General features: G+C 54.1%; 5 protein-coding genes and 1 long non-coding RNA gene across 23 annotated transcripts in view; 2 read left to right on the top strand and 4 right to left on the bottom strand.

Moving 5' to 3' along the window:
* The window catches only part of LRRC4B (leucine rich repeat containing 4B), a 37,765-nt gene extending 25,996 nt beyond the window's left edge, over positions 1-11,769 (bottom strand). The window contains exon 1 of the mRNA XM_073225838.1: positions 11,438-11,769. The gene's annotated coding sequence lies outside the window, so the exon portion shown is untranslated. The remainder of the gene's footprint in view (positions 1-11,437) is intronic.
* Positions 11,770-38,208: 26,439 nt separating this feature from the next.
* On the bottom strand, positions 38,209-51,371 carry SYT3 (synaptotagmin 3). 9 transcript variants are annotated; one of them, XM_073225766.1, is made up of 12 exons: positions 51,264-51,371; positions 50,499-50,628; positions 49,464-49,539; positions 48,835-49,005; positions 46,135-46,660; positions 43,471-43,858; positions 43,092-43,310; positions 40,751-40,871; positions 39,931-40,102; positions 39,722-39,854; positions 38,892-38,960; positions 38,209-38,722 (listed from the first exon to the last, which is right to left on the bottom strand). In XM_073225766.1, the coding sequence occupies exons 4-11, from the start codon at positions 48,983-48,985 to the stop codon at positions 38,895-38,897; spliced, it is 1,776 nt and encodes a 591-aa protein (XP_073081867.1). In that variant the 5' UTR covers positions 48,986-49,005; positions 49,464-49,539; positions 50,499-50,628; positions 51,264-51,371; the 3' UTR covers positions 38,209-38,722; positions 38,892-38,894. The 9 variants fall into 9 exon arrangements, with proteins under 9 accessions (XP_073081867.1, XP_073081868.1, XP_073081869.1 ...); XM_073225767.1 differs by having other exon boundaries at positions 48,835-49,000; XM_073225768.1 differs by having other exon boundaries at positions 48,835-49,000; positions 49,471-49,539.
* A 5,220-nt stretch (positions 51,372-56,591) lies between these two features.
* On the top strand, positions 56,592-64,836 carry C17H19orf81 (chromosome 17 C19orf81 homolog). Of its 2 annotated transcripts, none has more exons than XM_073225371.1 (5): positions 56,592-56,927; positions 62,068-62,137; positions 62,240-62,360; positions 63,643-63,782; positions 64,639-64,836. In XM_073225371.1, exons 1-5 carry the CDS (start codon positions 56,867-56,869, stop codon positions 64,829-64,831), a joined length of 585 nt encoding a protein of 194 aa, XP_073081472.1. In that variant the 5' UTR covers positions 56,592-56,866; the 3' UTR covers positions 64,832-64,836. The 2 variants fall into 2 exon arrangements, with proteins under 2 accessions (XP_073081472.1, XP_017517053.1); XM_017661564.3 differs by lacking the exon at positions 56,592-56,927 and adding an exon at positions 61,175-61,259.
* LOC108397916 (uncharacterized) lies at positions 60,759-64,791 on the bottom strand. Its single transcript, XR_001853305.3, has 3 exons — positions 64,657-64,791; positions 63,465-63,697; positions 60,759-62,249 (listed from the first exon to the last, which is right to left on the bottom strand). It is a non-coding gene; the product is annotated as an uncharacterized lncRNA (long non-coding RNA).
* Positions 64,837-65,694: 858 nt separating the features above from the next.
* On the bottom strand, positions 65,695-117,086 carry SHANK1 (SH3 and multiple ankyrin repeat domains 1). Of its 9 annotated transcripts, none has more exons than XM_073225365.1 (27): positions 116,591-117,086; positions 111,349-111,406; positions 107,580-107,877; positions 107,165-107,368; positions 106,677-106,748; positions 105,520-105,628; positions 105,278-105,429; positions 104,844-104,960; positions 103,298-103,465; positions 102,731-102,847; positions 98,515-98,592; positions 98,233-98,299; positions 97,646-97,976; positions 96,692-96,885; positions 93,278-93,391; positions 93,035-93,110; positions 92,561-92,590; positions 85,128-85,210; positions 84,793-84,917; positions 84,119-84,254; positions 83,769-83,849; positions 83,207-83,230; positions 82,962-83,030; positions 82,426-82,544; positions 74,854-74,950; positions 70,185-73,236; positions 65,695-68,290 (listed from the first exon to the last, which is right to left on the bottom strand). In XM_073225365.1, the coding sequence occupies exons 3-27, from the start codon at positions 107,832-107,834 to the stop codon at positions 67,576-67,578; spliced, it is 6,585 nt and encodes a 2,194-aa protein (XP_073081466.1). In that variant the 5' UTR covers positions 107,835-107,877; positions 111,349-111,406; positions 116,591-117,086; the 3' UTR covers positions 65,695-67,575. The 9 variants fall into 9 exon arrangements, 7 of the variants coding, with proteins under 7 accessions (XP_073081466.1, XP_073081465.1, XP_073081467.1 ...); XR_012126492.1 differs by lacking the exons at positions 111,349-111,406; positions 116,591-117,086 and adding exons at positions 68,558-68,772; positions 110,362-110,440 and having other exon boundaries at positions 68,155-68,290; XR_012126493.1 differs by lacking the exons at positions 111,349-111,406; positions 116,591-117,086 and adding exons at positions 68,558-68,768; positions 110,362-110,440 and having other exon boundaries at positions 68,155-68,290.
* Positions 114,132-116,433, top strand: CLEC11A (C-type lectin domain containing 11A). Its single transcript, XM_017661580.3, has 4 exons — positions 114,132-114,475; positions 114,701-114,890; positions 115,166-115,357; positions 115,750-116,433. The coding sequence occupies exons 1-4, from the start codon at positions 114,329-114,331 to the stop codon at positions 116,193-116,195; spliced, it is 975 nt and encodes a 324-aa protein (XP_017517069.3). The 5' UTR covers positions 114,132-114,328; the 3' UTR covers positions 116,196-116,433.
* Positions 117,087-138,551: the final 21,465 nt, after the last annotated feature.

Here is a 138,551-nt window from a genome sequence, read left to right as displayed (position 1 = left end):
AGAGGTGGAGTCACTTGTCCAAGGCCACACCTAGGAAGCAGCCTCTGCCCCGTCAGCCCCACCAGAGCCGAGGGGCCCGGGAGCCCCTCAAGCTTGTCACGACAGCAGTAACAGTCCCCAAAGAGGTCTCCTGGGGGGGCATATTAAATAACGGTTGTCTCTGCACACCCTGCTGGTGGAGGCCCCCTTGGCCTGCCTTCAGTGGCCCCCCCACCAACCATGGCGCCCCTAGTAGTGATGAGAAGCATTCACTGAGCACTCACCGTGTGCCTAGGGCCGTGCTAAGTGCCGCCCACTCTTCCAGCCTCTGGCTTCGCCTGTTGTGCGCATTTTATACATGGAGAAGCAGAGCCAGAGGGCTGACAGCACTGGCTGTGGGGCAGCTGGGACACCAGCCCAAGGCCCAGAACCTAAGCAGGTCGCCATGCTGCCTCCCTCACCCCAGTGCCCCAGGAGAGGCCTCAACAAGAGGGCGCAAGGGAGGATGCAGAGATGGAGATGAGAGAGGCCCCAAAGACAGAAGAGGTGTGAGGGCAGCGAGACGGAAGGGGGAGGACAGGCTGAAGCCTGAGTGCAGGTGAGCGGCGAGAGACGGAGAGAGGCTGCCAGAGGGGCGCGCGAGCCGGGAGGCCAGGGAGCAGGGCCAGGAGCCGGGATCCAGGCGAAGGCAGGGGCGCGGGGCCCAGGCTCCCAGCCTCCCCGTCCTCCCCAGCCCAAGCTCCGAGAGATCTCGGGCACCGCGCCTGCGAGGATTCAGGCAGATGGCAGATCGGAAACCCGGGGGCCCAGGGGAGGTGGGGTGAGGAGACAGGGAAGCAGGGAATATTCCTGCCAGGCGTACTCATTTTTCTGGGGGAAGTTCAGTAGGTGAGAGCAAAGATAGGAAATGGACTGCCATCGCAGCAAGAGGGATGGAGGTTAGATCTAAAGAAGAACTTCCCGACTGTGCGGGACTGGGGCGGAAGTGGAGCCACAGCCGGGAGGGCGCAGAGACATCAAAGTCCGGGAGAGCCGAGCGCGTCTCCTTCGGGATGCCTGTGCTCCGGGCAGGGCCGGGGCCGGCGGGGCGGCGGGGAGGGTTGAAACAACTTCGTCCATGCGCCCCTCGCAGCCGGACCGCGTCCTGAATGCTTTTAAAATAAAAGCAACCTCAAAGCCCTGACATTGGCAGTCCCCTAACTTTTGAGACACAAGTACCCTGGGAAAGGGCAGCGCAGGCCTCTCAGAGCTGCTGCTGAGGACGCAGCGCGGGGGGGCTCGGCTCAGGCTCCGGGCCAGGGGCCCACAGGCAGCAGCGCCAGGCTTCCCGGGCGGGAGGGGGCCTCGCCGGAGGCGGGGGGCTGTCCTGGCCTGGCTTTCCCCAGCTTCCCACACAGGCACTGGCGGCTCGGCTCGTTGGTGTTTGGTCCTCCATTGTTCTTCTAACAGGTATTTACGGAGTGGCTCTGGCCCCTCTGCCCTGACCCCACCTCCGCGCCGCGGCGCCGCCACTACCGAGGCTCCTCCCACACACCGGGCACATTCCCGCCGCAGGGCCTTTGCTCCTGCCGTCGCCTCCGCTGCGCCGCCTGCCTTCGATCCCAGTTCCTACACCGCCTCTTTCTCCGCCGCGCCCCCACCGCTTGCACTGAACGCCCGCTCTTCTTCCCGGCCCTCGGAGGGCCGACGGCACCTGTTCTGTTTCTTGACCGTCCCCGCCTAGAAGGTGCGCTCCCCGGGCAGGAGTTTGTCGGGCGTGCTCGCTGCTGTGCCCCGGTGCCTAGGACCCCCGGGGCCCCAACAGCGTTCGGAATGAAGAATGAGCGAGCGAGCGCCCCCTGCGGCCGGGTCCCGTGCGGGTACGGGGTGCGCAGGGGTGAATGGGACCTGCCCTGTCCTTAGGGAGTCAGTGGTCCGCAGAGGAGACGTTCAAAGGCTAATGAGGCCGTGAGCACAGGGTGGGGACCACGGAACGTCTCAAAGGGGTAGTGCCCGGCCCGACGGAGGTGGACCTGGAGGAGGTGATTTCGGAGCTGAGGCTTGAAAGACAAGCGGGCGGCCGGTAGGTCAAGAAGGCACGTCAGGCAGTGGGACCCCTGTGTGCGAAGGCCTGGCGGCCGGGGAGGTAGGCAGCTGCACGGGGTCCAGCCCAGGCATAAAGCTGTCCGTCCTCCACAGGCTGGGAGTGGGGCGGGGGGCTGTGACAAGGAGGGGCGCCGTCCGCTTTGGGCTGGAAAGACCCCTCTGAGTGGCCTGAAGGCTGGGGAGGAGCTGGGCCAAGGCTCCAGGGGACGGTGGGGGGCAGTGGCTGGGTCCGTGGGGATGGAGGGGAGGGCGGGAACGAAGGGACAGCAAACAGGCAAACGAGGCGGAATTTGGACAAACTGTAGGCTGTAGGCGGGAGGCGGGGCCGGAGCCAGCACTCCTCAGAGATCTGGGGGTCAGATTCTTAAAGCTGAGAAAGAGAAGAGGGAGGGAAGTGGGGGGGTGGGACGGTGGAGAGGTCCCTGGACTCAGGACCCCAATCCTTGCTTGTGGGAGCGAGCCTGCACCTGCCAGCAGCCCAGACCTTCTGGGGAGCAGTGCTGGAGGGACCCTGGTTGCCATCGGCCCCTGGCTGTGCAGCCTTGGGCCAGCACCTCGGCCTCTCTGGGCTCCGTGTCCTCTCCTGTGAAACAGGGTGTCTTAACGGAGCCGTGCAGGGCTGCAGCAAGGCAGCCAGAACAGGGTCTGGCACATTGCAAGTGACCAGCAACTGTGAACTGGGACTCAGCCTGGCTGGTAAGTGGGGAGAGAAGAAAACCTTGCTCGGATGCCATGTTGCTGCCAATTGCCTGTTAGGAACCGTACATTGCTGTCACTCCATTTCCTCAGCTGAGAAATGGGAATTAATAACAGATGCTGTATAACAGAGGGCTCGGAGGGCAGGGGGTTAGGGGCACATGAAGGCCTGGGAACAGCAGCTGTTGACCAACTAGGGCGGGACTATCTCACTGCTTTGATGCCTTGCCACCGTCCCTTAGCGCTGAGGACCTGAGGAAGCTCAGCGTCCAGGACAAGTGAGTGGCCCCACGCTGTGCAATATGGCGCCACCAGCAAGTGCGGCTACTGAGCACTTGCCTTGTGGTGAGTGTGACTGAGGGATTGAATTGTTTATTTCATTTAAATTAATCTAAATGTCAATGGCCACACGTGGCTGTGGCTGTAGCGGTTACAGTACTGGACAGGGTGGTTCTAACCACCGGTCTCCGTCTCAGTGTGTCTCCTCTCAGTGTGTCTCGGCTGGGCCCCAGCCCCACCTGGAGCAGGTTCTGCCACAAGACCCTGCAGAGGGGGCTCCTGCCCCGCCTGGCTACCTCATGGGCACGTACAGGCCTCCAGGGGCCATGGAGATCGAAGATCGGAAACAGACTGCTGGCCTCCCGATGTCTGCCTGGGCCATGCGAGGCCGCTGCAGTGCCCCAGAGGGCCACGCCGAGGCGCCATGTGGTCCTGGCTGTGCCCCGGGTCACCCGGACCCAGGTGGTGCCCTGAACTCTCAGGCGCCCTGATGCTGTGCATACACTGTGTGCTCTGCGTGACTGCGGTTCTGGGGGGTGGGGCAGCCTCACACCCCTGACTTGGACCTAGAGGGAGAGAGTGGGGACCTGGCCTGGGAGGGGTGGTTTTTCAGAACCACGGTCCCTGCCCAGGCGTTGCAGGGGTACCAGGTGAGGATGAGTTTGCAGGTAGGGGTGGGCAGCAGGGGGTGAGCTGTGAGCCGCCCGACTGGCCTCCTGGCCCCCCTCCTTGCTGCGCCCTGGAAGGGGAGTGGTGTGATCCAGTTCTGTCTCAGGATGTGCAGAACTCTCTTTTTTCATGGGGGTGAGTGGGGGTGGGGGTGGTACTACTCAAGCAAAAGTTGAAAATAACTTGGACTGGAGCAGTGTTTCTCAGACCTGAGTGTATGTCCCCACCACCAGGCCCCCTGGGAAAGTACAGATGTGATTCGGGGCATCTGGGCGGTGGGGAGCTGAGGTGCCGTGCTTTCCAAGGGATGCCGGCCCTGGAGCGAGCTCTGAGGAGCAGGCAGCCAGGGGGCGGTAGGTGCGCAGCCGTTTCAGGATGGATAACGATCTGCCCCCAGCCCCAGCTATGGGCTCAAGCGGGGGCAGACCTGGGCTGGAACCTCAACTGCTACAATGATCAGCCACACAGTCTTAGAAAAGCGCCATCACTTCTCAGGGTCTCTGTCTGCTCACCTGTAAAACGGGGACAATAGCTAACCTACCTTCAAAGGTGGTGGGGATTCAGTGGCCCTGTATCTGTGATGGGCTGAGCCTGGCACACAGAAAGCTCTCATGAAATTATTCTGTAACTATGAATATCCTCCTCCTCCCCCTCCTCAATATTGTCACTGTGTCACTCTAGGAAGGGATGCAGAGGTGGAGACGGCGTTGGTGTCAGGAAAACCCGGGTCCCAACGCTGACTGGCCACTTGCTTGCCGTGGTTCCCCTCCTGCCCACCCCCAGGCTGTCTGTGAAGATGATGACACCTGGCTGGGTGGGGATTCAGGGCGACATGCCCAGGGCTGCGCACTTACAGGACAGTGATATTGAAAGTTATCATTTATTCTCCCTGAGCAAGAACACATTTTTTCCTCATTCTGTGACTCAGTCTCCCCCGTCCCCACATGTAAATCCAGCATGCCTGTCTGGATCAAAAGCACTCATTTATCAGGGAGTGGGTCCCATAGACTCACTTGAGGGGCCTTTGTCCCCCTCACCCTGCACCCTGGTGAGGCAAGCCTACCGTGAGAATAAACACGGGTAGGTCCTTCCCCCTCCGGGGCTTTAAGGCCGTACACAAGACCAGGAGGCCGGGAGCCCCTGAGTTATGGGAAGTCTAATGTCTTTTAAGGACTAACCTTCTGTCTATGTTATAACTAGCAATCTAATTGTCGCTATCATTAGTGATCCTAATTCCCACTTGAAGGGCTCTGTGAGCATATCCCCCCTCTCTGGGCCTCAGTTTCCCTTCTGGTAGGCAGAATTTTCAGGTGGGGGAGGCAATCCACAGGGTGGCCCATGTCTGGGTTTGCAGTCCCAGCTCAGCCACTCTTAGCTGTGTGGTCTTGGGCAAGGGACCTCATCTCTCTGGACGTCAGGTTCCCAATGGGTCAAACGAGGGATAATGGTCATGCCTCCCTGAGAACACTGCTCTCAGGAGTAAACAGAAGGAATCCCCACAGCATGCCTGGCTCACAGTAAGCGCCCCATGAATGTCAGCTTTGACCATGAGCATCTCTGACCCTGTGTCTGAGGGTCCCAGGCAGGAGGAGGGCACGTCTCCATGCCTACTGTCTGAGGTTTGCCTCCTGGGAGAGCTGGGGCTGGCACGGCTTTCTGACCTTGGCTGCAGTGTTTAAACAAGAGCTCCACAGCCTAAGCTCAAGGCCCTGGGCAGGAGCACGGCTGCGGGGTGCAGGGGGACAGGCTGAGACGGGAAGGGGCAGCTGGCTGCCACTCCCGCCCCACCTCGCTTGCTGTCTGGGTCATCCCCTTGCTTTTCAACGTCCCCACGAAGTGCCAGCGGCCCCCTGGGATGGACTCCTGCCTGCCCCTGGACTGCAGGGCCCCCCAGCCCATCTCCCAGGCCTCCATGCAGCCCCTCTGCCTCCACCTGCCATGACAACAGTTGTGTGTAGGTTTCCAGGCAACAAGGCGGCATCCTGCCACTCTTCTTACTCTCCTGCCACCCTCCCTGTCTGGCAGGGCCACCCCACTCTCTCAGGGACAGGGAGGAAGGGAAAGGGGGTTTCTCCACAGCATGAATGGTGGTTCCTAAACCCAGAGATGACACGGTTTCCTGCACCTGCCAGAGAGGAAATAAAGACATGCTCCCTACACCCCAACAAGGGTGATGGCAGAGGAGCTAATGCCGGGCCTGGGCACTGTGGCCACACAAAGGGGTCCCCTGTCATCTGCACCCCGACTGGAGGTGAGACCAAGTGAAGCCCTTCCCCCTCCGGGAACAGAGCCCCAGGCATCACTGTAGCTTGACGATAAGCACCCCCCACCAGGCCCTCCAAGACCTGCACTAGGACCAGATGAACTTCCAGATGTGCACCCCCCACCCCCCCATCACACAGGCAAACCTGCCCCTGCCTGCGGGCTGCAGTCTAATACATGGGGGACCGTGTGGGGTCTGCGGCCTGGCCTAGCTCTCAGCCAGCCAAGGACCAGCTGCAACACAGTGGCTTCATGCAACGTGACTCTAGAACATGTCGAGAGGCCAGTGGTTTCAAAGACGGTGGCCATGGGGAACCTGAGTGTGCTCTGCACACGGGTGACACTGCGTCGTCCTGGCCTGGCAGGGCAGGGAGGCAGTTAGGCCCAAGCAGGGCCCGGCCCCAGTGAGGCTTGGGGCTGGAGCAAAACTGTCACGGGATTGATGGAGGATGGTGGCGGGCGGAGAGAGCCCTGGCAGGGGGACTCAGATTTGGGAAGGAAACCAAGGGAAGGAGTGTGGAGAGAGTGACAGGATCAAAAGAGAGCCACGCGGAGGGGAAGGAGAAGAGAAAACAGCAGAGCTTGAAAACTCAGCTGGCTGTGCAGCAGGGCGGGTGAGGCGGGGGAGGGGCAGGCCCAGCACAGAGGGGGGCCGCGCCCAGCACACGGCACCCGGCACAGAGGGGGCCCATACCCAGCACCCAGCACGGCCCACTGCTGCCCCAGGGGGAGCATTTTTCAAAAGAGGCTGAAAATCTGGACTTTTTTTTTTTTGAGAAATAATTGACATACTACAGTATATTAATTTCAAGCATACAACATAATGATTCAATATTTGCAAGATGCTCCCCACAACAGGTCCAGTTAGCATCTATCACCACACAGTCACACACTTTTTTCTTGAGATGAAAATGGATTTTTATGTGAAATCGCTACTTTTTGTTAGAAGTTGGCAAATTAAACACTTTGAAAGCATAGGGGTGGGGATGACACCTGTGGTCCACAGGACGCAGAGTAAGTGCTCAGGGATGAGGGGACAGTGAGCACAGGGCAGGGAAGATGCGGGAGGAGGCAGGGAGACCAACAAGCAGGTGGAAATGGAGGCTGGAGGAGGGGGAGAGTGAGGCTGGAGGGGGGAGGGGGAGGCTGGAGGGGGAGGCTGGGAGGGAGAGTGAGGCTGGAGGGGGGGAGAGTGAGGCTGAAGGGGGGAGGCTGGGGGGGAGAGTGAGGCTGGAGGGGGGAGGGGGAGGCTGGAGGGGGGAGAGTGGGGCTGGAGGGGGAGAGTGAGGCTGGAGGGCGAGGGTGAGTCTGGAGTGGGGAGGGTGAGTCTAGAGGGGGGAGGGGGAGGCTGGGGGGGAGGGTAAGTCTGGAGGGGGGAGGAGGATGCTGGTTGGGGAGAGTGAGGCTGGAGGGGGGAGGGTGAGCCTGGAGGGGGGAGGGTGAGGCTGGAGGGGGAGGGGGAGTCTGGAGGGGGGAGGGTGAGTCTAGAGGGGGGAGGGGGAGGCTGGGGGGGAGGGTAAGTCTGGAGGGGGGAGGAGGATGCTGGTTGGGGAGAGTGAGGCTGGAGGGGGGAGGGTGAGCCTGGAGGGGGGAGGGTGAGGCTGGAGGGGGAGGGGGATGCTGGTTGGGGAGAGTGAGGCTGGAGGGGGGAGGGTGAGCCTGGAGGGGGGAGGGTGAGGCTGGAGGGGGAGGGGGAGTCTGGAGGGGGGACAGTGGGGCTGGAGGGGGAGGGTGAGTCTGGAGGGGGGAATGTGAGGCTGGGGGGAGAGTGAGGCTAGAGGGGGGGGGTGAGGCTGGAGGGGGGACGGTGAGGCTGGGGGGGAAAGTGATGCTGGAGGTGGGAGGGTGGGGCTGGGGGGAGAGTGGGGCTGGAGGGGGAGAGTGAGGCTGGAGGGGGACAGTGAGGCTGGGGGGGAGAGTGATGCTGGAGGTGGGAGGGTGAGGCTGGGGGGAGAGTGAGGCTGGGGGGGAGAGTGATGCTGGAGGTGGGAGGGTGAGGCTGGGGGGAGAGTGGGGCTGGAGGGGGAGAGTGAGGCTGGAGGGGGGAGGGTGAGGCTGGAGTGGGGAGGGTGAGGCTGGAGGGGGGTGAGTGAGGCTGGGGGGGCGTGAGGCTAGGGGGGAGAGTGGGGCTGGAGGGGGGTGAGTGAGGCTGAGGGGGGAGAGTGAGGCTAGAGGGGGAGAGTGAGGCTGGGGGGGGAGAGTGAGGCTAGGTGGGGAGAGTGCCACAGAGAAGCAACAGCAGTGCTGAGCAGGACGACATAGAGGCAGGTTTCCCAGATGGGGCAGGAGAGAGAAGGACTAAGGAATGAGCCAGGAGTAGACAGGTGAGCGGCTGTGTGGGGACAGGAAGGCACTGAGCCGGGGGCACGGCACGGGGCACAGTCCGCCCAGGGGAGAGACCATGGGAAATACAGAGGCGACACCTTATGACAGGTGTCTGGCCCAGAGAGGTGGGGAGTGGGTGAGGGGGTGGGAGAGACGGCGAGACAGGGCTGTGGTGCCCGCAGGCAGTGCGGGTGAGTGGGGGCAGCAGGAAGAGGAACTGAGGAGGCGACTGTCGCTGGAAGAAGGCGAGAATCCCAGGCTTGGCCTCCCCTCACAGCTCCTCTGCGTGGAGGCCTGCCTCTCTCTACGTGGCCTCTGTGCGTGTGCAAGCGGATGTGTGTGCCTAGCCAGGGCTCTGCTTTGGAGATGTGTCAATGGTCCTGATGCCTCATGTCTCAGTCGTGCTGTCCTCTGGGCTAACGAGGAGACTGTTGAGCCTCACACAGGGCGCATTCTCCCAACTGCCTCTGGGTGTGATCAAGGGTAACTGCTGGGGTCGCATGGGGCTGTACAACCCCCGCTCACACTGGGCTCTGGGTTTGATTGTGTGCATGCAGCTTTGAGGCTATTGGCAGCCCATAGAGCTGCATCGCCTTACTCCGAGGCCACCTCTCGCTTTGTGTCTCTGTGTGTGAGCTCGGGAGGCAACAGTGTGCAAGGGCCTCTGCACGAGGTGCTGCCCTCGCGCCTCCCTGTGGGCCTCTCTGTGAGGGGCTGTGTGCGTCTCTGTGCGTGCACAGGACTCCAGGTCTTTCTCGGGGCCTCTGGCTGCCTCGGCACTGCAGCCGCATTTGTAACTGTCTCTGATCCTACATCTGGGTCTCTGGCTGCCAGTGAATGACTGCGTGTGTGCGCGCCTGCGCGTGCACCTCTGCCTACACACGCCTCTGTGTCTTTCTCACGCCCCCCCACCAGCCTGTGGCTGACTGGGGGGTCTCTGACAAGTCAGACACCATGCGCCTAACCCCGGGCACCTCTGGAGGCGGTGTGCTCCTGCTGGTGCTGTGGGCCTGTCCCCACTCTCCCTGAGTCTGTGGCTCCCTGTGTCTCTGCCTTGCACACTCACTCTCCCTCCTCTGGGTGCGGATGGTATGTGTTCCCATCTCCCTGACTCCCCCTTCCTTTCTGAAACTCAGTGAGTAACGGTATGTCTGGCTCCGTGGTGATGCGCCCTAATTCGTGTGTGTATGTGTGTGTGCGCGCGTATGTCTGTTTGGGAGTTGGTCCCCCCTTAATTGACTGTGCCCCTGTCTTCTCTGACTCCCATCCTTCCCTGCCTTGTCTGAGGGTTTCTCTCGGGCCTTTCTGCTGCTGCTTTCTCTGTCCCCCCTTTCTGAGTGTGCATTTGGACAGTCAGGTGGCCAGGCTTAGAGGCGACCCAGGGAAGAGCAGGAGAAAGGTAGGAAGGGGACGAGGAAGCTGCGAGCTGCAGGTCCGCAGGGGCAAGGAGACAGAGGAAGCCACAGGAAGAGGGAGGGGGGTCCTGGCCAGCATCCTGGGGGTGGGGTGGGGGGAGAGGATGCTGCCCGCTGCCCGGACCTGGAAAGAAGCGACTTTGGCTACTCCCAGCTGCTGCTGGAGCCCAAGTTCCTGTCTGGCGGCTGCGCGGCCAGGCCTGGGATGTGAGGCGCATAGCAATGGGGCGCTGCGGAGGCTCGACTGCAGCTCCCAGCTGGGGAGGGGGCAGAGAGGGGGCTGGGGGACAGCCCCGAGGCTCCCTGCCCCTCCCCCTCCCAGCTGGGCTCTCTCCAGGGGATTCCCACACCCTGAGAAAGTGTCTTGGGAAGAGCAGGGCCGAGTCTGCGAGTCTGCGGGGAGCAGGGCAGGGACAGGGGCGGGTGCTCAGGGGAAGCAGCGGATGTGGGGGTGGGGAGGAGGGTCAGGATGGGAGTGGCAGGAGAGAAGGTGATGGGGCGGGTGGGCACTGGAACCCGGACCCTGGAGGGGCCCTTGGCAGGAGAGGAGGAGCCCGTAGCAGGGGGGGCTTGAAAACACGGGCGGGACCCTGGACAGATCCTGGGCCTCAGGCTCCCTGGACCGATGGGGAGCTGGAAGGAGCCCAGGGTCAGCGGAGGAGCTGCCCCAGAGGGAGGACCCTAGTATGGGGACACCAGGGGGTGAGGAGGCAAGGATGGACAGGGGCTCTGAGTGAAGAGAAGTCACAGAGGGGAGTCCCAGGCAGGGGTGGGACTGCGGGGGAGAGGATGGGGGTGCTAGGAAGAACCCCCCTCCAAGGCGAGGGTCCCAGGCAGAGACGGGAGGCCACAGGGAGTGGGGCTGGGGGAGGGAGAGGTTCAAGTCGTGGTCTCCTGGAGAGGGGATCAGGCACTGGGTATCTGGGGGGAGAGTCAGAGATGGGGGGAAGGGTCCTGAGGAGAAGGTGAGGTGCTGTCAGAAGGTCCTGGGAGATCAGGGGTGCGGGTGGGAAGCTCAGGAGGGCAGGAAATGGGGGGAAGGAGATTTCCTCTTGGACGTGGAGGGAGGTAGTGGTCTCGGAGAAACACGTGCGGAGAGAAGGCCCCGAGAAGAATGGGGTCAAGGAAGGGGTTTGGGGAAGAGGGAGGGGCAGGGGCTGGGGGACCCCAAAGGGAGAAAGCACGAAGGCTGGGGAGGGGGTTGTCTCGCTCCCCAGTCACCCCCTCCGTCTTTCCCATTCTCACTTCCCAAACTCCCCGGTTCTCCCCGGTTGCCAAGGCAACCGCTCCTTCCAGGCGCGGTCACCAAGGAAACCCCGTGCCCGCCTCTCCCCCTCCCCATCACTGGCGTGCCCCCCCACCCCAAGCAGCAGCGGTGTGGAGGGTGGGAGGGGCAAGGGGGGAAGAACCCGGACTCCCACCCCAGAAAGGGGGCCCAGGTCTGCGCCAGGCGAGGCCCCCCAAGCCTACATCCTCACCCCACAGCTGGATACGCAGCGACCGCCGGACGTGCCCACCCCCCGTCCGTCCTCAGGCAGCGACGACCCCCCCCAAGAACTCGCCCAGCCCGGAGGACCCCCGCCGACTGCCCCCCCCTCCGCTCTCCATCATGTCCCGCCCACTGCCCTCTGCCGCCCCCCAACCCCCGAGGAGGCCCAAGACCACCGACCCTAGAGGATGCCCCCCCGCCCCCCGCCCCCGCCCGGTGCCCCTCGGCGGCTACTCACAGCGAGGAAGGGGGCTCCTTCCGGGGGGCAGCATGCCCGGCCCGCGGGGGGAGGACCCCCCCAATGAGGCGCCGGGATCGGGGTGCGAGGCCCGCTGCGGGGAGGCGCGGGGGGCGGGGCTGCGGCCCGGCGTGCTCCCCCCTCCCCGGCTCCCGGGTGGGGAGGGGGCGTCCGCGGCGGCGCCGGCGGGGCCCGGGGGCCGCTCTGCCCTCGCCCGCCTGCCGGCCCGCCGCCCGTCTTCCTCTCGTCTTCCTTTCCTTCCTTCCTTCCTCGCTTCCTTCCTTCCAGCCTTCCTCCCTCCCTCCTCGGGCCGCCGGCGCCGCTCTCCCCCCACCCACCCCCCCAGGCCCCGGGCCCGGCCCCGGCCCCCGCCTCGGACGGTGCGGCAGCGACCGCGAGCAGCCGGAGCGGCGGCGACGGGAGCGGAATACTGATGACGGAGGGGAGCGGAGGGCGGGCGGGCGCCGGGAGGGGGGAGGCGGCCTGGGAGGGAAGGAGGGGGAGGGGAGGGGAGGGAGGGAGGGCTGCGAGGGGAGGGGGAGGGGAGGGGAGGGGGAGGGCCGCGAGGGGAGGGGTAGGGGGTAGGGGGTAGGGGGTAGCGGGTAGGGGAGGGAGGGGCGGGGGCAGGAAGGGAAGCCGGGCAGGGAGAAACTCCTCCACCTTTGGGGAGTATTTGAGTATTTGCGGGAGCGCAGGGGAAGGGGGGGGCACGGGGAGAGCGGACCGGGGAGGGAACGGCACGGGAGCCTGGGCAGGGGGGCAGGGGCCTGAGGAGAGGGCTCTTCGGGGCAGGGCCAGGGGCAGGGCAGGGGGGAGAGGCCGGAGGAGGGCCGAGCTCTGGGGCAGGGGACACGCGGGAACAAAGCTGAGCTGAGAAGGAAGAGGGGGAAGGGCGGACCCCTGGGAGCTGGAGGAGGAGGGGCCGGGGCAGGGGGTCCTATGAAGGGGGCAGGGCAGGGGGGGCCCAGTTCATCGCACTCCATCCTGCCAAGACAGAAGGATCCTCACACCCCTTTTCCAGACAAGGACACTGGGCTCCTGGGGAGCGGGGGCCAGGAGCCTGAGGACAGGGCCTCTTGGAGGAGCTGGAGCAGAGGTGGGGGCCCCAGGGAGAGGGCAGAGGACGCGGCCCACAGCCTCCCCACCCACGTTCTCTCACCTCCCCCAGGTGTCAGCAGCGGGTGCTGGGGACGCATTTAGAGCTGCGAAGCTGGCACTGCACCTCGGGTACAGAGGGCAGGGAGGGGTGACGCAGAGACCTGGGAGAGGTCACCTTGCCCTCCCCATGCCCCATCAACTCCCCCTGTGCACTACCCCACGGCTCAGGCACCCAGGACTGGGGCAGAAGGAAATAGGGGACAAAGAAAGCCAGGAGCAGCCGCTGTCCAGGACACTGAATTTCCTTCCAGGTTCTGAAATTAGGGCAGAAATCTCACCTCTTCTTGTCCCCCCAAGAAGTCCAGCTACTAACTTTGGGCATAGAAGAGAGAGAAAAGGAAATGGCCCCTTCCTTCAGTGCCAGGGTCCCAGAGAGACTGACTCCCTCCTTGCTCTGCTCTGTCTGAGAGCCCCAGGGAGGAGAAGGGGTGGCCCCTGCACCCCCACAGGCCGAAATGGGGCAGAGTGGAGGCTGGTCTGGGGAGTGAGGGGGCTGGGAGGCAGGGAACAAAGTGGGCCAGACAGAGGTCTGTAATGAGCCTGAGTGGGAGACAGGCCCCAAGTTCACAAGACAAGTGAGGTCACGTTCAGCGCATAAGCAGCAGCTGTAGGTGGGGGCTGGTTACAGCAGCAGTGTGGGCGCTCTAGAGAGGGGAAACTGAGTGAAGGAGAAACAGGCGAGGCCCAGAGAGCAACAGGTGGGCTGTGGGGTTTTGGGTTTCCACCTGGGAGCTGCCAAGAGCTGGTTTAGGAGGCTGCAGGAGTGAATGTGTGTGCGCCCAGAGAGCACACGGGCCAGGGTGAGGGGTAAGGCTGGTAAAACAGTAATAGCAGTCAGCACGCCCGTGCTTGCTCCAGTCAGACGGTGCTGACCACTTCCACGCATCTGGGAACATCTCCTTGACTCCTTCCAGTCACCCTGAACTTGACTCCGAGGGATGTGGGCACTGGCGGGCACAGGCGGAGGGGGGACCTCGGAGGCCCAGCTGTAACCAGCATTCACCCTTTAGTTACTACAGGGTCCCTGGGGGAGGCCAGTGCAGGGAAAGAGAGAAGAATTTCAGTATCTTACCAGCCTGGGTGCCTTCCTAGTTTGCTGGGTTGAATCTCAGCCCTGGCTGTAGAGTGTGACCACCCTGTGTGACTGAAGGACGGTGAGTTGCCATCAACCACGTGTTCACTGAGGGCCTGCTCTGTGCCAGGTGCCAGTCGGGCCCCTGAGAACCAGCTGGAAAACAGGACAAAGCAGGTCTCTGCACTCATGGAGCTTATCTTCCAGAGAAGTAACCCAAGGACCTATATCAGAGAAAGAAATGAGGGCACTTAGTGGGGAGAGGGGCTGGTGGGGCTAGGAGGACAGACCTGAGGTGATCAAGGGAGGCCTCCTGGAGGAAGCAGCTTTTGACCTGAAACCTTAATGATGAGAAGGAGGCAGTGTGGGTGTGCAGGGAAGAGCTCCCAGAAGAAGGAATATGGGAAACAGGGGCCCTGGGAGGGCAGCAAGCTTGGCCTGTTTGAGAGAGGGAATGAGACAGGTATGGCAGAAGCAGGGCAAGAGACAGGGAGAGTGGAAAAGAGGAGAATAGAGCCCCAGGTTTAGCTAAAACACAAATCCAGACCTCAGTGCTACTGTCTGTCACCTCAGCTTTGCCCTAAAGCTTAACTCAGGTGGCGGTGCTGTTACCTAAGTCCCGACCCCCACTTTTCATTCATGTTTCAACACAACTCGGGCCTATGAGGTGCCAGAAACCATATCACCTAAGAAGGGATGGCAGACCTGGGGATCCCCCCATAGCAATGGAAACTCAGAAGGTATGTTTACTGTTTCAAAAAACCAGATGTAAATTATATGTTTCCTTTGGGATGGCATTTCAGAGGTTAACCCATGCATCAAATTTCTCTGCTTCAGGCTGTAAAAAAGTTTTTTTGAAATCTACTCAGTGTGTTAACTGCTTGTTTCACCCTGATAGAAGTTCTGGTGGAGAGTTAGGTGTACCTTTGATGAATAAAATACGGGCAAAGGATGGAAGTTTTCACGTAATAATACAGTTTGGTTTGCTCAGAAAACTTGCAAAGTGGGATCCGTGGGGTGCAAAGGCATCACCCCCACCCCACCTCTGACTGGGTGTTTTGTTCAATACTGCTGCGGGCCTTCCCCTCTGCTGGTAAATAATCACGACTGTCACTGATGGCAGTAAGTTCTAGAAAGTGGGTGCTAAGCTAGGCCCTAGACCTTACCCCCAATTCTGACCTTCACTATTCCGCCAACTCAAAACCTAATCCTAATTCTTAGGAGAGGTGGTGACTGCTAAAAAAGGAACATGGAGTTGGATGCTCAACTTTCAGAGCAGAGTAACATCTCTGTTGCCTGCCTGTCTAGTTTCCAAAACATCTGTAATTGTGCTGAGTCAGTGTTGTCGACCAGGTTTCCTGAAGATGGCTGTAACAATATCCTCCACCCCATGCCCTGTGACACTCCTCCATGTGACTTCCATTGCAACTAGGAGGGCTTTTGTGACTTTTTTGACCAATGGAGTGTGGCAGAAGTGATGTCATGTGACTTACAAGGTGTGGTCCTAAAAGAGATGCAGCTACTGCTTTACTTGCTGGAACATTCACTCTTGAGTCTTTGATGTATAAACCAACTGACTGCCCTGAAGCTGCCATGCTGGGAGGAAGCTCAAACTAACCCACGTGGAGAAGCCACAGAGGGAGACTCTGATTCTACCTGAAGAGGGAAAGTCGCCTGGCCAGCTCTCAACTGCTTAACTCTCCTTCCATTGCGGCCCCAGCCATGGCCTTAATGTATCCACTATGGAGACCCAGAGCCGGAACTGCCCGGCAGAGCCTTTCCCAAATTCTCAATTCACAGAAACCTTAGGAGATTAATAAAATGATTTTTTTGCCACTAAGTATTGGGGGTGATTTGTTGCATGGCAATAGATAGCTACAATAGGCAGCACACAGACCACAAGCACCCTAGTTCTTTACCAGACAGGACAATGTCAAACTGTCAGCTTCCATCGGAGGTTGACATTTTGGCAGAAATAACCACGTGTACCACCCTGGTCTTGGTTTCTAGATACAAGTCCCTCAAAAAGAAGCCAGACTCCTCGGAAAAGTAACTGCTGCCAAGGTTTGGGTGGGGTGAGCCCAAAGTAAGCCTGGGACATCTTTTGTGCCAAAAAGACACAGAAGTGCTCAAAGACTAATGGGGTCACATTAAAAGACACAGGAGCCAGCCTGAAGGGGCTCCTATCGCAAAAGTTGGGGCAATTTGAGCATCAGAATGCATGACTGCAATGACGGTAATGTGTGTGTGTGTATGCATACACATACATCATGTATGGATATCATAGATATGATGACATGCATGAATGATAGAATGACAGTCAGCATTTTGAACCTCCAGATTCATTCTTTCAGGGATCATCAGGACATCCACATGTTCCTACAGTCTCACCCTACAGATTACTTGTACCTTTATAATGGAGAGACGGTGGTACCATCTTAATAAGGGGATGAAACTTAGCATCATTAATTGTGAGACAACCTGACATATGTGCCTCCTGGTATAATGCAATATGAAAAGCAATATGCTTCATTTATGAAGTTTACTTGCCAAGAATGCTTATGTTGAATCTAACTAAGCCTCAAGACCCCTAGTTCCCAAACTGTATACTGAGGCACCCTGGGGGGGAACTGCGGCAGAGCCACAGCAGGCCACAGCAGGGCTGTGCTGGTAAATGTCTAACAGCCAGTTCTCTTTCTCTGGAAAAAAGTTGTCGCTGAGCACTGTGACATCAGCGTTCAGTGGAGAAGAGATGCACTGCTTTTCCTTCTTCCTTCCCGGAAAGCCAGCACTGATTGGCTGTAGCGCACAACCGGCTGCAGGATACTGAAAATTTTCAGGTGAAACAGTCATACCCGGATCTATTACACATCACATGACCTACTAGCTCTGAGGTAGCTCACAGCTTCAACATTAGATGTGCACTGCATTTTGGGGGATGATATATCTTCGTGAAGCTCTGTGAAAAGTCACATCTTTTTGGCAGTCCTCTGATTAAAAGAAAGGACTGCCCTGAAAATCTTTGGGAAACAGGAAATGAGGGGATTGTGTCCAATCTGGCTCCACAGTGTGAGAGGGTCTGTGGCACTCAACAGGTGCACACACCCCTGTAGTGAGTAATTAGTGCCATTTAAGAATGAAATAAAATGTTTTTCTTCCAATTTATGTGCCTTGCTTTTTCAACTGGTGGTAAGTTGTTAGGACATAAATACCGGACCTAACCACTTCATATAGTTGACGCTTGAATAACATGGGTTTGAACTGAGTGGGTCCACTTACACGTGAAGTTTTTTCAATAAATACAGTACAGTACTGTAAATGTATTTCTCTTCCTTATAATTTTTGAAATAACATCTTCTTTTCTCTAGCTTACTTTATTCTAAGAACAGCAGTATACAACACATACAACTTACAAAAGTATGTGTTCATCAGCTGTTTATGTTATTGGTAAGGCTTCTGGTCAGTGGTACCCTATCAGGTGCTTCAAGTTTGGGGGGAGTCAAAAGTTATATGTGGATTTGTGACGGCACCCCTAATCTCCATGCTGTTCAGGGTCAACTGTAAATGGAACAGTTAGGTTTCTTTCAGGCCTATATACACCATGAAAAAATTACCAAGACACTTAAAGGCATGCTGCTATGAGAACTTCTGGGAACGTCTGCTCCAGACCTAATTTCTGTTTTATAGAAACTAGGATACAGAAACAAGTTAAAAGATACAATGAAGAAACAATCAGACAAGTCCAGAATGTGGGACACTCTGCAAGTGTGGGACAGTCTACAAGATAATCAGTCAGGTGTCTTCCAAAAGTCAATGTCATGGGGGAGAAAAAGAAGGTTGGAGCAGTTGCTCTAGGGATTAAAGAGATGTAGCAGCCAATGCAATGCACGAGCCTCACTTCAATCCTGGTTGGGAAGATTTCTTAGAAGCCCTAAAAGAGTTTATTGGGAAAAGAGGAGTCTGGACTTGACCTGAGAAGTGTTAGGGAATTAACATTAAATTTCTTAGGAGTGGTAATATGACACTGTGATTATATAAGATAATGTTCTCAGGTGATTTTTGCCAAAATAATTACACCTGCAGTTTACTTTCAAATAATACATCATTTGAAATGTTGACATCAAATTTAAAGGGTGGGTGTATGGATTTTCTGTGTATTTGACATTTATCATACAAAATTTGGGTGATTTGGCTGAAAGAAGTAACATTTAGGGTAGGTGTCCCTTGCAATGAACCCTCCCCCCCACACACATAACAGTCTCTCCCTGCATCAGCATTTAAGATTGCCCTAGTATTGTTCTTCATTAAAAAAATAATCATTCCCCAAATCCCCTCCTTTGATGCACATCTCCCTGCAGTTGGACCCATTCTTTGTTTTTCAGCAAAACCTGTGGAACAGTTGGAAAGACACTCTCTCCACTTCCTCAGGTCCTATACTCTCTTCAAACACCAGCTGCGCTTCTGCCCCCATCCCACTAAGCTGTCCTTGTCAAGGTCACCAATGACCTTTGTGCTGCAAGTCACCCGCTACTCATCCACTCACTCGGCAGCGCTTGGCACAGTAGCTCCTTGAAACCATTTCTTCTCTTGGCTCCAAACCCCCTTGGCATCCTCCTCCCTCTCCAGACCCCGTGGTTTTGCTTCTGCACCTTTGCTGGCTCCTGCACAAGGAAGGAGAGCTGCAGGGCTGGTCTCCCTTTGTGCTCCACTCGCTCTCCCTCCCCAGGCGACCTCAACCCAGCTGATGGCTCCCCGAGGTGGCTCTCCAGCCTTGACATCGGCACTGGGCCCTCCCTGCCTGTGCACAAAGCGCCACTTGGCCTCTCTACTTCTCCAAGGCAGCATGACCAGAACAACGCCGGGGCAACTCTCCACTCCCTGCACCCCCTGCCACCGCCCCCCACTCCTGCACCTGTTGTGCACCCAGTTTCCATCTCCGCAGTTTGTACTGTCCTCCATTTAGTTGTTGGGGGAGGAATGTAGAAATTGTTCTTGATGGTGTTTTCTTCACCTCTAAGTCCAATCCACCATCCTGTGGCTCTGCCTCTAAAATATACTGCCAACAACCTCTTCTTTCCATCCCTCTGCCACCACGGCAGCAAAAGCCACCATCCTCTCTCCCACAGCCAGCTGAAGGCCTCCCCCCAGGTTTACTGCTGTCACTTCTGCCTCCCTACAATTCAGTCTCCACACAGCAGCCAGAGTGATCTTGCTAAAATGAACATCAGATCATGTTATCCTTCAATTTAAGACATTCTAAGGACTTCCCACCCTACTTTGAGTTAAATCTTCACTTCTTACCATGGCCTCTAAGGCCCTGCATGGTCCGGGTCCTGATACCATTGCAACCTCATCTCCTGCCACTCACCCGTCCGTCACTTACTACACTCCAGGTTTTCCTCTATAGTGAATCACTCCTGCCTCAGGGCCTTTGCACTAGCTGCTGTCTGCTGGAACATTCTTCTTCCAGATCTTCCCATGGCTGGCTCCTTTTGGTTTTCAGGTCTCAGTTCAAATATCACCTCCTCAAAGAGGCCTCCTTATCCAACATATTTAAAGGCATCTTCCTACCCATTCCCGGCCACTCTCTATAACACAAATCTGTTTTATTTTCTTCAAATCATTTATCTGTAACTGATATTTTCCTATGTATTTGTTTACCTACTACACACTGTCTTCCCACTGTCTAGGAAGTGCCAGGAAAATTATGTATTTTCATTAAATTTGTTGACTACAATACATAATCCATCCAGTCTTCTATGCACTCAAATGTTCTTCTTGGAACAAAATCATCCATCAACATAAGAAAACGCTACCTGTTTTCATTGCAACTACTATGCGTTAATCAGGCACTTGAGTTACCATTAACCCTCCCAGCAATCTCGAGAGGAAGGTGCCTGTTTTATGGAGAACAAGACTCAAGTTCAAAGAGATGAGTACTTACACAAGACCACACAGTGCGGAGGTGTTACATTTGGATTCTAAACTTGTTCCGTCTGACTCCAAAGCACATGGCCTTCCTACCCTGCCACACTGTTTGGGATATAATGGAATCACAATTTTGTTTCACTGTAAATATAACACATTGGGAACCTGTTTACGACCATGACAGAGTCACTGGTTCTGGGCTTGCCGTCTAAGATGAGCAATCGCAAAGCTGTACAAAATATATGAGGCCACTGTTTTCAGGCGCTAAACAAATAGGAAGAGAACTGTGATCCTATAAGGTACACTGTGACCCAGTAATTTCGCTCTTATGTTATTTACCCCAGAGCAATGAGAACATGCATTTGCACAGTCCACACAAAGGCTTGGGGAAGACTGCTCGGAGTGTCTTTGTTAACAGTAACAGAGAACTGGAAGCCACCTCAACTTTCATCGACAATGGAATAGATAAACCCATTGTAGTGTATTCATAATAGAATACTATTTACCAACATAAAAGAAAAAAAACCTATTCGTATATTCAACGACATGGATGAATCTCATAGACATTATGTTAAGCAAGAAAAAAAACACACGATAGAGTACATTCTGTATGATTCTATTTATACGAAGTTCAAGGAAAAGCACAATTAATCTTTAGTAGTGGAAATTAGAATAGTGGTTACCTATGGGTTGGGGATTAATTAATGCAGGAACTTCCCAGGCTGGTGGAAAAGTTCCATTATCTTGAATGAGGTATTGGTTATATCTGTCTATAGATTTGCCAAAACTCACTGAATTGTAACCCTAATCTGCACATTTCACCGTAGGTAAATTGTTCCTGAAAATAATTCTTTGGCCTCTACCTCATGTAATTTACGAAAATAAATTCTAGACAGATTATGCATCTAAATCTAAAAGGCAAAACAATACAGCTTTAGAAAGCAAGCACGGGGGAGCGTTTTCATGTACTTAGAGCAGGAAAGATTTCTTAACCAAGACCGGAGTAAAACACAAAGGAAAAAAATTGGTAAATTGGACTGTATAAGAACTTGTGTTCATCAGGAAATACCATAAAGAAAGTGAAAAGGCAAGCCACAGGCAGGAGTAGATTGTTACACAGAATATGTAAAGAACAACTGCTAATCAATAAAGAAAAGTCAGACAAAGCCACAGAAAAATGGGCAAACTCTTATGTGGGAGCACAGGCTGGCATAAGCCCTCTGGAAACAGCATGGCAGTGACCTCTGACGCTGAACATCGGCGCACCTATGACTCCCAGGTATATATCCACCAGAAATGAGTACACGTGCTCCCTCAGACAGGTACAAGGACTTGCATTGTAGCACTGTTCACAGTGGTCCAAACCGGAAGACAATTCGCACGTGCACCAAGAGAATGGATGAGTCAATTGTGGTAAAATCACAAAACGTCACTCCCCAGGCCGTGAGAATGAATGACCTACAGGCACATGCAACCACATGGATGGATCTCACAACCGTTCTATTGATCAAAAACAAAAGCCCATCACAAAAGAGGCCAAACTAACGAATCCGCAGGGTGTGAAGTCAGGATAGTAAGAAGGCTTTGAAGGAGGGTGGTGCCTGGAAGGGGATGTGAAAGGGTTTCTGGGAGGCTGGGAAGGTTCTCTTCCTTGATTTGGCTGCTGATTACATGGATGTGTTCACTTTGTAGAAGTTGACTGAGTTAGACACTTGTAACTTGTGTATTTTTCTCCATGTATAGTATGTTTTAATAAAGGTTTACTTTTTGAAGCAAAATAATTCATGATTGCATTAGTTTCTATTGCTGTTATAACAGATTGGTGTAAGTTTAATGACTTAAAACAACACAGATTTGTCCTTTTACAGTTCTGGAGGTCAGAAGTCCAAAGTCAGTCTCACTGGGCTAAAATCAAGGTGTGTTCCTTCTGGAGACCCTGGGGAAGAATCTGTTCGCACCTTTCCCAGCTTCTAGAGGCACCTGCATCCCTCGACTCATGGCCCCTCATCACCTCAATCCCTGCTTCCATTGTCACACCACCTTCTCTGACTCTGACGCTCCTGTCTCCTTCTTCAAGGACCCTTGTGATTACACTGGGCCCACCTGGATAATACAGGATCATGTCCCCATTTCAAAACCCTTAATTTAGGCATATCTGCAAAGTCCCTTTTGCCATGTAAATCAACATGTTCACAGGTTCCAGGGATTAGAAGGTGGGCATCTTTATTCTGCTGCTACGGTGATCCTGAAAGAACGGGTGGAAAATAGAAAAGTAGGAGAAAAACTTCCCTATCCTTAACCTCCAAATACAATCGCTCTTAAACGGTTTGATGCATTTCCACTTAGTCTTCGAAAGCATAGTTCTAGCCATACTTCATATAAAATGTGTGCATCTTGCTCTCGTCCACTGAGTCTTGCCTCACTAACATTTCCATTATAATATGTGTTTTTTAAGTGTCTTTTTCAGTGGCTGTGTAATATTCTATTGAGTGGATGTAGTATACTTAACTCAACCATCCCCTTCTAGCTGGATACCCTGATAATTTCAGCTTAAAAAAGCTATTATAAATAACATCATGAGGAACCTCTTTGTCTGTGTCTCTGTTTGACTTGTAGGTGGATTCCAAGGCCTTCAGAGCATGACTGTTTTTCCTGCATGTGACCTGCTGCCAAATTGCTTTTCCAGAAGGGTGGCAGCAATCTCTGAGCGTGTGCCTCATACGGGCATGGATGTCGGTTCACTGCGCTCTCACCAGCATTCAGGAGAACCCGAAAACATTTGTTTCTTATTTGATGGGAAGAAAAAAGAATCACTGAGCTGGTTTAATGCTATGCCCTTGGGCTTTATCAAAAGGAACAAAACAGTTAATACGAAAATCACTGTAGCTTTTGGGGCAAAGTTGTGTGAATGACCCATTAATTCAACTCTTAGAGAAATAATCAGAGAGGTAGACAAAACATCCACACAAAGATGTGTATCATTTGTAATAGCACAATTTGAAAACAATCCAAATGGTAAAAACTAATAGAGCATGTGTGATCCTGGGGAAGGTGCTGTTTTGGTATCCTGTTGTTTCCACCTCTAATAACTCTTGCCTTGTCTATTTATTAGTCATTCATTCATCTCATGTATGGACTTAGCTCTGTGCTGGCAGCTGGGGATATAGTGATGAACGAATTAGTGACGAACAAACCAGCTGCCCTCAGGAGGCCTACGAGGTTGTCTAGCGGGCTGACGTGCCTCATGAGGGACCTCAGTCCTACTATCTGCAAAATAGACTGAAATCTCGCTGAGGGAGTACAGTGGGTATCCACTGTCTTGTGGCCTGGCATGCATTTCCCCTTCTGTCTGGCAGCGGCAGTCCAGTTGTCCTCTGGAACTCCTTGTCCTTCTTTCAGTCTATGTGATTTCAGTGCAGCTGACTCATCCTAGGCATGGGGGGCAGGCGCATGACCCAGGCCTGGCATCTCCCGACCAATGGGAACCAATCTCGGACCCTTTCTGGAGTTACCAGGGAGAAGGTGTTTGCTTGATACTGGGCTAGTCAGCTGGTAGAAATGAGATCTGCAGTGGCCAGTGACCATTTGCTATGCTCAGGGTTGCTGCACACGTTCGGGCAATTCCTCTGCAGAAATTCAGCCGGTGCTTGTCTCGCCAAACCTTATGTCCTGGAGGCAAGATTGTGCCAGCCAGATGGAAAGGATGCGCTTTTAAAACTATCCATCCAGAGTTAGTGGGTTTTTTAATAACTGGTCCATCCCAAAGGCCTCTTTTTTGTTGTTGTTCATTTTCCCTGAAGGCACCTGATGACCCTGCCATAATAAAGAAGAGGCTTCCTGAGACTGAAGGCAGTGCAGGAAAGTGGAGGGGACAAATGGAAAGACGTGCTCCTGATGGCAATGTTTGGGTGCCTGATCCAGCCATTCCTGATGCTGGCCCAATTCCTGAACTTTTTAGTTACATGAAGCAAGAAATATGCACTTCGTCTCCATTTTTTTGCTGAAGCCAGTTTCACTGGGGTTCTGTTTCTTGCTGGGGTAACCAAGCTGCCTGATAGCGTGAGGGATGGCCTGCTGTCTGCTCATACCACCCAGCACACACTCCCATTTCTCCTCTATGGGCTGTCAGTTCACTTAACTCTAAAAGAACAGCAGTGCTTCCTATTTCAATGCCAATTGTATATGCATGATTTTAGAGGAATCTTGTTACCTGAAGGAGGGAAGGCAGAGTTTACTGACCCCATTCTACAGCTGAGATGATGGCAGTTGGGAGCAATTTTATGATTTGTTCAATGTCACATAAAATGAAGCACACCGAGCTGCTACATGACTCCAAGTCCGGTGTTCCATTGGCAGGTGGGAAGCTGGGAACAGTACAGGGGGAGCAACTTCAGAATCACAGGAAATGGCAAGAGGGCCGAGTGGTGGCAGCCTCTTTTGATCTCTACCTGGGGCTTTTCCCTCTGCATTGTGCTGTCTCTTGGTTGATAGGAACCATAAAGGCATTTTGGAAAAAAAAGACTTATGTATATTCCCCCCATAGGACAGGCAAAAACTAAACTGACTGGTATATTAAGTGTTGATGAGGATGTGGGAAAGCAAGCCCTCTGTGCCACGGCTCGCAGAATTCAAATTTGGTGTCCACACTGCATCCATACCCTGTCATGGCTCCATCACATTCGCAGGGTACTTCCTGCCCCTTAACGCTCTGCAAGGTCACATGACTGGCTTTGGCCAATGGCATGTGGGGGAAATAAGTGTGTAAATTCTGAATCTATGACTGCAGTAGCCCAGCAGCTGCCAGGAGTCCACTGTATCCCTGCCCTGACCACAGGAAGCTTTCTGTAGTAGCTGACCCTCCCTCACCCAGGGCCCCAGAATGAGACGCCTGGGGCAGGCCTGAGCCAGCCAGACCTGCAGGCCGGAGCACAGCAGACCTTGAGTAGCCAGATTAGATGAGCTGGCACACAAGCAATAACATATGATTATTATTTGAAGCTGCTGAGTTTTGGGTTTTCATTACATAGCAATAGTTGAAAGTTACAGGAGGTGTTTATTATGATTAAAATGAATATACCCACATGACTTGATGATAGCGCCTCTCCTTATTGGCATGAAGGAAATATGCAATACCCAAGGAAACCTGTATAAAGATGTTCACGCCATCATTGTTTGTACGAGCAAAGAAACCCAAAATGACCCACAAGTCCTGCAACAGAGAATGGCTAAATCAGCAAGAATTTTCTGGAATACATTGCAGCTCTTAAAAGAAATAGTACAGAGAGCTATTTAAATAAATCTGCATAGATTTTGAAGACATACTGTTGAGTTAAAGAAGCCAGCTGCAAAACAATATGTACAGTGTGATCCCTTTTAAGTTAAAACACACTCACATGCTTGCTCAAAACAATACTACTCACTTACTATACAATACTATGCAAGCACTATATTACTAGCTATAGACAAAGATCTGGAAGGAGCCACTATAAACTGATAACAAAGGTTACTTCCAGGGAAGAGACCTAGATCAGAGAGAGGTGATCACAGGAGACTTGGGCTTTATTGTAACACTGCTTCTAAACAGCAAGAACAATCTATCCATACATTACTTGTACAACTGAAAAATGACTTCCTAGAAGGGAAGAAATATATATGAAATATTTACATACATACTATGAATATAAATCTAAGGTTCTATTTCAAATGCTCTTTAGAGGCAGGCAGGCCTGACTTCAAACCCTGGCTCTGCCGTAACTATGGGACACGAGATACTTCATCATTCTGAACTGGTTTTCTCAAATGTAATATGGAGATACTCATTTACAGTGAATAGGGTTGTCATGAAAAGTAAATGATAATATATGTAAAGTACCAAGACGAGTGTCTGACAGGAGCGTGTGTCCAAACGAATGTCAGTTCCCCTCCCTTCCATTTCCCAGCCCTTCAAAACCCTCCCCTTGCTTCCGTCCCAGGAGTCAGACTGTGGTGACGGCTTTGGGGGCTCCTCAGCATTTATCCCCACTGCGGTAGGTAGAATAATGGCTCCCCAAGATGTCCTAATCCCCAGAACCTGTGCCTATGTCAGGTTAGTTGGGAAAGGTGAATTAAGGTTGTTAATGGGCTGACTTCAAGATAGGAAGAGTGGCTTGGATTATCCAGGTGGGGGGCCCAGTATAATCACAAGGTCATATTTTCACCAGGAAGCGAAAGCCTCTGTGGAGGAAATCAGGGCTCAGAAATTCAGAGGCACATTCCTGGTGGCATCATGTGATGCCTGGATCCAGGCTGGAAGGTCTGCACTAGCCACGACTTTTCATTTACTTGAGGCAATAAATTCCCTCCCCCAACCCTGCCCTTTATTTTCAGCCAATTTGAATTGGAGTTTTGTCCTTTGCAAGTGAAATAATCCTTTCAGAATCGGATGAGCTAGAAACCCTTTCCCCAGAGAAAAACACATGCAGAGAAACCACTGTATACGATTTCAGGGAAACTTTTGACCCCCTGAAGTCAGGCACCAGGTTATGAAATCCTGCTCTGTTCTAAACATGTCACAGGCAGCAGGCATCAAGGAGGAGAGGAGAGAGAATGTCTTCAGGGAGTCCGGGATCCCTTCCTCCACTTCTGTAGAGGAGCTCTGATACCGGTCACAGGCAGATGGCTGGATCAAGGGAGTTAAAGGTGGGAGCTCTCTGGAAGTGTGAAAGGCTCGCTGGGATCACTTCATTCTTAGCTCCTTTGAGGGAATTCTCTCCACACTTTCAGGATCTACTGGAGGAAGGGTGTAAAACGGGAAATTCAGCATCTCTTGAATCTTCTTCCTGCATTGTTTTCTCTTTCTCCTATCTTCCCACCCTTGGGACAACCAAAGATCAGAGAGGTACAGTGAACTGCTCAAGATGCACAGCAAATGTGTGAAGAAGGTTTTAATTCTGGCTTAGTTAGTTTTTTTACACAAGTCCTTCCATGGTTTCACTTGCCTTTCAGAATAAAAAAGCAACATCCCACTGTGGCTACAAGGCCTATATAATTTGGCCCCTGCCTCTATGCCCCTAAGTTGCACCCTCTCCCTTTCATTCATCATGCCCCTTCCAGCTATTGGGACTTTCTTTCTGTCCTTCAAACATGCCAAACATACTCTTTCTCCAAGCCCTTTCTTCTGCCTGGAACCAATACTGGTTAACCCAAGAGGCAGAGCAAGGGCATGTTCAAGTGTCCACAAAGTGTGGGCTCTCCAAATACTTTTTGGAAAAAATTTAATATTGCAAAGAAGTCATTATGGGAAAAACCAGAGCATGGATTCCTTTGCATTCATTTTATTATTTACTACTTTAAAAATGAATTGGCCTATAATCTTCTTTTCTCCCACACCTGGTCAGGTTTTGGTACCAAAGTTAGGCTAGTCTCAGAATGAGCTGGGGAGTGATCATTGTTCCAGTCTCTGGAAGTTTGCATGACATTGGAGTTATTGTTTCTTAAATGTTTAGCAGAGCTGACCTATGACAACGTCTTTACCCCAAATTTTCTTTGTGATTAATTTTTTAAATGCTATATTTCTTCTGGAGTCATTTTTTGTAGGTTATAATTTCCTACGGATTTGTCCATTTTCATCTATATTTTTAAATTAGTATATAGTTGTTCTTAATATCCAATTTTTACCTTGTTAATATCTGTAGCATCTGTAGCAATGCCCCTTTTTAGTGCCTAATATTGGCTATGTGTACTTTTTCTTTTTTTAGTTTTGATCAGTACCACTGCCACTGGAGGTTTGATGATTACATTAGACTTTTTAAGGGACCAATTTTTGGCTTAGCTGATCATGCTGCCTCTGTGTTTGCTTTCTATTTGAATTTTTTCCTCTTCATTACAGATTTTCCCTTTTCTTTTTTTGGATTTATTTTGCTACTCTTTGTCTAATGCCTGGAGAAGGATGCATTTAATGTTAAAATTTTCCCTATATGTTCCACTCTACTGCCTCATACAAGTGTTCATTTATAATATTTTTGTCGTTGTACAGATCAAAATGTTTTCTAATTTCCACTATGACTTCTTCATTGACCCAGAGACTTTAAAAAAATATTTATTAATTTGTAGGTGAGGACTTTTTTTATTAGAATACAGTTGATATACAATATTGTATTGGCTTCAGATGTACAACATAGTGACTTGATAATTCTATACACTACTAAGTTCTCACTACGGTAAGTATATACCAAGATATTACAATATTATTGGTTATATTCTCTATGTTGTGCTTCCATTCCTATGACTAATTTATTTTATAATTTGAGGCTTGTACCTCTTTATCTCCTTCATATATTTCACTCATCCCCATCTCCATGGTAACCAATAGTCTGTTGTCAGTATTTATGGGTCTATTTTGCTTGTTTGTTTTTTTAGATTTCACATATAAATGTAACAATATGGTATTTGTCTTTCTCTATCTGACTTATTTCACTTAACATGATACCCTCTAGGGTCATCCATATTGTTGCAAGTGGCAAGATTTCCTTCTTTTTTATGTCTGAGTAATACTCCATTGTGTGTATGTGCCACATCTTTATCTATTTGTCTATCATTGGGTACTTGGGTTATTTCCATATCTTGGCTATTGTAAATAATGTTGCAATAAACATGAGTGTCCATGTATCTTTCCAAATTAGAGATTTTGTTCTCTTTGGGTAAATTCCCAGAAGTTGAATTGCTGGGTCATATGGTATTTGTATTTCTAGTTTTCTGAGGAACCTCCATACTGCTTTCCACAGCAGCTAAACCACTTTACTGTGCAGGAGGGCTCCTGTTTCCCCACATCCTCGCCAACACTTGTTATTTCCTGTCTTTTGGATAGTGGCCATTCTGACGGGTGTGAGGGGATATCTCAGTGTGTTTTGATTTGCATTTCCCTGGTGATTAGTGTGTGGAGCATCCTTTCATGTGCCTGTTGGCCATCTGTGTATCTTCTTTGGAAAAATATCTATTCAGGTCTTCTGACCATTTTTGTTGTTTTAGTGTTGAGTTGTATGAGTTCTTTATACACTTTGGGCACTAACCCTCATCGGATCTATCGTTTGCAAATATATTCTCTTGCACAGTGGGCTGCCTTTCCATCTCGTTCATAGTTTTCTTGACTGTGCAGAAGCTTTAGTCCCACTTGTTTATTTTTGCTTTTGTTTCTCTTGCCCAAGGAGATGTATTCAGAAAAATATTACTTATGCTGAGATTGTCTCTATCATTTATTGAGAAGTGGGTTCAAATCTCCTACTATGATCATTGACTTACCTAGTTTTTTCTAAGTTTTATCAATCTTTAGTTTCTATAGATTAAGACTATGTTGTTAAGTACATTCAAATTTTAAAAATTGCAAAGTTTGTGGTGAGTTGAACATTTTATCAGTAAAACATCACTTTATCTCTAGTAATTTTTTTTGCCTTAAATTATATTTCATCTATACTTACACCTACACCAGCTTAATGTTGATACTAGTACAGGATACCCCTTCCCATTGTTTTACTTTCAGCTTTTCTATGTTCTTATGCCTCAGATGCATCTTGTAAACATCCATAGATGGATTTTTTAAAAATCCAGTCTGTCAATCTTTTAAAAGGAGTATTTAGTCCATATCCATGTAATGAAATCACTGCTATATCTGAGTTGAAATTTACCATCTTATCGTTTTGTACTGTTTGTTCTAGCTGCTTTATTTTTATTTTCTCCTCATTTCTTTTTAAATTCATTGATTTTTATCACTTCATTACCCTATATACCAGTTTTTAAATAATACATTCTATCTCTTTTACTGCTTATTCTAGAAATAAAAATTCACAAACTTAACAAAATTTAGAATTAATCAATATGCATAGGAAATATGACCAATAATATTATAATAGACAGATGGTAACTAGGCTCATGATGAGGATCGTTTCACAGTGTATAAAAATATCCAATCATGATGATGTACACCTGAAACTAACAGGATATTGTATATCAATTATTCTTCAATAAAAAAGATAAACATCTTTACTTACCTCTTAGAAACAATACAAGGACTTTAGAATACTGTAATACCATATAACCCCTCCTAATGTATGTGTTTTTACTGTTACGTGGTTAAGTTCTTTCTTCTTTTTTTAATTTTTTATTAAGGTATTATTGATATACACTCTTATGAAGGTTTCACATGAAAAAACAATGTGGTTACTACATTTACCCATATTATCAAGTCCCCACCCATTACCCCAATGCAGTCACTGTCCATCAGTGCAGCAAGATGCCACAGATCCACTATGTGTCTTCTCTGAGCTACACTGTTCTCCCCGTGATCCCCCACAGCATGTGCACTACACATAGTACCCCTCAGTCCCCATCTCCCTCCCTCCCCACCCGCCCTCCTACACTCCTCCCCTTTGGTAACCACTAGTCCCTTCTTGGAGTCTGTGAGTCTGCTGCTATTTTGTTCCTTCAATTTTGCTTTGCTGTTATACTCCACAAATGAGGGAAATCATTTGGCACTTGTCTTCCTCCGCCTGGCTTATTTCACCGAGCATAATGTCCTCCAGCTCCAACCATGTTGTTGCAAATGGTAGGATTTGTTCTTTCTTATGGCTAAATAGTATTCCATTGTGTATATGTACCACATCCTCTTTATCCATTCATCTACTGATGGACACTTGGATTGCTTCCATACGTTCTTTCTTTATATACAAGATATCATTATTATTGCTGTTATTGTTTTACACAGCCAAAATCTGTTCAGATTTACTCACATATTTATCACTTTCTTTGCTTTTTATTTCTTTTTGCATCTCAGGTATTCCATCAGGGGTCACTTTTTTCCTGCCTAAATTATTTGGGTCTCATTCTTGAAATTTATTTTTCACTGGGTATAAAGTTTGGTAGTTATTTCCTATCATCACATTGCTCTTATTCTGGCTTCCACTGTTATTGTTGAGAAATCAGCTGTTATCTAACTATGGATCTTTTGAAGGATGTCTGTTATCTCTAGCTGCAACTGAGATCTCTTTGCCCTGGGTAGTCTTCAAATATACAATAATATTTCTAGGTGTGTATTTCTTTATATTTATCCTGCTTATGATTCACTGGGCTTCTTGAATCTTTGGGTTCAAGCTTCTTATCAATTTTGTAAAATTTGAAAAATCCACCATTATTTCTTTTGGTGGTGACTCAGTCTCCTCTCTGTTTGGGGACTCAGAATAAATATAGATAAGACCCTCTTGCTCCATTTTCTATGCCTCTTAACTGCTTGTAGATGTTTTCTGCCCTGTCTCTTCATGGTGCATGGTCAAAAGGACCTATGTTCCAGTTCATTATTTTTCTATTCAGCTGTGCTTTTAATTTTACACCTGTTCACTTAGTTTTGAGTTTCTACTAGTTTTGTCATTTTCAAAGTATCTAGATCATTTTTATCATTTCTTGGTTCCTGCAAAAAAAATATAGCAATCCTATCTTAAATCAACAAAGTCTATTATTTTTATGTTTGATAATTCCAACCGAAGTATTTAGTGTGTCTGTTTCTAGTGTGTTCTTATTTCGCTGGTCCTGTGTTCTTGCAGATGCACTTCATCTACTTGGCTAGATGTGACTGTGTGCTACTCGCTTTCCTTGAAAATATGTTTACGGGAGGTATTTGAGGCCTTTCATGGAGGATCTTTTCACCAGAGAAAAGTTTTTGTGTGTGCTAGTGTGAAGGGTTTAAAAATAACGCCAGTCTGAAACTAAATTCACAACCTGAGGTCTTTCAGCACACCCACGTAATGGACTGCAAATTCACAAATGAGGGCCAATTTATTTCTATTTTCCCCTACCCTGACGGTATAGTCATCACCTCCTCAATTTAGTGGGGCCTCCCCACCTTGGGTGGGCCCTGACTAAGCTTTTTTTTATGCTCTTCATCTACCAAGCCATCAACGTTAAAGTTCAAATTTACCAGAATTGTAGAGAAGTACTCATATTATTTCTCTGGGTTCTCGAGTTCCCTTCAGTTATGACCTGACAAATCTTATGAGACCTTCAGTGCTTTTAAGGCTTAAAAAAAAAAATTTCATCCAGCATTTTTAGTTGTTTCAGATCTGAATAACCTAGCCTGCTATTATCAACAACTTCAGTTATTCTAATCTCTTAGCTTTGATTTTTCTCCTTGGCACTTAACACTACTTGACATTATATATTTATTTGTCTACCAACTAGGTTGAAAGCCTGTGGGTGCGCATACTTTCTTCGTTCAGTGCTGTTTTCCCAGCACCAGAACAGCGTCTGGCACGTGGTGACTACTCAATATTTGTTGAAGAAATGAATGAAAAGAGCGATTTTGCCACCTCTTTGTGCTGTGGCTACAGTGTGCTGATGCAAGACCACTGGGGGGTTCAGGAATGTGGCCACAAATCTAGAATCTGTGTGCAGACCTTTCAAAACACAACCCCAAACCAAGATCATAACTCACCAAAGTTGCATAAAGAAGAGAACCTGAGCCTCCCCGGTTTTCTGTGTGTCTCAGGACTGGGTGTCAGGCAGTGGGTAGTGGGCCTCAGTTGGTGTCCATGAGCTGCTGTGCCCCCTGTACTCTCTTTGGGACTTTGTTCACTTCTCCACCCATCTTTGCTTTTGTCTGTCACCCTTGCCTGTCAGGTGACTCTGACCTCATTTCCTTTCTGCTCTCGTCTCTCTGTTCATACCTATTGCTTGATCTCTGTCTTTGTGTCCCTACTTCTCTCTGTGTTTCTTGGTCATGTTCTGTCTCTGTCCTCCTGTATGAGATAGAATTCCAACTGTTCTTGACTGCCTGCACCCCCGTTCCCCAGCTTCGTCTCCAGGAAGTCTGGAGACAAGCCAACCTCTGTCTTGGTCAACAATCCTTCTGTCTCTGTCCCAGTCCCCTTTCTTGTCTCTATGCCTTTGATGTTTCTACATTTTCTGTCTCCGTCACCATTGTCACTGCCCCTCTATGTCACCATCGTCTCTGCCTCTATTTCTTCATCTGCCGCTGTGTCACTGGAGGGCTCTGTCACTCCCACTCTGGTACTGTCGGCGCTACCGCTCACCATCCACATTTGTGCCGTGCTGCTGTTCCCTCCAAGCCTGCCTCCTCCTCCTCTGTCCCCCACTCCTCTTCTCTTCCTTTCTGTCTTGTCCTTCGCCCTGCCTTTGGAACTTGCTAGCTCTGCCTCTGTTCCCTCCACCCGTCTCTCTGATGCTTTGCATTCTGTCCCCTCTGTGTCGGTCAGCTCCTCATCTAATACTGTTTCCTGTTTCCTTAACATCGTTGCTTTTATCTCTGCCCTCTCTGTCTGCAGTGGTTTTCTTTGCCTCTGTCACTGTTGCCTCCAACTTTGGGGCCCTCCCCTTTCTTTTTGTCACGTTTCCCTATAGTACTTCGGCTATCTCTGTCTTCTATCTGTCGCTGTCCTCCAGATCTGTCACCTCTGAGTCTCTGTCTTCTCCATCTCTGACTGTCACCTTCTCTGTGTCTGCCACTGTCCCCCATATCTCCTTCCCCTCGATCAGTGCCCCCTGGTCTTTGTTCCTCTGCCACTGCCCTCCCTCTCTCCACGGCACTGTTCTTGTATTACTGTGCTCCTGGCCTCCTCTCCCCCTTCTTTCTCAGACCGCTGGCCTCTGTCCAGACCCCTGGGGTTTGCCTCAGCTGCTGTCCACCTCCATGTCCTCTGCAGCCCCCATGCCGCCTGATTCACTGTCTCTGTCTCAGCTGCCCTCACCTTTGTCGCCTTTGCCTCTGAGGATCCTCTGTCGTGACTGAGCTCACCTCCCACAGTCTCCTCGGTTGTCTCCTCTCTCTGTGTTGCTGTCCTGGGTCCCCCCGCCCTCAGCCCCCCGTCTGTGCCCGTGGGCTCTACTTCTGTCCGCTCCTCCTCTGCACCCCCCTCCACCCGTCCTGATCCCGGTCACCCTCTCGGCCCTGGGCCCTGCCCCTGGCCAGTCGCGGCCTGCTTCTCCCCTCTGGCTCTCTAACTAACGTCCCGGAATCGTCTTCTGCTCGGGTGAGGCTGCCCGTGTGGGGCGTTTCTGCTGCTTCCAGTCTGTCTCTGCACGGGCATCTCTTCAGGGCCGTCTCTCCACCAGAATGTTACGGGGCCACGTCGTGTCCCAGGCCTTCCTGGGACGGAGGGCCCACCTCGGCCCATCTGTCAGTCAGCCTGGCGGTCCCCTGACGCCTCGCCTCGCGCATTTTCCCGCCCTGTATCTCGCGCTAAAATAAAAAAAAGAAAGAAAGAAAGACGAGCGCATGCGCACCAACCTCCGCCCTGGAGTAAGTGGGCGCCACCCGCCTGCGGCCTCACCAGAGCTCTCGCGAACTCACGCGCTCCGGCGGCCGGCTAGGCAACTGGTGACGTCATGGAGCCTTTGCCCCGCCTATTGGCTGCCTTCAACCAGCACGCGCTTGCTGGAGTAGGGGCCAAGCGTTGCCAAGCGCCAGGAGGCGCTCAGAGCCTGAACTCACGGGCCCTGCAAACCACATGGAGACTTGTTGTCATGGCAACTCTGCCCCATCTAATTGGATATCTGCGCTATTTGGTTGGATCCGCTAAATCTGATTGGATGCCTCGAGAATTAATGCCTGTGTCTGATTGGATGCCAGGGAATTTTGATCTTCCCAATCTCTCAGCATTTCCCTCCTCAGGCTGGGAGTTTCTGCCCTCCCACAAGCACTGGCAGTGGGGAGATAGAAAGGTGCTTCAACCGCCAGGGAGCGTGAGGGGTGTTGCACGAGGGTACAGGAACCCTGCGGGAATCAACTGACCAGATTGGCTCTTTCAGAGACAGCCTCCCTTTCTCCCGCCAGAGGGCGCCACAGGGTGCTGGGTCCTTGGGGCCTTGGTCACCGAAGATCACTCTTGACTGGCTACATCTCTCTGCAACAGCAAAGTCATAAAAGAGGCCTAGAGAACTGTACGGCAGGAGGAAAGAGAAACCGTGAGCCCGGGAGTAATGAATGACCTTGGTCTCAAATTCTTAAATATGCAAGTGGCATTCACCTTTATTATCTCCTAATCTCCATAATCAACCCCTGATGTGCAAACTATTATTAGAGTGTACCCCCTACTGCAGCTACAGATACTTATAATGGACACCTGTTGATTTTGCCCGACTGGCATCTGTTAGCCATGATTTTTTCTTTTTAATTGAGTTTTGTTTTATTTTGTTTTTAGCAGTTTTAAGTTTACAGGAAAAACTGAACAAAAAGTACAGAGTTCCCATATACCCTAAGACATAAGGTAATGGAACCCTACACTCATGCTCCACACCCCAATATGCCACCCCTAGTTCTTCCTATAATTGACATCTTGCATCAATGTGGTACATGTTTCAACTCAAGGACAATACTGTATGATTTCATTTACATGAAGTACCTACAGTAACACTACTGAACTGTACAGTTAAGAAGAGTTAAGATAAATTTTGTGGTACACGTGTTTTACCACAATTAAAAAATTTTAAATGCAGCAATTTTCAGTGTACTGTTCAATGAATTTTGACAAATGTGTGCAGTGTGGACCACCTCCACAATCAAGAAACAGCAGTTCCATGATCCCAAAAGCTCCCTTTATGCCTGTTAACAGTCCCCCATCCCCACTCCCTTGGCCTCAAGCAACCCTGATCTGACTTCTGCCCCTATAGATTCTTGTTCCCTTGTCTACAATTTGTACTCTCTTCTTTCACAAAACAGACTGTTTCTGAGATTTGTACTCTCTTCTTTCACAAAACAGACTGTTTCTGAGATTTATCCATGGAGCTACACATATCAGTACATAGTTCTTTTCATGGCTGACTATGCTTCCATTCCCATATTGATGGACATCTTGATCATTTCCAGTTTTCCAAATTGGGGTTATTATGGATAAGGCTGCTGTGACCATTTACATGGATGTATGATTTTGTTTCTCATAGGTAAATACATAGGAGTGGAACTGCTGAGTCACGTGATAAGTTTATGTTCAGCTTTATAAGGAACTGATAAACCACTTTTCAAGATAATTGTAATGGGTTGAATGGTGGTCCGCCAAAGACAGGTCCATGTCTTGTAAATGTGACCTTATTTGGAAAAAGAATCTTTACAGACATAATTAAGATCTCTAGCTGAGATCATCGTGGATTTAGATAGTCCCTAAGTCCAATGACAGGGAAAGGTAGGAAAGAAAGAAAGAAAAAGCCATGTAGAAATTACTGTTACCACCTCATGCTTATTCACAGCAAACTGGTGATAAAATTATCCTGTTTACATTTCTCTGCACTGAAACATTTTGTTCCCTCCACATTAGGTCAGTCAATATTAAAGTGATTATGAAGATTCCTAATGCACAAATATAGTCTAGTAATACATGATAAACATTTGCAATCACAATCATCACTACTTATCAATATTAATAGCTAACATTTGAGTCATGTTACTATATACCAACTATTCTGTGAAGTGTTTCAGGTGCATTCTTACATTTACTTTGCATAACACTCTTATGAAGTACACATTATCATTTTCTCTATCAGAGATCTACTTTACCCAGAGTCAGAGCTAACACACGGCGAGGAGGAATTTGAATCTAGGCTGTCTGACTTCAGATCTCCCTTGTGTATCAGATAAAGTCTTGCTGAAGACAGTGACATCATTAAAGACTGCAAAAAAACACCATGTGCAAGAAGACAGTAGAGTGCCACATTGAAGGGTACGTTTCTTTGGCATGATGGTCTGTCTCCTATGATTCTTGTGGATGCTAATAGGTTGCCCTGTGTATCTTTAAGCTGAACTTTACAAATCGTATTGTATCTTTATAACCTTGACATTCATTAGAGCCTGAAAGGTGCTGCTCACTCCTTGAGAAAAGAGAGTAAATGTATCCCTAGTTAGAATGCAATGAAAAATAAATCAGTGCTACGTGTGCTTTTAAAAAGAGAAAGAGAGAGGGAGATTTGCGACAGAGACACACGCAGGCACAAGACGATGTGAAGATGGAGGCAGAGAAGGGAGTGACACATCTACAAGCCAACAAATGCCAAGGATTGTGAGCAGCCACCAGGAGCTTGGAGAGAGTCGTGGGATAGGTTCTCTCCCACAGCCTCAGAAGGAACCAACCCTGCTGAAACCTTAACTCCAGATTTCTGGTCTCCAGAACTACGAGAGAACACGTTTCTGCTGTTTCCAGTCAGGCAGTTGGAAATTTGTCATGGCAGCCCTAGCAAATGAATACAGTGCTTGTACCACTTTTCATGGTAGAAAATAATTTCGAAATAGTATACATGGGCAAATGGGTGTGAATTAACACCAAAGAGCCAAGGGCAGAATGTAGGGGACATCTTCTACTTTGAAAGTAGATCCCCTGCCTACTGCCATGCGATTCTGTTGGGGCTGTGAATCAAAGGACCCCTATGTTCTCTTCTAAAGAATACTTCAACTTTAGGAGATTCATTCACAACTGGGCAAGAAGGGATGAGGTTCTGAGGTGGTCTGAGCCAATGCAGGCAGGTGGGCAGGGCAGGAGGAGTCAGTCATGGCAGGGGTGGGCCCAACAGCAAGCTCATCAACTGGATGCTCGATTGGCCTGAGGTGGTCATCCAAGGCCTGCACAGGACCAATCAGAATCCTTTTCCTGACTGATACTGAGGCAAAGGGAGAAAGACAGAGATGGGAAAAGGGAAAAGGGAAGACAGAGACACAGAAGACAGTGGGGGGAGACAGGGGGGGGAGAGAAAGCAAGAACCCCGATTTTGTTTCCTCTGAAATCATCTGCTCTGAGGGCAATTACAGCAGGTCCTGTTAATTTCTTGCAATTACAGGAGGTCCTGTTAATTTTCTACCCAAAGATCTTTCACCCTCTCTGTGCTTCCTGGCTGACAAAGCCTACACCCCACGGTGGAGACCAGAAAATGACAGATGCTCACTTTCCCAGACTGCTTTGCAACTCAGGGTGGCCATAGAATCCAGTTCTGGCAAGTGAGGAAGAACTCTTTGGGGGAGAAAAAAGGATGAACACATAAGGAGTGGCCCTTGTCCACATTTCCTGCTTTAGCTGTCACCGCGTGAGAACATAATGCGTGTGCTCCTGCAGACAGTTTGTACTCATGAATGGAAGGCAAAACAAATCTCAGAGATGCCAACCCCATGCCTGATGTTCTTGAACAGCCAAATGAACCCTGGGACTGGGTGTCTTTGAAAGACTTGTTATCTGAGCAAAAGACATCTCAATCATTTCAGCTCTTTCTGTTAGAGTTATGTTTGATGCAATAAGTCTGGAGCTCCAAATGGCTAAGTTATTACCACTGCAGAGACTTGTCTAAGAACAAAACCAATAAAGAGCAAAGCATAGTCACTTGAGCACCTGGATCCAGTTATGCCTGAAGTCCTTCTGTATGCTCAGACTCACATGCACACAGGTCTTTCCAATCTGCTTGTGGCTTACAGTAATTTGTGTTGCATGTTGTACCCTATAATCATAGTGGTCCTGGCCAATGTAACATTTACACACTAAGGCTCAGAGAGATCAGCTAAGTTGCAAAGGTCACCTAGTCAGTGAATGAAACATTCATCTGAACCCAGATCCAGGATGTTCCAACCCAGCTTCCCCATCTCAGAGAGGACAAGAGCCCCAGATGGAGTGAGACCCACAGTATATGTTTATTCTGGCATTGATAGCAGCAGCGGTGGGGGGATCAGCCAGACGCAGGGTGTGGCAAACAGAAGGGGTAGACGTGGATGTGTACATGTCTGGGGGAACATGGAGGATTACTCTGCTGACATTCAGGTGAAAATAAGGGTCAGGACACCAAGTTTTGGACTAACAGCAAAGAAACAGACAAACAGACAGACTGAGGGTTTTGGGGGGCTGGGATCCCCCAGACATGCACAGCCCCTTGCCTGGAAGGGGAGCCCCAGGGAAGGGCAGACAGACACAGTGGCAGCTGAATTCCCCCCATCCAGTCACAGGGAGCTGAGCCCGCCTGCCTCCCACCCTCACGCCTCCTGGGGGGTAGAAGGGTGGGCAGCCCAGGGCTGCCCCGCACCACGCAGCTCGGACGTTATGGCTTCGAGGAGATGAATTCACAGTCCGGGCAGGAAGAGATGGGGTCCTGAGGGGGCCTGGTCCGATCCTGAGCCTAGGCCAGACCTGCAGGACAGGGTAGGGAGGAAACATCAGTCATAGCAAAGAATGGGCCGATGACCTGCTACTGCTCCATCTCCGCCCCAAGGACCCAGGAATCCAGGTCCTGTGCCCTTCCACCCTTGGACCCAGGAGTCCAGGTGTCCAGCCCCCACCCCCAATCTAGGTTCCTTACCCCTCACTCTGAGTTCTCTTTCTCTGACAATCCTTTACTGCCTTTAGTGAAGCTGGTCAAAGTCTTTTCCTGAAGGTGGGAATCCAGAAGGTTCAGGAATGGGCAAGAGAGGCAAAACAATCTCTAATAATCAACATCAAATGAGACATCAAACCTGTTTTCATCATTCCCACTCAGCTCTGAAAAAGTGATGAGGCAAGTGGGATTACAGTCCTAGTCTACTGATGGGGAAACTGAGGCACAAAGAAGCCGCAGGAAGTGTAAAGCGAGATAAGGTCACAGGGGTGATGGGGCCTCTGAGGGGCCAAGAGGCTGAGGGGAGGGGTGTGTTGCTGGGGAGCCTCGAAGGGCTGTGAGTGCAGGAAGGGGGCAGTGTCAGCCCTGCAGGTAGAAAATGCCTCTGGGGCCATATATAGAACTGCTGGCTGAAAGGGTCAGGACCAGCCTCAGCCAGGGTTCAACTCCTCTCCGTGCCCCCCAGCCCTGCATTGCCCAGCAGGAGCATGGCACATGGGAGCTTCTGGAGAAGTCTGTGGAATGAATGGGTGAATAAATGAGAAGAGTGAGTGATGGAAAAAGGGAACAGCTAGCTGTCCAGCTAAGCAGCCACAGCTTTTCAAAACTCACATCGGGGCTCCGTGCTCAGCCGCTTAAATCCTTCCCTATTCCTGGGAAAAAGTCCATTTCCCGGCAGAGAAAACGGAAGCAGAGAGGCTGCTCGAAGCCACAAGCTGAAGCTGGGGGAGCAGGGACTGGAGCGCAGCTTCCCCGACCCTGCCGAGCCTTGGGTGCAGGAAGGGGCGAGGGGCTCTGGGGGCGGCCGCGCTCACCTCCACCAGCTGATGCCAGTGCTCCACGGGCTTGCGGGGGTTGGCCAGCATCTCGGCCCAGTGCTCGCGGCCGTGCGGGTCGGCGGCGTCGGGGCCCACGCGGCACACGCCTATCACCTCGTTGTGCCCGATGCTGGGAAGGGGGGTGGTTAGCGGCGGGAGGGGGCGGCCGCGCCCCTTCCCCTCCTGTCCCGGCCGCGCCCCCTCACCAGTCATAGTCCACCACCGCGATGCTGAGCCCCACGTTCTCCACGCTCTCGGGGGCCACGTCGAACACCAGCGCCTCGTTGTACGTGGGGTTCAGCGTGTTCTTCTTGATGGAGGTTTTCCGTTTCTTCAGACGCCGCCCCTCGCTGATCAGAGAGGCCTTCACGTAGGGGTCTGTGAGCCGGCATGGAGGGCACTGAAGAGGACCTCCTCCCTCAGACCGCAGCCCCCTCCTCCTCAGACCAGGGGTCCCGAACCCAGCCCCTCCTCCCTTAGCCTCAGGAACCCCGCCCACAGGCCTCCTGGCCCAGCCCCAGGAGCCCCGCCCCCAGCCCCTCCTCTTCAGACCAGGGGTCCTGCCCCCAGCACTCCTCCCTCAGCCCCAGGAGCCCCATTCCGTCCTCCCTCAGCCCCAGGAGCCCCGCCCCCAGCCCCTTCTCCCTTAGCCTCAGGAACCCCACCCACAGGCCTCCTCCCTCAGCCCCAGGAGCCCCACCCCGTCCTCCCTCAGCCCCAGGAGCCCCGCCCCCAGGCCTCCTCCCGCAGCCCCAGGAGCCCCGCCCCCAGCCCCTCCTCCCTCAGCCCCCTCCTCCTCAGACCAGGGGTCCCGCCCCCAGCACTCCTCCCTCAGCCCCAGAGCCCAGCCCCTCCTCCCTCAGCCCCAGGAGCCCCGCCCCCAGGCCTCCTCCCGCAGCCCCAGGAACCCCGCCCCCAGCCCCTCCTCCCGCAGCCCCGGGAGCCCCGTCCCCAGCCCGCCTCCCGCAGCCCCAGGAGCCCTGCCCCAGCCGCCCGCGTCCGGTTGCGGCGCCCCCCGGAACGCACCCGAGAAGCCGGTGAGGTCCATCGCTTTGAGGTTAGAGGCTTTGATGATGGTCACTGTGAGGCGCCCGGCCGTGGGGAGGTAGCAGAGTGAGAAGTTGAGCTCCCCCAGATCTGCCTTTTCCTGCAATTGGGGAAAGTTCAGCGACGCCCTGCCCCGGTCTCCCCTGGCACCCTCCCATCTGGCGCCTCCAGCTCTCCTCTGTGATTGCAGGGGCTCAGCTTTCCACGGCACTTAACGATCTGACTCTGGGCCGAACCTGGTAACTCCCTGGCCACAGCTGCCCACCCCTGGCAAAGTCGGTTTGTTCTGCAGGGAACACTGGACAAGACGTGAGTGGGGGGCCAGTGAAAGAGGGAGAGGGAGACAGTGGTGGGAAACAGTCTGTGACAGAGACCAGGGCACTGAGAGGGACAGAAAGACAGAGCTGCAGAGTTTTACGGTAGGAAGGACCCAGCGGGGGAGCATGAAGACCTGGAGAGTGACAGGGGCCCAGATGAGAGAGAGAGATTCCAGAGTGGAGGTGCAGAGAGCAGGTGGGGGACCGCGGGTGGGGGGTGGTCGGAGCCCCCCAGGGTGGGAGGTCTGGCGGGATAGCAACAGAGACTTGGTGGAGCCCCAGAGAGGGACATAGGCCCAGAAAGGGCGGGCAGGGCAAAGACCTAGGAAGAGAGTCGGGGGCAGAGATCCTGGAGAACTACACAGAGAGGACGTGGGTCTTAGGGAGGGCAGGAAGTGCCGAGACCCAGAATGAGACCCCCCCACACCGGCACACACAGACCCGGAGTGGCCAGCAGAGCAGGCTGGGCCTCCACCCTGCCCTGCCCGGCCTCCGGCCGCACTGGCTGAGGCCCAGGTCCCTGGGCTCGAGGCCTTGCCCAGGCTGTTCCCTCTGCTTAGAAGCCTCCTCCACTTAGCTGTCGCCTCCTCCCAGATCCCCTACAGCCCTAAGCCCATGCTCCTTCTGCATGTCCCCGTAAAGCTGGCCCTTGACAAGCTGTGTGAGAACCTAGACCCAGAGCTCCCAGGGACTGTCTGGGGTCCCGGGGTCCTGATCCTGAAAAAACAACGACAGTTGTTGAAGAAATGAATGAATCACAGAATAAGTGAAGCCCCTGAGTGATAATGAAGGGGAGGAGAGAGAGAGTGACAGACACCAGGAGACAAAGATGGGTGCAGGGAGTGGGGTTCGGCGGGATGGACCAAGGCCCTGGGTATGAAGCCTGGAACCTGGCACTCGGTTCTCAGAGGCTGCGCTTTGGGGGCTGAGCAAGCAGGCTGGGGAGAGCTCCAGGAAGGGGACTGTAGGAAGAGCCATAGGCACCCAGTTCGACGATGTCATCACGCATACGGGGAAACTGAGAATCAGAGCAGAAGGCTCAGTGAAGGGCATGGCCATCAGGTGGGCAAAGCCAGCCCTCTCTGACATGAGCACAGGGCTCACTCGCCCAGCACACACACAACTATCCCGCCCTGGCAGAGAGCTGGAATGCTGGGAAACCACCGACTGGAATCCAGAGGGCGGAGGAGGTGGGGGCCTGAGGTTTGGGAGTATGGAAGGGGTCGGGAAGGGTCAAACAAGCACCTAGGAGCTGGGCTGAGGGAGGAATTAGAGGCACAGGAGAATGAGGCTCCAGAGGGTGGGGGTCACAAGAAGAGAGGAAGGGTGCCAACAGTGGGTGCTGGAAGCTGTGGGCCCTGCAATCTGGAGGCTGGGAGATTGGGGGGTGTTAGGTTATTGGGGATCCCAGTTTGCCTACGGTCTGGGGGAATCAGGCTATTAGGATTCGGGTAGAGACTGTGAAGAAACAGAGGATGAGATGATTAGAGCATTTGAAGGTCACGGGTTTGAAATGTACAATGTCAGAGGTCAGTAAGAATGGGGGCTCAGAAAGTTTGGGAACTGTCAGGAGGTTGGAAGATGAAGGAAGCCAGAAAAACAAAGGCCAGGAATTCTGGGGTCAGAAAGTTGGAGGGTCAGGAATCTGGGGTCAGAGGGCAGAAGTCATGGGGTCACGGCATGAAGTTATGATAAAAGTGGCTGGTGGGTACAAGGGTGTCTATTATAATTCTCTGGATTGTTACCACTAGATGTCAAAGGGGGTCAGAAGTTAGGAAATCTGGGGCCCAGGCACAGTATTAGTATTTGCCAGTGGCAGGGGGAAGGGAGCCCATTTATAGCCTCCTCTATACTTGCTTATATGTTTGCAGTATCTTGCAATAAAATAAATCTTAAAAGAAAAATCTGGGTCAAGAAATTAGAAGGTTATGAAGTCCTTGGGCAGGGAGGTTGCAAACTGAGGGGTCCCGGGCTCCAGAAAGAAGGATGCAAGGGCCACTGACCGAGCCACCCTCCACGATGTCCCTCCACAGCGGGCGGTCGGGGGGCTGCTCGGCCAGCTCCAGAAGGTTGTCCAGCACCACCTGGCCGATGAGGTCGTGCCGCGAGAAGCGGTCGAAGTCATACACGCTGAAGTGCAGTTTGCGCTGTGCCAGCTCAGCCAGGGGCACCGAGAACTGAAATGTCTCATTGAACACGGGGTTCAGAGTCTTTCTGTGCACCTGGGGGGCGTGGGTGAGGGTGGGAGACACCATGACCACCAGCCCCTCCTCTCCAGGACCCAGCAGCCCAGACCCTCAGCCCCCTCCTCCCTCCAGCCCAGGAGCTCAGACCCATGGACCCCTCCACCGTGAGACCCGGATCCAGCTTGCCACTCCAGACCTTGGTCTGAAACTTCTTTTTGCGGTCAGGCAGCAGGTAGATCTTGACATAGGGGTCTGAGAAACCGTTGGAGTCCTTGGCAGGAAGGTCCAAGGCCTGCAGGATCCGCACCACCAGTTGGTCGGAGCCGTAGAGGTACCGCAGGGCAAAGCTGATGCGGCCGCAGGGCGCCCCAGAGCCGGCATCTCCAGAGCTCTGGGCCCCACCGCCACGCCGGCTGCCAGGTCCAGTCCCCTGGTACAGCTCCGGCTTAATCTGCCCAATGAGCTTGGCTTTTTCCTCCCCGCCTGGCAGGGGTAAGGGTAAGGCAGGTGGCCGCTCCTCACTGCCTGGGTCCGGCTGTGGGGTCAGGGTCTGCTGGGTGAGGGGCCGAGGCAGGGCCGGGTACCTGTGTGGGGTGGGGAAGGCGAAGGCAGGGTCAGTTACAATGAACTTTGACTGCATCCTAAGGCCTGTGGACTCCTCCCTGCTTCTTCCCCAAGCCCCACAACCAAGCCCACCTTTGCTCATTCAGACTTCGAGCGAGGCCCTTGTACTCTTTGGGCCTCAGTTTCCCATCTGCGTGGGGGTGGGGGGTGTTATCGCCTTCTCTGGGCTAGCTCCAGGCCAGACCAGAAGGCTAACTCCTAGCCTCAAGTGGGTGACCCGGAGTAACTTCTCTGTGGATCCCTGGGGCCCCTCACAGCCCTCCCGAGCCCTCACCTGCCCTTCTCCAAATCTCCCCGACCCATCCTAGTCCCAGCCTCATCCTCTCGCACCTGACCATCCCGCTACCTGGCCTGTCCCTTCTCAGCTTCCTCCACTGGCTGTGTTTGTGGAACACGCTGGAAGCCCAGTGCTCCATCCTCAGCCATCTCGGCTGCCTTTCCACCTTCTCACTCACACGCTTTCCCGGGACAAATTCATCTACACCCCAGGTCCCCACAATGTCAACAGCCCGGTGTGTGCTTCGTCTGTCTCCTGAGCTCCAGTCCGGTTCAGTCCCTGCCTCGGCCATCCACCAGCGCCCCCACACCCCTTGCAGTCCCTGCTGGACTCAGTGCCTTCTCCCAAACCTGCTCCTCCTCTGGATTCCCCACGATCCGCCTAAATTTGCTGGTCAGACACGAGAGTCATTCTCACCTCCTCTCTCTCTTCAAATTCCCTCCCTCCCATCTCCCCAACTTCCCCATCTCCACAGCCAATGCTCATCCATCGTCTCCTGCATGGACCATTACTCTGGGGTTAAGTCCCTGTGAACCCTGTGAAGGGGTCGAGTGACAGGCAGTGCTGGGCAGCCATGACTGGACACAGTAGCCCCAGGAGTGCTGAGAGACAGGCACGGGGCTGTGGGGCATGGGGGAGGGCACCAAGCCGTAGGGCGGGATGCAGGGGGAGACTGCAGCTACGGATCCTTGCTCCTGGGGTGGCTTGGAGCAGGCTCAAGACACTCCCTCTGGGGGGCAGTTTCCCCCTGGACGCTGCTTCAGGCCCCTCACACTCAACAAGACCCAGATACACTCAGGGTCACCCTCGAGCCCATTCTTCCTAGATCCTCAGACAGCCCCACCCGCTGCCCAGTTCCAGGCCAGAGCCCTGGGTGCCGTCCTTACCTCCGTCCACCCTCTCCCACCCACAGTCATGAGTCCCATCCCTCATGTCCCCTGACTCCCTACTTCACCCACCCGCCCCATCCCCACGACCTCACACTCATGGGGACTCTCGGCCTCAGCCTCCGCTCCGTCCCTCTAGTTTGTCCCCTGTGTGGTCCCAGAGAGGTTCTTCTGCACCTAGAGCTGACCCTGCTCCTCCTCTGCTCACAGCCCTCCGTGGCTCCCCAGCACCCGGGGACAAAGTCCCATCCCCTCAATGTGGCATTCAAGGCCCTGTATAGTCGGCACCACTCACATCTGCAGCCACGTCTCCCAGATTTCCTTTTCTCAGGCTTAGTCCTGCCAAGGTGACCAGTGGCAGTTCCCACAATGCACTACGACTTCCTTGACGCTCGCCTGTACACAGGCTGGAACTCTTCCTGGATCCCAGCTCACAGCCCTACCTCTCTGCCTGGCTAACTCTTTCCCATCCTGCAGGTCTCAGCAGAGACGCCTCCACCTCCAGGAAGTCCCCAGCCTCTTCCCAGACCCAGGTAGGCGACTCCTCGGGACTCCCACTTCCCATGGATTTTGAGTGACAGAAAGGCAGGGTTTGTCTGCTGTGCACCCCACTGTTTTTCCAGCAGCCAGCTCAGTTCTAGCTCAGATTAGGTGCTCAAAATACACTGAGTGCAGAATGAGGAATAATGCGCACATGCACTCCAGGTCCCACCACCAATCCTAGCTTAGGTGAAACAGCTGAATTGCTTTGTGCCTCTGGCACTCGGGGGTCTAATCTTCATCCTCCTCCATGTTCCTGACCCTGGAGTCCTGTCCTTAGTCTCCTCCTTCCTCTGGATCCAAGAGTCCAGACCTCTAGCCCTTCCCTCAGACCCAGGTGTCTGGGCCCCCAGCCTCCTCTTTCCCAAGGACCCAGGGATTCTTACTCCAAGCCCCTTCCTGCCCCAGGACTCAGGACTCTGGACCTCCAGGCCTCTCTCGCCCCAGAACTCAAGAAAGCCATAGATGGGAAAGACACACAGCGTAGGAGCAGAAGTTCAGAGTGGACCCCCAGCCCAGGAGCGTGTCTCACCTGGTGGTGGGTGCCAGGCTTGTGACCTGCTGATGCGACTGGGCGCTGGGCAAGCCCCCACCACTGGGGGGCAGCAGAAGCAGCCCAGAGCCTGCTCCGCTCTCAGAGGGCAGTTCGGGGGATGTCTGGCTTGGTTTGACCCCAGCGGCTACTGCGGCTGCTGCGGCCTCTGGATATGAGTCCATGTCCAAGTACGACGGCTCAGGGAGGTCAGAACCCCCTAGGCTGCCGGACTCCAGCAGCTCAGCGAAGGGCGGATGGTGGGCAGTGTGGGCGTGGTGGTGTGGGCCCCCCAGCAGAGGATGGCCACCTAGGCCAGCCCCCAGGTGGTGCCCACCGCCGCCGACCAGGCCTGCCAGCCCGACCCCAGGGCCTAGGTCTTTGCGCAGGGGGCCCCCGCCTACTGCTGAGCCGCCCTTGTCCCGCCAGGGCACCCAGCACAACTTCCAGGACACGAAGAGGGAGACGCCCAGAAGGACAATGCCACAGAATGTCACGATGACCGACAGCAGGCTCACGGAGATGTCTGGAGAGAGTGAGGACAAAGATTAGGGGTCAGGGTGGGGTCAGAGTTTATCCTCCCACTGCCATCCCCAAAGAGCTAACCTTTAGTATTTGCCAAGCATTGTCCTCGGCACTTTACATTTATTACTTAAACACCCCAGTCCTATAAGTTTAGTATTTCTATATAACCATGTTAAAGATGAGGAAACTGAGGCACAGAGAGGTTGCGTGACTTGCATAAGGCAGCATAGGTAGTAAATAACAGATCTGGGATTTGAACTGGCAGTCTTCAGACTTTATTCGCATTTTATTCTTTTAATCGTTAGCCCACACTGCCCTTTATAAGAGGATACGCTACCTGAATCTTAATCAGCCTGAGGCCAGTGAATCTTAACCAGCAGTGCATGGTGTTAATCCTCATGGCACTATGTAACCTAGGGGTGATTTACCCCATTTTACAGGTGAGGACACTGAGGTTTCGAGAGACAGGAAGCGACCTGCAGGGCCACACATCTGGCAGAACTCATCTGAGCTTCCTGCCCCCACCCCATCCCGCAGGGTGTTCCTTTCTAAGTGACTGACATCTGCTTAGAGTACTGGGAGCCTATCAGAAACCAGAGCAAGGACTTTGCAGCCTCCCCACCACGGGATGACTCAAGACAAGGGGACTGTTTTGTAGGACAAGGCAGAGAAGAGGGGAGAACATTGCACGGATACTTTCCCACCATCAGCAGCCTGACCCAGACCTTCTCCCAGTCAAAACATCATCCTCCAAACTCACCGATTTCTCATTCCTGTCTGCCTGGACTGGGAGCCATTTGGGCTTGGCGAGGCAGGGCAGTTATACCGTACAAGACTAACCTTGCCCAGAGAAACGATCGGCCCTTGATCAGCTCCTGGGAGGGACCTCTATGCCCTTGGAACGTCCTGTCTGAAAGAGCGCTTTGTTTACCTGAGAACCTTGGGCCATGACATGGCCACATAACAATGTGAGTGGTGGGCCTCAGCTGACCCCTGGAGGGGCTGGGGACTAAAGTCAGTCATGTGGGCAGTCAGCCGTGTCTACACAATGGACCGGAAGCTCATTGCCTGGTCTCTCCTGGACCCTACCCTGTGCATCTTTTCCTTTGCTGATTCTAATCTCCATCTTTTTGCCGTGCTAAAACATAACCACAAGTGTAACAGCTTTGCTGAGCTCTATGAGTCTGTCTAGGAAATCATTGACCCTGAGGATGGTCCTGGGGCCCCCCAAATGGCAGTAGTGTGCTAGACTTCCCAGGACCAAATCTGGCTCTTCTGCCTACAGGCTGTGCTACTGAGCCAGCAACTGCAGCTCTTTGGGTCTCATTCCTTATTAGGCCTCCTGCACAACCTGCATGCGAGATGCTGAGACCCCCCTGGCGCTCAGCACGTGTGACCGTCGCTGTAACCTCCCCACCATGCTTCCCCGGGGCTCCTCACCTGGGCAAGGGCACTCCTGATATGTCCTAGCTCTCAGAAGCCTGCTGCTTCCTAGCTGTGTGACCTTGGGCAAGTCGCTACACCCTTCTGAGCCTGTTTCCCCATTGAAAATGGGGATTATATGTATCACAAATCATCATTGTGAGAAGTTGAAATCTGCAAAGGACCTCGCGTGCTGCCCGCTACACAGCTAGTGCTCCATCGGTGCTTCCCGACACTTGTTGAGCAACCACTGTGTGTCCAGCTTGCTCTAAGCACTTCACATGCATTATATCATTTGAGTCTCTCGGTGGCCATGAGGTAGTCACTTTTATTATCCCCATTTTCCAGATAAGGAAACTGAGGCACAGAAGAAGAGTCACTTGCCTAAAGCCATTTAGTAAGGGCAGGGGATTTGAACCTAGACAAGTCAGACAGTCTGACTCAAGAGCCTGAGTTTTTAAGTACTTTCCAAGACGGACACAGATATCTGAAGGCGATATATAGTGGGGTGGTAGTGGGGGCTGCAGGAGACCCACAAGATAAAACCCAAAAGGGCAGAGGTCAAATAGACCACACAGCTCCTTCTCCTTATATCAGAGGTTTGGGGGACCAGCAGCAGACAGGATGGAGGCAAGACTTTATGAGGGACTGGCCCCACAGGGAACAGAAAGCTGAGTGGGGCTGCTCTGACTCTCCCCAGATCCTGGCTGTAGCGGAGGCAAGGGGCTGGTTGAGACAGCTGGGGGTGCTGACCTGCATCTGGGCCCCGGGGATAGCCTCGGATTCGCAGGTCGTTGAACTCCTGGCACCTGTCACTGGTGTCAGCATCTCGGACCCGTGCACAGAGGTCCGAGACCAGGATGAGTGCCCGCCGGCAGAGGTCATCCTCGTAGTCTCCTGACATGGTGGCTGGCAGGTCCTGTGCTTGGGAGGGGCCGGGCCAGGGTGCAGATAGGGACCGGGATTGGGGAGCGGAGGTGGATAAAGGGCAGAAAGAGAAAGAGGACAGGAAGGATAGGTGAAGGGCCAGAGATTGGGGGTAGATGGAGAAGGGGATGGAAATTAGGGAGGGATGGACAAGGGAAAAGAAATTAGGGGCAGATGGATGAAAGGACTGAAAGTCAGTGGCCAGGCAAGGAGACAGTAACAGGGGGATAGAAACTGGCATGAGTGGACAGAGGACAGAGAATAGGGACAAGTGGACAAGAAGGACAAGGTGGGAAGGCCAGTCAAGGGGCAAAGAGATTAAGGATGCACAAATAAAGGGATAGACAGACAAGGAGACAAAGGTTAGGGTTGCACAGATGGAGGGACAGAATTTAGGGATGGATAAGGGGGCAGCCATTCATCATTCATGCAGCCAACGAATATTCATTGAGCACCAACTACATGCCAGGTCCTGTGCCAGCTGCTGCAGATCCAGCAGGGAGCGAACCCCACGCGTTCTCCAACTTCCTGCTGTCACAATCCAATGAGAGGAGACAAAGAGCAACAAGTCAACAAACACCCATACACACGCGAGCATTTTTACACTGTGAGACGTGCTCCATTGGAACTAGCCGGAGGATGTTTCACAGAGGGACGGGAGGTGGACGGTCATGGGGCGGGGCGGGGCGGGCCGGGGGGGCGGGTCCTCAGGCCTGAAGGACCAGTGGGCAGCAGGGCTCGACCGGGGAAAGGAATTCAAAGCAGCAGAAATAGGGAAGGCCCACGGTGGGAAAGGGCTTGCTGGGTCCAAGGAGCAGGAAGGAGGCCAGGTGGGAGAGCACTCAGGGGGTGGCCCAAGAGGGAGGGAAGGCGATGCAGGATGCAGAAGTGGGGACCAAGTTGACGGAGGTAGAGATGAGGACAGGGTGGGCAGAGATCACAGAGAGGGCAAACTGGAGCCCAAAGGAGAGGACCAGATGAACAGACAGACAGATGGAGGGAAAGTCGAGGATTGAGACTTGGGATGGACAAGCCATAAAGAACGGGCTGGTGTGTAACTCATGGGAGTGTGAGAGACGGGTGGACAGGGGGGCAGTGGTAAGCGCCAGGCAAGAGTGTTGTACAGAATGTCTGAGATGGAAACAGCAGTTGAGAGAATGGATGGGACGCCAAAATAAAGGACAGCCGAATAATGGCCAGAGATCACATATGGACAAAACGATACAGAGTGGGGCTCTGCAGACAGACATGGATGCAGAAGGAAGGTCGGTGGGGTGGGGTGGAGGGCATAAAAGACGGGACCAGGAGAAAGAGATGGATGCAGGGAGAAGGGGAATTAGCGACACGTGGTTTGGAGCCAGACATCAGAGAGATGGACTGGAAAGAGGGTGCAGGGGAAATTAGGGATAGACAGATAGGCTTACAGATGGACAGGGATCATGGGGCGCTGCAGAAGGCCAGGACTCCAACATGGGCATGGTCAGACTCACCTGAGCTTATCCCTGCGGTGTCCTGAGTAGCGGCCGAGGCGGCGGCTGGCGGCAACCCATGGGGGTTGTAGGGCGGACAAGACGCTGCGGACCCGTCCCCACGCGCCAGGTGGTGGGAGGGGTGCCGGATCTGGGGCCGTATCCGGGAGAAAAAGCTCAGTCCGGACTCACATCTTGTCTTACTGGGGCCAGTTTCTCGACTCGGGGCGACCCTTGGGAGGTCCGGCACCCCCCTCCCACCTCCGGGGGCCCCAGCTCCCGTTGAGCTGCGAGACTACAATTCCCGGCAGGCCCTGCGCTCGCTCTGCTGCAGCTTCATAGACCGGAGCTGCAGGGCCTGCTGGGAGTTGAAGTCCTCAATGCCTCTCCCGGCTGCAGAGAGAATGGGAAATTTTTTTGCCGGGGGGGCGGTTCTGTGATGCCGGGGTCCCAAGGCGCTGCAGGGGAGAGGAATGATGTCCCAGACCTTGAGAGGCCTCTGAGTCCTAAGTCCTTAGGGGGCCGTAGAGTTGGTAAACGATCCCCATGCCCGGGGGATCGGTGGGCGAGGTTGGGGTACACCCAGGTGTTTTAGGACCCCCCCCTACCAAGGCCACGTGCCCCTCCCCCGGGGCGCCAGCGAGCGCTGCAGCACTCCCACTCCCAGGCAGGAGGTCGGCGCGCCTCTGCACCTACCCCCGCCCCCATGTGCCGGGGCCGCCCCCCAGGATCGGGCTGGGGCGGGGGCTGTGGCAGGGGGAGGGGGAGGGGGAGGAGCGGACTCACCCGGAGCCGCCGCCGCCGCCGCCGCCGCAGCCCCGCGCGCCAGCCGCGGTGCCCGCTCGGCTCCTCCTCCTGCCCCTGGCGCAGGTCCGCGGCTCCTCCCTTTGCACCCCTCCTTCTCCTCCGAACCTGGCTGCTTCAAAGCCGAAATCGCGCGGCCGCAGCGAGGAAGGAGGAAGATTTCCTGGGACCGAGGCGTCAGAGACCCAGCTCTCTTCCACAGTGGGGGATCAAGAACCTGGGATCATGACCCTCTGCTCCCCCAAAATCCAGGCAGGGGGCCTGGCCGCCAGCCGCTCTGCTCTGAGACGGCGAAGTCTGGGATCCCAGGCACCTCTGGTCCCAGGACCCAGGGTACTGAAACTCCCACCCGCTCCATTCTCAGACCCAGGAATCCGCCCCTCCCCGCCTCTTCCTCCCTAGTCCCCTCCACCGCCGGACCCAGGACTTCAAGTCCGGCCGTCTGATGAGCTCTGAGGGCCGGAGATGGGAGGGGAGGCGGAGCCACAGAATTGGCTAGTCGGGAGAATACTAGCCCGTGCGAGGTACTGGCAGGGACCTGGGTTCGGATCCTGCCCGGGCCGGCTTCTGCCTTTCTGACCTCTCGCGCTTTGCCCTGAGTCCAGTTCCCTCATCAACCAAGGATAGACAGTAAGCCTGTTTCCTCAGGGATCCAGAAGTTTGAAAAACCAGCCAGTTGAGATAAAACATTGGCACCAAGTAGGCGCTTAATGCATATTTCTTAAAAGCAGCGAGTAACAGTTCCTGGTATATTAATAGTGGTTAATGATAATTGCCACTGACTGTGATCTGGGCATTGGGCTAAGTACTTTGAAAGCATTTTCTCATTTAATCTTCACCTTGGTCCTATGAGGTGGATGCAGTTGTGTTATTCCCATTCTACAAAGGGAACAATTGAGGCCGGTGGGGTTTAATCCCTTGGAGAAGGTCCAGAGCTACATGGTCGCAGTGGCAGCATGCAGGGGTGCCTCAGAGGCCCCTCAGTCTTTCTCAGTGATGCCCCTGCCAAGTGACACCCACATAAATATAATGTCTCAGTACACAATGTCTTGCTTCTCCGAGACAAGTCCCCTAGGTCCTCCCTTTTAACTAGATTATCCCCCCAGTTGCCGCCTATGTATACATTTAGAATCATTGTCATACTGTAGAATCACCCAGAAATGTCCCTCAGGCTCAGCTTGAATCCTATCCTCAGTGTTTCTTCATTCTCCCAGATGGACCTACATTTGCATCTGGGGAGACATACATGGGGGCACTCTCACAGAGGCAGGGAGGTCCAGACACTCCAAGCCCCTTGCACAGCCAGACCCTCCCATCCAGCTGGCCTGCCAGAGTCCACAGGCAGCCCTGTTCCATGGGGAGAGATACATGAAGTATGCAGCAATGGGTACACCCAGATCTGTGTTCACAGAAGGGCTTGCTGGGCTCCCATGACATTTTCCTAGAGAGGTTGCAATGCATTAGGAGGCAGCTGTAGCACACTGGTTGTGTGTGTGACTTTGGGGGCAGTGTGTCAGGGTTCAAGCCCCAGTTTTGTTCTCTCATACGGCATGGCTTTTGATAAATCACTTGTATCCTTGGCGCCTCAGTTTCACCATCTTTAAATGAGGACAACTTTCAAAAAATTTAGATCCCACTTCATTAAATTATTTTGAGGGTTAAATTCATATGAGGTGCTTAGAAAAAACGGTTAGTGTTTAGCAATTGTCATAATTAGTCATTTTATGCATCTGTTCGTGCATTCTTTAACTACATTTGAAAAGTGGGGCAACTGAGGCTCAGCGAGGGGAAGGACCCTACCTGAGGTCACACAGCTGGGAAGTGTCAGGGTTGAGATTCAAAGCCACATGTATCTGAATCTAGACCCTTACTTTCTACATTGTTTGTACTCAGGAATTTTGAGGACCTTGCCTGCCATCGCCGCTGGGGGCGCAAAATAGCATAGAACCCTGGACAGGGAACCAGGAGACAGAGAGTCCTTCACATCCATCCAATTCAATCCATGCATTCATTTGTTAAATTCTCATTCAACCAACCAATATTTTTTGAGCATCTACTGTGTGCCAGGCACTGTTCTAGGCATGGGATTCAGCTGGGAATAAGGCAGACAAAAATTCCAGCTTTGGGAGTTTTTGGTCTAGTAGGGGAGACAGATTAATTACTGAAGAACTGTAGGTACTAATATCAATGCTATGAAGGAGAGTCCAGGATGCTGTGAGGAGGAGGTCCTGGGAGGCTTCCCTGAGCAAGTGATGTTTGGGCTCAGAAGGGTGAGTTGGCAAAAGCCAGGTGAAGGTGGGGGAGGGGAGAGGAAATGCTCCCGGGAGAAGGAACAGCCTGGCGAGGCCTGGGGCAGGAGGGAGTCTAAGTCACTGAGGAGCATAAGCTCCATGGGGCTAGTGCTTTGTTTTGTTTACGGCTGTGTCCCCCAGCACCTGATGGTGCCTGGCACACAGAAGACACTCCAGAAATATTGGTTGGTTGAATGAATGAATGAACAAGTGGATGGATAAATAGAGGAATGTATGGATGTACAGATGGATAAGTGGATGGATGGATGGATGAATGAGTGAATGGGTGTGTTTGCACAAACACCTACACAGAGACATGCATACATGTGTGCAAACACAGGTTCACCTCTTTCTCTGGTGCTGCCCCTGGAGAGGACCCTGAGGGGTAGGCCAGGCTGGCCATCTGTATAGATGAGGATGCAGTGAGGCAGACCCTCTGACCAGGGCTACACCCAGCCCCACCCCCACTGCGGCACTGACACAATTTCTGGAATAGGAGTTATATGCTGATTCAGGGATTTGTGTCCCAGGCTGTGTGCCAGGCCAGGGAGTGGGACAGAGACGGCCTGAGAGAGATGGAGGGACAGAGAGAGGCAGGTGGGGCTGAGGTGGAGAGACAGGGAAGGAGACAGAGAGATAGACAGACAGAGAGGAAAAGAGATGGAGAAATGGAACAACAGAGACAGAGAGAGAAAGAGACAGAGAAACACAGAAGGGTATAGACACAAAGAATGAGAGACAGATGCAGAAAGACTGAGACACATGACACAGAAATTCAAATTCAGGCACAGAGCAGGATAAAGCAGGGTTCCAGAGGCAGAGGAAGAAAAATGGACACACAGATGGGAACACAGAACCCAGACTCTAGAGGGAATAAGAAAGAGAGACAGGGAGTGACACCCAAAGAGGGAAAAAAGAGAGCTCCAGAAGAGGCAGCTAAATCTAGTCTCAGAGAGGGAAAGACACTTCCACAAGGTTGCACAGCCTGGACATGGCATGCCATGCTGGTCTGTTTGACCCCAGAGACCATGTTTTCTTCTTTACCTTATGTTGCCTTGTAAGGACCAAGAGGGCAGATGGGGTTGGGGATGCTGAGTGGGGGTCACAGTGACAGAAGGAAATAGTTATTCATGTATGCATTTAACACCCATGTCCTGCGCTTCCCAGGCAGAGATGAGTCAGGAGCTCCAGGTCTGGCGGGGGAGGTAGACACAGGCCCAAATCCCTGAGCAAGACAGAGTGGCAGTGTTCAGAGGCCTGGGTAAAAAGCAGATAAAGAATGTGCCAAGGAAGGAGACAGAAAACACAGCTGGTAGGAGGAAGAGTCAGAGAAGGCTTCCTGGATGAGGGGGCATTTGAGCTTCTTATTGAGGGATGAGGGCATTGGGGTCCTGGGAAAAAGGGATCACGGAAGGGCATTCTAGGTGCACCTCGTGTGGAGTGGAGACAGGATGGGGTGGGAGGGATCCATTAAATCAAATAATAGAAGGTGACTGGAGAATGTTTGAAGGGGTGAGGTGGGAGAGGAGGGCGGGGCCGATCATGCAGATCTCAAGTGCCCAGCTGCGGTGCACTGGGGAGCCACAGGAAGGCGTGAGCAGGGGAGGGGCAGGGTCTGCCCTGGGTGCAGAAAGACCCCTCTGGAATCCTGTGGGGAAAGGCATGAGGGTGGGAGGGCAAGGAGGAGGCTAGGGCAAGGGTCCAGACCAGGAGAAGCCCAAGTCTGCGTGGGTGCTGAGGCTGCAGGAATGGAGAAGAGAGGAAGCAGCAGAGAAAGTCAGGAGGCAGAAGGGATAGAGGCTGGGGACTGATAGGATGTGGGGGCTGCGGGTGTGCCTGTGTTCAAGGGAATGAAAGATGTCCCCTGTCTTATAGGGACAGACTCGGCAACTAGAAATGGGGGACAGCCTGATGCAAGTGAGACATGAGGATGCAAAAATGGAGTCAGGGCCTCAGAGGAACTGAGTCTGCAACTGAGTCTTTTAAAGTAAGGACTGTTTTAATTGCCAGTGACAGAAATGCAAATGACCTAAGCATAAGAGGGAATTAACTGGGTGTATGGAGGCTTCAGGCATGGCTGGATCCAGGTGTCCCAATCATTACCAGGAATCTGCATCTTTTCTCTCTCCTTTCTTTGTGTTGTCTTTGCTCTCCCCATATGGCAATGTGATGGAGCCTGCAGCTCCAACCTAGGCTCTAACCAGCTGGGAAACTCCAGTGGAGAAAGATCCTCTTTTATAAAAGGTCCAGCAAAAGTCCAAGTGCTGACTCTATATCCTAGACTGATTTCTAAGCTGACCTTTGAACAAATCACCCAGAAAATCAAGGTGTTACTACCTAGAAAACAGGAAACTTATGCTTACCAAGCAGGAATAATGGACACTCAAGGCAGAGACCATCTGGAAGAGGACAGAAAAGGACTAGGATTCAGGTAACAGAGACAGAATAAGAAAGTTCAGCCTCATCTCCCACAGTTCCTGCTGAGAACTCTGCAGAGACAGAGAAAGGGATGTGGCTGGACCCCTTCGCTCCTGGCCTGGGAACCAGGAGCCCCCAGCCCCTCCCCCACCTCTGCAGGTACCATGGCAACCAGGCTTCCGGCCCTCCTTTCCCTCCCCCAGTTCCCGTTTGAATCTTGCCTGTGTCCAAGCAGTTCCTGTGTGAGGCGGGGATGGGCAGAGGACAAGTGGGACCAGAAAGGGGATGAGAGAGGGGAGGGGAGCCAAGGAACACAGCAGAGGCAGCGATGAGGACTGAGAGATGGAGAGGGGAGACTGGGGGGAGCTGGGGAGAGAGGCTGGGGGCCAGAGAGAGGGAGACAGGGCTGAGGGGAGGCCGGGCACTGCGCAGAGAGGGAGGGGCAGGGGGCTGGGGGCATGTGGAGGAGATGAGTGGAGAAGGAGAGGGAATGAGGGTGGGGGACAGAAGTGGGGAGGAAGAGGACAGGGACATCGAGGGAAAGAGGTAGGGGGAGAGGGAAGGAGGGAGGGGTGCAGAAAGATGGGGAGAGAATGAGGAAGAGAGGGTTGGGGGCAGAGACTTGAGGAGACAGGGAGAGACAGAGGGAGAAGCAGGAATGTGGGAAAACAGGAATTGGGGTGCACAGGGCATCCCAGCGGTTAGGGGAACCCGGCTTTCCATGTGTTCTCAGCTTGCCAGTTCGTCCATATTTTTTTCCCAGGCCTTCAGCAAGAAAGGAGAGGAGGCAGCGGTGGGGAAGAGGAGCTGGAGTGGGTGGCCTAGTCACAGTTCTTCTCCCCACCCCCTGAGACACCCCCCACCTACCTTCCCAGGATGCAGCAAGAGGTGGAGACCCTGTGCATCAGCGGGAACCCCAGCCCGCACAGGGAGGCAGGTACCGAGCTGTGCCTGTCTGCATCTGTGTGCGTGTGCATGTGTGTTCCTTCATCCACACACCGTGTGGTAGCTCCGGCTTGCAGTGTGGCCTTAGGTGAGTCACTGCCCTTCTCCAGGGAGAGCTGCTCCAGACTCTGTGTCCACCAGATTCCTCGACAATACCCTTGGCTCTCACTCCGCAGTTCCCATGAACCTCTGCAGTTCCCCGGCCAATGTTCTGGACCCAGAACTTGGGCCTTAACGACTCTCCTGAGGTCATTATCCCCCTAGAGGCCCTACCCTGGCCCCTCGTGCTCTCCTTGTCTGCCACAATGAACTCCGCATCTTCCCCCAGAGCCGCCCCTCCTCCCCGCTTCCCACCTTTGAATGGCCCTGGTGCCAACCTGGCCACTGGGCTAGACCCCAGGCACTATCCACCCTACTCCCCACCACAGCTGTCCGTTCCCAGCCCCATCTATCTGCCCACTCTCTCTACCCTGTCACCATTTGTCCATCCCCACAGCCCCATTCAGGTCTGTCCTCTTCCATGTGGATCCTTTCTCCACCAAGCTCCCCACTCTGCAGTCTCTCCCCTTCAACCCATCCCCTGCACGGCTCCAGAGAGGTCTTTCTGACACCCAGTGCTGACCTTGTCTCTCCCCTGCTCACAGCTTTCCCTGTTCCTCATCACTCCAGGTGGAGTCCCAGGCCCTCAGTCTGGTGTCTTAGGCCCTGTGTGTTCGGACACCAGCTGACAACTTCAGGCCTGTGTTCCAGGGCTCCCTATTCATGCTCAACTTTAGCACAGTTCATTTATTCATTCACACATTCAACATCTATTGAGTGATAGCTCAGTGAGGATGTACTTGGCTAGCAGGTAATAGAAAATTGGACTTAGTGTAGTGTGAAGAATAGGAATGTTATTATCTTAGCCAAAAAGAAGCCCAGAGGTGGGTCAAGGTTTGCATTTGGTTGAGTCAGTAGCTCAGTGATGGCACCAAAGTCCCAGTTTCCTGCTCTTTGATCAGATATATTGCCTTTGCTTATTTGCTTACTTCATGGCCACAAAATGGCTGCCACAGTTCCAGACATCACTTCTGAGGTCTTCATCTTAAGAACTCCCAAATGATTTCTCCTCACACTTCATTGGCCAGCGTTCTGTCACCCACTCACTCTTGTCTCACTCCCTATCAAAAAGAATAAGATTATCATGATTATTTTAGTCAGTGGTCCTCAACTCTGGCTACACATCAGGGGAGATAATTTTAAAAAACTTATGCCCAACCTCACTTCAGATCCAACTTAACCAGACCCTCCAGGATTGGGGCCCTAGTATTTATATCTTTTGAAAGCTTACTAGGTAATTGTGATGAACAGTAGGGGTTTGAAGGCATTGTTTTACACTGGATGAGATACCCTTGAGGAAATTGAGCATTTGTGAGTCTCTGCTGAGTGGCATGAGTGAGAAATGAACCCTCCTCAGATGCGGGAACAAGGATGGGAATGGCTCAGTGCTTGGGGGTGACTCCTTTCTGAGTGTCTGCTATAAGCGCCTGCTCTCTGCCAGGTGCCATGTTAGGCATAGCAAATGCCCTAGTGGCAAAATAGACACCATTTCTCTGTCCCCAGGTCTCTTTTAACATTTTTGAAGCCCTCTTTCCCTTGGAGACACCCCCACCCCACATCACCTCTAACTTAGACTGAGGCACCCACCTGATAAATATAATCTAGGGGTAGCTCTGGAGAAGTTGAATGGAACTCAGTTGATCAGATGGCTGGTTTGTAGATCAACATTTGTTCACTTCATTTTGCTGTTTTTCTTTATGGTATTTTAGAATTAATAGCATTTTTAGCTTAGCAGGTTGCAGACTTTGGCATAGGCGATTAGAAATCCCATAGGTCCCAAGGATTTTGCAGGTAGTGCCTCGTGTATGAAATGACCCAGCTTGTTCTCATTCAGGGAAGGGCAGCCATGGAACATGCCATCTCACAAATAATTAATAACCTGCAATTCCAGTCAGTGCTCATTAGCCTTGGGGTGATGAGAATTCTGGGAAGTTTGTGCAGATGACCACGTTCTCTTTTGCTTAAAGACTTATCCCCCTATGGTCCCTCTGCACAATCCTTTTCCTTGCCATTTCTTTTTTGGCAAACTCCTCCTTATCCCTTAGGTCTCACTGTAGATATCACCTCTTCTCAGAAGCCTACCCTGATTGCCCCTAGACTGGACTTCCTCTCCACCCCGTGATACCTCCAGTGTAGCACATATTGCCCTTCAGAGTGATGACTTCCCCCACCGGACTGGGAGCTGTTGGAGGGCTGGATAGGTTGTCTAGACAAGACTAGGGTGAGAGGCAGTAGACTTGGGAGACTGAGAACACAACCTCCGGACCCAGATGCCTAGAGTTTTACAGATTTTTATCCTGGTTCTATCACTTTGGGCTGTGTGACCTTGGGTGTCATGTAACCTCTGCCTCATTGTTTGTTTAGCTACACTATCTCAGAAAGTCATCTCAAGGGTGTGATAGAAAGCACTTTGAAAGTGTCTGGCTTTTTAAAGGGGACTATAAACACATAGTTATTATTATTAAGTGGACTGATTTGAGAAGGAGGTTGTTACCTAGTCCAAGCTTGTGCCATTCACTGCACAACATGCCAGTAAGTCGAAAGAGGTGTTGGGGCAACAACTTTACTCAGAAAGCCAGCAGGCCGAGAAGGTGAGGGACTCAAGCCCTAAAGAACCATTTTAACTTAGGGCTGATTTCAAGCTTCTTTTTTATTTGGGAAGGAGGAACTGGAGGGGACTGTGGTCAGGACATGATGATCCCTCGGACATCTGGACGTCAGCAAGGGACTCAGGAGGGTTGGGAAAATCCTTGTCCTTGGTTACCTGACACCAGTCCTTTTGTGGCCTGTGACGTTCCCAAAAGTCCTTGACCATCCAGTCATCATTTTTGTACATACTTCTTTATCTCCTAGGGGGAGGCAGCTTTTGGGGAAGGGGCTGGTTGCATCATCTTAAGTCATGAGCGAAATCCCCTTCGATGATCAACAAGCCCATGTGCAGGACTGCAGGAAAGAGCAGAAGCTGTTTGACCCAAAGATTTAAGGCAGCAAAGAAGAGAGAGACAGTGTGAAGGCAGAGATGCCGAGCTTTTCACTCTGTGACAAGATTACTGTACTGGAGGGGTGGAGGGGAGGCCAATTTAGCTGGAGGAAAATGATCAGAGAGGTCAACAGAGGTGACCACATGCAGGGCAGTTGTTTCTCAGAGGGGATCTTATTAAAATGCTGCTTCTGACCTAGGAGGTCTGGGGCGGGCCCTGAAGTGCCGTGTTTCAGACAAAGTCCTGCTTCCAGGACTGAGAAGCGAGTCCCCATTACAGGGAAGACTTTATCCTAAAGGCAAGAGGAAGCCGCTGGTGGTTTGTAAGCGTGGGACTCATGGCAAGAAGTTGAGATGAAAAGATCACCTCAACTGCCCTGCGGAGGTGGGAGGACAAGAACCAGAGAGGGGGACTTAGTATGGTACAAGCTGAGTTGTGTCAGAGACCACGAGGAGCATAGCTGTGACGTAGCTGCGTGCTTATGTACCAGCTCATAAGACCTGATTGTTGAAGTTTGCAAACTGATTGTTGAAACTGGAGGGAGCAAGAAATTGGTCATGGTGGGAGAATTGACACCATGAAAACTGGCAAATGCTGCAGTGTGTGTGTGTGTGTGTGTGTGTGTGTGAGAGAGAGAGAGAGAGAGAGAGAGAGAGAGAGGAGAGATTATACATTTACCAGCATACCACTGAATTTATAGACCGTGAATGAGGGCGACCATGACACATGGAATGTCTCAGTACAACAGTGTTAAGGACTTATTATGGGAGCCGGGCTGGATTACATGACTTCAGGAGGGTTCAGGGAAGCAGGCTTTGCTCTGGAGGGGATGCTGGCAGGAAGTGGAGGCGAGTCTGTGATGCAGAAGGAATGAATGGAGCTGACATTGTGGTTGGGAAAACAACAGCCGCATCTGAGCCAAGAGAGAGATTTTTGGTCTGTCTTGTGGTTTGGACACGATTCATGTTTTGTTGTGTTGAGACCTGACTCCAGTGTGGTCTTATTTCTACTTTGGTTCATCGTGGTCACCGAGTGGTCTTGGCTGGTGCTGGGGTTCTGTGAAATTGTTTATGTCTGGGAGGAGCGCGCACCAGGGCCTGGCTGGGAGCGCCAGAGCAGCTCCGGGCTGTCAGGGGCCGCTTTCTGCTTCCTTCAGCTGCTGTCACAGAAAGACTCCCCGCCCCCTCCCCAACAAACACAACGGTATTAAGAAGTCAGTGCATTTCTCTCTTGTGCAACCGGAGGTAGGTGGTCCGGATGGGTGGGACATTTCTACCCCTCAAGATGACTCAGGGACCCAGGTTCCCTCTGTTGTTGCTCCACTGTTTCTAGTGTGGCTGAATCTGGGGGCATTGCTACATGCACAGTTCAGTCCAAGGGAAGGGGCAGCAAGTCTGAAACAAGCAACCTGTTTTTAAGCAAAGGACTCCAAAATTTGCACCCCTCAACGCTGTTGGTGAGAAGTTGGTCACGTGGCCAGACGTAGCTGCAGGGGAGGCTGGGAACTGTGCGTCTAGCTGAGTGATTGTGTGCCAGGTAAAACTGCAGGGCTGTAGAAGGGGAAAATAGATTATGTGGGACAACTAGCAGTTGGCAGTAAGACGGACCGGTTGACAGAGGGGTTTGATTTGAGAGCTGTTTTAAGTGAATTCCAATCAGGAACGGCGGTTTGAAGAGTGTTGGAAAAACCACAAACTGAATTCAAACGCTGCTGTTGCAGCCAACTGCCACTGCCGAGGTGAAGGAGCCAGGCTGGCGTGATGAAGAGGAAGTAAAAAGGGGCAAATCCCATCTTCCTCCGGCCTTGCCGTCGCCCTCTTGCGCCCCCTCTAGGCAGAGCCTAATAGGATCACAGCTGTCAGAAGAGAGGAGATGGGAGTGGATAGCGTCTCCGCCGCTGGACTCCGCGGCACGAGGGAGTTTGTGGGAGTCGGGCATAAAAATAGCTGGCATAAGAGCCACTCAGGGGTAGCATGGACAACACTTGATGATGCCCATTTAAGCTCTCTGGGGAGAGCTCAGGGCAGCTGACGCTGGGTTTTCCGTCCTCAGGAGCCCTCCTTTTGGACGTAGAGGCCGCAGAGATGAAGGGTCGGAGCGGGGGCAGGCCTGTCAAATCCTCGTGAGTGGCTCCTGGCCCCATGCCTTCTGATCTCAGCTCCCCCGAGAGCGATGACAGTAACCCCTGACCTCCGAGGTCTTCGGGCGCTCGCTCTCTCCCCAGGAAGCAGTACCTGCACCAAGTCATTGCAGAATATGAGGCACTGGACCGAGAGCTCCCGTGCATCCGGAAGTTCCCCACACCTCCCGCGGCGCAGCCCCTCTGCCTGTGCGTGGAGACCTCGGTGAGTGGCCCGCTCCTGGGACCCCAGGCCCCTGACTTCTGCACTATTTGGGAGGGCAAAGGGCATGGTATTAGAAGCGAGGTGGACAGGGCTCAAGTCGAGGTTCTGCTGTTTACCAGCTGTGGGCTTAACACCAGGACAGGTGGCAGAAAAGTGTGTATTTGTCAAACGGCCAGCCATTAAATGTATCATGGCTGATCGCAGAGGGGTAGGAAGAGAGGGAGAAAGAGGTACAATGAAGGGCAGAGACTGAGAGGCAGCGAGAGGAGAGCTGAGGACACAGGGAGTCCTGTTAATCCATCTACTATGAAATTCTGTGAAGTTTGCAAATATCACAAAAACTCAAGAAAATGCCAACGTTTTTGACAGATGCAGCAAAGTGGTCTTTCAGTGTACGAATCCTTTGGCAGTCCCTGCCCTCAGCCAGAAGAGCTATCTATTAGGGTCTCACTCCTTCGGGAGCTAAATGACAAAAGCTGACATTGGGGTGCCTGTGTGACAGGGGTGCCCTCAGCCCATTCGTGCGTGTGACTTTAACCAACACAGGGATTGTTGTCCTCGTATAAGGGATCAGTCTCCACCCCCAACACTCCTCTTCTTTGTGGCTTTGAACATGGGGTCCCACCCCCTACGCACACCGAAGGCTTGCCTTCTTAGAGGTGACCGATTTCGTGATTTCATTTTAGTTCCTCAGCAATTTGATGTGCTATGACATTGATGTATCACCTCCAACATGGCAATCTCATGCTGAAAATGCGGTTAGTGGTCAATATGTGTTTCTGCATAAATTAAACGGTTTGACAAGAAGTCGAAAACCCCTATGATTTTTTTTTAAACATCTGAACATTCCTTAAAATGCTAACAGGAACATAAAAGGAAAAATGAATGACTTAAATCTTTGTGGAAATCTTCAAGAGCATGTTAAAAAATCCTGCTAAAAGCTTGCCATCCAATCAGATTGCTGGAAAAGTTTTTGGTAGATTGGTAAAGTTGGCTCAGGCTAGTGAATCATTCAGCCAACAGTTGACTGACTTTTGGCAAATTGACTTGGTAAGAATTGATATTTTGGAGAATGACGTAGAATGACAGTAGATGTTTTTCTACCTGTAAGATTTCCGTCCTCTGCGCACTGTCAAAAGCGATAGGATCCTGGGATCAAGTGTGATCTTTGCCCTTCAAGGGCCAGCTGGGACTCGGGCAGGTTCCGCAGGCGGGGTCTAGGGTGGCGGGGACTTATGACCCCGGGCTTCGCGGGCTGAGGCTCCGTCTCCGCCTCCCTAAGCCAGAGGAGGATCTCACCCATCTGGAGGTGCTGCAAGCGCTGGAGGCCGAGTTACCTGGAGCCATGGAGAACGGGTGCGTGAGCAGCATCCGCTATGAGAACATGAACGTCATCTGTGGGACTGCGGGGCGCCGGGACCGGTGAGCCTGCGGCTGGGGCGCGGCCTGGAGCTACCGGGAGGGGCGGGGCGGCCGAGTGTGCGACGAGGAGGCGGGGCCAGAAGGGAAGGCGGTAAGGGGAGGGGCCTGGGGGGCGCGGGGAGGGCGAGTAGAGGCAGAGGCGGGGCGAAGGAGCTGAGGGGGCGGGGGCAGCGAGGGAAGGCAGTGAGGGGGCGGGGCCTAGAGCTACCGTCGAAGGGCATGGTTTGTGTAAGGGCCGGGCAGTGGGGCTGTGAGACCCGGGAAGGACGGAGCCGAGAGTGAGCCCGATGAGGGGGCAAGGCCAGATGAGAGCAGAAAGAAAGCGGGATCTGGAGTGGGGAACAGGAGTTCTAGTGACCCAGGTAGTGACGGACATTCCGAGGTGTGGGATATGAGGGGGCGGAGCCCGGAGTGAGTATATCGTAGGGGCGGGGCCAGGAATGATCGGGTGGACGTGGGGCCTAGAGCGTCTAGTTACGGGCGGCGCCGGAGGAACCTAGATCCCGGGACAGGCCCGAGAGCCACACTGAAGGGGCGGAGCTGGACGAGGAAGGGGGCGGGACCTGGAGCGGCGGTTTGAAAAGTTGGAGCCTCGACAGACCACGATTAGGGCCCAGAACCAGGCAGAGAGAAAGCGGGGCCAAAATGACTTAGGTGAGGATCAAAGTACAGGTTGACTTCGGCGGTAGGGCAGGGCTGGAGAGGGGTTTAGAGACGGAGTGACGGGTTGAGGGACTGGAGTTAGTAAACGACCAAGGGTCAGGCAGGGACTCTTCGACAATCAAAGGGGGCTGGCCGCCAGCGTATCCCCTTCCGTGTCCGCCCCGCCCCTGTCCTCTCGCCCCGCCCCTCGCAGGTGGCTCATCACGGTTACCGACTTCCAGACTCGCTCGCGTCTGCTGCGATCTGGGCTGTGTCTCCGCGGGCTCCCGTACCCGCTCGTGCGCCACGACGACCTGCTGCTGGACGACTACCGCCTGCACCTGCGCCGCTCCCTGGTCCGGCGGCGCATGCTCGAGGCTCTGGGGGCGGAGCCGACCGAGGACTGACCAGGGAATGGGCCCGGCTGCGCTTGCGCACCGCCCAGCTGGCTGGGGTGGCCCACCCCGAACCGCCGAGGAAAGGGGGCGTTGCCTCCCCAGGAAGGAGGCGGGGCCGGCTCGAGGGGGTGGATACTGTGAGTTTAATTATAAAGAATGACCTGGTACAAAAGCCATTTCTCTCTGCAAAATCTTGGTGGGGAGTCAGGGGAAGGGAGGTGATGGGGGGTAGGGTCGAACCCCCATAGTATAATCCCGCCAACATAAACTTCTCCCGGTCCCTGCAAATGGACGCCTGGGTCCCAATCCCTTGAGGGATGAGCTGAGGCCCTCAAGAGGGAAGACCCAGGCGCTGGGGCTTTCGACAAGTGCGGATCCCTGTCTCAGCGAGACCCAGACGTCCTCATCCGTCCCCTCCTCTTTCTCCTCCCACCCCCCTTGGAAGACAATTCTTGGGCTTTTATTTCAGGTTTTTTTCTGGATTTATGTGTGTTCTAGGGTTTTTTTTTTTTTGTCTTTTCTTTTGTTATTGTTCCTCTTTTTTGCTTTGTCTTTCCTCTTCGCCCCGCGCTGCCCCCCATCCAGTCCCATCCCCTCCCCACCCCGACCTCTCCTCCCCCTTCCCACCCCCCACACCCTCCCCAACCCCGCGGCACCCATCCAGAATGAACAAGCCCTTGATAGACGAGCGCCGCGCAGGCCCCCTGCGGACGGGGGTCATCCGACAAGGGGGAGGGGGCGGGTAGGGGCCCAGCGCGACCTCCGCCCACCTCCTCGTCAGCCCTCCCCCCTCCCACGACCCTCCCGCAAGGTTCCCCGCAGATCCCTGACGTGGTGAGGGGAGAGCGCTGCAAGCACTCTCCCCCCATGGACGAAGCGCCCCCCCCCTCGGGGGTAGGGGGCAACAGAGGGGGAATGGGCTTGGGGGAAGGAGGGGGTGCTCCCTTCTTTGGCAGCTGAACATGGGGGGACCTGAGGGCGATGCCCTCCCCCCTTTACCCAGTAGGGGAGGGGGCTTCCCAGGGGAAGGGGTGGCTTAAAATTCCCAAGCCCCAGGAATAAGGAAGAGGGGAAGCGTGCAGGAATAGCCATGCTGGAGGGAGAAGGGTTTTCCTGGAGACAGAAGAGTTAGGAGAGGGGGGATCTTCGTGCAAAATGGATGGAGAGGTGGCCCAGGAAGGACTGAGAGGAGGGAGGCTGTGCAAGAGGGCAAAGACTGGAGCAGGGAGTGGGGGACGTGCGAGCAAGGTGAGCAAGAAGCGAGCGTGCAGTCTTCTCGCCAGAAAAAGAAAAGAGGGCAAAGAGGTGAGAGAACAGGCAGAGGGTCTGCAAGAACCGTCTCTCCCCTGGAGCAGAAAACAAGGCGCCAAGCGAGAAACCAGAATACAGCGCAAGGAATGTGGACTGAGACCACTGTGCAGAAGAAAAGAGGGGTACAGTCCCCCCACCCAGGGAGATGGGAAAAGTCACCTGAAGATGACAAGAAGTGGAAACTCAAAAACGAGTGTGCCGCGAAGGCACGGTGTGCAAGGACATTGTTCAGGGAAAACACACTTGGCTCGAAGAGAGCCACGGGAGTGCTGGGAGGGCGCGTGTGCCAGAGTGAGTGTGTGGGGAGGCTCACAAGAGAGTCAAGAGTGGAGCTGGACAAAGATTGGGAAGAGAAAGGTGGGAGGCAGTGGGAGTCCGGCAAAGAAGGGAGGGAGTGGGCATTTGAGAGAGAACCAGTTCCTGGGAGGCAAGATGCAAGATACGTGGTAAGAAGTGAGTGTGTGAGAAGGGGAGGGAAGGGTATGGGCGTGTCACGTGAGAGGGAGAGGTGGGAGAGATGGGTCCAGAAAGAATGGGGCGGGGTTCAAGGATAGGAAGGGAAAGTCGGAGGCAAGAGTGTCAGCAGAGGTGCACAGGCCAGCGAGTGTGCAAGGGCTGAACAAAGAGAAGGGTGTGCCAGGGGATGTGTGCAGAGTCTGTGAGTGGGCGAGGGAAAGGGTGTCCCAAGTGTGTCTGCAGCAAGGGCCCGGAGATTTCCAGAAGTGAGGAGTGTAAGGGAGGGCCGAGGGAAGAGTGTGCAAGCCGAGTTCCAGGGAGTCGGTGTGGAGCATGGGAACGGAAACGCAGAGTGCGAGAGAAACAGCGCGTGTTTGAGAGCTGAGAGGGCCTCGCAAGCGGGAAGCGAAGGTGGAGTGTGCAAGACTGCGAGAGGGCAAGTTTGTGCAAAATTGTAGCCCAGGGAGGGAAGAGAGGCAAGCAGGCGTGCAAAGGAGCGTGCAAAAGGCAGGGGGGGCTGCTGTGTGTGCTGGGAGAGGGGAAGGTGGGGCCTGGAGATGGGGGAAGGGTTGTTAGAGGGGCGGCAGGTGGTGGAATCTGAGGGCACTCCCTTCCCCTGTGGCCTGGGGGATGACCCCCCATCCAGTCAGGCTCAGGGCTGACCCTCTATGGCTCTGTCTGTCCCCCCCCAAAATCGACCCTTCCCTTCTCCTCCATCCCCCTCTGTAATTTCCTCCAGCCACCCCCTTCCGCTGCTCTCTGCTCTCTGTTTCACACACAGTCTGTGTCAGCTGCCCCCTCCTGTGAGGTGCGATGCCTGGCCAGGATCAGGCCATCTGGTGACCTCGGGCCTTGGGAGACGAGGGCAGGGAGCAGTTTTAGTAGAGTCCCTGGCCCAGGACAGACAATGATGGTCAGGGGTCAGAGGTCAAGAGGCCAGAAGGCTCAAGGGTTCTGTGGACGGGCTGGTCCGTCCAGGCCAGCCATCACCTCTCCAGGAAAAATTTGAGAGCCCGGTCGATGTTCATGCGGTGGCCCACCCTGGTCACACCCAGATCGACATAGTCCTCCTTGGTCAAGGCGGGCAGGTGGGAACCGTCAATCTCGTGGTCCAGGAACTGGGCTCGGTGCTCAGCCAAGCCCAGCCACTCAAGCCAATCAGCCACGTCGAACTTGGTCCAGAACCCCAGAGGTTTAGCGCCAAAAGGCTTGTCCGGGGGCAGCGAAAGCAGGCGGGTTGGTGAGAGGGATCGCGAGGCCCCTGACAAGGCTCCACCAAGCCCCCCGGACATCCCAGGGTGCGGTGGCACAAAGACAGGGGCGAAGGGGTCAGCTGAGCCTCCTGCCCCTCCAGTGGGGGAGCTGCGGATGTCAAAGAGGCCCGGGTAGAGGGGTCCAGAAGGCAGGATGGGCAGGGACGAGGGCCGGGGCGCAGGGCTGACCTTGTGCTCCGAGGTGGGCAGCAGCGAGGGGCTGGGGGCCCTGCGGAGCAGAGGGGGCCGCATCTCGAACTCCACGCCCTGGAGGTGGCGGGTGGACGTGGAGGAGGAGGCTGAGGGCGAGGTGGCTCCTGGGGCCCCAGCGGCTGAAGGGGGGACCCCAGTTCCTGTGGGGAGTGGTGGCAGAGGTGGTTTGGGCCAGTTCTGAAACAGGCTGCTGACGGGTTTGGAGAGGAGTGAGGGCTGGGCGTCTTCAGAGAGTCTGCAAAGTGACAAGGGGCAGGGGTGGAGGAGAGGGGTTTGGAGGGCAAGGGTGGGGTGAGAAACAGGCAGAGGTCAAGATACAGGGAGAGGGGAAGAGAGACATGGGGTGGGGGCAGAGAGACCGAGAAGAGAGATGGTAAGAGAGAGGAGCGAGGGGGTATGACGAATGTCAGGACAGAGATGAGGGGAGCAGGGAGAGGGTGACAGTCAAGAGAGATGAAAGAAAAAGAGACATTAAGTGATAATAATAATCGCCACCACTTACTGATGCTCACGTGTGCCAGGCATTGTTCTGAGTGCTCTGCATATTGGATCTCAATTTAATCCCCATGACAGCCCTGATGCAGGTTACTATTATCATCATCATCATCGTCAGCACAGAGAGGTTAAGTAACTTGCCTAAGGACACACAGCCAGGAAGTGGCAGAGCCCAGTTATATGGCACCAAAGTCTGAGCTCTTAACCACTACTCTATACTGCCTTTCGGGTTATGGCCAGTCACAGCAGAGTGGAAGACAGGGAGACAGTGAGCAGGGACAAAGTGGATGAGCATTGGGGGGAGAGAAATGAAAGGGGATGGGGGACAGAGAGAGAGGGAGAGAGAGATGAGGAGAGGAAGATGAAAAAGAGAAGAAACAAGGGGAGAAAAAGGTTCCCCTCATCCCTTTTGCTGCCTCCAGAACAGTCCTACCTCAGGGTCTTTGCACTGGTGGTTCCCTCTGCCTAGCTCATTCTTCCCCCACTTACCATGGGTTGTGTTCCCTCCCCTCCTCCAGTCTCTGCTCATCATGCTGGTCACTTGAGAGACCTTCTCTAACCATCCCATTATTGTATTTTTTTTCCAGAGGATGACTGCAATGATTTTTAAAATTTTCTGGTCCCCATCCTGCCTCATGAGACTAGGAGCTCTGTGAGGGCACTGCTTTGCCCATCCTGCCCGCTCTGGGGTCCCGCTCACCCAGAAGGGCACCCAGCACATGGAAGGTGATAAACCAGTAGCCGGCGCATCTGTCGACTAAACTAAGCATCCTCTCCTCTACCCAGAAGACTTAAAAATAATCAGTGACTTGCCTTAAGATCTCAAAGGCCTGATAAAACCACGTTTGAGTATCACCATGAGGACATCAGATCCTCAAACAGAATTAAAGTGAGTCCTGCAGATGGACAAGGGGATTGAAGAAGCCTTCCCCACTCTCTCTGTGTCTGAATCAGGAAGGTGACTCTACTTTCCCTAAGCCTAGAAAGTCCTGAATGACCTGGAACCTTATGGTGATTCAGGCTAGCTTGCTGCTGTGGGAAACTTCTGCAACCTCCCACATTTCCCCATCTGTATTTGCTGGGCTTTTGTAGGAGGCCCCTCCCCTCCCCATCTTGTAACAATGGCCCACATTTAATCCTCTCAAAAACCTCTTTAGGTGGGTACTATATGCTATCCCCCTTCACAGAGACGCGCATTCCTTTGCCTAAGGCCACCCAGTTAGAAAATACAGGGCTGGGACCAGAATCCAAGATCTGCTCCAGAACCACACTCAGAACCGCTGTGCCCTAAAGCATCCTGTTTTGAGCTACACTGGGTTCAGGGGACTTGCAGATTTCAGGGACTGTCAGAACTGACAGCCCACCAATGAAACAGACATCAGCAAATTTGCTCCAGTCTCTTTTGCTAATAACTTTTTGTTCATCATCGGATGTGGGTTGTCATGGTGATGAGAGACCACAGAAGCTACTGAGATAAAGGGAAAACTTAAAGTTATCTGTGAAAGTATGTTTTCCTTGAGGACAAACGTCTGCAAGCCAGCCTAGTTTGTGTTGTTTCTGCCATCTGGGATCCTAAAGGGATACAGCTATGGGGAAGGTGGACTCTGGTACCCACAGCATCAGCCCCTGCTTACCTCTGCCGTTGCAGGGAAGAGGTCCTCTCGGGAACATAGCTGGCTCCCCCGTGGTGGCTGTCCCCGCTTCCCCCGCTGCCTCCCCGGGCCCACGGCAGAGCGCCACCAGCTGCCGAAGAGCCCCCGAATTGCTGAAGCTTGGAGCTGAGCTCACTGATGATGCTGGCTTTCACTGTGGCCAAGGCTGAGGCCTGAGGCTGGGCCAGGGGCCCGGGCAGGGGTGGTGGCGGAGGGCCCGGGCCCTCCTCCCAAGGCAGCAGCTTCCGAGGCAGGGAGGAAGCCGATGGCAAGGGCACTGGTGGGCCTTCTGGCTCTACAGTCACTGGACCCCCGGGTACACCCACTGTCGATGGTCCAGAGCAACCACTCAGGGCCAGCAGCCCATCGGTTCCAGCCCCTGTCACCGAGACAGTGGGGCTGGTGGGAGTGATAGGGTCGCGGAGTCCCCCACTGGGGCTGGGCCGCAGGCCACCACTGGCCCCCAGTGCCCGACCCCGGAGCTTAGAGGGAGTCATGAGCTGTGGGGGGTATGGTGGGCCAGGAGTACCACTCCCACCAAAGGCCTGGCCATCCAGGTAGGCCACATAGGTGTCCAGAAGCTCAGGCCCACTGGCCACACTGGCCCCGCCGCCACCACCTCCTGCGCTGCCACCACCTTCAGCAGACAGGCTGCTCAGCGTGGATGCGCTGCTGATGGTCTCCAGAGGGTGGTCACTACTGCTCCGACTGTCCACCTCCTCAATACCAGAATCGGTGCCAGGTGGAGGGTCTGGGCCAGGCTGTGGGGCCGGGGGAGCTGGGGCGGCTGGGGCAGGTGGGCCTGGAGGAGGGGCGTCCCCAGGAGCTGCAGGGGCCCCCTGGGTCAGCGTGGCCACCTCACTGTCATAGGAAGTCAGGCTGGATGCGGTGGAGTCCAGGGTGGGCGGGGCAGAGGCAACGGCAGGGGGTGGCACAGGGGGCAACGGGCTGGTCGGGGTGGGTGGGTCTGGCAGTGGGTGGGGAGGCCCAGGCGTGAGGGGCGACTCGGGCTTCTCGAAGCTGTTGGAGAACTCTAGAGGGGGGGGCAGCGGTTCCACAAAGAGGAATTCACCGTCTTCCACGTCCACGGAGGGGGCAGGGGGCGGCAGGACCAACAGAGGAAGCCCGTTCTCTTCACTGCCCCGTGGGGAGGTTGGCGAAGGGGGTACGGACCGGCGTGGGCTGGGAGGCGGAACCCCAGGCCCATCCTCTGAGGGGGGTCCCCTCCCTGCCGCCCCAGTGGCCCGGGGCTGGCAGTTCTCAAGGAACCGCACGTGTAGGGGCAGCCGCTCGGGCTCCTCAGGGGCTGCGGACCTCCAGGCCTTGCTCACCCCCGGGTGCGGGGCGGGGGGCTCCGAGCCCAGCTGTAGCAGGAGGGGCCCCACCCCGGGGGCTGTTGGCGGCAAGCGGTGCAGCAAGGAGCGTCGGGCTGCTGGTGGGCTGGCCGGAAGGGACTTTTCCTGGCTGCCCAGCCCTGCGCGGTACCCCAGCTCCCGGCGGGCGGGGTCCGGTGGGGAGGCTCCCCAGAGACGCAGCAATGGCTCGTGGTGGGCGTGGGGCGAGTGGTGGTGCGGGGTGGGTGGCGGGGCCTCGTAGCGGGGCGATGGGGGCCGTGGAGGCGGCTGGGGGGCCCCGCCGCCCTCCGAGGACTCCTTCAGCGCCCGCTCTCGGGCGGCCAGGGCCAGCCCAAGCGGGGAGGCGGGGTCCAGGGCCTTGCCGGTCAGCGGGTGGACCAGGGGCCGCGGCGGCAGGAAGCTGGTGAAGGCGCTGCTGCTCCCGCTGCCCGCGTAGGCTCGGCCGCCCGGCCCGTAGCCCGCGTAGCCGCCGCCACCGCCGGTCTCCAGCCGGAGGTAGGGCTCGGCGGAGAACATGCCCTCGTCGATGGACTTGGAGTGGCGCAGCCGGGGGCCCGGGGGCGCCCCCGCCCCGAGCACGCCGTCGCCGCCGTCCTCGTCCCCCGCGTCGGTGGAGAGGAAGAGCGTGGAGCGCCGGCGGGCCTCGCTCTGCCAGCCCCCTTCTCTGCGCGCCGCCCCCACCAGCGCCGCTCCGAACTGGCTGGTGAAGTCGAGGGTGGCGGGGCCGCTGGGCGACGTGGGGGTGGGCACGGGCGAGGGCGAGGGCGGCACGGCCGGGCCGGGGCTTTGCGCGGAGGGGCCGCCGCCGGCCTCGGGCTGGCTCGGGGGCTCCGCCTCGGTGCTGCTGCCCTGGCTGCTGCGGCCGCTGCTACTGGTGGACGGGGCCTTGATGATGATGGTGGGGATGGGGATGGAGTTCTTCTCCGAGGGGGCGGCCGGCGGCGGCTGCGGGGACGCGGGCGAGGGGGCGGGCGGGAGGCCGCCGCCCTTCTGGGGCTCGCCCTCCACTTTGGTCTGCTTGACCAGCGGCCCCTTGCGCCCGCGGCCCGAGCGCGCGGGCACGTACATGGCCGCGCTGGCCGCCCGCGGGGGCAGCTGAAAGTAACGCAGGGCGGGGGCCTGGGGGGAGCCGAGGCCCCCGCCCGCGCCGCCATGGTGCGCCGGGGACGGGGCCCCCGGGGTCGGGCTGGGCCCGCCGCCCCGCCAGCCGCGCAGGCTAGGCTGGGGCCCCAGAGCCAGTCGCGGCGGGGGGTCGTCGGGGGAGCCCCCGGTCTCCATCTCCGGCGGGTGAGGGGGGTGGGCGTGGTGGTGGTGAGGCTGCGGGGGCGGGGCGTGGTGGTGGTGGTGGTGGGGAGGGTGGTGGTGGGCCGGGGGCAGAGGGCCGCTGTGGTACAGGCTCTTCTCTCGGCCCCCTACACGGGTGTCGGGAAGGGAGGGCCCGTCAAAGGACGAAGGGGAAGAGGCGGGGAGGGGGCCACCTGAGCCGGGGTTGAAGGCCCCTCCGCGGGGTGAGGGGGTGAGCCGTCCGGAGGAGGAGGGGGCTGGAGGTGTGCTGTAGGGGGGCTCCGGTGGGGACGTGGTGGGTGGCGGGGGGATGTCCTCCGAGCCAGGCACAGACAGGCTGCGGCTGAACTTCATGGCTGGGGGTGCTAGGTAGGGTCTATCATCTTCTGCAGCCCCTGGGAAGACACCGAGGATCCAGGAGTGGGGCCTGGGGTGGGCGCTCTCCTTGCTCCCCCTTCCCACAGCACTACGATACTACCATTAATAACAACAACGACAGTGGGGCCCGGTGTAAACTAAGAACCGCACATGGTTTAGTCAGTCCAGCGCTTCCTCAACTGCGGTAAATCCAAATCGGCTTGATAGTGATACAGGTTGTGCACTGCACAACAGCAACCGCCAGGGGGAGCACCGGGCGGAGAGAGATTTAGATGAACTTTCTCCCCACACCAGGAGGGGGTGCCCTTCTCCACGTGCAGAAAGGCACAGTATATGCTAGTAGTGGTGGCTTGGCATGAGCAAAGGTGGCTTAAGTCAGGAAGAGATGCCACTTTTATATGCATAGTTGTAAATGTTTTTCCATGTGTATGCAGAAATGAAATGTAATTAGCACATCAAACCTGTGATATCACAGACAGAGCTGCTTGGAATGAGGCTAATGTCTGAAAGGGAGCCGACTTGTAGGTTAGATTTACAGGTAGCTGCTATTTGGTACATGATAAGATAGTAGGACAGCCTCACAGATGCAAGCTTCACACTGGTGGACTGTGCACGCTGGAAGCTGAGGAACACTACATCCTGCCCACCAGAGAACGGGGAGTGGAGGGGAGGACCGAAGTCCTCGGCCTACTTATCACTGTCAGGGCTGTCTCTGACCATCTTCTTGCCTCTGACTGCTCTCTCTCCCTTGATGACAGCTTCATCCACTACTTCTCTGCTTCAGATTCCTGCCCAGTCCTCTCCCCTGAGCTCCAGGCTCCTATATCCAAATGTCACAGCCACTCGGATGCCTCACTGGCATCTCAAACTCAGCTCCTGCTCTCCTCCCACAGTCTCCCTCATCTGAACAGATGGTGCCTCAGTCCTACCTCAGGACCTTTGCACTGGTTGTTCCCACCACCTGGAGTGCCTTTCCTCCATAATTCCCATGCCCCCTCCCTCCATCTCCATGGTTTAGCTCAACCTGCCCCCAGCACTCCTGATCTCTCTTATTCTAATCTACTGTTTTTTAGAGTACTTACCACTGTCAACATACTATAATATTCTTGTTTGTTATCCTTATAAAATATTCTCTGTCTTCTCCTGCTAGAAATTAAGCTCCATGAGGGCAGGACCTTTAGCGTGTTTGGTTGACAGACAAATCTCTAGTAGTCTAGGACAATGCCTGGAATATAGTAGGTGCTCAATAAGCATTTCTAAAATGAATGAATGAATGGATGGATGGAGTCAGTGTAAGAGAGGAGAAACCAGGGTCTGGTAGGGGGTTTGACTCACTGCTTCCAGGCAAGGACAATAATGTCCCTATTTTCTAGATGCAGAGACCGATGCCCAGAGAGGTGAAGCCTCCTGCCCCTTGTTACACAGCTGGGATGGACAAGAGCCAGGATTCAAACCCAAGTTTGCCCAGAAAGCCTGCCTGACTTCCTTGCCCAACTTGATGGAATTGTGGTCATGTATGGAGTACAAAAGAACATTTCCAGGTCCCCTTGTTTCTTCTGTAAACTGTCACTCTCCTAGCCTCCCCATTATATCTCCTCCGCTATCCATTATACCCACCCTCCCTTGTGACATACCAATAGATTTTTGGCGGAGCATAAGTCCAGGTCCTGGAGGCAGGTAAGAAGGGCGTTCATAACTTGGCTGGGAGCGGTGATGGGGATCGAAGCTCGACTTTGGGGTGGCAGTCACAGAGGAGAGAGAAAAGATAACAGAGATAGATCAGTCAGGGCATGAAGAGACATGGCTTCCCCACACGGTCAGCCCCATTCCCCACCAGGCGTCTGCAGAAGGGAGAGGAGCATGGAGGCATTCTGGGGAATGGACAGGTTTCCGAGTCCCAGCAGCAGGGAGAAGGAAAGGAAAAGCAAGAAAGGCCTTGTTTGCTCTGCTTCCAATACTGACCACTAATCTGTTCCAGTCACCAGCGTTTGCCTGGACAGCTGCAGCGGCTACTCCTTTGGCTCCTGGCTACCATCCTTGTCCTCTCCACCCCTTCTCTGGTGTGCTTTCCACAGAAGAGCCAGAGGGATCTTTCACAAAGGAATTCAGTCCCTGCTATTGCCCGGCTTAAAATCGTACAGTAAATAACATCCCACACCAGTTGGGAGGGGATCTAAATTCCCAACCCTGCTCTATAAGGCCCTCTGCGGTAAATACTGCTGGTATCCGCCCAGATCCGCTTGGCGGGGATGCTGTGTCCATCACCAGCTGCTGTGACAGTCACCTGCCTGCAGCTCTTGGCCACCCCTTGCTCTGAAGCATCACCCTCTCTCAAAGGAGCTGACAGGTCCAACAGCAATGTGTCTCACCCTCGACCGCATTCTGGGCACAGCCGCAGCCAACAGCTGACTGGCACGGAGGTCCAAGGCAGGATTAACCTAGCAGTGCGATTCACACCCCAGCACCCCCTGAGGTTTCAAGCTGAAGGCGGACTCAGCGGGGACCAGGTGTGCTGACCTCCGCGGCCCATCCTGCCCACCTTCCCTGCAGGTCTCTGTCCTTAGGAAGCTATCTCAGACTCTGCAGAAAACCCAGCAAAGGCACACACCCTGTCCGATCCAGCAGCACCTACATCTCCTAGTCGCTCACTCACACCCAGCCACGTCCATCGTCCCTGCTCCTCCAGTGCTGCCAGGTTCGCCCCCCGCTTTAGAGCACATGCAGACCCTTGATTCTGTGCAATGGTTCTTCCTAATCACCACGCATTCCCTTCTGTCTTCACTCACGCCCTCCACTCAAATGTCTCTCCCAGTTCCTGTCTACTGTATTTCCCTGGCCCGTTTTCTTCCTGGTACTTATCTCCACCTGAAGTGATCTCTTTATTTGCTTACTGTCTGCCTCCCAGCCTAGAATATTAGCTTCCTGAAGGCACCATAGATACAGCATCTAGGAGGGTCCACAATACTTTTACGGGAAACGTTTTAATTTCCCTTAACATCAGAAGGAAAAAAGTGAATCCAATCCAAACTGGAAACACTCATATTTGCACAATACAGTCTCACAAAATACGATTTGCCTTTTTTATTTTAGGATGGAGCAGCTCACGAAAGCAAAAATGCCCCAGTCCCACAGAAGTCACTGTGCGGCCTGCCTGAGAGTAGCTACTTTGTCTGTCTTCCTCACTGTCAGATCCCCAGTCCCCAGACAGGGCCTGATGCTTTACAGCTCACGTCAAATGCGGGAGGAGCCGGAAGAAAACGTGCCGACATCAGAGCCTGATTGCCCTGCTCCCGCCAGGTGACCCGGTATGTCTCCCTTCTATGTCTTTGAGCCCAGAAGTGCAAGAGACAGGAAATCCTGTGCGGATGGAGTGTCTGCCTTTGGTGTGTGCCCCTCACTGATCTCACCTCCCGCCACACCCCCTCCAGCCTAATCACCCCCAGTTCTCTGAATTTCCTCTGCTGTTCCTTACCTTGCTGCCTCAGCGTATGCTGTTTATTCTGCCAGGAACACCCTTTCCTGTGCTCTGCTTAGAAGAACTCCCTGTCCTTCTAGTCCCTCACCCTGGCCTGCCTGCCCCTTTCCTCTACGCCCAATAGCCACTAGCCATTCAGATATAAATTAAATTAACTAAAGTAAGTTAAAATAAAAAACTCCCTTCTTCTACCCACTGGCCACATTTCAAGCATTTGTCACACATGGCTGGTGGCTACCATATTGGGCGGTAGAGGCACAGGACATTTCTGTCATCACAGAAAGCTCTATGGAACAGTGTTGCTCTAGACCCTCACAGGTGCGTCTGGTCTACCCATCTCACTGCTGTCACCACCTGGATTGAGACGTCTATTTCTGTGTTTGCCTCATTCATTCATTCATTCCACAGGTATTTATTGACCACATGATCCACGCTAGAGACTGTTCTAGGTGTTGCAGATACAGCCATGAACAAAACAGACAAAAGTCCCTGCCTATTTGAAGGACAGGCAAAATAAGTTAGTAAAATATAATGTGCGAAAGAGAGGTGAGTGACAGAAGGAGACTGTAATTTAAAATAGGGTAGTCAAGGAAGGCCTTGTTGTGAAGATATAATTTGAGCCAACTCCTGAAGTAGGGAGCCATGCATATATCCAGGGGAAGAGTATTCCAGGCAGGGGAACAGAAAGTGCAAAGGTCCTGAGGTGGGAGTGAGTCTGTTGTGCTCAAGAAATAGTCAGGAGGCCAATGTGTCTGCACTGGGTGAGCTGGGGGCAGAGGGGTGGGGGCTGAAGTCAGGGTGGTAGAAGGGTGATACTGGGTGGGGTCTTGTAGTTTCAAATGTTTCCTCCCTGGAGTGGCTTCCTTTTGTGAGTCTGCATCGTAACTCCTGCCATGTCTTCCGGTTCAGCTATGATAATTATTTGCTTGCTTGTTTATTGTCTGGCTCCCTAGGCGTTTAGCCTACTCAATCCCCATTCTACTCTTCTTCTTTAATAAGAAAACTCCAATCTTACTGAGTACCTACTGGGGGAGCACATTTCCCTGCTTCTCTTGCGGCCAGGTGTAGCCATGGGGCTGAGGTCGGCCCAGACGCATTAATGTTTCATTGTTACTTCTCGGAAGTTTCATTAGAGGTAACCCAGGAAGCAACAATATGCCCTCCTTTGCCCTTCTGTCTTTCCAGTTTTCCTTGTTCCTGCCACCCGGAATGCTAGTGCAATAGCTAGAGCTCCAGCAGCAATCTTGGACTATGAGGTAACTTTGTGGTTGAAACAAGGCTAAGGTGGTGGAGCAGAAAGTGAGAAAGATCCTATGTCTTCATGACCATGGAAGCTGCCACATCTGCCTTGGACTCCCTACTCCAGAGTTCTTTAAAATAATAGAAATATAAGCATTTATTTTGCTCCAGCCACTGTTATTGGAGATTTCTCTTACATAAAGCAGAACCCAGTTCTGTAACCACCACCACTCCAAAACATAAATTCTCTAAGGGAAGTGACTTTGACTGGTTCACTTCTACACCCACCAGGGCCAAGGAGCAGATCCAGCACATGGTAGGTGCTCAGTAAATATTTGTAAAATGAAGGGCACTGATAAGATGGGGGAACATCCTGAAGGCAAAACCGCAGTCCTGTTCCTTTGAACCCCCCGTGAAACAGCACTGGGTCAGCCCCAGGAAAGCATCAGGAAGTGTTTCCTGAGCGCATGCCCACCTTGACTGCTTCCCCCTATTCAGCTTTCAACTGACTGCCGTGCTCAGCCTGCTCGACTCTCCTCGACTTTGTTGAGTATTTTTCTCAAACATTCTCCTTAAGTCCCTTCTTCCTAAGCCTCAGCCCCATACCTTGCTTGGTTTTTTTCCACCCTGTCCTGCAGCTGGTAATGGTCTGTGTGATATCAGGGGGCCAAACCCCGCAAAAGACGGCTTGTGTAGTGACCCAGAGAGAGGGAAGTGGACAGTGAAGGGGGACCCTGCGCAGGCCAACTTGCCGCTGCTTTGCATGTACGTCTTCACGGCATCCTCCAACAAACCTGTGTGCTGGGCGTGGTTACACCCATTCTCATGGCTGGGAAAGAGGCTGTGGCTCAGAGGAGAAGGGTCATGTCCCTGGTCGGCCACACAGTAAGGGGGAGGTGACAGAGCCATTGGAGGAAAAAGACTGGAGTGGCTAGAAAATTCCAAGATCAGATAAGAGGGGAGAAGAAAAGAGAAGGACCGAAGAGTGAAAAGCCAGCAGTGTGACCAGTAAGAAAGGAGGCAGGGACCATGGAAGGCAGAGCCCAGGCAGGGGAGGACCAGCGAGGAGATGATGGGGGGGAGGGAAGGCGAGAGAGGTGTCCCGCACAGACAGGGGGGTGAGGAGGGCTGGGGGCCAGAGTGAAGGGGGAGGGGGTAGGATGATGCGGGAGGGGCAGAGTGACCCAGGAGGGGTGCCCCTGACTGAGGAGGGTGCAGAGCGAGGGAGAGGCGTCAGGTTGGCATGCTGACAGAAGACACTTCTAAGGACAAGAGGAGGGATCAAACAATGGGTCAGCTCGGCATCAGACTGACTGCCCGAGGGACGGACTGACTCAAGGTGGGACAGGATGACCTCCATCAGCAAACCAGGAGCATCTCCTTGTGCAGAGGGAGCAGCCAATCCAAGCGCCGAGGTGCACGTGACACCACCAGCTGCCAGGCAAATTCCTCCCCAAGGGGCAGCCCTCCTCCCGTGACACCCGGTGGGTGGGCTGCCGGTCTGGTGCCTCAGTGGCACAGTCCGTGCCCCGGGGCTGAAGATGAGCAGAGACATGACAGCCCCTGAAAGGGGTGAGGCGGGAGAGAGGAAATGGGGGGCAGGAGGGGCAGACAGACAGAGACAGAGTGGGGAGGAGGCAGAGATGGGGTCCAGAGCAGGGAGAGACAGGAGAGGAAATGAGACAGCCACGGGGAGACAGAGGGACCCAGCAAGGCAGGAGAGAAAGGCAGTCCTGAGGGGCCCGGAAATGAGAGGCTCAGAGCTGTCCCAGGTGAGAAAGAAACAGAGAATACACCAAGTGGGCAGAGGGCATGGTAAAAGGAGTCAGAGGGAGAAACTGGGTCCAGAGAAAGGCAGACACCGGCTCCCAGACAGATGCTGGCAGGGGCCGTGGTTGGGGGGTGTTAGAGCAGGTGACAGACACAGCAGCCAAGAAGGCCAGAGCCACCTAGGGTGAGGACAGACAGCTGGACAGCAGAGCCCAAGAGGTGCCCTGACCTACAGCGGCTCTGCCTGGTGTCAGTGCCCCACTCTGCACAGCTGTGGGTCTCCCCACTCTTAGGTTTTACGCAGAGGTGAGTTTTTCAGGGATTGTCAAAATCACCCAATTCTTAATTTTTTAAACAGCAGCGTCTTGTACAATATTTTGCTCAGTTCTCTGTTGTGCACACCCAACAGAGGAGGCCTCAGTGCGACCCCGGCCCCGCACGGCCCGCCTGCCCCCCACCATGGTCTAGGCACAGAGGGAGGGGCCCAGGCAGGGGGGTGAAGAGGGGAGAGAAGCCAGAGCAGAAGGAAATGGAGACACAGGGAACAAGACCACACAGTGAGGGAGTCCGTGGAGATGCAGAAATGTCAGGAAGGGGCCCGTATGTTGACTCAGAGTGGAGATGAGAATGGCTGGTAAGGGAGTGGGGGCAAAGATTGGGTGGCGGGGGGTGGAGAGAAGCCCCAGCCTGAGAGGGAGGCCCAGGCCCCAGAAGGGAGAGAACAAGAGGGGAGGTCCAGCTGGGAAAAGGAGTGCTGGCCTCAGGCCCAGAGGGAAGGGGGGCCCCATGAGAGAGCTCAGAAACGGGACTTGCCCTCTCTGTGTTTGGCACTGAGCGTGGCACGCTGTTGCGGGGTCTCTGGGGCTCATGCAGGCTCACTGGTTGAGTCACAGTGGGGCCTCCAGTTTGTTAGATGACGGCCTGGGGGCTCACCATCTGGTGAGAGGCTGATCTCATTCAGTCCTAGTGGGAGTCAGCGAGACTTTAGCCCCATCACACAGAGCAGGAAACTGAGACATGGAGAAAGTAGTGTGGTCCATGTGGCACAGGACTTGAGAGGGAGTCAGGATTTGAAGGCGGCTCTGCCTGGCTCGACCACACGCGCTTGTGACCATCCCACAAACCTTGCGTCGGGGAGGTGGGCACAGAGGATGACCACAGGGTCCCAGGGTTTTCAAATTCCTTGAGAAAGCAAGGACAAGTGTAAAGTGCGGGCTTGCGGCACACGCTCTGCTGAGCACTACGTGGCCAAGGACCTGCTCCTCTAAATCTGAAAGAATCTCTAGGGGTCCGAGTACAAAATCTGCCACCTGCTTTAGGTTCTTACAGAAGTATTAGATCTTTCAGAGTCGGTGGTCTAGCATGTGGCTGTGGCTAGGCTTCAGGAGGCCTGCACACTTAGGAAAAAATTCCATCTTTTTTTTCTTATCGTCCAACTAAAACACATTTCCTCGATGAAGGATGTGGGCAACAAACCACACTGGTCTTAGCAAAGACCTGCGTCTGTACCCCCAGCAGAAATGAGACGGTTCTATATCCCATGGTCTGTGGTTGCAGAGTTCTTGAAATTGTGTCTTAGGCTTTTCACGACTTTGGAATTAGGCTTGTTGAGATCGGGCACCAGGTGTTCCTGGCTAACAGGTTGACAAAAAGGCACAGCTATGACTATATCATGAATTTTGCTTTTGAAAAATATTTTGATGACCTCATTTCAGTGTAACTGGCTTCTTTTCTTTTCTTAATCTCATGCTCTTAAAAGCATTATTCTGAGGCCTGGGCCAGCCTGTCAAAGGGGCCACGGTCCCTCAAAAGCCAAAGAGCCCAGTTTTAGAGTAAATGGCCCCCCTTGGCCACCAGGTGGTAAAGTGCAGCCTGTAAGAAGAGGCTTTTAGAGGGCAGGGTCAGAGGGCAAAGAAGAAGGAAGTGCTAGGAGAGGAAAGGCTGTGTGCGGCCTCTAGGGGAGAGGCCGTGGCACTGGGAGGCACTGGCAGGGCTGGTGGGGGATGTGCCCCTGTAAAGGAGCAGAGCCCAGCTGTGGGGACAGCCGGGCAGGGGTCAGCAGGCCCACTGGAAGAACCGCGGCTGTGGCTAGACCATGGATCCAGGTGCCTGACCATCTGGGTTGAAATACTGACTCCCTGTCAGCCTCAGTTTCCTCTCCGTAAGTGAGCTAATAACCATGCGTAACTCACAGGATGATTCAGGAATGAATGAGATAGTCCACGCAAAACGTAGTGTCCAGAGTATGATCAACACCTACTACAGACTAGCCTCTGTCACAGGGAAAAGCAGGCAGAGCAGAGACAGAGATGATAATTAATATTTTAATAACTACCGCTTGTTGAGTACCTATTATTACAGAGCTGGGCCTGCGCCAGGGATTGCCGTCTGTGACGTCACTGTACCTTCCCTGAGACCCTTGAGGTGGAGCAGAGACACACGAGAGAGAGTGAGGGGCAGGGATGGCAAGTGGCATGAGGAAATGAGAGATGGGATTTGAGGGGGGAGTAAGGAGGAAATGGGTGAGCACAGAGGAAAGGGGGCCCCCAGACTGGGGAGAAGGGAGCGGATCCCAGGAAGTGTGGTGCCCTCCTAGACAGTACGAAACACAGCGGGGTCAGGAAGGGCTTGCAAGGAGAGGGACTGAGGCTCCAGGTTGGAGTGTGCACCCCCAAGCTCCCCTGCCCCACAATGTACCCATTGCCCAGACCAGGTCCCCTACCTCCGTGGCAAAGAAGCCTTTGGGCCTGTGTTTGCCCAGGGATGCAAGGCCTCCGGGCCCAGGACTCTCGCTTGCACTGATGGTCTGCTGAGCTGCCGCCAAAATTTCATCCAGTTTGTCTGGGGAGAGGCAGAAGACAGGCGGAGAGCAGCGAAATGAAGCTGGCGTTGGCCTCCCGCAGTCAGAGCTGCCGGGAGCCCACACTGCGTTTCGTATGAACCAGACAAGGGCACCCCTGCCTCATCCTGGTGGACAGACAGCCCGATACAGACAATCTCTATAGAGAGCAGCAGGCAGTACCCAGAGAAGGACAAGGGTAACGCGGCGTGGCGTTGGGAAAAGGAGAGTCTTCCTGGGAGGGAAGGTGGCGGGACGGCAGGAGGGACATGGGGAAACAGAGGTGGGAGGGCAGGCTCAATGCCTGGGGCAAGGCCGGGGTGTGAAGGTGCCCGGGCAGCAGCAGGGATGCGGCTGGGGTGTGGGGTAGTGGGGGTCGGGGGCCCTGGCATCCCGGGGAGAGGGCAGGGCCGTCTTACTGAGAGCCATCTGATACACGGTCCGCTTTTTCTCCATGCTGGGCACCGGCGCAGGCTGCTGCTCATACTCTGTGGGCAAAGAACGCGGATGAAGCCCAGGGGCGCCCCCTGGCGGCGGGGCAGAGTGACTCGGCCGGCGGGCGTGCGCAGGCGCGCGTGGGGCAGTGAGGGCCCGCGGCGCGGAGGGGCGAGTCCCCCGGCGGGGTCGGGACCGGGGCCCTCCCGCCAGTCCTGTGCCCACTCACCACTCTTCTTCTTCCAGGGGGAGACTAGCCCGGGGGAGAGGCAGTAGAGGAGCCAAGCGTTAGGATGTCAGGGGGAGGCGAGGGGCCCCCTCTCTGGGACGCCCGCCTCCCTCAGGGCCCCGTGGGGTGGCACAGCTGCTGGATCTGATCTGTCCCCTGTTGGGGAGACGGGACCCGCTGGTCCACTGGGCCCTGACTGGAGAAAGAGGCTGGCCTTCCTTTCCATTAGTGGGGGCAGTGGGGGCTAGTGGAGGGAGATGGAGAATGGGGCAGGGATGGGGGGGTGGGACAAGAAGAGGGGCTGGAAAGGAAACAGGGACCCGCAGAGAGGGCCAGACAGACCCAGAGAGAGACCCCGACAGAAAAACATGTAAGAGGACAGAGGAAAGTCGACTCTCAGACGCCCCTTCCCAGCCGCACACACGCAGGCCAGGGAGAGTCCGGCCCAGCTACCGGGGGGCCAGGATGAGCAGGAGGACACTAACAAACTCAAGGGATGCTCCGGCCTCCTTCCGCCCCCACCCTCCCCAGCGTCTGCTGCCCAGCAGCCCCACAGGCTCACCCATCTCCTCCAGCTCTGAGGTCATAGACTTGGAACGCAGGGAGATGGCTGGGGGTGGGAGCCGCTTAGCCTGCTGGGGAGCTGAAAAGGTGACAGCGGTGGTGAGGTGTCATACCAGGGGAGAAGGCCGCGACCCCCTATGCCCCCCCACAGTGCTCCCAGGGCTCAGAGGATAGCTGCCACCAGCATGCTGGGCCCTCCATGCCTCAGTTTCTCTTCAGAAGGGTCATGAACAAGCAGCCCCGGGGAAGGGAAGGCTGGTGGCGGGAACATCAGGCAATTAGGACTTCTTGGGGTCTTCAGTGGGAGTGGGTCCCCAGGCCTGGCCACACGAGTGGGTGGGGGAGCACCTTTCTTGCGGACAGCCTCATCCATGTCCGGGTGCCTGGTGACCATCACCACCTTGACCATCAGTGTGTTGCCCCCCTGGCGGATCATGTTCACCACCTGCCGGTGGCCGACCTTCACCACATTCTGCCCGTTCACCTGTGGCCCAAACACCCCCGGACCACAACGAGGAGGTGCGGGGAGGGTGCTTTCAGCTTCAGAGTCCCGACAAAGCGGCTTCCTGCCTGGCCCCATCTGTGGCACTGTGGGCCGCTCCTTCCTCCCTCTGACCCTCTCCGCCACCCTGTCCCCATGCAAGTGCCAGGCCACACCTCTCGGTTCCATCGCTCTCCTGGCCCCAGGGGTGGGGAAGGGGCCCGCCCAATTCGCCTCTCTCTCCCTCCGTGTCCCGCGCCTCCCCCACCCCCGCCATCGTGTGTGGCCAGGACAGATCTGGGGGACAGATCTGACATCTTTTGAGCTGTCTCAAAAGGCCTTTAGATGTTATTATTGAAGAAAGCAGAGGCTGGCAGGGGGCTGGGACACCTGGTGCCAAAGGGGGATCTGGATTTAGGCAGCCAGATCCTGGTGTGGATCACATGGGGTCTGGGGATTTGTCACCAGGGTCCCAGGGGAGAGAAGGGTATCTGTGGAAGGTGAGGCTTGGAGAGGCCTTTGGGCTGGGGCCAGGACTCACCTCGATGAGGAAGTCTCCCATTCGCAGTCCCGCCCGCCATGCCACGCCACCCTCGTCCACTGACTCCAGATACTGCAGCGCCGGGAAGGCTGGGGTAGGGGTGAACTCCTCGATGGGGGTCTGCGCTGCAGATGGGGAGGAGTCGGCGGGGTCGGAGCGGAGGGGGTGGAGAGGCCGAGCAGGGGATGGGGCTCAGACCCAAGTCACAGAGGCCTCGCCGTAGCTGAGGGCCCAGCAGCCCCAGGTGGGGTGGTGGGCAGGCTGGGGTCCCTGCCCCTGTCCATCCCCCTGGGTCAGAGAGCCCTTCTCCCATCCCCTCGCCGGCCGGCACTCACCCTTGGCCCCCCGGAGCACGAACCCAAACCCCTCACTGTCCTTCTTCTGCAGCAAGACTGTCTTCTCCTTAATGACGTAATCGCTGGTGGGGAGGGGAGGGGAGAGGCGGGTGGGGCGGGTGGAAAAGGGGCCATGAGACACAGAGCCTCCGCCCCATGGCACCCCGGTGACCTGAGCCCTGGCTCCAGAATCATTCATCCTCACCCACCCCGTGCGCCTTTGCAGCAGCCCTGACAGGCCTCCCCCTCAGAGCCCGGAGTGCTGGCTCTCCCACTCACTCCTCATTCATCCATCCACCCATCCATTCACAGCAGTTGAGCTCCCAAGCCCACTGTGTGCCAGGACGCCGCAGTGCGAGCAAGGGCGAGAGCAGCCACCAGACCCCCAGGCAGCCTGGCCTGAACCCTGCTAGCCACTTCTGGCTGTGACCTTGAGCCTACGACTCTAAACCTTTTGGGCCTCAGTTTCCTCATCTCTAAGGGGGGGACAATGATGGGCCCAACCTGGCGGGGTTGCTAAGAGAGTTCAGCACACGGAGGGCTCAGCACGTTGCACCTGCTCAGTGGATCCTGCTCTTGGGCCAAGTTATTAAGTGAGAAGAACGTGTGCACGTCGACGATCCGCCTCCCAACTCCGCGGCTATATATATATATACCACAGTAACATCTCTCCACGTCCCGAGCATACTGCTAACATTGCTTATTCAGCACTGTCCAAAGGGGTGGCCACTAGCCGAACGTGGCTGTTTATATGTAAATGAATTAAAAAATTGAAAGATTCAGTTCCTCAGTCTCACCAGCCATGTTGCAAAGTGCCCAGTAGCCACATGCGGCTAGTGGCTACCGTGCTGGACAGCACAGACACAGAACATCGCCATCGCCACAGAGAGGTCTAGCGGCCAAGCACTGACTTACGTATTCCCCAGCGTATCTCAAATCCACCTCCCTCATGTACTCAGTAGATTCTAGTAAAAGGCAAACTACTTGTGAATATGTGGATGGTTCCCAGTAAGGCCCCCAAAGCCTGCCAGCACATTTAGGGAATGCCCACATACCCAGAGTTCAATTAAACGCAGACACGGTCCAGCTTTCTCAACACCTGCCTGGGCTGGCTCGGTTAACGGCCCCAAATCCTTGATGTCACCACTGTGTACCTCAAGATGACACAGCCATTCCAGTCCAGGCTCCTCGGTATACAACAAGAATACCCAAACCTGGCTTTAGCCCTATTCTCAGAAGACCCAAGGACCCCCTGGGTCCTCCAGAGCATCCTGCAGCCGAGTCCAAACCCCATCCAGCGCACGCGCAGTCCCCAATCACATCCCAGTAATGGCCACCGGCCCCAACACACTCCAATAATAGCCAGGCATGCTCCCCATGCGATCCAATTACCCACCCCCACCGATGGGCCAGAGCAGCCCTCCGCAAACCCTCCAGTGTACTTCCCTAACACGCCATGCTCAGGGATGCCCCGATAATGCCTCCCCTCACTCTGATCTCCGTATACTCCCACTACACGCTCCCTCAACACATCCCAGCACACATCAATGATACCCACTGGGCTCCTACTGTGTTTTGCTACCCACCCGTACAAGCACCCCTGTGTAGACCCCCATGACTTCCACTGTCAAATCCACACATTTGTGCCATACGGACAGTGCTCCGCCCATGAGCATGTATGGCAGCCCTGCACCCCCTGCCACCACCCCGCACGTGCGCACAGATAGACGGACCCCTTCCAGCACCCGGCCTTGCTCCAGGTTCACCGTGGCCCAGTAATTCACCACACCACACCCACCATGTCAGCCCAATCTCATACTCAACCCAGGAATGGGCCACCATTGTAGTGGGAGGAGGGGGTATGGGAAGGGGACGGAAGGGGTTGGCAGGGGTGAGGGAAGGAGGGGAGGAAAGGGCTGAGTGGACGGGGCCAACAGAAATCGGTCCAGAGGTCAGAGCTGCCTGCTTCTGTCCATGCACGCTGTGACATGACACCCTTGTCCCCACCCTTGTCCCCATCATATGCCCCACAGCCTCCACTAAGCCCTCATGCCTTGGCTACCCTCATGTCCCCTCCAGGTCTCCAGGCTCCCCACAGAGCCTTCAGCCCCCACGTTATTCATCATCTCCAGGCAGCTCACTTTCCTTCATTCAAGCCACAAACCCCTACCTTCCCCGCGGCTTCCCACTGCCCCTGGAATCTCTCTTTTACCCACATTATCCTATACTGCAAACATAAGCCTTCCCCAAATATCCATGCCCCGATTTCATTCAATAAAACTTCCATATCCATTATATGCCAAGAGAAAACACTTGCTCTGCACAAGGCAGTTTTCAAAACCCTTCGCAGGTAAATAACTCCATGTAACCTCACAGCCAGCCTCTGAGGTGGGGGGAAGCACGATTTCCACTTTACAGGCGACGAGATGAAGGCACAGAAATGTTGAGTAATTTGCCTAAGGTCACACAACGAGCAATTTTCTTCAAAAATACCCAAGACAGTACCTGGGTGACTGCAGTAGTAATACTCCGCACTCCACTGCCCCCAGTACCTCCAGCACATAGACACATCTGCCCCAAATTCACCATGAGAGGTACGTGAACAGCTCACCGCCAGCATTCACTCCCCCCGTGCCTGAAATTTATCCCAGGCGGTTCCCGTGGCACAACCACAACGAGTAGCATTTACTGAACCACTGCTGAAGGCCAGACGACCTTCCGAGCACTTTACGTTTATTTATCCACTTCATCCTCACAACACCCCTGGCGGGGGTTGACTGTTATTGTTTGCACTTTATAGATGAGGAAACTGAGGCATGGAAGTACACCTTGCTCTAGATCACACCAGCCAGAAAAGTGACAAAGTCAAGATCCGAATTCCCCACAGGGAAGTCATGCACCCCAATAACGCCTAAACCCCGCTGGATCACCACGCCACTGCCTCTGTCCCTCCCTCTCCAGTGTCCCAGCCCTGTACATGCTCCTCTCCATCCCCACGCTCATGACGTTCTCACGCAGCCCCTGGCTTGGGGTGATGTTTCCCTCTTCCCACCACACTCTCCTCCGACTCTCCCCAACTGCTCTCTTGCTCCGACAGCTTCCCAACACACCACACGCCCTTTCCCTATTCCTGAAGGCCCCTCATCTTTCTAGACCTTACTCCCTGCTCCTCTGGGTCATCTGGGAGCTGCACAGCGCCCTAAACTGCCTCCTTAGCCCCCGCTTCTGCAAGCCCACCCCACCCCCGCAGGGCCACCCCACCACTCCCCACTTTGCCCTTGCAAACTGCCCATTCCGGAAGTGTCCTTCCCAGACTTCTGCGACCTCCCACCCCTCTCTTGCCACTCTCCTCCCCTCGTCCAACCCTCCCTTGTGCTCCGCATCTTTGCTCACAGGCCCCCGAGCCCCCTGCACACCCAGCTCCCGTCCTGCTCCCTAGGCCCCTGCGTACTCCGGGGAAGCCTCCTCCTACTTTGCACCCTCAACTCACTTCCTCAGGCACACGCACCCCACCCCCACCTCCTTTGCCTTGCGGCTGCATTTCATTCTCTTCCCTGCACCCTCTCTGCTCTTCTCGGTACTGCCCGAGTCTCCACCCCCAAGTCCTCCCCGCATTTCCTGCACTCCCTCCTTACCCCATGTCTCTGTGCACCCCACGCACCCTCAGTGCTCCGGCATGCCGCGGTCCCCACTTCAGTGTCCCTGCTCTCCCCTGTCCTGTTCTCAGCCCACACCCTCCTGCCCAGACCCTCTAACCCCACCCTGCCCCAGTACTTGCTACCCACGCGGCACCCCGTTCGGGCTCCACACTGCTAACTACCTGCCCTGCGGGAGCGTGCACAGTGTTCGCCCCCAGGCCATCCCTCTGCGACCCTGGGCTGCCTCTGACGCTCAGCAGCCAGCCCTTGTTCACCGGAGCCCACACTCAGGGAACTGCAGCAGCGTCCGCCCCCCCTCCCCCAAGGTCCCTCTCACACACCCAGAATCCCACAGCCCAGCTCCTGCTGCTGCACATGGTGCCCCCTCTGGTACTCAGCCCCTCCCTGTGTACCCATCTCCACGGGCCTCTCCCCGGCCTGCACAGAGGCCCCCACGGGGGGAAGCCAGCCCCCTCCCATGCTGAGAAGTGGCACACACAGGCAGATGCAGCTCCCCATGCAGAAGCTCAGCTGTGGCTCAGCACACGTGCCCCACACAGGCACAGACCCCCTGGGAGCAGGGAGAGGGGCACTTGGGGACAGACACACAGAGGGACTGACGGTGGGGGGGTGGGGCTGTGGGGAAGGGAACAGGCCTGGCACGGGAGGGTGGGTGTTGGGAAACACAGCCGCAATCCCTGGGACAGACCCACTCCATCACACACACACACACACACACACACACACACACTGTCCCCAGACAGCCTCTATTGCTCCAAGTCACACACGGAGACAGACGCTGTCACACAGGGACACACAGATGGACACAGCTGGGGGGTGGGCTCGGGGCCCACCATCTCTTCATCATGCCTCTCCCTCTCTCACACACAAACATGCGGCTGCAGGCAGTCACACACACGCATGCACACTGACACACACACAGTCGCACAGTGACACGCAGCGGAAAAAGAGGAGGGGAAGGGAGGCCGGGGGCGGGATGCGTGTGTGATGGAGGGGGGACTGACTGTGAATGGGAGAGAGGGGTATGAATGGGGGGACCTTCCAACTCTGTGAAGGGGGTGTGGGGACTCGGGGATCAGAGGAATGGGGCCGAGGGTGTAGGAGCCTGAGGGGGGCCGCGGTGGCTCCCCACGGGAAGGGACCCACAGAGTGGGGGCGCTAAGGGCGGCAGAAAGGGGGAGTGGGCTCCATACCGCTCAGTGGGGTGCGTTTGGAGGGCCTGAGAGGGTGAGGTCTTAGAGGAAGAGCTGAGGGGGGCCTGGAAGGGCCTCTGAGGGGGTGGGGGTGACATTCCTGGGCTGAGGAGTGCGTGCGTGTTGGGGGCGCAGGCTCACGGAGAACGGCCCAGGGAGGCGGATGCGAGCAGAGGGTTGAGAAGAGGGGTCCGGAAGGGTTTAGCGCAGAGACAACGTGACGGGAGAGGGGCGGAGTGGGGGCTGGGGGGAGGAGTCCCAGGGGTGGGGGCTAAGCGCCGGAGGGTCGTCACAGCGGCCCGGGGCCTCCGGCCCGGCCTCGAGAAGAAGGGGCGGCGCGCTCCGTTACCTGTAGATGTACCAGACGCTGCGCCGCCGGGGCCCCAGGGCCGGCCAGCTGGAGGAGAGCGCGGGGGGCGGCTGCGGCAGGGAGCCCCCGCCGGGGCCGCCCCCGAGACCCCCGCCGCCGCCGACCGCAGACAAAGCCATCGCCGCCGCGGCCCTGGCCCCGGCCCGGGTCCCGGTGCCGGCCGCCCCCGCCGCCGCCGCCGCCGCCGCGTCCCCGTCCCCGCTCGGCCGAACCCCCGTGTCCGGGCCCCCAGGCCCCGCCTCATGCTGACCCGCGCCGGGAGGGGGAAAGGGGAGGGGGCGCGCACCCTCCCGCGGGAGGGCGGGCAGGGCCGGGGGCTCACATGCCAGGGGGCGCGGGGACGCGGGGCGCGGGGTCGGGCCGCGGCGGGAGCGCGAGGACCGCGGACGGCGCCGGCTTCAGCACCGCGGACAGCTCCGGAGGCGGTGGCGGCGGGCGCGAGGCTTAACCCCTTGGCGTCCTGCGCCGGGAGGCGGAGGGGCCGGGCAGGGGGTGGGGGCGGGGGCGGGAGGGGAACGCGGGGCCCCCCTTGGCGGGAGAGGGGGGAGGGGCGAGGCTCGGGGGGAGGAAAGGGAGGCACTTCCGGTCTGCCCCCCTTAACCCCCTCCCCCCCAGAGCCCTCCCGCGCAGGTGCAGAGCGAGGGAGCGCGGGGAGAGAGACGCACAACATCACACAAGATGCCTCGCAACCGCGTGCAGGGACGCGCGGACCAAGCCTCACTCTGGAGGGGACACCACGGTGAGAGAGGCCCCAGGAGGGGACTCACAGCCCCCCACCGCAAACCGACACGCGACGCACCCCAACGCAGTCTTAAGGGCGGGAAAGGAAGGCCGGGTTATTCGACTGGGCCCTAGGGCAGTGAGAGGTAACCCTCCAGCAAAGAAGCCCAGCTGCACACACTCTACAGCTCCCAGGAACCATAGACCCCCAGGAAGAGGAGAGAGGGTGGCACAGGCTGGGAGGGTAGCACATGGCAGGACTCACAGCCCCAGCAGGGATGCAGCGCGCAAAACACAGGCCAGGTCACCCCAGACAGGGTCAGGTAGAGCAGGGTGGGTGGCAGGAGAGGCTAGACACACCACACACGGAGCAGCACATGCCACGGGGCACAGGAGGGGAGGAGAAGGGGAGGGGATGCACTTCACAAGACATCTGAGGTCAGGAGGGACCACCCCATCCAGCTGGTAGATCAAGTGACCCTCGGACCAAGGCCAAGGAGAGACCCAGAGAGACACTGTCAGAGATAAGAAGCAGAGGCTGATGGGAGACTTGGGGTGGGGGGGACCTTGATACTCACCCAGTGCCCAGGGCCGGAGACGTGCCAGGTGAACACGCACAATGGTCAAGCGCCTCAGACACTCCGGGCGCGGGGTGGCACCCCAGCTCCACCCTTTTCCCCATGCTGTCATTTCTCTCCTTCCCAATCCCCAACCCATCCCCACTGGCCAGAACACAGACACATAGGTTTGGACACATTTAATGGAAGGATGTGACAAACAAAGGAGACCCTTCTCTGGGGGTGGGGAGAGGGGGGAAATGTCATCTTTCAGACACACAATTATGACCATTCTTCCCCCACAGCCTTGCCCTTCTGGAAGCCCAAGCCCTTGAGTCCTTCCCTCTTCTCCCTCCCCTCCCCCAACACCCCAGGTCCTGAATTCCAAATCTATCAGACAGATACAAATGCATGCACACAATTCTAAGTGCTAATATGCACACTCGGTAACATGCACAGAGGGGCACAGACGTGTGCAGAAACCCACCTGTCCATACATGATAAGCAGACACACTGACATCTCTGAGAACACTTGCCCTCATTCTTAGACACACAGATTCCGGGACACATAGGTATGCAGAGCCAGCCGCATGATTAGCCATAATCGTGCACCCATAAATGGAAACCACAAATGCATTCATCTTTACACAGTGAGTGGCACAGGCCCTTCTGCTGTCATGGGCGTATACACAGGGCTATACATCTAGAGGCTTCCAGCCACACATGCACACAGTCACATGTCATGCGCACCTACAGAGACACATGGGCAAGAATACACCATTGGGGAATCCGTACAAGGACGCTCGCCAGTGTAAGACGTTCACGCACAGGGAAATTTCATCTCTGGTCGTGCACACGCACACGTCCACACACCCCCAGGCACCCCTTCCTTCCCATTCCTGACCCCGTGCCCTCCCTTCCCCTCCCCTCTCACCTCCCTGGGCCAATCCCATCCATCAAGCTTCTGAAGCAAGTCAGCCAGCAGGCAGGGAGGGGAAAGGTGTCAGTGTGCCCCTCTGCCCGCCCCCACCCTGCCTGGCCTGGCTCTGCCCACCAACACCCCCACCCCCAACACCAGTGTGAGGCATGGGATGCATACACTTCCACTGCACAGGACTGCACAGAGATGGGGCACATGAAGGAGACAAGGGCCTCCAGGCAGCCATACACACGAGCTCCTGGGGCACCGGGGCATCCCCCAAGGCCCCATCCACTGGGCAGTCTCCGTGGCTGCCAAGAGTGGTTTGGGACTGGGCTGTGTGGGCTGAAGGTAACTCTGCCTTACCCCATCCCTGGACCAAACTTTAGGGGGAGCAGAAAGGGGGGTTAGAGGTGGCAGAAATACTTAAAGGTAAAGTATTAAGAGAGGTTGGGGTGGGGGGGCACCCGAGGGTGTATGGACATTTACCTTGGGGCATCAAAGCTGTCGTAGGAGCCCACCGTATAATGCCGGAAGAGTCTCTTTGCCTTGTCACTGCGGCTTTCTGCAGGGGGACAAGGGATGACCTTGGACCCTCACTCAAAATCACAAGCCCATCCCTTAGGGGGCCTGGCCCAAGTCCTCCCATCTACCTCCCAGCACCCCCACCCCATCAGGAAAGCCCATGAAAACTCTTGGGTAAATCAAGGAATGCTGGGGAGTCCTCATTACCTTGCTTTCCTTCCTGGGAGCGGTTCGCCACCTCCTCCAGGCAGTCAGAGGGGAACCAGCCAACACGACCTTTGACCTGGCCTTCCCAGAAGCCTCCTTCCCCGATGCTAAGCACTGAGTGGGGAGCAGGGACACAGAAACATTTCTATATTTACATGCTGCCCCCACAACCCTCCCGCCCTGCCTCTAACACACTCAATGCATGGCCTTCCCACCATGCCCCGAACCTAACACAGGGCCTGGCCTAACACGGGGCCCATGCCCCGAACCTAACACATGGGCATCCTTAATAAATGTCCATCGGGGTGGGGGCAGGGAGAACCAGATCATGTCATGCCTTCGTTCCAGCTTTCTGGATCCAATGGGGACATCAAGAGGCACTGGAGAATGGGCTGTGCCTGTGACATGGTCCTCACAGGTTAGGGACACATCCACAACTGGCCCTCATCCACCCTAGTAAATGGGTCATAGCTCAGTTTTGTAATTTCCCTAAACCCTCCTAGCTAGGTTCCTAGACCAAGTTCTATACCCTCATCATTGCCCCTCCCACCTCCCTTAGCCTCTGCCACCTAATCTGTGTCGTTTGCTCCCAGACCCTTCCCTCTGCCCCTCTGTGCTTCCTTGGCTCTAGAAGAGAGAAGGGATTAAAATCAGCTTTTCCTTCTCTCCACCACCCCTCCCTGAAGGCCCCTTATTGCTGGCCTCACCTTTGGGCCCTGTAGCTAAGATTTTCCGACTGCCTGCCCTGTGCCTGATGCTGCCGTACTTAGAACTGAAGAACTAAGATAGGTGACAGGCACAGCTAATGTTTATCCAGAGCTCACTTGGGACCAGAACCCTAAGAACCACTTTTATTACTCCCACCATTTTACTGATGAGAAAGCTGAGGCTCAGAGGGCCCAGGCATTTGCTCAAGGTATGTGGCTTATAACTGACAGAGTCTGCATTCGAACACAGCTCTGTTTCCAGAGCAAATGCTTTAGTCGCTAAGGTTTCATCAGTCAGGGTTGCTGCTGATTCTGACGATGATCACAGCAGCGGGACAAGCCCACCACATTCCGTCTCCCCAGCATTGTTCAGGGCTCTGTCCCTACCCAGGCCTGCACATCTTTCCTCCCTCAACCCTCACGCCAGCCCGGGTGGGTAACAACCGAGATCCCATTTTATAGATGAAGAAGCAAAAACTAAAGTAGCCAAGTCCCTTCCCCAGAGGTGGCTGGAGCCGAGCTAAGATGTGAGATAGGGCCATCTGATGCTTTCCCCACACAAACCGCCTCCCTTGAGAGGATCTAGGGGAAACCAAATCAAGGAGATGCTCCAGGTCATGGAAGGGCGCAGGAGAGGGTCTGGGCTCATGACTGCTCTGCCATGCCTGGCTGGGTGGTCTTCGAATTGATCATTTGTTCACTGAACAAGTATTTATTTAGTGCCGATCATGAGGTATACATCAGGTACAGTTGTTGGGCACAGCAGACGTGGTCACTGCACTCGGGGAGTGTCCACACTGGACATTATTAGAGGAGCAACTGGACAAATGACCGCATGATTGGAAATTGAGGTCAGCGCTCAAGGTGAAAAGGACAGGGTATCAGGAGACGGGCCAGGTGGGAGTACCTAAGTTCGATGGCAAAGGGGGACCAGGCTGGCGCTCTGGAGGATGTGACATATAGGCTGAGACCTCAAGGGTCCTAGGGTTAGAAGAGGCAAATAGAGGAAGGGAAGGTTGTCCAGGCAGAAGGACTGGCATAGCACGGAGCTTGGTGTGGGAAAGGGCTCGGGGCATTTGTGGGACGGAGAGAAGGATGGGGTCCCTGGAGAGGGAAAGAGTGCCGCAAGCTGAGGTTAGTGGCAGGCTGGGGAGGCCCTTGCAGGCCAGGCTAAGGCACTGGGCCTTGATCCCCAGAGCAGAGGGAAGCTGCTACCTCGTGGGCTGTGGCAACCTCGGTGACATCGTGGAGGTGGGCGTGCTCTGAGGCAATTTGGTGTCTGTTAGTGAAAGGGAAGGCTAGACAGGGAAGTCCGTGGAAGTATCGGGCTTGAAGTTCGGAAAGGCACATGGGAGATACCCCCAGGGTCCTCTGCTTGCCTGAAGGTCCCTCACTCCTGGCAAAGCACAGACCTGGTCCCCACACAGGTGTACACACGCAGATCTGCACACACACTGCCCTGGCCTCCGCAGTCAGCTCCCAAATCTGGCCATTCATTAATTCATTCACTCAGCAGATGTGCATTGAGGCCTCATATGTGCTGGGTCATTAAACTCTGCCCTGGTAACCCAGAGACCAGTGACATGTGACCTTGCCTTCAGGAGCGGAGGCAATGGGAAGGAAGACTACAAAACACAACTCTCCTGATGTTCTGACCCTTACAGACCCTCCAAGACCCCAAACTCTGACTCCCCTGGGAGGAACCCCGGAACCTCTCTCCTTCAAGGCAGCTGGAGTCTCTCCCCTCTAAGTGTCTGTAGCAGGGGACCGCTTATGATTCCGATGGCTGGCACCGATCATGTACAAATCATTGTTCCAGCTTTACGTGAGCTGACTCTTGTAATCCTCACAAAGACCCCATTTTACAAATGAGGAAACCAAGGCCCAGAGACATCACTTGCCTACGGTCACCCAGGTAGGAAGTGGTGGAGCCAGGATTTGAACCCAGGCATCCTGGCTCCCATCTGCTCAGCTCCTCTGCAGCCTAGAGTGGGGCAAAGACCTGCTCTCTGCCTCGTGTTGACAACCACGTCTGCAGCTGCTTCGCCAGCCCTGAAGCATCATTCTACCCAAGAACACCCATCACCAGCCCTGCTATGTCTGCACGTGGGGGCTCCCGGAGTCGTTTTCCAGATGAAGACAGAAAAACCGAAGGAGACAAACCCTGAAAACAGCTGCTGCCGCTGAGGGAGCCCCAGGCATGGACCCGGCTTTGCAGAGCCCCACGAGGTAGGCACCACCCCGTTTCTCGGATGAGAGCATATGGTAGAGGGTGGAAGTGAAGTCAAGGAGGTTTGGCTTCGCACTCTGCCCAAGGCGGGCGGAAAGGCAGTGGGCTCAGAGCAGGAACCTGGGGCAAGTCACCTCACCTGTGTGAGGCTCGGCTTCTTCACCTGTACTCAGGGCTCCTGACACCCTCCGACGGACAACCAACCAGGAGCGAGGTGAGACCCACTGAGTGCCCCATGTGGTGCTGGTGGCCCCAAATGCTGCTCACTTCCTCATTTTTGGCTCAACACCGCCCCCTGACAGCCCCATGTCAGCTGCACTCTGCTCTCCGAGGCAGAAGGGGCGCGTCTAGGGCTCCCTCAAGTCTCCAAAGGGCCTGGGACGTCCTAGGGGCTCCAGGACTGTTTGTCACTGTCGTGTCCCCTCCCGAAGGGGCGAGCTCCCCGGCCCGGCCCCGCCCACAGCCCCACCCCCTTACCTTTGATTTTCTCTCCCTTGCTTAGGGAGATCTCCCCCTCGGCCTGGGCCTGGTAGGACTTCACAGCCATGAAGGAGCGCCCGGGGACCGCTGAGTAGAGCTTCCTGCGCCTCCCGCGGCTGCCCAGGGAGCCCCCAGGGCCCCCCGAGCCCCCCGTGCCCCCGGCCGGCCCTTCCCGGGGCGTCCCGCTGGAGCTGCGCACACAGAGGGTGTGAGAGGCAGAGGAGAGTGGGGGGAGGGGCACCTCTGGGAGAACAGGGGTCCTTGGGGGAGAAGATGGAGCACGGGGTGGGGGAGGGGTTTCAGTGGGCTTCCAGCTCTGGCATCCTGGGGGAAGAGGGGACCGGGAGCTCCCTCTGCCTGCCTGCTGCTGTCCCCCAGCCCACCCTTCTGCCTCCTGCCTTCCAGCTGTGCCCCTCCTGGTCCTGAAAGTTTGCCTGACTCAGCTTCCTGAAGCTGAGCTCCAAAACCTGTCATTCCTCAGCTCAGGAGCCTTTGGTGACTCCCAGCTTCCTCCCGGGCTGGGTCCAACTCTACCCGCCATTTCCAGCTCGCCATGAGCTTCCCCACTCCCACGTCCTCAGGGCCAGCCTGGCCTCCTTACTCCAGAATGGCCCCTGCCCTCCTCCCCTCTGCCCCAGAGTGGCCCCTCTGCTCCTCCTCCCCACTCTCTCTTCCTCTGGTCTCTTTTCCAAGCTGGGACACCCCTCCCCAAGTTCCTCACCAGCATTTGGGGAGGGGTGTGGGGCTCATGATGCCCTCTGTTCCTCGAGGGTCCGGAGAGAGATTTGGAGGCCCGAGGTTGGGACTGGGACTTGGATGGATGGGGGACCAGCCATATGCAGACAGGAGGTGGACAGCTGGCCTGGCCTGGCCTGGTTGGGGGACTGAGGATCCAGGGAGCGGATTCTGTTGGGTTGGGGTCTGTGGGACTTGGGCTGGGCCCTCCCCTACCTGGGCCGTCCGCGGGGCTGCCTCTTGGCTTCCTCGGGGTGCCTCCCACGGGATGGGGAGCGGGCTCGGGCTCCCCGGGGACTGCTGGCACTTCGGAGGGTCCCGCTGCTGAGCTTGGTGCTGGGGGCCGAGGGCTGCGACTGGCCCTGGGGCCCTGAGGTAGGACCAGGAGCCCCAGAGGATGAGGTCCCCGGGGCGGCGAACACCATCCAGTCGGGAAGGGCCATGCTGGTATCACTGTTGGCCCGCAGCAGAGCCGGGGGCACTGTCAGCCCTGCGCCTGGGGGTCCCCGTCGCCGGGCCGCGTACTTGGGGGACTCCTGGAAGGGCACTGAGAGGGCGCAGTGGCAGGAAGAGGCAGGTAGAGGAAGATGGAGGCCAGAGACAGGGGAGAGGCAGGAAGGGAGAAAGAGAGATGAGAGAGTGAGGGCCTGGGATGGGCCCCCTACCTCTCCTCAGAAGCTCACGGTCCTCCAAGATTGCTTCGGGCTCATCTTGACACCCACATCAGGTCGGAGGACTCCCTGGCCCCACCCCACACCCCCAAGTGCCCCAGCATGTCCCCTAGCCCAGCTCCCGCCGCTCACCCACGTCCTGCTCTCGATGGTTCCGGATGAGCTCCCCCAGTTCAAAATTCCCAGCGATCACTGCCACCTGGGGGTGGGGGTGGGGGTGGGCAGGGAGGTGAGGTGGCTCAGGGGCAGCCACAGGGAGAGACAGACCACAGGGCAGGACGAACTGTGGGGTCCCGGCTGGCTGACCCACCCCCGCCCTCCCCTTCTCCCAGCCTGTCCCCCAGCACCCCCAGCTGCCCACTTCCCTTCCCCCCTCCAAGAACGTCCTCCCCACTGGACCCCACGGCCCCAGACCTGGAAGGGCGTCTGTCCATTGTTGTTCTTCACGTCTTTGTTGGCCCCCCGATAGAGGAGGATCCTAGCACAGGTCTCCTGAGGGTGACGGCCCGTGGCACAGGGAGCAAGGAAAAGAGGACACCTTCACCACGAGTGGGCACGGGCTCTGCTGGCGATCTCGGCAGCAACCTGCTCTGAGCCGCCCGCCCAGGATGGCGGCCATTTGCCACCTGGGGCGCCTGAGCCCTTGCAGCGTGGCCGGTCTGAACTGAGGTGTGCTGTGCATGTAAAACACACACCAGATTTTAAAGCCTTAGCCTGATAAAAAGTAATTAAAATATCTCTAATAATTCTTAGACCGATCATGTGTTGGAATGATAACATTTTGGATACAATGGGTTAAGTAAAATATGCTACTCACCCAAGTGTCACTTGTTTCTTTTTTCCATTTTTTAAAATGCAGCTCCTGGCATGTTTAAAATTACACCTGGGCTCCCATCATATCCTGCTGCACTACAGACATTTGGGGCTGGGTAGTTCTTTGTAGTGGGGGCCGTACTGTGCTTCGTAGGGTGCTTAGCAGCATCCCTGGGCTCTACCACTAGATGCCAGTAGCACTCCCTCCGCAGTCCTGACAACCAAGAATGTCTGCAGACATTGCCAAATGTCCCCCCCGGGGGCCAGAAGCATCCAGTCAAGAGCCACCAAGCTAAACCTCTTGGAGAACTTACTGAGGTGCTCGCCAGGTGCCCAGCACTTTAGAGGCAGAAGCTCCAAAGTGAATCACCCAATGTCATATGATGGAAATTATTGTCTCCATTTTACAGACGAGGGAACTAAGGCTTAAAAGGAAGCTCAAGGTCACACAGCTGTCGACTTATCACCGCTTGGATTCTAAACCAGGTCTGTCGGACCCTAGAGCTCCTACTCTTAATCGCATACTCTGCTAGAACCAGAAGGAAGGGGGGCAGTGGGGACCAGGGCTGGGCAGCGGGGGAAGGCAGGCCATTCACACCAGATCGATTCCTTACCAATGTCAGCCACAACATGTCACTCAATCCCAGTCTTTGGATCAAACCCAATATCCTTGCCATCCTAGGACTCCACCTGATCTGCCCACCCTACTGCCCCCAGCCTCACCAGCTTCATCTACCACCTTCCCTCGCTCCCCATACTGCAGCCTCCTCCTTCCTCTTGCCCCAGGGCCTTTGCACCTGCTGCCCCCTCACTTAGAGTTCTCTGCCCCTAGGTCTCCCTAGGGCTCACTTTCTCACTTTATTCAGGTTCTTGCTCAAGTGTCACCTCTTCAGAGAGGGCTGACCACCCTGTCGAAAATAACCCCCGTTCCCTTTATTTTTACTTATTCATTTCCATTTATATGAAGCCTGCTATGTACCATGCATTCTTTTAAGCCAGTACCAATCATTTTCTCCCTGAAATTGCATTTCTATTATACTTGACTCTTTCAGGTCTCTCTCCCACTATATCGTAAGTTTCACGGGGCCACGATTGTGGCACCATCACCTAGACTAGTGGGTGGTTCATAGCAGCTGCTGAATAAACAGCTGCTGAAGGAGAATGTCCTCATCTGGTGTCCTGGCCTGGCCAGACCCAACCTGGCCCCCAGCCCAACTCCTCTCCAGCTCCCCCTGATGTGAATTGAATCAGCATTCACCAAGCACCTCCTTGCGCTGACCCTCTGCATGTGACAAATCCACCAAGGATGCTCGTATGGACCCCATCCTACAGGACAACCTCAGAGAGGGCTAACTGATGCCCCAGGTCACACAGCCAGTGAGTGCAGCAGCTAGGACTCAAACCTGACTGTCTAATCCTAGTACTCATCTATTTTCTGGGAATGCACAACTCCAATTGCCAAAGTCAGTCACTGGAAAACAAAGATAGCCCAGTGAGTTTTCTGGGTGTGTTTGTGGGTGTGAGTGCATGTGTGTCTGTGTGTGCACATGCTGGGCCCCCCCAACTACAAAACTGCCAAACTACTGTCCTATGTGTGTTTGCCTGTCTGCACGCCCCCACCACTGCCTTGCCTAGCACAGGACCAGAGCATCTCCACCAGCTACCGGCTCTCAAGAACCTTGAATTTACTGGTGTCCTAGCACTTATCTCACAGTATTGCAACTATTTGTTTACACATCTGCCTCTTCGCCAGACTGTGAACTCCCCCCACCCTCCCCAGGGTAGGCACTGTGCTGTGCTTGGTTCACATCTCACATACAGGTACACAGTAGGTGCTCAAGAAATGTGCACGGAAGGGATGAGGATGGAGGATGTCAAGCTGAGTCATTTGAAATTCATTTGTTCATGTCATTCATTCATCAAGTCATTCAACCTGGAAGCAAGCATCTGTTAAATGTTCTGAGCTGGACTGTACAGTCTTGGGGGAAATCCAAGGTGACTGAATAAATTCATTCATTCACTCACTGACTCATTCAACAAAGATGCATCTAGGCCTACTATATGCTGGGGCCTTGGGACAGAGTGATCAATCAGACTTAGCCCCCATCCTCGAGGAGCTCAAGGAGGGAGAAATGACTGGCTCATCTAACAGCCTAGACCTGGACCTGACCTTCACCACCGGGGACTAGAAGGGCATGCCAGGGGGCTGGGGGAGCAGAGAGCCAGGAAATCTGTCAGACCCAGCTCTGGCCCTTGGAAAGCTTAAAGCCTGGGAGGGAAGAGAAGAGGAAAGAAGTGGGGGAAAAAAAGGCACATTTGTGAAGCACCTATTTGTCAAGCCCCATGCCCAGTTGGCATTCACCAAGCCCAGGTCATGCCTCTACTTGATCCTTTGCACAATAGGTATTACTAACCCACTTCACAGATGAGAACGGGGAAGCTCAAGGAGGGAGAAATGACTGGCTCATCTAACCAGCTAAGAGTAATTGTTCTCACTATATAACTCTTCATACTGAATTTTCCCTGTTCAAATTAACGGTATGGCTTCTGTTTCCTGACTGGGTCCTGACTGATAACGATAGTGATAATGACAATAATAATTACTATGATAGCCGCCTTCGAGGGATGAGCACTTAATATACATGATCCTTCATCCCCTTCAATCAGCTGACGTTATTGCCAGTTCAGGGAGAGGACGGAGCCTCAGAGAGGGGCAGGGGCTTGACTGGGAGGCCTTGGTCTGCCCACAGGCCATGCAGTCAGGGAATCCAGGTGCAAGGCTGTGTCAGGGAGCAGGAGAGCCTGGGGAGGGGAAGTGACAGCAGGGTGTTGGTTGCATTTGACAACACTGAGCTCTCCCTCGGCAGAGCAGGCTGCTTGCTCCACAAGGCGGCACGTGGCTGCCTGCCACATCTCCCAGGCACTGCAAGTTCTAATGAGGCAGAAAGGGCTGGGGCTGTCTTGGAAGCCTTCCTGGAGGAGGCCTGAAGGGCAGACGAACCGGCAGCAGCATGCCAGGCCCTGTCCTCCCCAGTCCCTGAAGCAACCCTACAAGAGTGGGGGCTTTGGGAGACAGCAGGGGCGACTGAGGTGCCGAGGGGGCTGACCTGGCGCACGGGTGGTAAAGGGGCAGAGATGCTCAGGCGGAAGGCCGGAGGGTCACCACAGCACAGGCAGAGCGGCCAGGTGAGACCCTGAGGCCCCCTGCTTGCTTTTCACTGTTAACCTCTTGCAACTCCTCAGGTGGGGGCCCTATGCCCAGCCCTGAAATGCTAAAACTTGCCACACATTCTTGTCCTCTCCAGGGCTGTGGTTTGGCCTTTCCTCTGTCCCCTGCAGTGTCCCCAGGTGCACAGGTGCACGGTAGGTGCTCCACTGGCAGCTGAATGAAGATGCCCAGGAAACAGAACCACACAGCCCCTTGGCCTCCGGTAACAGTCCTGACTTTCCCCGCTGGGTTTTGCACAGGCTGTGATCTCGGCCTGGGACACCCTTCTCTCTCTTCTACTTGGCCAACTCCTGCTCATCTTACCGCAGGTGGCACATCATCCGGAGAGCCACCGCTACCCCACCTGCAACTCTGAGCCCAGATCTGGGCTCCCACAGGGACCCGGACTCCCTGTGATGTCCCTCTGAACACAGCCCCGGATGGAGAGGCTTGCTCAATACTTGCTCAGGGTCTGACACAGAAGAGCTGCTGGGTAAATAGTTGTTCAATGAATGAACGAATGAATGAATGAATGAAGCAGTGAAGGAGCAGAGGGCACAGGGAGGCTGGATGCAGGAGGAGGGTCTGGGCAGACGCTGCAGGGCAGACCTTGTTGTAGAGGGCACAGATGTGCAGCGCCGTGTTCCCCGAGGCGTTCTGGGCGCCGGGCTCAGCCCCATAGAAGAGCAGGTGCTCCAGGTGCTGGGAGTTACCCCGCTGGCAGGCCTGGGGAGGAACGGGGCCAAGCAGGCCAGTCAGCCCCTCCTGACCATGGCGTCTGTCTGTGGCCCTCTCCTCAAGGCTAGGAAGCCCCTCAGCCACTCCCCTTCTCCTTTCAGCCCTCGTTCCTGCTTAGGGGCCCAGGCTGTCGACTTCACGACTCATTCCAAGGCCCAGGTGTCTGGCCTGTTCCCCGGATAGATCCAAGACACAACCCCATCCATCTCAGGGATCAAGGTGTTCAGCCCCCAACCCACGCCCCCTTGGGGCCCCGCTGTCCGTATCCCTATCTTTTCCTCTTTGGGGACCATGCTGCTCCAACCCCCACCCTCTGTGAGGATCCCAGTGTCTGGTTCTACAGCCCCTTGGGCCAGGGTCCCTGGTCCCTGTCCCTGCGAGGGCCAGGCACACTCCCCACCCCACCTCCAGTCCCTCCCAGCTGTTGGGAGGCTGCACCTGGTGGATCTCCTGCCAGCCGTTCTCGTCAGCTATGCCCAGCTGGGCCCTGTTGAACAGCAGCAGTTCACAGCAGCGGGGGTCACCCCCCACCATAGCCGTGTGGAACAGAGGTGTCAGGCCCCGGCGGTCCTTGTAGTTGGGGGAGCCCCCGAGGTCTAGGAGCGCCTAGGAAGGGAGAAAAGGCAGATGACAGCCACATGAACACCGGCTCAGTCTGAAGAGCCAGCATGGGGTGGGCACTCCTGGGTGACCCCCATGGGCCGATGCCAGACCTGGTTCTGCCAGGGTGCCCTTATGTGACCTGGAGCCTCACCTTTCCCCTCTGGGGCCTCTCTGGGCCTCTCTCATCCCCTGTGAACAATGAGGAGGTTGGGAAATGCCTCCAGAGGACCCTCCCACTCAGACATCTTGCCCAACCTTCCCCGTGGGTGACTCTGCATGAACCACTGATGGGGTTCATGGCTTCAGTCCCACCTATGCAGCAGGATGGTCCTAGGGGGCAAAGGCCAGAATGGAGTCTGGATGCAAGAGGGGCCCCGGCCAAGAGGGAGGTCTTATTAGCACCCAGGGATGGGGCACAGAAGGAGGCGTGGGAAGGGCAAGCTTGGCTTAAGGCAGGTTGGGCCTCACTCAGGCCAAGGGCTTGGGGGCAGGGGTCCCACTCAAGACACGGCTCTGGGCACAGAGGCTGGTGGTGGCAGTGGCGAGCGTTAGGAGGAGAGGGTGTTGGCAGTGGCCCTGTGTGTGGACAGCCTGGTGGAGTGTCCAGTGGAAGCGTGCAGGGATGGAAGCAGCCTACAGCCAGTCATCCAACATGGCAGCCACGTGTGGGCTCCTCAGAGCTCCAACGTGGCTGGTGAGCCCGAGGAATGGCAGTTTTCATTTTAGATCATTTCAATTTACACCTGAGCAGCCCCATGTGGCTATGGGCTATTGGATTGGACAGTGTAGGTCTGGAGGCTAGGGGTTGGGGTGGGAGCGGGATCTGGGGCTGGGGGTACATAAAGATGGGCTCTTGATTCCCAGGGGTATGAGGCAGATCTTTGTGGCTGGTGTTTGACCACATTTAAGGGTCTTTAAGAAAGAGCTGGAGAAAGGAAAGAAGGGTCCGTGAATGAGGGGAGCATCTTTGGGAGCAGTCCATCCTGACCTGTGTATGAAGCAGGATCAGGGGCTCTTGGGCAGGGGGAGAGGAAGAGTATTTTAAAATAGGATGGTGTCAGCAGACTCCATGTATGCACTTCACAGGTATGTGGGGCGCTCTATTGAGAAAGCACATTGTAGGCACCGTGCGAAGGATGGGGCTGCACTGGGACTTGAGAGGAGGTGGGTGGACCTCTGGGTTGGGAAAGACAGAGGGAAGGGGTATGTCTGCAGGGGGTGTATGGGGAGGGTCTGTATTTGGGGGCACAGCAGGGAGCTTCCTCTACATTTTAAGGAACGCAAGGAGGGTCTACACCACAGGGAGACAGAGGGAGGGTTGGTGTTGAGCTGGGTCAGAGGGAATGGAGAGGTTCTGGTGCTGGGAGAACATGAGATCTACCTGAGCATAGGGAAAGGTCCGCATGCCGATCAGCTGTAGGGTGGGTGCACCTGGGGGCCTGAGAAGGGCCTCGGATCCCACCGGACGTGTGACAGTGAGGGCTGTGTATCTGTCAGTCTATGGAAAGGGGCGTAGTATTCGGGACACGAAGAAGGGCGACTTTTAACAAAAACTAAAGAACGAGGGTTTAGGAAAGAACAAATGGAAAACGAAGAGGAACCTGGGGAAGAAGCACACCCCCCCCGCGGAGCTTGGGAGGGCACGTCTAGGAGGCCAGGACGGAGGCAAAGGGGAGGCCACAGGGCTGGGGGAGGTGGGCAGGAAGGCAGGAGGGCGGGTCTGGGGAGTTCACTGGGTACAGCCTGAGGGGAAACAGCCATCGGGGGCGTCTCTGGGCTCTGGGAGAGGGGCTGGGGCGGTGGCTGGCACCTCACCGTGAGAGCAAGGCAGTGACGGGCACACGCGGCCTTGTGCAGTGCAGTCATGCCATCCCGAGCCCGGAAGTCAATGTGGGCGCCACCCAGGCACAGGGTTCGAATCACCTCCACAGAGCCTTCTGTCTGGGCTGCCAGTGTCAGAGGGGTCTCTGAGGGGTGGGAGAGGCCAGTCACTTGTACCGCCTGTGCCTCATTCTTAGCTCCCCACCTCTCCCAGAGCCCCCAGCCCCTCTCCCTACCTCCTGAATCCGAGTCATGATAATTGGGGTCCAGTCCCTTGTCCAGCAGCCGTGCCACCTTGTCAGATGTCCCGAGCTGCACGTACTCCAGAAACTTCTTCAACCCCGTCTGAGCCATGGACAAGACAGAGAAGACAGGCCGGTCAGAGAACAAGGGGGAACAGCTGGGGTCTTGAGCGGCGCTGTCCGGTGGAAACACAGTGAGCCACATATACTACTGGGAAGTCTCTAGGAGCCACCTTCAAAACAGAAGGAAGGGTAGCTGTCGCTTGTACTGACATTCATTTTAATGACACGTTTTTAACCTAGTATATCCGCAATATTACTGTATCGACAGGTGAATTAGAATGAAATTTATTAAGGAGATAATTTACTTTTTGGGGGGTACTGAGTCTTCGAGATCCAGTGTGTGTTTCACACTCACAGCGTGGCTTGGTTTGGACCCGCCACGCCACAAGCGCTGCATGTGGCCAGTGGCTCCAGGAGTGCACAGCGCAGGGCTGGAGGGATGGAATATTTGGGGGAGGACAGAAACGAATCCATGGTGAGGCAGGGGCCTGGAATGAGAGAGACCAGGGCTTTTCCCCCAAGTGACAAGAATCCTTTACTTTACCTCTGACCAAAGCAGTCCCCCAGCTTCCTCTGAGCTCTTAGGGGCCAGGGAGCCACAGGAGACATATGGTCCAAAGACCAGACAGCAGGGTACCAGGAAGAGAGGTGTGGCCGGGGAGGGGGCACCCTTGGATTGGTAGAGATTTAGGCTCTGAGATCAGGTATCTATGAAACATCCCTGGGCAGAGAGGGACACTGGATGGCAGAGTCCAGGCCAGGGTGCTGGAAGGTACCTGAGTGGATATGGGGGACCCAGGAGCTGAGATGGGAGAGTCCAAGAATGAAGAAAGTGGGAACCAAGTGGAAATGATGTGGATCTGGGAAGAAGGCTGCGAGACCAAGAGGAAAGATAAGGAGGTTTGTGATGGGGATATGGGGGTGTCCTCCAGGGCTGTCCCAAATGCAACATGGCATCCCAAGTTAAGTAGGGGGCCCTGACAGAGGAACAGAAGCGTTGGGAGATGTGGAGAGCTGCTGGGAAGGGGCGGGAGAGAAAGTGGTTGGGGTGCTGTGGGGGTAGGGAAGGGCCTGCATGGTTCTCTCACCTTCGTGTGTAGCTTGGCCAGCTGCTTCTCATCCAGGTTGGTCTGTTTGTAAACTCGGGTCTTGTATCGGAACTGTGACCGGTGATGTACGAAGGGAGAGACACAGAATCAGGGGGTCTGGGGAGGAGACTGGACCCCCTTCTGAGCCAGGGTCAGCGTGGAAACAGCCCTGGAGTTTTGGCTGGGTGGGCAGGGGGGTGTGGGGTGGCTGCGGGGTGTGCGGACTACAACCCCTAATGGGAAACAGAGTCTGAATCCACAGGGAATGTTCTTCAACACCTGCAGTAACTGGGAATCTTTTCCCACTGTGACTAGCAGGGAAGTGACTCGCCCGAGGCCACTCCAGGCCGCACAGACCTGCTCTGAACTCTCTGGCTCTGCTTCTCAGGTGCCCTGACCTGGCTCAGGTCTTGGCTGGGAGAAAAATGGGGAGACGGATGTGTCACAGGACACCCCTTCTCTCATCTGGGGGAAGGCTGGGGCCGCACCTCCAGGTAGGGCACTCCCTTCTCAAAGGACTGGGGGTACTCCCGCAGCAGCCGCTCCTCCTCCAGGAAGTTGGCATCCCTGCCCGAGGTGGCAGGCTGGAACAGGCCATAGTTGAGCACATCCTGGAGGCTCTCGCTCAGGGCACAGAGCACCTGCTGCTTGGCAGTCCAGATGGTGGCATCAGGGTTGAAGCGCAGGCATTTCTGGTGGGGGAGGCAGTAGGGAGGAGCCTGGTGGTTTGGGAAGGCGGTGGGGTGATTCTGGGGACAGCTGGGGCATCTGGGGCAGCATGTGGGGGTCTGGAAATGGGGGCCAAGTGGGGGATACCAGCGCCAGAGGCCTCCTCGGGTAGGCGAGGCCCCTGTTGTCATCCTATGACCCCCACCCCGGGCCAGCCAGCAGGTGGTCACTCACTGTCTGGTGCAGGTCTGGGATGCCAATCCTGAAGACCATCATGCTGAAGTGGGCGTCGTCCGGGACAGACATGGAGCGGCCCTGGAGGCCTCGGACTGAGGCCAGGCTACCAGGTACCCCGCTGCCCTGGCCCCGGGGCCCCCTGGGGCCTCTCCCAGGCCCGTCCGGGGAGCTGTCGGACTCTGAGCCCCCCTCGGGACACTCGCTGGCACTGTGACGTTCCTCGTCCTCGCTGGACACGGGGCTGTGGGTCATCGTGGGGCCACGGGGCGATGGGGGACAGCAGCATCACAGGCGGCTGCGGGGGGCCGAGGGTGGCTGTCAAGACTAGGAGTCTGGGACCCCTCCAGGCACCACTTATGGCTAAATGGTCAAGGGCAGCCACCCCATGCGCCTGAGGTAGGCAGGAAGGAGGCTGGACACACCCCCAGATGCTCTGGGCACGTCCACACACTCACACACCCACCCCTGCCACGCTTCCAGCACGTCTCCTTCCCTGCCCTTGGCCCTGCTCGCAGCCCCCCACCCTTCCTGCGCCCCACTTTGCCGCTGACCCAGCGTGGCAGTGTCCCAGAAACCACAGAATCACCGCGGGAGCTACTGGCCCACTTTGCCAGGCCACGGAAAATATAGCTAAAATTAGCTGAGCACAGACAGGTGGACAACCCACCGGCATCCTGCCCTCCTGGCCCCAGCCTGGCCCCTCCCCTGAGGCCCTCCCAGCCTCCTCCAGGAGAGCTGGGGTGGGGGTGCTGGGATGTAGTAAAGAGGAGACAGAGGTGCCCTGCACTAGGGGGAGGCAGAAGTGAGTGGCTGGGCATCTGCATGGCCGCTTGGCGCTGGGGCACCGGGGCACGGGTGAAGCCAATGGAGCTAGTGACTTTCCTGAAGTGCAGCTGACAATGTGTGCAGAGGGCTGCTGGGAAGCAGTGTCTCAGGCAGTCGGGGCACCAAGCTGGAGTGTCCTGGGGCAAAGCACCATGCATGGGGTGTCCCCAGGGAACCAGGAGAGGCAGTGGGGGGGGCCTGGATGGGTCGTTGGGGGCATCTTGACAGTGGGTGGGTGGGGAAACTGGCCTGAAAGGGCTGTTCTGGTGACAGTAGTGCCAAGGCCTGGGCCATCGGGTGGCTGTGAGTGACCTGTGGGTGCATTTAGGGACTGCCGCTTAAGGCTGGGTGGCTAGGCATTGCCAGGCACTGGAGGCTCCATTCTGAGGGAGACTGGGAGGCTGGGAGGGAGGCCAGGAAGTGGGGTGAAAGTCTGGGGGACCAAAGTGGGAGTGATGCTCCAGATCCCCATTATTATCCTCTGAGGTGGCCTTATAAGGGTGCGTCCCCAAAGGGGTCTGCCTTCCTCTACTTGACCCCCACCCCCATCCACCCCAGCACCGGAAACCAGAATGTCTGGTCTGGTCCCTCCCCCCCACACCAGGCCCGGCTCCTGCGCCGTTGCCATGGAGATGGGAAGCAGTGGAGGGTACTGCTGACTTTGGGGGAGCAGGGACGGGCTGGGGGGTTGGGGGAGAGAAGAAAAGTGTGTGTGTAGGGAGGGGAGTTCCAAGGGCTGTGGGCGAGTGAGCGCCTAACCACTGGCTGGCCAACCCTTCCCCAATGCCTGGCGGGGCTTCGAAGCCCCCTCCTCCTCCAGGCACCCAGCAGCGCCCGTCCCACCTTGCCCAGGCAAACACCCCAGCCTCCGACCCACTGAACTCCACATCACACCTCCAGACCTGGGGCGCGCAGCCACTCCCCCTCGGCTGACCCTGGCTGACCCTCAGCCACAAGCAGGCACTTAATGGGGTGGCCAGGGGGATGAAAGCAAAGCCGGCCCAGGACCCCGACCGTGCAGCTGCCCCCAACCCCCAGGACCAGCTCCGGCCCCTCCCCCTCAGGCCCCGCGGGAGGGAGCGGGCACACTCCGCCGGGGCGGCATGAATCAAACGCTCCGCGGCTAAGAATAGCTGGCACGCAGCTGGTACTGAGACGGGCTGAGGAATCGGCAAGAGGGGGTGGAGAAGGGGAGAGAGGGGGTGTCCTGGGAAGCTGCGGGGGTACAGGGGGCGGCCGGCGTGGCCGTGAGCAGGGCCCGGGAGAATGAATGGAGGCGGAGAGAGGCGGGGAAAGGCGGGGAGAGGGAGGGAGCCGGGGCCGAGAAACTGGTGGGGGAGAGCCCGGGGTCGGGGAGAGGGGGCGGGGGCACCGGGAGCGGGACTCGGGGGTGGGAGCCGAGGGGGCGCGCCGGCCAGTGGGGAAAGGAGCGGAGACGCGGTGGGGCTGGGGGGAGCTTGTGAAGGGGGCGGGAGGGGACCGGAGGAGGCCAGCAGGAGAGGCAGGAGCTGAGGGGGTCGCAGGGGGCGGGAAGAGGCCAAGGCCCAGCCTCCCCGCGAGAGGGGGGGGCACCGGGTGACCTGGGGAGGGGCCTCGCGCTGTGCGGCCGCAGGAGGGGTGCAGCGGCCCAGGCGGGCCCGGGTGGGCGAGGCGGGGGAGTGGCCCGGCGGGGCCGGGAGTGCGGGGAGGCGGGCTCGGGCGGGGGGCTCGGCCGCGGGGCACGGGGGGGGCCCACCCTCCCATCAAGTCTGCGATCTGGGACGGGGCACCGGGGACCTGGGCGTAACCCAATTTGGCGTCGCCTGGGGCAACGCTCCCCTCTTCGCCCCCACCCCCAACCGCACACCCGGGCCCAGAGCCCGGCGCGCCGCCAAGGACGTCCGGGGCGCCCCCGCCCCCTCCCGCGGCCCCGGCCCCGCAGCTCCCCGGGCCCCCCGGTTCTCGGCCCCCTTACCTGCCTGGCGGGGCTGCTGGGTCCCGGTCGGCGGCGCCCGCGGCCCCTCCCCCCTCCCCCCACCCCCCACCCCCCCGAAGACGGGGGACCCTCAGGCCATGCCCCACCGCCCCGGAGGGCGAGCGGGCCGGGGAGGGGGCGGGCGGGGGCCGGGGGGCCGGGCGGGGGGGCCGGGGACCTCACCCCCCCCGCGGGCCGGGCTCTGCCATCCGCAGAGCGCCCCCCCTCCGCCGCGGCCGCCGGGCCCCTCCTGGCTCGCCCGCCTCCGGCTCGGCGCGGCCGGCTCCCGGCGCCGCGGCTCGGCCGGCTGGTCCTCCTCTTCCTCAGGCCGCGCCGCCCGCTCCGCGCCTCCTCTGCCTCCCTTCTAGCTCTCTCGCTCTCGCTGACTCTCCCTCACCCTGTCTCTCTCTCTCTCTCTCCCTACCTCCCTCTCCTCCCTCCGCCCTCTCCCCTCCCTCCGGGAGCCGGCGCTGGAGACAGTGCCCCTCCCCGCGCCCCCAAACCTCGCCCATCCCCCCACCGGCTCCACCCCTCCCCTTGCCCTCCCCCACCGCTCCTCTTAGACACCATACCCCCAACCCAGACTCCACCCCTGCTTGCCCCTGTACCTCGACGATGGGGCCCCGCCCCCTAAGGGCACCCCTCCACCTCCCCCAGGACTACGCCTTCTCAGAGCACGCTCCATCCCCCTACACACAGTAGGGCACAGGAAATATTTGTTGCTAGACACTACACCCCCAAATTGGATTTTGTGAGCTCCAGATTCCTGTCCTGTCCCCCCAAGTGTACACTGTCCCCCAAGGCACGGGCACATGGAGCCACTAGAAGGCTCTGCACATACAGGCATCCTCACGCACATAAACTCTCCAGGGCACACAGGGCCCCAGGCAGCTGAGTGTCCAAAAACACACACAGGCAGCTGCAGCAAGTACATATCACACCCATGTGCCGGAGCATACAGGCACTGCAACGCACACATATACCCACCCCACTCATGGGCATGGTCCAAAGTGTGCATGCTCAGATCTCCAGCTCGCGCACAACCCTGAAACAGAGGAAACAGAGACACACAGCTGTAGGGAGATGCGTGCATATATCCCCATCACACCCACCTCACCATCATCACACAGGTGTGCACAGACCCATGGAAACACACGACACAGTGCCATAGCTCTCCTCCTGGACAATTAGTGCTGACATTTCTTGAGCACTTCCGGTGTGCCAGGCTCTGTTCTGGATTTATTCATCAGCTTCTCACAGCAGTCCTGTGGGCTAGGGACTTTCACCATCCCCATTTTCCAGAGGAGGAAACCGAGGCACAGAGAGGCTAAGTAACTTGGTGCCCACGTTTGCCCAGCTATAAAGAGGTGATGCCAAGGTAGCCTGGCTCAAAGCCCTCATGCTGCTGTTCCCTACTAGGCACTCCATAGCTGCACAACCAGCTCCTCACAGCTTAGCTGGATGGTGCCTGGTACACACATCCAGAGCCAGTGCAGATCCCACAGGGCAGCGGTGAGAGCGCCCCCATCACCCGTGCTCCTACAGCTCCAGGGCTGCCAGCCGGAGCAAAGCAGCTGCAGAGGGCAGTTCTGGGCGACCTCTGGAGGCACCTCCAGCTACAGGCTCCAGGGTACCATGATGTGAGCCAAAGCAGGTGCCAGCCCAGCCCCAAGAGGCCCCCCTCTGGATGCGCACCCCCTAGTCCAGGTGGTGAGCATCTGGGCCCTGGGAGAGAACAGCTGCCTGTGTTGGCATCAGCAGTGAGAGAAGCTGTGCAGCCCTCTACAGTTCATAAGGCCTTTCCTGTCCTGTACGTTATCTCTCGAGGCCTGTGGCCACTGGTGAGGTGTCCCCAGACCCTTCTTCATGTGCACCTGAGAGGCCTGGACTCTGAAGTGGTGAGCAGCCTGCTCAAGGTCACGCTGCCCTCTGCTTTCTTGGAAAACTGGAAGGCCGGATGTGGTCATTTCCAAGCAGCTGAGGCAGTCTGAGTGCTGGCCCTCACTCAGAGGCAGCCCTGGACAGCCACTGACACACTAGTGACCTCCAGCAGCTCCTCTCTGAGCCTCAGTTTCCTCCCTTGAAGAGCGTGCCCTGCCATCACTGGCTAGTGAGTTCCATGCTAGCTGGCTTGACCAGCCTGGCGAGGCTGGGAAAGCCCTGAGTGACTCACGGGTCTGGCATAGAGTGAGTACGGCATGACCTCCTACTTCCCTTGCCTCTGCAGCCGCCCTCCCGCTGCCCCAGTCACCTCCACCCTAATTGACAGTCCTTCTTTCCCTTCTGTCCCTGCCTCAGGGAACTCGGGGTGCCACCTAAACACAAGAGTCAAGTCTTTGGTCTTTTGGCTAAGCTGTTACCCTGCCAAAAATGGCTACTTCCCTCCTCACTCAACAGATTGAGCACCTACTATGTGCTAGGCTGGCCCTGTTCTAGCCCTGGTGATACACAATGAACAAGAACGCCTGCCGTCATTGGCAGGTGACAGACAACAAACAAGTCAACAAATGCACAAGACAATGTCAGTCTTGATTATACCAAAAAGATAAAATGGGGTGTTTTAATAAAGTAACTTGCAGGAGTGCAGCTTCTTTAGATAAGAAAGTCAGGGAAGCCTCTCTAAACTGTGACCTCAGTAATGAGAAGGAGCTGCGGGCAGAGCCTTCTAGAAGGAGGAAAAGGCTGGTTCAAAAGCTCTGAGGTGGGAAGGAGTTCAGCATGGGGGGAACAGCCACAAGGCCACTGTGGCTGGGCCTGGGGGGCAGGGGTGTGGGGTGATGAGCTTGTGGAGGTGCCAAGGGCCCATCCTTCCCAGACCCCTGCTGGGTAGCCCAGGCCTGTGCTAAGGACAAGGTCTGGCGTTCCTCCTGCATCTGATGGGAAGCTGGGGGAGCAGGGGAGTGGGGAGTGATGTGATCTGATTTACGGTTTGGAAGCGCTGCTCTGGCTGCGGCAAGCAATGTGGATTGGAGGGGCTTGGGAGGAAGGAGGGGGAGAGCCAGGAGGAGGTGACTGCAGTGATCCAGGCGGCAGAAGAGGCACATCATTGAATGCTCAGAGCTCTATGAGCCCAGCCCAGCATCTGTCTACTCCACCTCCTGGAGAAAGCTTCCCTGACCCCCAGCACCCATCCTCCCCCATCCCTCTGCCCCAGCCTCTCACCCCACAGGACTGTCTGCTTGTCTGGAAGCAGCTGGAATCCCCAGTCAAGCCCCACCCAGGGCCTGGCCTGCAGGAGGTGTCCAGGAAAGTGCAACAAATGAATCTCAGAGCTCCACCTTCCAGGGCTGCACCCACAGCCAAACCTATGCTCTTCTATTTGTCCCCCCCACACACAGGCACACACACTCATTTGCATCCTGGGGCAAGGGCCTGGAGGGTGGGATGAGGGATTGGGGGCAGGAGGCGCCCTAGAGACTAAGACTAGTGGGAAAGTGTCCTCTGACAGGGTACGTGGGTGATGGTGGCCACGGGGTAGCAAAACCTTCTGAGACCCAGCAGTGTCCCTCCTCCCAAGGAGAGGCCATGGGGAGGAAAGGGGAGCAGGGCCAAGCCTCCAAAACCCCCTGAGGAGATTCCTGGGCAGAGGTTTTGTGTCCCTAGGACCCTGAGGAGGCCGGGCTCCATTCTCTCTCTGACCACCAAAGCTTTTGACCATGACAGAAGGAAGGAGGAGGGCGGAAGAGAGCTCTGGAAAGTGGTAAGGAGGGGTGTGGGGACACCCAAGGCGGGATCCAGGCTTTGGAACGTTGGAGGTTTCCGGCCACAGAGGCAGGGCCTCAGGGGAGCCAAGAGAGGCGGGCAGAGACACACACACAGAAGAGCAGAGACCAACGGACAGAGATAGGAGTTGGGAGGAGAGGGATCAGAGAGAAGCTGGGAGAGGTGGGGGCCTCGTGATCCGCACACAGTCCAGGCCCCAGAGACACCCGCTCCCCAGAGACATCTGTCTGCAGAGGCCAGGCTAATGCAGGCAGCCTGGCTCCTTGGGGCCCTGGTGGTCCCCCAGCTGCTGGGCTTCAGCCATGGAGCTCAGGGAGCTGAGAGGGAGTGGGAGGGGGGCTGGGTCGGCGCCCAGAAGGAGGAGCAGGAGAGGGAGGCCCTGATGCTGAAGGTGAGTTGGGGAGTGCTGGACTCAGTGGGGGAGCTGTGGGCTTGGGGGCAGGGTTATTATGCCAGAGTCAGGGAGATGGGCATGGGGCATGAAGGGGAGGGTGGGTTCACAGAAGGGACTCTGGGGCAGAGTGCCAGCTTGGAACCGGAAAGGGGTGGCTGGGGCATGTGAGAAATGAGAATGAGGCTGATAGTAGGAGCACTGACCATCCCTCCCCTGCCACAGCATTTACAGGAGGCCCTGGGGCTGCCTGCTGGGAGGGGGGACCAAGATCCTGAGGGAACCCCTGAAGGCAAAGGGGCCTGGGAGACCCAGGAGGACAGTCAGGGGGAGGAAGAGGAGGAGGAAACAACGCCAACCCCCTCCCCCAGCCCCAGTCCCTCTCCCACCACTGAGGACACCGTCACTTATATCCGTGAGTAATCATTAAGTCGGCCCTGTCCTAAGGCCTTCGAGGTCATTTTCTCAAAAACGTATCATCCTTTCATTGCCCGGGGACCTGTCAGTTGCCCACCTGTCCAGGAGCTCTGGGCCCTGGCCTCGTCTCCCCAAAGCCCGGGGCCCCTACAGCCCCTACCTTCCAGAAGCCTACTCCGCCCCCAGGAGCCCTAGGTCCCCCCAGGCCCTCTAGCATCCGGGCTCCGCCCCCAGGGTCCCCGGACAGCATGCATGCGCCCTGTCTGTCCTCAGTGGGCCGCCTGGCCGGTCTGGACGCAGGCCTGCACCAGCTGCACGTCCGCCTGCACGCGTTGGACACCCGCGTGGTCGAATTGAGTAGGGGGTTGCGGCAGCTGCGGGAGGCAGCAGGCGACACCCGAGACGCTGTGCAAGCCCTGCAGGAAGTGCAGAGCCGCGCGGAGCGCCAGCACGGCCGCTTAGAGGGTGAGTCCGCATCGGGCGGGGCGAGGAGAGAGGAACGAGCCGGTCAAGTGGGGGCCCGGAAATACCTGAGGAGAATCCTCAGGGTGTCAGGGGCGAGGGGACTCCTGGACATTTGGGGTGTGCTGGTATGTGGGGAACTTAGAGTAGCTTAGAGGGTGAAAGCAGGGAGCAAGCGGGCGGTGGGGGTGGCACGCTCCCCACCGTACGGTAGAGCTGACCCCACTCTGGCCGCGCCCAGCCCGCTACAGTCCAGTCCCAGCAGTCTGGCCCCGCCCCGACGGCCCTGACTCTCCACCCCCCTTGCTCCTCGCGGTTTTGACCCCGCCCCCTCAGCCCAGCCCCGGAGTCTTTGACCACGCCCTCTCCCCGCCTCCACTCCGCCCCGCCCTCAGGCTGCTTGAAGGGGGTGCGCCATGGACACAAGTGCTTCCTACTCTCGCGCGACTTTGAGGCGCAGGCTGTGGCGCAGGCGCGGTGTACAGCGCGGGGCGGAAGCCTGGCGCAACCTGCAGACCGCCAGCAGATGGAGGTGCTCACCCGGTACTTGCGCACGGCGCTCGCTCCCTACAACTGGCCGGTGTGGCTGGGCGTGCACGACCGGCGCGCCGAGGGACTGTACCTCTTCGAGAATGGCCAACGCGTGTCGTTCTTCGCCTGGCACCGCACGCCCCGCCCTGAGCCCGGCCCGGGACCCAGCGCCGCCCCGCACCCGCTCAGCCCGAACCAGCCCAACGGCGGGGCGCTCGAAAATTGCGTGGCGCAGGCCTCGGACGACGGCTCCTGGTGGGACCACGACTGCGAGCGGCGTCTCTACTACGTCTGCGAGTTCCCCTTCTAGCGGGGCTGGTCCCCGCCTCTCCACTCGGTCCCACCACCCTTTCTTCGACTGGGCTGTGCACCCTGCGAGACCCTGCTTCCTCTCCCTTCTGGACCGCGGATGGAAGTGTGTTCCCCCTGGCTGGGCGATCCCGGGGCTTCCTGCAGGTCCGAGACCCTTCCTTGCCCGTATCCTTCCTGGGAGCTGAGGGCTCCAGGCTAGGTGCAGCTCCAATAAAACCTTGTGGAATCTGACATAAGCGGGTAGTGAAGGCACTTTTGGCCTTTATCTTGCCGCAGGGGAAGCTGGGAAAGGCAAGACCCTGGCCTTTGGAAACCTGTCCAGTCTCGGTTTTACAGATACTTTTTGAGCCCCAGAATCAAAGTGATGGCGAACACAAGTGCATATGTACATACAGTCACCCGGTCCTGCATACTGAAGCCCATGGTTTCCATGACGCTGCTGCCATGGTGTCCACTGGCGTTTGGGACCCAGGGCCTGTCAATCATTGTTGCCTTGGCCTTCGTCCTGGTCGAAGAAATCTGAGAAACACAAAGACCTAAAGGCTCTTGACAATTTCTCTAAGAAAGAACCCCCATTTAATTTTGTCTAGTCTATTTAAAACTTGATTTGCCAGCTGGTTCCTAAGTCATGTAACATGGGCCCCTGCCCCACTGCCCCCTTTCCCTTCCCCTAGGGGCATGTGTTATGACACAAACTTAAGGACCTACCAACACTGGAAGCTTGGGCTCCCTTTCAATGCTTCCTCTTCAAGTCCCTGCCTGTGAAGCCATGAGCCAGTCCCTTCCCCTCTCTGAGCCTCAGTTTCCTCATCTGAACATGGACACAATCAACTACCTTGTATGGCTCTTGGGACGTGCAGGTGAGCCCAGGAAAGTGCTCATTTGAAAAATGGCTGAACAGGAGTTAACAGGCTACCTTTCCTTCCCCACCATTTTTCACACCTTTACTCCCTAGGGCTGTGAGGACCCCCAGGAGTGGACCAGCCTGGGCCTTGGCATTGTGGATAGCACTCTTTGGGGAAGGAGCTCTTTTTTTGCTATCACTCCAGTGTCTTCCCCCGCACCCCCATACTGGCATCATGGTACTGATCCTGAGCCCAGGAGCCAGAGTGTGACTCTATCTGTCCCTACCTATCTGCCCCTTCCTCTCCCTCAGCCATGGCACCACTAGTCTAAAGTGTTACCATTGGATCCTTTAGTGGGAGAAATGAGCCACCCCTGTCATCTTCAGAAGGCAGGAACACCACACGTCCACTCCCCTCAGGAGTCATTTCTCATCCCCACTGGCCCCCTCAAGAGGTACAGAATGTGGCCTCCGGTTAGGAAGGCTTCAGTCAAGGAACTGAACACCTTGCTCAAAATTCTTCCATCTCTGAGCCTGTTACCCTGGGTGGAGGTGGAGCAGCAAGATGTCTTACAGGCAGCCAGAGGGCAGATTAGGCAGACACTGATGAGTATCTGTTATTGCCCCAGAAGGCACCCTCACAGACCTGACATTCTGAAAAGTAAGTGGGTGGGGCACCTCCATGCCCAGACCTCCCTAGGGTCAGCGTTAGCAAATGGCCCCTCCCTGGCTTTTGGCAGAGCACCGCAGTCAGAGAGCTCAGAACCGCAGATCAGAGAAATCCTCAGCAGCTGGTTGGGATCGATGCGTTAAGAAATCCCAGGGAAGTGGTGGAAGGAGGGCTTAAAGTCTGAAATTACCCCGTGGGAGGAAGAAGTGGGGACCCAAACAGGCTTGCCAGGACTACAAATCCCAGGAGGCCAAGCGGCAGGCCTGCCACCCACCCACCCACCCCCTTCCCGGAACCACGTTTCCCATTAGCCATCGGATACCTAGTGAAGCATATCTCTCAAGACCCGCCCCCTCGACGCACACGGGTTTACCTAGCTTTCCCCTGTAAGCTTGAGGACCGCGCCCTTCGCTGGAAAGGCAGAGAGCAGCAGTCTCCAATCAGAGTCAGACCCCTTCTCCCCACCCATCGGGGCTTGCTCCGAGGTACCTTGGGAAATGTAGTCCCGACTCGCGTCAACGGATAGGAAAATCCCGAGCCTCAGAGTCCAACTCCCGCTTAGGTTTCGGCTGTAATCAGCGCTCAGATCTGTCCCAGAGTTTCTCAAAATGCAGGTGAACTTTCCCCGCGTAGATCACAGCCATTTTTTAAAAACTGTAGTAAATTCATAGAAAATATCAGAATGCATAGAAAATGGTATGTATTTCTCAAAATTTGAGCGTTTTGAATATGTACTGTGTTACAATATAAAATACAACATACTAAAATATACAACATAAAAATTCTTCCTTTGCCTGAAAAAAGTTTGCTAAGCACTGGTCTAAACCAACTTAGATTCTTATAAAACGAAACAAAATTAAAAAACCCTCTTCTTAAAATTTCAAACTTACAGATAACCTTCCCAAATACAAATAGTACTTTGTATATGCCCTTTGCCCACACTTATCTATTGTTAACAGTTTACCTCATTGCTTTAGCTTTATCATTGTCTGTCTATCTATCCATCCGTCTATCACTAATCTATCCATCTTAACCCAATCGCCAGGGACAAACCAAGGTCAAGCAGTGTAGGAGACCATATCCCAAAAGAGGAGCTGTAATCTGACTGTAGGATTTGGGGGAAGAGTGGAATTTGGGTGCAGTTTCAGTGGAGCTGTGTTTTGACAGCCTCAGATCAAAGCAGGGATGTGTATAAATGAGTCAACATCAAGTCTGGACTGCAAAATGGACTCAGGGTCCTGTTTCCTTGGAAACCACAAAGTTAAGATAAATATGGCATGTGTGCCCAGGAACTCTTTCTACAGCTCTGCACCAGGGCTGGAAATTGAGGCTTCTTGCCTGTGTCAAAGTGGCTTAGATCTTCCATGCAAGAGTAGGATGTTTCATTCCAATGGATAAATTTTTGAAGAGCAGTTTCCAAAAGCCTATATTTTAGAGAACAAGTTTCTCAGTGAGTAAACTAACAGGAGTCACTCACAAAGGTGGTTGTTAGGACACTTTACAGCTGCAGCTTGTCCCTGGGGCTGGTTTTCATTTCTCAGTATATGCATATATATTCTGATGTGCTTAAGGGTTAGCTACACACATCATGGTCCTTTAGCCCTGAGTATTTGTGTGTATTTACTAAGAATAGAGATATTCTCTTACATAACCCCAATAATCAACCTCTGCAAATGTAACATTCACATAACGCTTTTATCTAATCTGTGGTTTTCCAGTTTTGTCAGTTGACTCAAATGTTGTCCTTCATTGCACTGTCCCCTTCCAGTTCAGGACCCAATCTGGGGTCAGTTGGTATTGCATTTAGGTGCCCTAATCTCCTTGAATCTAAACCCTTTCCAGATATTTGATAGGTCGAGAAAGCCACGGAAATGCAGGAGTTCTGATTGGTGACAGCAAGATTTAATAGAGGACTTCACTACAGAGGTAGCGAAGGGCTGAGTTGGAGGGACTACAGTGCCGAAAGGAAATAAGTTCTGGGGTTTTATAGTAATCAACCTTTAGCTAAGCAGATGTTCTCAAGGATCACGTTGGGTGATTTCCCTGTCTTAGTTAGCAGCACTTAAACGCCATGGATGTTCTCAGGGTCTGGGCAAGATGTTTTCCAGCTCCTCCTCTCTGGGCCTGCGATTTCTCTAAGACTTGAACTCAAAATATCACAATTCGTTTTCCTTTGCCTGCCTTCTCTACAATATTGACATTTTGGAAGAACAACACCCCACCACCCTTTTTTTCCTCCCTGAGATACAAGTTCCTCACTTGAGGTTGCCTAGTGTTACCTTGGGAAGATTAGATTCAGGTTATTCATTATGCACCGGAATATATGAGATGAGATGTGTCCTTCCTCCTTAGGGTCGTTTGAGAGAAGTGTGCAACGCATAGACTAGCTTACATTGTTTTAATTCATTTTCCCATTGTCAGTGGTTCACCTTGAACACGACTCTGTCCTCCCTTCGCAGTTTTTTCTGGTGCCAGCCCCAGGCTCTTCATTCATTCATTGAACAATGTCTCCTCGGCTCCAGCCCAAGCCACCACATCGTGCTAACTGCCAGCCCGTGATTTCCAGCAGCAGGTTGCTTCTTTTCAAGGCACAGGTGGCTTGTATGAGCCGGGGCAGATGACAGCATGGGCTTGAGCTTTGGAAACTGCTGCAGAGACAAGCAAACTCCTCCTCTCATTCTCTCTTCCCACCTGTTCCAAACACACCTGGACTTCGGGTTCTGACCACAAGCCACGGCAGCTCCTGGCAGCCTTGTGCACAGGAAGCCACAGCTGGGATGGAGCTGGAGGACAGAGGTGGCAGGAAGTGGAACAACAAGAGCTGTGCCTTAAAAACAATCTTTTTGGTAATTTTGTAATATGGGATGCATGTAAATTAATACATATACATCTGAGACAGATAAAATTATGCAATAAGAACATTGAGGCATAAAAGTCCACCCATTTACACACAACCCTGTTTAATAATCGGGCACTCCTGTGAAATTTCTATTTCCTTATCCCAGCCCTCGCCCCACACCTGTAACCACTCTCCTGAATTGTGTTTACCCTTCACTTGCTTCCCATGATTGCTTTAGTACATATGTATGTATTATTTAGTCTTGTTTGTTTTGAGTTTTACAGCAGTGGTGTCAGCTAGGGCTGCCAGAACGAGGAAACAAAGACTGGGTGGCTTGAACAACAGAGCTGTGTTTCTCTCAGTTCCGGAGGCCCGTAGTCAGAGACGAAGGTGTCGGCAGGTGTCAGTCCCTCCTGAGGCCCCTCTCCTGGGCTTGAAGACGGTTGCTTCTCTCTGTCCTCGCACGGTCTTCCCTCTGTGTACGTTCTCGGTCTGTCCAAATGTTCTCTTCTGATACGGACACCAATCAGCTTGCATTAGGGCCCCTCCCCAGGGCCTCATTTTAACTTAATCACTTCTCTAAAGGTCCTGCTTCCAAAAGGCAATCACATTCTCAGATGCTGGCGGGTTAGGGCTGTGCCATATGAATTGGGAGGGGTGCACAGTTGAGCCCATAACCATCTATATTACTGTAGGTCATATGCAGCTACTTAAAAAAATGAAAGGCTTTATTACTTTTTTAGAGAAGTTTTAGATTCACAACAAAGAGAAAGGGACAGGGATTTCCCATATCCCCACCCCAACACATTGACAGCCTCTGCCACTATCAGCACCCCCTGGCAACAGAGGGGTTACATTCGCTATAACTGATGAACCTACACTGACATCTCATTATAATCCAAAGTTCACCGTGGGGCTCACTCGTGGTGTTGCCCATTCCGTGGGTTTGGATAAATGTGTACTGAACGATCCGTCTCCCTCATTGTGGTGTATGTAGGGTTTTCTCTGCCCTAAACATGCTCTATGCTCTACCTGCCCGCCCTTCCCTCCAACCCGTGGCAACCCCTGCCTTTTCCAGGATGTCCTATAGTTGTAATTACACATCGGGTAGACTTTTCGGATTGGCTTCTTTCACTTAGTAATACGCTTTTAAGTTTCCTCCACATCTTTTAATGGCTTGAGAGCTCAGTTCTTTCTAGTGCTGAATAATATTCCATTGTCTGGATGGACCACAGTTTATCCATTCACCTACTGAAGGACGTCTTGGTTGTGTCCAAGTTTTGGCAATTATGGATAAAGCTGCCATAAACATCTGTGTGTAGGTTGTGACTTGCTCTTTAAAGGCGAACTGACATGAAGAGCTTCACTTGTGTTGATGTCTGCAGCTATAGCTCATGCTTGTTCACTATGCTGTGATATTCTCTGATAGAGATACTACAGTGCACTTGTTCTGTTCTGGCTGATTTTTTTTGTATCACTAATATACAATCACATGAACAACATTGTGGTTACTAGATTCCCCCCATTATCAAGTCCCCACCACATACCCCATTACAGTCACTGCCCATCAGCGTACTAAGATGCTATAGAGTCACTACTTGTCTTCTCTGTGCTGTACTGCCTTCCCCGTGCCCACCCCCCACGTTATGTGTGCTAATCATCATGCCCCTCATTCCCCCTTATCCCTCCCTTCCCACCCATCCTCCCCAGTTTCTTTCCCTTTGGTAACTGTTAGTCCATTCTTGGGTTCGGTGAGTCTGCTGCTGTTTTGTTCCTTCAGTTTTTGCTTTGTTCTTATGCTCCACAGATGAGTGAAATCATTTGGTATTTGTCTTTCTCTGCTTGGCTTATTTCACTGAGTATAATACCCTCTAGCTCCATCCATGTTGTTGCAAATGGTAGGATTTGCTTTCTTCTTATGGCTGAATAATATTCTATTGTGTATATGTACCACATCTTCTTTATCCATTTATCTACTGATGGACACATAGGTTGCTTCCATTTCTTGGCTATTGTAAATAGTGCTGTGATAAACATAAGGGTGCATATGTCTTTTTGAAACTGGGATCCTGCATTCTTAGGGTAGATTCCTAGGAGAGAAATTCCTGGGTCAAATGGTATTTCTACTTTTAGTTTTTTGAGGAACCTCCATACTGCTTTCCACAATGGTTGAACTAGCTTACATTCCCACCAGCAGTGTAGGAGGGGTCCCCTTTCTCTGCATCCTTGCCAGCATTTGTTGTTTGTCTTTTCTATGTTGGCCATCCTAACTGGTGTGAGGTGATATCTCACTGTGGTTTTAATTTTCATTTCCCTGATAATTAGTGATGTGGAGCATCTTTTCATGTGCCTGTTGGCCATCTGAATTTCTTCTTTGAAGAAGTGTCTGTTCATATCCTCTGCCCATTTTTTAATAGAGTTATTTGCTTTTTGGGTGTTGAGGCATCTGAGTTATTTATATATTTTGGATGTTAAACTCTAGTCAGATATGTAATTTACAAATATATTCTCCCATACTGTAAGATGGCTTTTTGTTCTGCTGATGGTGTCCTTTGCTATACAGAGGCTTTTTAGCGTAATGTAGTCCCATTTGCTCATTTTTTATTTTATTTCCCTTGCCCGAGGAGATGCATTCAGGAAAAAGTTGCTCATGTTTATATTCAAGAGATTTTTGCCTATGTTTTCTTCTAAGAGTTTTATGGTTTTGTGACTTACATTCAGGTCTTTAATCAATTCTGAGTTTACTTTCTGACTGATTTTTGTGCTTCCGTTTTCTGCTATTGTGAACAATGCTACCATGAGGATGTTTGTACTTTCCCCATTGCTGCACATGTGCAAATGTTTCTCTAGGATCTACACCCAGGTGTGCAACTGGATAGCCGGAGAGAATGAGATAAAGTGCTTTCCAAAGGGGTTCTCCTCATATGGTAACACCAGCATGTGTATTTTTCCTCTTCTCACACTCTCATCACCACTCGATACCATCTGGCTTAAATTTTTTTTCTTCTGGTAGATGGAACATGGTATATCACTATGGTCTTAATTTGCATTTTCTCAATTACTAATGAAGCTGAGTATCTTTTTTTTCTGTTGATTTGCTAGTCTCATATGCCCTCTTGTGAAATAATCTGTTTTAGGCTTTTATATATATTTTATATATGACTTTTTAATGCACTTAAAAACTTTATGCTAGGTGTCTCCTACTTACTAATTGGTAGTCTTTATATATTCTGTACACTAATCCTTTGCTCGTTGTGTACTGCAACTCTGTGGCTTGTTCTTTTACTTTCTTGATAGGGTTGTCTACTGCTCAGAAGTTTCATTTTCATAGTCAAATTTCTGAGTGCTTTTGCTTGGTACTTTTGGGGAGTTATTGAAGGAATCCTTTTCTGGCCCACAGTGGTAAGAGAACTCTCTTTTATTATCTTCTTAAAGTTTTGCCTTCCACATTTACGGCTTTAATCTACTGGAAGTTGAATTTTGTAAGGTCTGAGGTAGAAATCCATTTTCATTTTCCCCCTAAGAATGACCAATTATTTCAATGGCACTTGTTGAATAGTTATCCTTTCCCAATTCTCTGTGGTCCCTGCCCTGTCATATTTTTGGATTTGTGGGTCTTTCTCAGGGGTCTCTATTCTGCACATTAATTAATTGGTCTAAGCACACATCATGACCATAATGTCTCCATGGCCACTGCTTTGTACAAAATTTCACGGAACGAATCATTACAATTTTGTGGAAAGTCTCTCAGTGATTAGAAACTCCCCTAATTCATTTTATGAGGTTACTACAGAGTTAATACAAAAAAATAGTCAAGAACAGCATAAACAAGGAAAATCAGTCTATTTCTCTCCTGAATCAAAAATCCAAAATAAAATATTACCCTCTGATTTCATCAATATATAAAAACATAATACTTGATGAGGCTATGCCAGATACGCAAGGCTGTTTAGCATTAGAAAAATGTATTAACTGGTTTTAACAGATTAGGGGAGGAAAACCAGATGAGAATTTCCATAGATGGAGAAAAAGCATTTGATAAAGAAAAACTTTATCCAACACATATTTTTTCTCCAATGCGCTAATTCAAATGGGGAAATAAGCAGCAAAACATGTCCACAGAAACAAGAACAAAAGAAGTTATTTAAAAAATGTGGCAGAAATTAATTTTAAAAAATGAATGGGGGAGAAAAAGATGAACAAAACCAAAAGCCATTTTAATTTTTGAATAAGTTATGTAGACCGACTTTTGGCAAAACTGAATAAGAAAAAAGAGGTAGGCTACAAATAAAATACAAAATGCAAAAAAGAGTGAGACATTATAGCCAGGCCAGAGATATAAAGAGTAATGCAATAGTATCATGACTAACTGTGGGCTGACATTTAAAAACTTAGATGAAATGGTTAGATTATAAGGGAAGTGTAAAGTGCTCAAAATTATGCAAAAATAGAGAATTTGAACAAACCAACATGTACTGAATGAAGTATATGAAATTATACTCAAAGATCTTCCCTCCCTCTCTCCCAAAAACAAGACAAAACAAAACAAAACCCCACAAGCCACAGGCACAGATTGTTTTCTAGGAGAGCGATATCAAAATGTTCAAGGAAGACTTAATTCTTATCTTATACACATCATTCCAGAAAATAGAGATCATGTAAAATCTGTCTACTTCATTTTTGGAAGCCAAGGCAATGTTGATTCCAAAACCAGAGAAGAAACACAGAGAAAATTATAGGTCCAATTCACTTGTAAATATGGGTGAAAGAACCCTAAGTCACATAATAGCTTACTAAATCCAACACTGTATCACAATTCATCATGCTCAAGTAGGATTTATTTCACTAATGAATGAAAGGATGGTTCAAACACTTAAAAAAAATCATTTAATGTAATTCACTATATTAATAGGCCACGGAAGAAAATGTAATGATTTCAATTGGTGTGGGAGAAAAAAGAATTTGATAAGGTGTTATATCTATTTACGATTAAAAATTAAAACACTTAATAAACTAGAAAAAAAGGAGATTTTCTTAATTTTATAAAGCTTCCAGCAAGCACCATTGAAATTTTGGATGCCTTCCATTTAAGACAAAGATTATTATTATCCTTATTATGGCTGTTGCTTAACATAACAGTGTATATATATGTCCTGATTAATGGTTTATTTAAAAAGAAAAAGAAAGAAGAACTACAAAGGCTGGAAGGGAATAGAGAAAGCTGTCATTATTTAAACATGATAAAACTATAAACCCAGTAAAACTAATAGAATGAACAAACTATTAGAACAAATAATACCAGATATCAGCAAGGTCCCGAGTTATAAGATTAACCAGAAATCAATCTCATTTGTAGGAACTAGCAAATAAAAAGCACACATGCTTCTGGGAGATCTAATAAAGGACCCAAAAGATTATCTGAAGAAAAGCAAAGACATTCTGTGCTCTTGGTTGGGGCTGATTAAATGTTATGCAGATGTTAGTATCTCACAAATAATTTATAGATTTAATACAATCGCAACTAAATTTCTACTTGGATTATTTCAGTCGCCTTATTGAGACTCACATACCATATAATTCATACAATTAAGTTGTACAAGTAAGTGGTTTTTAGTATATTTGTGTATGTGCAACCATCACCCCAATTTTAAAACATTTTCATCATCTCAAAAAGACACCCTGCACATATTATCTTTCACTTTCCTATCTCCCCATCTGCTCTCAGACCAAAAAAACCACCAATCTATTTTCTATCCATATACATTTGCTTATTTTGGACATTTCCTATGAATGGAATCACATAAATATATGGTCTTTCGTGACTGGCTTCTTTCACTCAGCATAATGTTTCCAAGGTTTGTCCAGATTGTGGCATGTACTAGCACCTTACTCCTTTTTATGGCTGAATAACATTTCATTGTACAGATATCCTATACTTGTTTATCATTCATGAGTCGCTGGACATTTGGTTCTTTCCACCTTCTATTATGAATAACGCTGCTGTGAACAACTCAGTCGGTTTTTCTGCGGACACTTGTATTCGTGTGTCTTGGATACATACCCAGGAGGGGAATTGCTGAATCACATGGTGACTCTGTGTTTAGCTTTCTGAGGGGCCAGACTGGTTTCCAAAGCGGCTGCATCATTTTACCTTCCTACTCCACATCCTCACCGACACTTGCCAGTATCTGATTTTTATTCTTGCTATGCTAGTGGGTATGAGGTGGTACCTCACGGTGACTGCATTCGATGTGCTCTTCTTTGATGACTTATGAAGTTCATATTTTCATGTGCTTTTTGCCTATTTGTGTATATTCTTTGGGAAGCATCTATTCGATCTTTTGCCCATTTGAAAATTAGGTCATTTGTCTTTTGCTTTTGAGTTGTGAGAGGTTTTCTGGGGTTTTTTGGTGGTTGCTTTGGGGCTTGCTATATACATTTGAACTGACCAGAATCAGGTTCAGATATATACTAGCTTAACTGCAGGGAGATATAGAATCATTATTCCTATATAGCTCTATTCCCTTTTCTCTCTGTGGTATTATTGTTACACATATTAATGTTACAAACCCAGCAATACATTGTGATCATTAATAATTTACCATCTGTAGTCATTTTCTTAGCCTAGAATAGCTTCCTCCCACCCACCTCTGTGTTATTACTGGCAAATATATTATACTTCTATATGTTACAGGCCCACCAATACATTGCATACGTATTATTTTTTACAATTGCTTTAAAAATCAGTTACAACACTAAGGGAGAAAACCTGCATTAATATTGTCTTTTATAATTACATAATTACCTTTAGTAGTTTTTTCTCTGTGAATTTGCATTACCATCTGGAATCCCTTTGCTTTCAGCCTGAAGAACTTCCTTTAGTATTTCTTGTAGGGCAGATCTGCTAACAACAAATTCTGTTTTTGTTTATCTGTGAATGTCTTTATTTTGCCTTCACTTTTGAAAGGTTGTTTGGCTTGTTATAGGATTCTCGATTAACACTTTTATTCTTTGAGCCCTTTGAATCTGTTATACCTCCGCCTTCTGGCCTCCATCATTCCTGCTGAGAAGTCAGCTATTAATCTTATTGGGGTTTCTTTTTGTGTGAAAAGTCATTTTTCTCTTCCTACTTTCAAGATTTTCTCCTTGTCTTTACTTGCAACATTTTTACTGTGATGTATCTAATTGTGGGTCTCTTTACCTTTATCCTATTTGAGTTAATTGAGCTCTTAGATGTGTAGGTTAGTGAAATAAGTCCGGAAACTTTCCAGCCATTATTTTTAAGGGTTTTTCGGGGTTTTTTTTCCCACTCAGTTCTGTCTCTCCTCTCCTGGCAACTCCCATTATGCGTACGTTGGTCTACTTGATGGTCTCAATATCAGCAATAGTTGTTACTGCATTTGCTAGAGACCTTCTCTACTTGAGCTCAATATAGAAACAGAACATCTAGGAGGAAGGAATTACCTAGTCATCATGCCAGTTACATTAGCTTTCTTGTGTTTTAAAATACCTAAAGTGTAAAGGGGTGCAGGGAATTTGGGGGTGATGGAACCATTCTGTGTCTTGATTGAGGTGGTGACTACACGATATGCATTTGTCAGAACCTTAGATCTGCACTGAAAGGGATGAATTGTACTGTTTGCAAATAATGTCTTAATTTTAAAAACACTTAAGGTAGATTTTTTCCTTTTTCCTGTATTAAGGATGAAGCTTTGACAACCTTAAATTTAAAATCTCTGTGTATAAAAAAACAACTCACACTAAAATTAAAAGTTAAAAAAATAGACTTTCAGAAGGTATCCCTTGTGTGACAGAAACATTGTTCATAATCTAATCATGTAAAGTGACAGAAAAGGTAATAAAACAGAATTCAACTGTTTTGAATTCCAGAAGGCAAGTGGGAAAAAAGACATGAAGAAACAGTTCCCCAAAGGGAATATAGTCAGTAACCAACCATTCCAGGAAGGCATCCCATCACACAGAAAATCAAAATCATTCCAATAAGTCCAGTAAGCAGGGAAAAAAATTTAACTAGAAGACCCAGAACTGGTGGGTGTGGCTGGAGCAGATTCTCTCTGGCCCTGTGGCATATCCTCATGGTCTTCTGGGTAATGAAGTCCAGATACTTTCTTCTTTGGGGGCCATTTCTGGGAATCCAAACATGGAAAAAAGCTTTTCCCCAAAGGTGTTATTTGCAGCATTATTGATGATAGCAAAACAATGTGAAGGTGAGGGTGGGGTGCGGAGAAGGAATTGGGGCACTGTAATATTAAAATGGTCAAAGAATATAGAGCAGCAGGGAGAATATTTACTTCTAGAAATCAATTATGCAAAACAAGGCTACTCACTTGAATACTATTAAGGATTTCACCTCTGCAAGAGGCAATCCCCGTATCTAGGCAGAGCATAGCCTTGTGAGAACAATCATCATCTTACCAGCTGTCCTAGCATTCTCCTTAAAAAAGGAACTGGATTTGGTAAAGAAGGACATCAAAAATGTAACATATTTGACCTGTTCTTAGAAGCACATTTCCCCACATCTTGACATTCTAAACTTGGGAGGCACCTTCCAATGTCTGGCACAGCGTAACTGTTCCTGGGGGGCCACAGACACCTGCAGAAGGGGTGTCCACAGCCTAGAATAAAATCCTACAGAGGAAAGCAGGGCCCTACGAGCCCCTGGGAACCAACTGGATGTGTAGGTGGGTGAGGGGTAGGGTTGGTGGTGAATATGTTGTGTTTGGAAATACCCTGGAAACCAATAATCAATAATAGATTAGTGCACATAACTGCAAGGCTGGCTCAAGAGCCCAGTAGCAATGACTTTCAGTTCTCATGTGCTATCTTTAAAGAAATGCTGCTTTATCAGAGCTACACTGTGGCCTAGTTCAAGGTTGGGCAAACCACGGCCCACTGCCTGTTTTAGACAGCCTGCTTTAAAATGGGTTTAAAATGTTTGAATGATTGAACAAAATCAAAAGAATGTCTGTGACATGGGAAAATTACATCAAGTCCAACATTCAGTGTCTATAAAACTTCATTGGCACACGGCCATGCCCAATCATTCACCTGTTATCTATGGGCCTGCTTTCCAGAACATAGAGTTGAATACTTACCACACGATTCGAGTGTCCCGCAAAGCCAAACATATTTGCTCTCGGGCACTTTACAGAAAGTTTGCCCACCTGTGAACTAGATGGCACAGGGGATGGTGATGTAGAGACTATATGGATATTAATGATGCTGAGTCAAAATGATGCAGATGAGTTGAGTCCCCTTGAAAAAAGTTATATTTATGAGACAGTTGGAAATGTAAACACTGACCACCCTCTTTAATCCTACAAGCAGCCCCCTCTGTCTCATCCCCCACATTCCCAGTTCCCCTTACCTTGACTTACGAAAAGTTCTGGTGATCTTCATTCCATCCTGTGTAAAAGAATTACCATTTGGAGTCATTTCTTCTCAGCCTAAAAAATTTCCTTTAGCATTTCTTATGGCTTGCAGGCAACAAATTATCTCAGATTTGGTTTATCTGAAGAAGCCGGTATTGCACCTTGATGCCTTGACATATATTTTCACAGGTTACAGAATTCTGGATTGACAGATTTTTTTTTCTTTCAGCACCTTAAAGATACGGTTCCATCGTCTCATGGCCTCCCTTACACCACGGTGAGAAGTCAGCCGATGCTGATGTCTGTGTTCTCCTGTCTATAATGTGTCATTTTCTGTGGCTGCCTTCAGACTGGCTCATTAGTTGATTTCAGCAGTTGGACTGTGATGTGCCTGGATGTGATTTTCTTATATTTCTCCTGTTGGGAGTTTACTGAAATTCTTGATTCTGCGGTCAGCTTAGTGATCCTGCTTTGGGAGGGGGGGCCGGCATTCAGCTGGGGTGATGGGATATGCCGAGCCAGGGAGCGCTCATCGTCCTGCAGGCTGACTGGGGCTTTTTCACACAGTGGCTGGGGAAGGTCCAGAGAGCAAGAGGGGAAGCATGAGACCCAGATTCCACACTGCATGATGTGACCCGGTTCCAGAACGTGGAAACAGATTCCGCCTCTTGATAGGAAAGTCTTCAAAGTGACATTGCAAAAGAGCCTAGAGACAGGGAGACATGCAACACTGGGGCCATTTCTGCCATCTGCCTCAGCATTCATGGTGATGAGCCGCGTGGAAAGAGACTGGGTTGTCATACAAGTCCTGGCATGATTACACCCATGTTGCGAAGAGAGAGATTTCAACTTTTAGCTCATTGAAGTTTGTCTGTGTCTCTGTTACAGCAGCTGAGCCTATGACTTAACAATTATGCCACCAATCTCTAGACCTTGCGTAAAGCAACATAATACATTTCTGCATTGTCAAAGCCGTTTGGAACCAGGTTTTGCATTACTTGAAAACCACTGCAGACCTGCTGATGCGTGCAATAAATACTCCTTTCTGGGGACAGAAAAGCTAGTGGTCCCAGGTTACAGTGGACCAACCTCTTGGTTCTAAGTAGAGACAAAAGATTTTCATCCAAACCAAAAGCTATCACGCTACTTGTGTTCACAGTCCGAAGAGGCAGCCCTGGTCCCGCTGTGATCAGCCATGAGAACGCCCCTCTCCAATCCTCGCTTCTCTGGTCTCTCTGACAGGACCAAACGCTTCCAGATTTCATGAATGAGGACAGTATGAAATGACACAATCACTGAGTATCAGGAAAGAGAGGGGCACCTAAAAAAAGTAACCTGGGAAAAGTGGTTTATTACAAACTTAAACTTTAAGGTAGGCACGTGGTAACAAAAAAATGGCTCTGCCCCCCTTTCCAGACCCCCCCTTCCTGCTTCTCACTAGAGATCATCGGCTTCTCGTGTATCCTTCCAGACATCCTGCACATTCATAAAGCATTTTTGACTCAAATAGAACATGCCATATACATTATCCTACATAGTGTACGTGTGTGTGTGCGTGTGCATGTGTGTGTGTTACTAAGAGTGTGCCTTGAACATGGTTGCATCTAAATACATGAGAGTTCTGCCACATTTTATTTTTCAGTTGTGGTCCAGTGCTTCCTTGTCTGGATGCGCTGTGGGCAAAGGTATTTCACCAATCCCCTATTGTTGAGCACTAGGTTGCTTTGAATCTGCTTCAATGATATTTTTGAAACCTAAAAATTATTTGGTATAACCCACGTGCCCAACGATACAACAACAGAGGTGGAGGAACTCAGTGAGTCTTCACAGAGAGAACATCCATGCAGCCGAGCAGGCCGGGGACTCGGGCACCACGCCCCAGCGCAGCCCGCCCTCCCCTCCCCACCGCTCTCCATCTCCTTCAAAGATAACCTTACCCTAATTTTTACTGTAGATCTTTTCTTTTTGTTTGTTCGTTTTGGTCTTGCCTTTTCTCCTCTCAGATTTTCCATTTGCAACATTTCAGACCTATAGTTACAAAGATAATACAATATAACTTCCAACTAAATTTATCAAATGTTGCTATTGGCCCATCTCAAAATGCCATACATTCGTCTCTCTCCTCCCCTATTTCTCTTTCTCTCCCCTTCTTTCTCCCCTTGCCTATCATCTACCAATCACCTGTCCAGGCACAAACATCCACCATGATGGTACAGACCGGGGGGGAGACATGGGGTCCTCAAGGCTGAGGGACAGAAACCCTGGCCCAGCTGCTGCCCCTTGATAGACCGCGTGGTCAGAAGCACCTCTAGAAAATGTTGAACCTTTTGAAAGTCTCTGCAGAATTCATGGTATTTCACCTGGAAATTCTTTAATCTATGTCTCCTAAGAAATAGGCCATTTTCCCAACACAACACAACATTACCACCCTCAAGAATTTTAACATTAATATTACCTAATAAACAATCCATATTCAGATTCCCTAGCTGCCCCAATAATGAACTTTATAGTATTAAAAAAAAATCAAATTCTGCAATGATGTTCTTCCCATGCACAGACACGGGACTACTGATTAGGTCACAAAGACAGTACAGGTTGATTCCCAAAAGCAGAAGTAATACAGGCCACATTCAGAATTAAAATTAATAAGAAAAGGTATCTGAAAGTGCTCAGATTGTCTTCGACATTTCGAAACACCCTTCTAAGTAACTCCTGGTTTAAAGAAAAGAGTGAAACTGAAGTGCCACTTCATTTAGAAGCGAGCACTCTACACGTGGAAATTTAGGAGGTGGGGCCAAAGCTGTAGTCTGAGGAGAATCTATAGTTCTAATGCTAATTATGGCGGGGGGAGATGGTGTCCAAAAGGAGGTGAGCAAACAATTCAAAAAACAAGAAAATGAACAATTAAATAAATGCACTGAAAGTTGAAAGAAAGCACTGATGGATATAAATGAGAAAATTGACAAAAAAGAGAAAAGTGGATGGTGATAAGAAACTGGTTCCCTCTCTCTCTCCAACAATAATATCATTTATGTTGGGATGTGTGTACTTTGCCGAGTACTTGGAGAAGGCAGAATGACCACTTGGAGCTGGCTGAGCCTGTCAGGTCACTTCAGCTCTGCATGCCCCAGTTTCTACCTGTGTGAAATGGGATAAAGGACAGTACCTCCCTCAGAATGGCGGTGATGATTGCCTGCTTTACTGTGGGTCAGGTGCTCGGTTTGGGGCCTGGCGCCCTGAGGGTGTGATGTAAATGTTTGCTGTCATCAGTATTGTCTGTTAGGGCGATTTCTCCTAAGGAACTGGCAGGGTCACAGGGCGAGCCGGGCATCATGGGAGCAGAGCCACGGGCGCTCAGCATGGCTGTTTCTTGGGGCTTCGCCAAAGCAACCACGATGTCAGCCTCTCCAATCTTCGCCTTCTCAGAGAATAGAGGGATCCCAGTGAAGCTCTTAATTTGCATTGATTTTTTAATGAATGCAGTTAAGCGGTCTTTCAGGAGACTCGGTGGTTTTTTACAGCCGGCTGCAGTGTTCTCCTCCAGGAGATGGTGGGCTTTGGCTGGGGAGAGCGGGGCATGGTTGCCGAAGGGGGTTTTGAGACCCAGAGAGAGAGAGAGAGCAGCTTCTGGCGTGGCCCAGCGTGGGAGCCATCATTTCCTGTGCAGGCTGTGGGAGAGAATGGTGGAGGATGCCTTGAGCCCCAGGTTGTGGGGACTGAGCAACCCGCCAGATGGGGACTGAAATCCTTCTCTAATGAGAGACCAAGAAGGTGACTGATGCACTCCCTCATCTAGCAGCTCAGGCCGGTGCAGGGGCAGATGGCGTCCTGAGTCCTGCACGCGGGGTCCCGTCTAGCACTCGGCAAATGTGTGGAAGCCTGAACTGGCATCTCAGCCCTACCACGGAGTCAGGGTAGTCACTTACAAAGGTCATACAGTGAGGGGAAGTAGCAGTCATGGCCTGAATGGTTGGACCCCACTAATCCGTTCAGTTGGATTTATCGGGTGCCTGCCAGGCAGATGGGCAGGGTCCTCGGCTCTGGAGACAGATGTGAAGGAGGCAAAGATCTGTTTGGCAGGGACTGACATCCGAGGGGGCGTTGCTGGCAGTCCAGGGGAAGCGACCCACACCCTGACCTCCCGAGCCTATAACCTCCTCTCCGTTCTCTGTCCCTACAAGTACTGACTGAGTGCACAGTAGGTCAGGAGGTCATTCCTGCCATCCCCGGCGATTCCTGTGCGTAACAAGAACAGAACCTCTGCCCTCACAGAGCTCACAGCCTAGGGAAGACAGTCCCGAGCACAACGATCTCACAGAAAGATATTTACCTCCTAGGTAGGAGGGAGGCAATTACACGTGTAGCTCTTAATCACTACCTCTGTTTCTCTCAAGAGGAGAGAGGGGAGGCGGCTCCCCAACCTGGCCTGGTTTGAGACGTTCCCAGCCGTGGGAGACAGACAGAGTGTCAGCAAATGTCGGGAAATAGCTGTCATGGGACTCCTCACCCCACACCTTCCCCTCCCCACGCGGACACACCCCCCCTGCGGCTGCCAGGTCGTAAGTTCCATCCCAGCTGAGCACCCCAAAGCTTTCAAATCCCCATACAGCCCTGCCGGGGTAGAGACTTACTTGCCCAAGGCCCCAGCCAAGGTCAGGCTGTCCTGGTTGGGGTTCAAACTCAGAACCATGACCAGCTGTGCTGTCTCCTGGTTCCCCTTCCTGTTCCCGTGGCATAAAATGGAAAGGGGGTAACGTGCCCGCCCCACACCCCTGTCTGTTTCTTTTGCTGCTGTGTCCTCCCCCTGTGACGTGCCCTGTGATGAATGTGTTGGGGGGGCTCAGCCCCTCGGTCACACCTGGCCAAGACCTGGGTGTATAGAGCATTAATGATTCCCTCATTTGAAAATGGGGGTCTCCTGTGCGCCCCCCCACAGTGGTGGGTGATGCTGGGGACCCCAGAGGAGCAGACCAGGGCGCTGATCTCCAGGAGGCCTCAGGCTGGCCATGGAGATGGACACCGACGGAGCAGCCGAGGTGGTGGTGGCGATGACAGAGCAGGGGCGATGGGGGTGGGCCCAGAACTGCCGGGTGGGGGAGCTGTGGAAGGTGGAGGTGGAGCTGGGGGCTCTTTGGGCCACAGTGGAGGGCCAGGCTGAGCAGCTGGGACTTCTCCCAGGGCACTGGGGAGGGGAAGGGTCAACGCTGGGAGCAGAAAGACTCCTCTGGGGTCTCATGGGGGATGGACAGAGGCCAGGAGAAATGGGGGTGGGGGCCCCAGAAGAAAGGAGGGGGTCTGAGCAGGGGCCAGGCAGGAAGTGGGGAAGAGGGAGTCAGGGGCTGGGGGGTGGGGGACAGGACAGGTTGGAGGGGGTGACAGGAGGGGAGGCTGGCAGTGGGCTCCAAACCGGGACCCACTTCCCTCCCCCCTCACTTTGCCCCGTCCCGGTCTCGGGCAGTTTGTCTTTGGGTGCTGTTTTAAGACAAAAATCCAGTCTTATAGAATATCTGTTACACTGTTGGGGGTGTGTGCAGACAATTAATACAGAAATTACAAACAGTGTGTGCCCACGAGCGCTATGGAAGGGAAGACAGGAGGGTGGGGGCAGCAAGGGACCAGGACACTGCTGCTCAGACGCTCTGAGGAGGTGACCTGGAGCAGAGACCTGAATGAGGAGAGGTGGCCACGAGGATGTGTGAGGAAGGGCACGCCAGGCAGGGGGCACAGTGGGTGCCGAGGCCCAGAGGTGGAGTCAGCTAGGTGCTTAGGGAACCGTGGGGAGGGTCCGATGGGGCAATGGGTGTTATTATTCACTACCCAGTTGATGGGACCCTCGGCCTCCAGCTGAGAAAACTGGGCTCAGAGACGCCTGAGGGGACTGGGCTGCACAGGGGGCTGAGGCACTGTTAGGGCGAGAAGGTGGGTCTCTCTGGACTCCAGGTGTAGTGGCTGCACAGCCTGCCTACACCCTGCAACTGGCCCCCTCTTTTCTGGAAAGCCAGCCTGAGGTCTTACATATCTTTCTCATTGTCGGCTTCTAGTCCCTTCTTCCTTGTGGCCTATTTCCGTACCATCAGCTCCCTATGCAGAGAGGTTCTGAGGCCTCCTGGGTGCCTCATCCTGAGCTGAGCAATATTGGGTAAACAGATATGAATCAGCCCACAGGGAGCTCCCAGACTAGTGCAGGAGACAAATAGGGCACAGACAGTTCCAGCCGGGGGGGATCAAAGGGATCAGAGGGAGGCAGAGAGGCTATGGGAGAACTCTGCCTGGAAAAGGTAGGGAGGGCTTCCTGGAGGAGGAGACATTTGCACTGGAAATTGATGTATGAACAGTAGCACACTAGGGGCAGATAGAATCACCTCATTCATTTACATTCACTCGCCCATTTACATATGTGTCCTGAGGCCTTGCGTGGGCTGATTGTCTAAGGATGATTTTTTCACTCATTCATTATATATTTGTTTGCACAAGATAATATGATGGTGAAGATTTCAGATCCTGGTTTCCAGTCTTCCTGGATTCCTTCCTTAGTTGTTTTATTGACTGGATGGCCCAGTTACTTAACTGTGCCTCAGTTTTCCCCTTGATAGAAATAAGGACAGCTATAGTATCCTCCTCACAGGATTCTTGGAAGAATAAGTCGAACAGTGCCTGTGAAGGTCCTAGCACACTGCCTCATACATAGTTGACACTTGGTTTCTGCCCTTAGCTTAGACTGAAGCCCCTCTCAGAGACCCTATGTACAAGAAGGTGATACTTTATCTAGTTTTCTGAAGTGAACAACAGTCAGAGAAAGGTTTTGAAGAATGAGTAGTTTTCCAGCTGAAGCAGCAGGTAAAGCAAAGCACTCCGGGATGAGGAAGCAGCTAGAACGAAGGCTGCGTGTGTGCGTGAAACCATACAGCCTGTTCTAGGAACCCCGGGGCAGAAGGAAAGGGAGTGGCTGTGAGGCTGGTGTTGTGGGCAGGGCCACTAGAGACCAGGGTACAAACACTGGGTCGGGGGTCTCAGACCTTACCCTGGGGGGGATGGGAAGACAATGCCGAGCGTATGAGCCAATCCTTCAGTTCAAGGATGGGGAAACTGAGGCCCGAGAACAGGGCAGGACCTGGATGGAGATTGCTGAGTAAACGCCTGGCCTCTGAGGTCACATAGATGAGAGTTCAAATCTGGGCTCAGTCTCTGCTTTGTCTGTTTTGGGTTTGAGCAAATGAATCTTCCCCTCGGAGCCTCAGTCTCCCCACCTAAAAGGTGGAGTCCTCAAGAGGAGTCACCCTGTAAGACTTGGCAGCAAGATCCTGCAGTCCTGGAAGGGTCCGGTTTCCTGGGAGAATGGAGGACCACAGGAGGGAGAGGCATGCGCCTGGGCAGTGAGGGCTGGTTCTGGGAGTGGGTGGATTTGCAAAGCTGAGGGCAGCAAGGGCTGCAGAGGAGGGCGGGGTGGACCACGCAGGTTGAGGGGCCAGGACTCTGGCCAGGGGCACTGGGGAGCCGCAGGAAGCCTGTGAGCAGGGGAAGGCAGGTCAGCTCTGGAGCTGTGTTGGGTAGATCTGGAGGGGAAACTGGCGGTAGGAAGGCTGGCAGGGGGAGGCTGGGCTGAGTCCAGCCGGGTGAGGTGGAGGCCTAAGCTGGGCCAGGGTGACGGGGACAGGGCAGAGAGTACAGAGCACAGGCCCAGAGCGGGGCTGAGAGGTGAGGGAAGGAGGGGCGGGGGAGGTGCCCCAGGGGGAGGCTCTGGGGGGAAGGCGAGGACCTTGGGAAGTTTGGGGGGGACAGCTGTGGGGCTCGTTAACACGGAGGCCTGTAGGTCCCAACAGCACCGTCCAGCCCATGGAGGACCCCTCAGAGACTCGGTGGCCGGCGTTCCCTGCCGCCCTGTGCCTACCCCCTTCTCCCTGGCTGCTCTCTCCTCCTACCTCCTGGCAGCAGCCAGCCACAACCCGGTGACCAGGCTGTGACCCCAACCACCCTCACCGTCCCCCTGCAGCTGGCCCTCCCCCGATGCACTCCGGCTGGCCCCTGGGGGGTGCTTCTGCGGCCTGGACCCCAGCTTCAACTTCCTGACCTTCTCCACCAGCAGCTGCCCACAGGGCACTGACCCCTACGCCTCAGTGCTCCAGCCGCAGGGGCCGGGACCACTGTGCAGCCCGGGAGGTGGTTGTCTGGCTCTTTCTTCTGGTCCTGGGCACAGGCCCTGCACACCCTGCAGGGCCAGGCGAGCTGAGCGGCCCTTGCCCGCCGGGGCTCTGCCCCCTGCCTCTCCACCTGGCACTGAGTCAGAGGGTGTCTGGCTTGGGGAGCTGCTTCTTATGGTGTCAGGAAGGCCAGGCTGCAGCTGGCGAGGCTCCTGGGGAGGCCCCAGCTGCTGGGGGGCTGCGGGCCGCGGGGGCCATGGTGTGTGTGCTGTTACCCTTCCACCTGCTGCTGCTGCTGAGGCTGGTGGGGACGTGGGAGGCTGGGCTGGCCATGGTGAGGATTTGGGTGCTGCCCAGACCCCTGGGGATCACCCTGGTGGGGGCCAGTGGCTGCTCCCAGGGACCAGGCCTTTGGGCAGTGGCTGGGCCAGGCCCTCTGGTCCTGCCAAGAGGGAGGGTCTGAGTTGGAGA

The sequence above is a fragment of the Manis javanica genome, chromosome 17, assembly GCF_040802235.1.
Source record: "Manis javanica isolate MJ-LG chromosome 17, MJ_LKY, whole genome shotgun sequence".
NCBI classification, from domain to species: domain Eukaryota; kingdom Metazoa; phylum Chordata; class Mammalia; order Pholidota; family Manidae; genus Manis; species Manis javanica.
This window is presented reverse-complemented; position numbering and strand designations above follow the sequence as displayed.

Excerpts from the sequence above, each read along its gene's own strand:
- C17H19orf81 (XM_073225371.1), top strand. The coding sequence starts at position 56,867 with ATGCAGCAAGAGGTGGAGACCCTGTGCATCAGCGGGAACCCCAGCCCG. Across the intron at positions 56,928-62,067 it reads CAGCCCGCACAGGGAGGCAG|GAGCCCTCCTTTTGGACGTA; the intron begins GTACCGAGCTGT and ends TTCCGTCCTCAG. Across the intron at positions 63,783-64,638 it reads ACTGCGGGGCGCCGGGACCG|GTGGCTCATCACGGTTACCG; the intron begins GTGAGCCTGCGG and ends CGCCCCTCGCAG.
- SHANK1 (XM_073225365.1), bottom strand. The coding sequence starts at position 107,834 with ATGACCCACAGCCCCGTGTCCAGCGAGGACGAGGAACGTCACAGTGCC. Across the intron at positions 84,255-84,792 it reads TGGGAGACTTCCTCATCGAG|GTGAACGGGCAGAATGTGGT; the intron begins GTGAGTCCTGGC and ends TTTGGGCCACAG. Across the intron at positions 74,951-82,425 it reads AAGGCTTCTTTGCCACGGAG|TCGAGCTTCGATCCCCATCA; the intron begins GTAGGGGACCTG and ends GCCACCCCAAAG.
- CLEC11A (XM_017661580.3), top strand. The coding sequence starts at position 114,329 with ATGCAGGCAGCCTGGCTCCTTGGGGCCCTGGTGGTCCCCCAGCTGCTG. Across the intron at positions 114,476-114,700 it reads GGGAGGCCCTGATGCTGAAG|CATTTACAGGAGGCCCTGGG; the intron begins GTGAGTTGGGGA and ends CCCCTGCCACAG. Across the intron at positions 115,358-115,749 it reads CCAGCACGGCCGCTTAGAGG|GCTGCTTGAAGGGGGTGCGC; the intron begins GTGAGTCCGCAT and ends CCCCGCCCTCAG.
- SYT3 (XM_037025721.2), bottom strand. The coding sequence starts at position 49,426 with ATGGCTGCCCCCTTATCCATCCCTAAATTCTGTCCCTCCATCTGTGCA. Across the intron at positions 46,661-48,834 it reads TCCCCGGGGCCCAGATGCAG|ACATCTCCGTGAGCCTGCTG; the intron begins GTCAGCACCCCC and ends CACTCTCTCCAG. Across the intron at positions 40,103-40,750 it reads GGACCTCACCGGCTTCTCGG|ACCCCTACGTGAAGGCCTCT; the intron begins GTGCGTTCCGGG and ends GCCGGCTCACAG.